General features: G+C 38.2%; 2 protein-coding genes across 4 annotated transcripts; one reads left to right on the top strand and one right to left on the bottom strand.

Annotated features, from left to right (window-relative positions):
* Window positions 1–7,295: 7,295 nt before the first annotated feature.
* On the bottom strand, window positions 7,296–92,169 carry GREB1 (growth regulating estrogen receptor binding 1). The gene is made up of 33 exons (XM_005521854.3): window positions 92,033–92,169; window positions 60,219–60,375; window positions 56,166–56,291; window positions 55,251–55,427; window positions 48,487–48,669; window positions 48,064–48,207; window positions 46,655–46,780; window positions 44,642–44,764; window positions 43,632–43,769; window positions 43,283–43,468; window positions 42,388–42,738; window positions 41,574–41,702; window positions 39,926–40,051; window positions 39,280–39,477; window positions 39,009–39,189; window positions 37,292–37,484; window positions 36,554–36,690; window positions 35,077–35,416; window positions 33,427–33,542; window positions 32,527–32,726; window positions 30,663–30,752; window positions 28,723–29,303; window positions 21,523–21,625; window positions 20,570–20,728; window positions 18,718–18,860; window positions 17,807–17,968; window positions 15,801–16,005; window positions 14,796–14,970; window positions 13,655–13,873; window positions 12,621–12,756; window positions 11,885–12,085; window positions 10,728–10,866; window positions 7,296–9,017 (listed from the first exon to the last, which is right to left on the bottom strand). The coding sequence occupies exons 2-33, from the start codon at window positions 60,373–60,375 to the stop codon at window positions 8,854–8,856; spliced, it is 5,808 nt and encodes a 1,935-aa protein (XP_005521911.2). The 5' UTR covers window positions 92,033–92,169; the 3' UTR covers window positions 7,296–8,853.
* An 8,259-nt stretch (window positions 92,170–100,428) lies between these two features.
* E2F6 (E2F transcription factor 6) lies at window positions 100,429–111,267 on the top strand. 3 transcript variants are annotated; one of them, XM_088053206.1, is made up of 7 exons: window positions 100,429–100,658; window positions 105,108–105,156; window positions 106,579–106,795; window positions 107,102–107,261; window positions 108,256–108,369; window positions 109,674–109,821; window positions 110,522–111,267. In XM_088053206.1, the coding sequence occupies exons 2-7, from the start codon at window positions 105,114–105,116 to the stop codon at window positions 110,566–110,568; spliced, it is 729 nt and encodes a 242-aa protein (XP_087909332.1). In that variant the 5' UTR covers window positions 100,429–100,658; window positions 105,108–105,113; the 3' UTR covers window positions 110,569–111,267. The 3 variants fall into 3 exon arrangements, with proteins under 3 accessions (XP_087909332.1, XP_087909331.1, XP_087909330.1); XM_088053205.1 differs by lacking the exon at window positions 100,429–100,658 and adding an exon at window positions 100,802–101,009; XM_088053204.1 differs by lacking the exon at window positions 100,429–100,658 and adding an exon at window positions 100,802–101,018.
* Window positions 111,268–120,411: the final 9,144 nt, after the last annotated feature.

Genomic DNA, 120,411 nt, shown 5'->3' with positions numbered 1-120,411 from the left:
GTGCAATAATATTTGAAAAAGGATCATTTTTGTTTCCATTTGTTCCTTTTGGTCTTCTGTTTGTGCCTAGTTTGGTACCAGTATGCAGAATCCACACAGATCCATACAGATCACACACTACTTATTTATCAGACAAACTTGTCCTGAATCTTTTGAGACTTCTGGCTCTCTCTGAGGGGACATCTGGGTCCAGCATCTTGAAATCACTTCTGGCAGCTGGCAGGAATGGCAGCCTTGCCACCAAGATACAGCCTGAGGTTTTGTGTTCAAACTGACCACTAGCTCACAGCTATGATACTTTCACATTCACATCCTGTGGCTTGGATTTTGTTTTTCATCCCTCTGCTTATAAGGCATCTGGCTGCAGTAGCTGGTGAAATAAAGTTGCTACCGAAACCCCTGAATCCTTCTGTTACATGTCTGACTTTGGACAGAGGCTTCTAAATCTTTCCACTGTTATGTAATGAAATGGGCTATTTATAGCTGCAGAAGAGTCCTAGCATTAACTATGAGCTGATAACAGTTATCAAAGGAACAAATATGCCCAGCTATGCTTCATATTTAACCCTGTATGCAAATTCAGTGAGTAGGAAAATAATTAATCAATGGAAAAACTCTATAAATAAGGCATGGAGTAGAGAAATAGCCTGTTACCAGCATGTGGTCTCTCACCACTGTGAGTGTCACTAAGTAGGCAGCATGTAAAGATAGAGAGGACTAGAAAGTGACAGCCCTCTGTGACAGCTGGCAGCCCACCAGGCATTGTCAGCTGGAGAATTAGGGCATCACGGGCCATGGCTGGACAGTATATTGTTTTCAACAGCAACATCAGCATCAGCTGTGCTTGCCTCTGTCACCCTCCTTATCCCAAAATACAACATGCAAGACTGTTTAAAGTCTGAAATACTTTCCTAAAACAATTTATTCTGAGGTCTCAAGAAAAGCCATGGAATTCCAACTGAGAGTTAAATTCAGTGCTGCATGGAGTTGCATTTAAGCTTTGGGAGTATTGGGAATGAGTGTTATTCCTGTGAATCAACCAAAACACAGCTGCCAAACTGCTCTGAATGCCTGGCATGGCAAGGGAAGTGCCATTTTGTATCACAGGAGAAGCATTAGATGCAGGCAACTTGCTCTGAGCTCACTCCAGTTGTTCACTGGGCCTATGGGATTCTGCTGGGCTCCTTCAGCATCCCTCCAGCACTGTCACACAGCTGCTGATTCTGACCTGCTCTGACCTGACACTCTGGCCCACTGCAGTCAGTCCCTGATGGACTGACTTTCCACCTGATGGGTGTATTAGGATCACAGGACACTGACGTGGAAGGCATCTGGAAGAGATCTAATGATCAGAAAAAAATGGTGCTTACTTAGACTCTTTCATGCTTCACATTAGAAATTCTGAATCTGAAGTGGCCCAATAGCCAAGTCACCCTCAAGTTGTAGAGAAACTCTCCCAAGAGAAAATAGCATAGCACTTAATTTACCAAGATGCTCAAGTTACTCATTTCTGTTGCACACCAAATGTTAAGACTGTAAGCACAGAAACGCATTTATTAGCTATCTGACAAATCACATTTGCTTTCTGGAACAATTTTGGGGAAGGAAATTTAATACAATTCTCATTTCAGATAAACAGGGAAATGCCACACCTAATGAATTTCAATGGCATTCCTGCCCCTGCTGAAAGGTCTATTCACCAAATTTAAAAGATAGGAACCACTGTTTGTTGGAGTAATTTTCCACTGTTCCACCCATTTCTTCTGATACATTTTCTTTCAAGCTGGGATGGGTAAGTATAACAATCTATCAGAAATAGCATTTAAATCATTGTAATATGCTGCATAATGTTTATTTATCACATTCTTCAAGAAGTGGGCGTGCATCTTTCCCAACAGACTGTATTCCTGAAGCCTTTTTCATATTCTGTACCATCCAATTTCAGTCTCTGCTTTCACCAGGAAGCACTAACTGTGGCTGCTGTTCCTAGATCAATGCATCCAGTATCCATGTCCAAGGGTGACCATCACCAAACACTTCTGATCAACATACCCATAAATGGAATAATAACTAGATGTAAAAGGACCTTTCTCCATAATTTTCATAAATTATGACAGTATTTCCCAGACTTTTCCCAGGGAAAAGTCTCCCCATCTCCCACCTTCTTGCTGTCATGCCCACACAGCCAGGCCACAGTTTCTTTGCCTTATTCCCAGTGTTCTCCAACCACCTCAGCAGCTGCTTTTCCCTCATTCCAGTCCCATTTCTGCACTCTCAGGACTTCACAACTTTGTTGCTACTTCCCCAGTTGGTGTTTTCAACCAAAGACAAATGTGGAATAGTAGCTGGCATAAAATTCACAGAAAATATTCTCAGACTCACAGTTCGTGCAGGTTTCACATCTTTAGATTCCTCCTCAGCCCATAGCCTCTGTGACATCCTCTAGAAACAAGTTTCACTGGATTATTGTGCACTATGAACAGAAGTTTTGATGCCAGTTTTAAACAATGTCCTGTGATTTCACTACATGACACAGGTTAGAGAGGAGCCAGTTGCTTTTTATAAACAGCATTTGCAAGTGCTGTATCATGAGAAGGAAAAAAAAATTGTAATCACTCCAGAATATTTAAATATAGAAATATTAGCTCATGGTAGCCTCTACGTGAACTTTATTTTGCTGAACTGATAACAGTCATCTTATTTTTAATAGAATACTTTTTCCATTTAAAGATTAATTTAAGATATTTTTAAATACAATCACAACTCTACTGTACTGGAACAGCATCACTATCCTAAAATAGTTGCTTTTCACATTACAGTAGTTTCCATGGACAAATCTTATGGAGCTGTTCTATTTTCTTTCTGTAAAGGATTTTGTCTCATAAACACCAATGGAAATTTATAGCAACATGTATATTAAGAATATGTATATATTTATAGCAACATGTATATTAAGAAAGCTATATTGAGAAAGCAAAAAGAAAATCTACCTAACAGAGATGCTGAGTCATAACTCTCCTGTTTTTCATGTCCTGCAGTGGTAAAGTTCAAGATGCTTGAAATTCAGACCAAACATGATTCTAGTGGGAGACTTAAGAAGGGTACACAGGGCTGCCAACCTGCCCCACCACAGGTGCCATCTTGTCTGGGAGAGAACTTTGAGATTTATGGCTGATAAACAAACAGTATTTACAAGAATAATTTAAGGTCTAGTAGAGAGAAATCACACCATCAACATAAAAGAAAAAGTTCTGTGTGTTTGCAAAAGCCCATATATGAAAGTGTCTCTTATGATGCAGAATCAGCCCCGTGATTACTGCAATAACCTCTGAGTCAGTATCTGTTCTCCAAGCTGTTGATTGTTCTGATAGGTAGCAACAAGTAAAAACCCACTTTCTTGTCAGTCCTGTTGTCTCTAAGTATAAAGAATACTGTTTAATTATTGTTAATGATGCCAGTCATCATTTTCCACAGCACAACAGCTCACGCTGACAAGAGTAATACTCTGTAGTATGTTCAGTGCTTAAGTGCATAATCAACACATTGGTAATGTAACAAGTGTGGAGAAGTTTCCTTCTGCTTATATTCTTATGTAAATCTAAATCAGAAAGTTCTGTTTCCTTGAGGATTTTAATCAAAACCACATTTGTATGAATCTTGGTTCTAGAAGAACCAAGGTGTCTGCTAGGGAGAGCAGGAGCCTCCCTTGGGATGAAAGAATGTAGACCCCCTCCCTCCGAATTATTATAATTTTGAAATCAAGGGGCCTTTAGGCAGAGATCTAGGGATAGGAATAACAGTTCTTTACTAGTAGAACCAGGCAAACAAACAAACAATAACTACAGCAATAACAAGAACACAGAACCAGGGACCCCGGGACAGCTTTCTCAGCTGAGACGGGATGGAGGAGAGGTTTTGTTTTTCACAAACCCCTCGGGCAGTCAGTCCCGGTGCTCCTGCAGGGCTCCGAGGAACAGTCGGCTGGAACAGCAGGGATGAGCTGAGATCCTGGGCCGGTGGCTGAGGTGTATCAGCAGGGATGAGCTGAGATCCTGGGCCGGTGGATGAGGTGTATCAGCAGGGATGAGCTGAGATCCTGGGCTGGTGGATGAGGTGTATCAGCAGCTCCGCGGCGGTGCCTGGCACTGCCACACGTCCCGGCAGGACAGGGGGTGCGAGGCCACCAGCGAGGAGGGAAGAAAGAGAAGAAGCAGCAGCTCTGTCTGGGTGATGGCGAAATTCCCTTCTCTCTCCCGCAGCAACTCCGCGACCCAGAAACGAATGTCTTTCCCCGAAGCCGAAGAAAACCAGCCAAAAACTGTCCCCACCCTCCTTCCCTGCCCCTTCCCGGGCCCGGCCACTCTTTGTCCTTTGTCGAGCACCCCTAAGTATCCACAGTTAGGTTGTCCCAGCAACTAATGGGTAAAAATTCCACGGGCAGGCCAAAACAAAACAAAACAAAACAAAACAAAACAAAACAAAACAACAACAAAAAAAGGACATCTAACCCTCAACAAGCTGCTTTATGAGGTCTTAAAATCATGGCAGTTGATTCCCAATGCCTTTTTCTCACAGCACTGTTACATCGGACACCCCATCACTTCCTAACCAAATAATATGTCAGCAGTGGACAATGTCAGTATTTGGACTATTGCCTCAAAACTGCCAGAGTTGTGTCCTCCACCATCATCAATGGTGATGGAATTGTTATAAAAGCATTTGCAAACTACCAGAACCACTGAGTATTTATTCAGGTGTAGACTGGTGCAAGGATAAGGGACAGAAGACAGTCAGCAGGCAGAGGATGCATGGGATTAGTCTGACTTTTCACAGAAGAGCTGTACCCTGAAGGAAGTAGAAAAAGGGAAAAATATGGATTTTTTTTTTTTTTTCACACCAGTATGTCCACAATATTTCATTGGCAGCTGATGAATTATTAAGACTGGTTGCTGAGGAGATAATGTGGTAGAGGAGGAGTGTGGCAGGAGGGTGGAAAGGCAGCATGGCAGCTGGGTGTGGTGGGTGTGGTGTGGTGAGAGGCTGTGCCATGGGGCTGTGGCTGCATGGCAGTGTGCAGGGCTGGGCTCTCTGGGCAGGCCACACAGCAGAGGGATGCAAGCAGAGGCTGGGATTTACAGTAATTGCAATGCTTTACCACGCTGGGAAACAGCTCTGGCACAGTCATTTCTGGCACAGGCACTGTGGTTGTGGCTGGGGGGATGGACCCCAGGAAGGAGGGATGTCTCACAATCCTCACTCATCCTCACAGCCCATGGCAGATGGCTGGGTCCTGTTGAGCTGGGTGCTCATGACATCCACATGAATTCCAACTTCCATAGAAATCCAGATTCTTTCACACTGCACACAGTCCCTGCCCAGGGTCCCTGTGCCTCTGCAAACACTTCCTACTGCAACCAGGAGCTCTACTTGCTCCCCAACTTTTTCCATGCTGCTGGATCCATTCATAGCCCCCATTTCACTTGCTCTTCAATTTCTACCCTGTAGAGCTGTCCCTTGACCCATCCTTTGTGTTTATTGTACCTCTTTATTCTTGTGTGAGTAACACCTTTCACCACAGAGTGTCACAGATACAGCCTTTGGAAAGCAATCCCCTCACAAGCAACGTTTAGCAACTATACATGCAGAGTGGGAGCTGCGATCTGTACATTCCCTATCACCACAACAGAAGGCACTGGCTAGGGAGGGATGAAATCCCGTACATCCTCCAGTGATTAGATACCAGACATTAGTGCTTAAGTGCTTGTGAAGAGCTCTTTAACAGAAAAGAGAGGGTGGTAAGAAGGAAAATAATGTCACCTTTCCAATAACCTTCTCTATATTTGGACTTTGTCTTTTGCACAAGCTGAATGATAAACTACTTCCCTCTCTGACAGACAATTCAGAACATGCTAATAATACTATCTGCAGGTGATAATAGGATCAGAAAGCATGGAAGGTGCTAGAGAAGAAGGCAGAGGCTATAAAAAGTTTGTTTGCTATCACATTATGAAGTGAATCTGCGGGACACAGAGTTCTGGTTTCTTGCACATCCAAAAGCAGAAAAGAAATACTTAAAAGATTTGTGTGCATAATGGGCATGGGCCAAGTTTTCTCACAAAGGTCACTGGGACTGAAAGCCAGTGATTCCTTCTCACAAAAGAAAGACAAGAGAAGTATGGAGGTGGGACCTGGGTTCCTAGCCCTACACATGCACATATGATAAAGAACTATAGCACCAAGGGTTGCAGCACAGGATTCCAGTCCCACCCAAATAGATTTATCTTTAAATTTATTTTAGCTGTAATTTATCATTGTTATTTATCTGTATTTATCGTCTCAGAGTTCCAGTTGGACACAAAACCTACATTGCCCTCTCCATGAAAGCTTACACTTTAGGGGGGCTTAGCTTGTAAACTAGGTCAGGGATGAAGAAACTTTTGGATGGAGCTCTGGAGGCTGTCTCTCCCTGAGTATTCCACCATCATTCTTTGACCTCCTGTGAGCAAAATGCCATGTTTTCCTACGATGTGGGTGCATAGATGCTCCCACAGCATGGCAGGAAGTACCTGCATTTTTGTCAGAGTAAGGGTATATCTGGTCTTATTACAGGATGTGCTCTCCAAGACAATGGGGAGTGCATGCAACTTTTATCACACACAATTGCTCATAAATAAATATAGTCCATGATGGAGAATGATTGTACTTGGTCACACAATAGACACAGCTCTGCTGAGGCCAGGCCCTGGGACTCCCATCCTGTATACAGGATACTGTGTGTAGGTAACTCATGGAGAAAAAGGTTAGCATGAAAAAACACTCAGGAGTATGATGGCTGCAGGTGACTATCAGCTGTATTTTGTTAAAGTTTTGGAACCTTTGTGGCAAAAGAGAAAGTTAAGAAAGGATGTGATTTATTTTATTTTTTTATTGTTTTGTGGTTTAGTCCTTTTTTTAGTTTCTTGAAGATAATGAGTATCTAAAAACTAACAAAGCAAATCCCAGACCTAAAACAAAGAAAAAAGTTAATGGACACTTGGTATAAGTTGTTTAAATATTTGGTTACAGGAAAGGAAATTTCAACTCACTGTCTTTCAGCCTGAGTTCTTGCAAAAACTCATACCTTTGAAGTTGTGTTATGTTGTAGGCCATTAAGCAGTACTTTATTTTCTCTTGACCAGTTCATTCAGGTCATTCCTTAATTATATTCATTCCTTTCAGCCAGTGCTTTTCCTTTGTTTTTTTCCCACTACAAAAGTGTGTGTAGTTATTGGTCCAGTGCATCACCAAGACATATGTCCATGCAGCATGAACTTTATTTATAAAGGATGGATCAGACATAAATGTTGCACTTCCTTAAAAAAAGTTTAAATTAACTAATCATCTGGTGAAAACTGAACAGTAATACTATTTACATAGGACAATGCTCACCTTCCTTCACAAAACTTAAAGTGAATTCTCACTCTGAAACACAGACAATGAAATACAGAAGAACACCGATTGCTAGCAGTTTCTTTGTAGATGGCAATCCACGTCTCTTACAGAATTCACAGCTTACAGAACTTACATTTTCTCTGAAAATTAACCTAAATTAGCTCTTTGGCATAGTCATACCAATGCCTGAGTTTCAAGGCCAGTACTGTAACAGACTCAGCCATCCAATGGCTTTTCATCTGTACAAAGTCAATGATCCCCCCCATTGGTGTATCCAGCAAGAAAGGCCTGCCCAAATATTAAATATCCTCTGACAATGTCTATACTCATCCTTCTTACACCTTGACTGAGTGACATTAACACTGATTCTACAAAGACAAATGGGAAGCTTGCAACTTAGGTAGCATTTTCAAACACCAAGACAGACAGTGACCACCGATTTAACATTTAGAGCGTATGAAATATCACAATGCCCGGTGCTGTTCTAGAACATGTGTTTAGATTTTCACCTGAATTTCTCAGCAATGTAATCTCCATTTTCTCACTCCTTTGAAGCACCTTGGCAAGAAAATATCCCCAGAAAGTGTATTGGGAGTGTTTTAGAACCATCTTATCTGCTTTCCTGAGTGCACTTGCCTCAGTTTGAAGTCTATAGCCAGTCTACAGTTCAGTCACAAAATATCACTGTTTTAGAAATGAATCACTTGCAGGTCAGGTCCACCATTTGATCTCTTCAGTTATTCAAGTTAATATCAGTCTCAGGTTTAAATGTTCAGATCTCATTTTACCATCTACCTTGTTAACTCCTTCCCTTATGGTCATAAAACCAGACAGGTTTCTACTCCAACAGTGCTGCATGGTAAAACTATCCAGTGTAGCACTTATTCCAAAAATTAAAGCTTCAATTGAGTTCCTGTTATTAAAGAAATATACTTTACAAATCTTCATATGAAAAGCCTACCTGGATCAATCAGAAGCAATATACTATAGAATCGTACCAACTCCTATGCCAACTGTTTGATAAATAAAACTGTAAACCAGAATTTGCTTCTAAATTTACATTTCCTATGTCTGGAATGTGCAAAAAGTTTCCTAACCCTTTTCTTTATGAACTTTCAAGTGGTCTGCTTTGTCACAGAAGAAGTGCACTCATTGACCTCTCTTCTGATATGAAATGCTTTCCACCATGTAAGTCTCTGTGTCTCTATCAAGAATTAGGGATTACTTCCATCAGAACATTAAATTAGAAAAGTCACTTCAATGTTTGTAAATATGATCTTAAACTGTCTGATTAGATATCATTCTAATAAACAACAGAAAACAGTCCTGTTTCTGTTCAGAAAGCAGAGCATCTCAAAAGTAATTTCATGGGATGGTAGCAATTAGTGTCTTTTGTCATTCAGGAAATGTGTCTCTTTTCAATTAAATGTGTCGTCCAGTCAGGAAGAAAAGTGGTCTGTCCTCTTTGGCATTGGCAGTCTGGAATTCATCCCGCAGACGGAACTGCCATTCATCTTCCAGCTCCAACCGAACAACAGTCTGGCGGAGAGAATTGCGATCCTGGCAGATCACACACAGAGTGGCACCTAAGCAAACAGTTCAAAAGAAACTCAGGTGAGTATCCCCTCTGTTCTCAGATAACCCGCCTCCCACCACCCTTTGGCATGGAGAACTCCACTCCTTTCACATCAAGAGTTACAAATGGGCTTGGGAGAAAATTAAGGCACTCAGGTAGGACTTGAGGAGAGCTATTTTCAGCTACCTATTTGTCAGGATCTTCCTGTGTAACTTGAGGTACCTCATAATCATCTAGTAAATAGGACTAGCAGCACTTTCCAGAATTCTTAGGGTAGGAAAGGTAAAACTGGCAGGTCTAAGGAGCTCATGATGGTTCCTGACAGCAAACCAGATAAAGCCCTACATCCATTCTTGTTGTAGCCCTTCTGATCATTCATTACCTTTGTCACGTGAAACCCTCACTCAGCAAAACTCACAAGGCTATCACTGTGATGGCTGACTAAGCTCTTCATGCTTTGCTGCTCAGAAATGATCTAAACATGGCTTCAAAACTAATCACAATTTTTTGTGGGTTTTGGATTGGTAAAATCATGCGCTGGCAAGAAAGAATCTGGTCTATGTGGCCACAGACACAAGGAAAACCAGAATGTCAAAGTAAAAAAAAATCATACTTCAGTAACCAATGGCAAGTGTCCTGTCTGGCATGCTGATAACCACTTTAACTTGCATGCATGGCTTCCTGGCTTCTGAGAAAAGTCCTCCTTTAAAAGAAAATAATTACCTCACCAGCATTCAGTAATCTAAATGAGAGATGGTGAGGTAAGTGGTAATACCCAGGACAAAAAAATCCTATGAATACAATAAAAATAAACAAGACACATAGTCACATGACGTTTAATTCTCATGTGATGGGTTAAAAAATCAAGTAGAACCAGGGGAGATGGAGAAATCCCAAAGCAAACACTTTGTGCTACATGATATAAAAACTGACTGGTTTATGCAAAACAAGACTAACTGGTAGCCTTTGTTTTAGCTGCAACAAAGAACACAGCAGTTTATAAAAACTCTGCCAGTTTCAAGAGGCACTAACCATGGTGCTCTTCTCCCAGTGACAGTTATAGCTGAGTGAAACAAATCCACAGAGCGCCAAATGCCTAAAATAGCAGCAGAAGGATCCAAAAGAAGTTTGCAACGTGACTGTCAACAACACAAGTAGAAGTCATTTGTCTCCACTGCTACACACCATCATAAGGTTTGCATGGAGAAACTGGGTATTAGGAATAAATTTTAAATGAGCCAGTTTCTATCCCTAAAAATAGAAAATAGATTTTGATACAGGCTTGTCAATCATCCATTTCTTTCAAAATTTAGAAAAGCTCCAAGAACACAGCAGGTAAATGCTTCATGCATAAATCTTCAATACTCAGTTTTCAAACAGAGTAAGGAGTTGTGCACATGCTCTAGGCACGATGATATGGATCCCACATTCCTTCCCTCTAAGAAATCTGCAGAACTTACAGCACTGCTATATACCAGTTTACTACAGTGCACAGCCAGCATGATCAAGTATTAGAGTAGGACATACAAAGACAATTGTAAATACATATATATGAATATATATTAAATAAATAGAATAGATTTTATATAATAGATTTATTTTATATATATATTTTATAATAGATTTAAATATAATAGATTTAAAGAAATAAAATAGATTTTCCCCACATTCTCAGAGACCATGTCACCTAGTTTTTTGTAATAAAATGATTGCAGCTCACCTTTAAGAAAATGAAACTTCTTCAAAAAGCTAGCTACAACAAAGGAGTCACAGAGGTACAGCAGGAGACCACTGAATGTCAAACCAGAGGAACTGATATTCAGAGAATGAGGCCGAGAACTCACGTAGCAAACTGCAATCTGATTGGGAGAGGGTGGAAAAAAATTAACACCTTTCAAGCTTCCATATGAAGCTTCCAGCATTTGCACCTGATTCAAACTCAGACGTGCTTTCCAACTCCAAATATTGTGAGCTTTATAGCTCCTTCCAAAACATCATGCTACTTATTGACAATATACATAAAGTACAATTCATAATGATGTATTGTTACTACTCATTATTATTATTATTTATTATTATTATTTATTATTATAATGAGGCTTAGATGTGATAGAGTTTGAAAGCTGCATAACAATAGCTCCCCACAACCATAATGCTGTGACCTGCCCAACATATTTTATTTCTATGTGACTAAATACAATAAGTCTGCAGTCGAACATGAAAAGTACCCTTAGAAATTCCATATTTCATTTACATTACGATAGGATTACTCAAGTCAGTAGAGTTGTGCATATACATGGATTTATGAAGTTTCCTCTTGCCTAGCTTGTTTTTATGGCTACTCCTGAAATCTACCAGGAATAGGAATATTTACAGCACTCTTTTAGGATTTATAAATTCAGATTAAGGGAATCTTCCACACAGGACTCTGTTTCAAAAATCCCACTCTACTACTTAGCTGGGAAATATATACTCATCTGGCAAGGATCAGCATGATTTAGGGGAGAAAAGCTGAACCACAGCAACTAAGACTCTGTACCATTAAGCCTATTCCATATTCCTTCAATCCTATTGTATCATATTCCAGCTCAGGCAGCAATTCCAGAATAAAATTGAAATAATTTCATGTGATGAATGGGTTAGAGTTGAAAGGATGCAATGGATGAGGACAGTTACAGCACAATGCCCTCCCACAGAGCTTGTTTATCCAAACATGGTGGAATGTCTATGGGACTATTCAATTAAATTTTAACATTATAGAGATGTACCTCATTCTTCAAAGGATGTGTACCTATTATTAAGGAGTACAGCAACTAACCCATCCAAAACAGAGCCTACACATTTCTAGAGCTACTTGGAGATTGTTTTGTTCAGTACCTGTGGTCCTAAGTTAAGGTAACAGTCCACAGATAGCACTGGATGGCTATAATTCTTCAGTGAGAGAGGGAAGAAGCGATGGCTGTGATACTGGAGATACTTTTCAAGGAGCAACTGAGCAGGTGCTGCCAAGAAGGTGTGCTTGCTGTCAGGTGCACAAATGTACTGAGCAGGGGAGATTGAAACTGGAGTATCAGATACCTGTGAGGAAAAAATATTTTTCATACAGATCAATCTTAATCAAGTTTTACTTATGTGAATTCTAGATTGTATAAAATATATCTCTACCTCTACCTAAGTTTTACATAAGAAGAAAAGTTATTCAGCCAAAAATATCTGCTGCCAAAACAGTTTCAGTTTCATAAAATTATATTTGTGTTTACAGTCTTTGAGGTATCTTCTTTGAACTCAAAGTATACCTACCTGTGAAGTCACATGAAGATGAGCAATTCTATAGCTGTAGATAAAATCCACATTGTGAATGGTTACTTAGATTGCAAAGAGACACTTTATGTATTTTTTGAAGTTTTAAAGGAAAACTATTATGGAAAGTTATATTTATGGCAAGAATATTGTGGATTTCAGAAATAAATAACCAAATAAAGCCCCACATGGCAGACATACCCCATTACTGGAAACAGATGATGCATCAAAATACCTCAGATCTCCTGGTTAAGAACGACAAAAAAGGAAAACAGAACTTTAACAACAGTGCAACAGAGGTCTCAGTTCCCACCTTAGACTTTATGTGGAAGGATCGTTGTCCTCCTACTGCAATTTGCTTTTTCATGACATTGAAGTGGTTGAACCTACAGATGAGAAGGCCAGCACTGTGGACACGCAAGTTGAAGTCAACATCATCACATGTAAATCTGGAAAGAAAAAAATCATAGCAGGTCAGAGGAACATTTCTCATCACACACTGACAGATACAAGCAGTCAGAGCCTTTGATCAGCACCACAGAAACAGGTATCAAACATACTGACCAGTGCCTATCAGTCAGGGAAAGGGGCTTCAGCTTTCTAAAAGTAAATTAGAAAGACTCAGTTTGAGAAGACCAGAATGAGGGAGGAAAGCACTTAGGGAGGGAAAGGATCGAAAGCATAAAGTGGAAAGACAGTAAATTTCTAAGGAAAATACCCAGGAGTTAGAATATTTTCTTTGCCTTCTACTACAATAACAGTGTCATAAGAAATTGCTACGTACATTACAACCCTAAATATGGTCAAGGAAATTAATTCCTTTGACTTCCTATATTTGATTTATCAAATGCACAGAAGTATTTGACTACTCATTTTCCCCTCAGAATATGAATATCTAACAGTTTTTTCCATGTTCCTCTACAGAACTAATGTTGCAGTGTTGTGCTACTCAGGCTAAAAAGCCCAGATATTTATATATCAGAATTTGAGATTTGGCTGTGCACCATTCATTCATACATCCCTGTTTCCTTTGGAAGTGAGAACAGTTAGGCAGATAAGAAGGGAAGTACAGTATTTACCAAAGGCCACCTGGAGCAGACCAGTAGTGCAGAGCATACTGCTGACTGTGTCTACCCTGTCACTCAGTTATCACTGTTTTATTTTGGAACTATAGAAATTAATGTCTTTTTCCAACTTCTGGCAGCTTGGGAAGGATTTGAATCACCATTAAGCAAACAAAATCTGTCTGCATGCCATTCACAACCTCACTAAAAAAAACAAGGCCTTTTGTAAACCTTCCTTTATTTGTTTAATTTCCTCTGCTGAAAGTGCTACTGATTCACTTACCTGTTCTGATTGTACTGTACATTCTGTGTCAGATCCACATTCAGCATAATGAAGTCATGCACATGGCAGCAGGAGAATGGTTCCTTGATCTCAGCACTGTTTGTTTTACTGGACCATTTCCTCATCCCAATAAGGGCATAATGAGTGACATTGGGAGTTGCTTCAATATGTTGCAGAATTTGCTTCAGGGAAACATTCCTTTCAGTCCATGTATAGTCACTGCAATAATTATGAAAATGTGTAAATTTTAAAATATATAGAGAACATAGAGAATCTCTTTCAGCTGAAGAGCAATTTTCAACAGCAGGAAGTTGTTATGACTTTCAGGTAGATAACTTCAGTGTTGTCTTTACTGTATTTTTTTGTCTCTCATTCTAGTTAAAATTAACTGGTGCTTATGTGGTGGGGATCTGAAACTTAGTCTATATATCTTAAAATATTCACTCAGATATGTAAACTTTCAAAGTTACCTAGATAATAAGAATTCCAATGAATCTTGGAGTGTTGCTGACATGTGCCATAGCTTAAGCACAAAGTATTAAGACCCTTCTAGCCCACTTCTGGAGTCCATAAATCTCAGTTCCCATTGAGTTTCAATCTCTCTGAAAGTTTGCTGTAAATTCTGCATAGCCATATTCATGGAATAGGTAAAACTATCTAGCACAAACAATATTCTAAAGTAATGAAAACAAAAATACTAGTTCAGGGATTTGGGAAACTCATAAAGGAGACACACAGGCTGGGACTGACAAAAGAGCCAAAGGAAATCAGTTGCACAACTTGCACAGAACTGTCATTTAGCTTCCCTAGAAAAATCTGGTGAAAAATGAACATTTGAGTGTCCATGTTGTCCAGTGTATTCAGGGAGTGCTTACAGAGTCTGAAATCTGCAGTCCAAGTAACTTTAGCTTGAACAGGGATGGCTGCAGGGCACATAAATCCTCAGGAGACAGGAATGAAAAACAGGCCCTACACTATGTGCTGTGCAAAGACAGATACCTAGGAAAGTACTCAACTTGAGCAAATATAATTCTCTGCTTGTACAGGGTAGAAATTGTAGTGTAGCAAACATGATTTCAAAATTACATGCAGAGAAAAGTTAAAGGAGATCAGATGAAAAAGCATATATTACATTATTTACCTTTTCCTGTCTCCTGAACAATCAACTTCTACTGCATTCCACATAACACAGGAGTCATCTGAAATGACAATGAAAGGCCAAATATCCTGGGGTTTTATCCCCAGCTCTTCCTGACGATTCCGCTCAAGCTCCAGGTTATGATAAGACAACTCTTTTATCAGGAAGTGTGCAGCGCCTGAAAAAATTGGCATAAACCACCAGATTAAAAATAGGGGCAGAAATTGTTTTCTTTTAACTCAGAAGCTTTTTGAAGTGAATAATTCTGCAGACACAGGTATAAATCACGCTGAAGATTTACATCCCACCACCACCCAGAACCAACTTGCTTTGTCACTTGCCAAGGAAGTGACTTAAAGAACCACATTGGGAAGGATGAAAAATGAGGCTTGACATCTGTGGTAAAGGTTTGCTAGTGTCTTAAAGATTTAGTGACTACTTCTTTTAACCTGACAGTAGTTGTCTGTTAGCATCTCTTACTGCAAAGACTTAGAGATGTTGACTGAACAGCTGAATGACATTAGAAATTGTCCCTGATGATCTACTTTGAATGTTTGTCACTACTGCTGTATATAAGTTGCTCCAGCAGCATAAGCAAAGGAAAAACAAAGGAACTGAATACCTGTGAATATTTCACAGATTTTATATGAGTAGAACCTACCTAAGGAATGTACCCAACCAGAGTACCACTGCTCATGCTATAGTATACAACTTATTTCTACAAGGAAACAGTCGGTAACTCCATCTGAGTTTTAACACCCTCAGCTTCTTTCAAAGACAATAGAAGAGTAAAGTATTTCTAGGGTGCAATTCATTGAGCTTGCTTTAGGTGTCCTGCTTAAGAGAAGTGTATTTTCATCTGTGATACATTGTCCTTAGAGGGAATCCAGATCACCAGATCAGACATCCTAGCTGCAAGGTGTGTGCCTACATTTCACTGTTGAGTAACAACACCTCAAGGACCCAAGTTGTGTGTCCACATTTTTTAGAACTTTCTGTTACACTTACCCACTCCTGCACTGTTGAAAATGCTTGGAAGAACAAGCATGATGTGGTTGGGCCAATACTTCTTATATATGGCCATTTCATACTCCTTGACGACTAAAACATGCAAATGACTGGCTCCATCCATTGCATGATATAAATTGAAAAGTCCATGTTCATGACGACCAGTGGTGGGAGTAAAAGTGGGGCTTTTTATGTAATCTTCACTCTGTAGGTAAAAAGAAGTGTGAGCTTCTGTATTAATCCAGAGAGAAAAAGGAGAAATAGATTCTTCAGGTGAATAAATCAGATCCACTAACATGAGACAAACTGACATATTTTAAACTTCCTTGATAGGAAAATAAACAACTTTTATAAGAATTGGAAAAAAGAAAACCCTATCATTTATCTTGTTTGACTGATGAATGGACAGGACTGCTAACCTTTACCTGCCAAGTGCAGAGGTACCTTTTTGCTAGATCTGGAAGAAGATTTAGGTTCATATGATACAGAACAGTTAGAAACACCTTACTCTGAATCTACAGTACAACTCTTCTGACTGGAGCAGCAGAATAGAAAAAGAAGCAAAGAGAGAATAGTCTTTAAATGTCAAAGCCTCAAACCAGGTCAGCGGCAGAAGCAAGAAAAGATTCCACATGGACCCAGTGCACAGTTCTGACCATGTAGCCAAGCACAAGTTTACTGGGTGAGGGAGAGCAGGAGATGTCGTTCATACATTGCAGTTGTGGTGCTGTCTAGGTTCTTCTATTTAAAACTTGAACTGGAGGGTGATATTGATTCATTACTGTTTATTTGAAACAGCTTATTTTCTCCAGGATAGAAGTGCTACTGCTTTCTGATGTTCCACAAATTGCTTCAATACTCCAAGCAGTGTGGCCTGAGCAAGGCACAGCTTCACTTTAGAAACGGGTGTAAGGAATCTCTGTAAAGGTCAACATCTCTGCACTGGTGTGGCCTCACCTTGAATATCGTGTGCAGTTTTGAGCATCACAATATAAGAAAGATATTAGACTATTAGAGAGGGTACAAAGGAGGACACAAAGATGGTGAAGGGTCTTGAGGGGAAGACGTGTGAGAAGTGGCTGAGGTCACTTGGTCTGTTCAGCCTGGAGGAGACTGAGGGGGGACTTCACTGCAGTTACAGTTTCCTGTGAGGGGAAGAGGAGGGGCAGGCACTGATCTCTGCTCTGTGGTGACAGTGACAGGACCTGAGGGAATGGCCTAAAGCTGAGTCAGGGGAGGTTTAGGTTGAATATTAGAAAATGCTTCTTCCCCCAGGGGGTGGCTGGGCACTGAACAGGCTTCCCAGGGCAGTGGTCACAGCACCAGCCTGACAGAGCTCATGGAGCTTTTGGACAAAGCTCTCAGGCACAGGATGTGACTCCTGGGGACAGCGCTGTGCAGGGCCAGGTGTTGGACTTGATGATCCTTGTGGGTCCCTTCCAACTCAGCTTACTCTGTTATTCTGTGGTCAGAGTTTGCAGAGCCTGTCAAATAGATGACCTTACCAAGTTTTTTCTACAAGCATGATATGTGATTTTTTATACAGTCTTGAAGCTATGACTGAGATTCTTTGAAAGTGTTATTTTTATATGAAAGTAATGGAGCATTTATGCAGAATAAACCAGGATATTCTACTGCTTTTCTCTACAGAAAAAAAAATGCTTCGTCTTACTATTGGTATGATAAATGAAATAATATCTTTGAGTTTCTTAGCAGAAACTATTCTTACTTTAACATCTTAAACCCATAACCGAAGACCTTTTGTCACAGATAGGACCGTTTATACCAAAGAATCAGCCTTGACTATGAGCAAAAGATAGAACTCATTTGTGTCTCAACAATTTTTTTTCACTTATCCCTTTCTGGGAGAAAATACAAGCTTAGCATTTCATTGTCTCTTGACAGCAGGAATAGTACTGTAGAAAATACTAATTCAACAAATTTTGAAAATGGTGGTGTCTCTCTCCCATATATGGCCATAAATATAAATAAAAATATCCATCTACCTTATCTGTCACTAGTGGTAGCCTCATACTTTCCAATTGTCTTCCTGGTTGGCTAAAGACAAAATGATGCTCCTTTGATTTTGGAATGATAAAATGCAGCTGTATCTCTTCTCCCAGCATAGAATAGGAAAATGCAAATGCATGCAGAGTGGACTCATAAATCTAAGAATGGAAAAAATATGATAATTTCAGTTAAAGTCAAACCACAAGGTCTCAGTGTAGTTTATATATATTTACAATATTGCTAAACATATTACTGTATGGCATTATATTTAAATTCATTATTCATAAGTGTTAAGCAATATTCCCTAGGCTAGAGCTTACACTAAAAAAAATACACATTAAAATGATCCCTCTTTTGTAACCGTTGTTTCAGCTTTGTCTTGCAGATGGTACCAATACTTACAGGGCCCTCCTGGCTTTCAGAAGTACTGGCACATAAAAACCAGTATTTGCATTGCTGACACATTCTTCCTCACTTTATAATAGGCAAGAAATTAGAGGGTTATTCTGAGTAAAAAAGCAAGTTGTATACCACACATAGACTACTCTGTGCTGGACTACTTCTGTATCAGAAGTAGCACCTGCTGCAGTTACTCAGGCACAAACTCTTCCACTTGAGCAAAGCCCAATGGAAAGCTTACTGGGAAAGTAGTTTTAACTGGTAGTACACATGCAGATCACAGCACTGAATAAACTAGTGTAAATGAGACAAGGTCCCCTGATCTCCCCGAACAGCAGCCTGGTCAAGGCAGGCAATCCTCAAGAAATAACAAAATCTGTAAATCAGCTGTGTGCGTACACACAGACAACTTCTAAGCCAATAAAAATACTGTGAATGCACACAAACTGTGTTTGGGTTGTGTGTGCTCCAGTGTCTGATCTGCAGAGTAACGTCCAGAAATCTTTACCTGGTACCTGGGATTGAAACCCATATACTGATGACACTGTTCACAGTGATGGTAGGTGTTATATGCTGCATACTTGGACAATCTCATCCTAGTTGTTTGACGGCAGGTGTACATATCTTCCTGTCTCCTGCTCACTGATCTGTCTATTAAGAAAAGAAACAAGTTAAATGTAACATATATTCAGGGCTAGAATGTATTCTCTTGTGACAGACTGTTTCTGTCACTGAAATCAGTTTCCAGGAAAAATGGCAACATAAAACACCTACAAAACAAACTATGAATTAATTCTAAGTACAGTATGTTTTATAAATTGCTATGTACAGCAAAGAGAACTAAAAGGAATTATCTACAAATTTATGATTATGATAATTCAGTACAGATTTCACATAAGGCTGAGAAGTAAGCAATGACTTATTAAAATTTTCATTGTTGCTATTATTGGTAGAATGCTTACAAAAACAATAAATAGTAAAAAAGAGCCTTATACCATTTGCCATTCTGTGACAGACATCACAGTAGATTATGTGAAATGAATCTGGCAGTTTAGTGATGTTGCTCCTTAGTGTATATCCATATTTTTCAAAGGATCCCCTTTGTGAGAGTCTGAGGGAAAATGAGGTGCATTTTCTGCTGAAAAGGTCTTTGTTATCCAATCTTACATTCAGATTTTCAGCATCAAATTGGGTTGCTCAAAGCTGTTCCTTGTCAAGTTAAGTTTTAAAAATCACCAGGAGTGGAGTTTTCATGATCTCTCTGGGCAACCTGCTCCATGATTTGGCCATTTTTACTCTGCAAATATTTTTCATACAATCTAATTGTAACTTCTATATTGCTACTTGTGTCTGTTGTCTCTTGTCATTATGCTGTGTATCTGTAATAGTTTGTGTCTATAATTCCTATCAGGAAGTTGAAGACAGCATCCAGATGCACCTGCCAGACCTCCCCAGATGAAACAAACAAAATTCACTCCAATTTTCTTCACGTCTTGGTGGCTGCTCACTAGCCTCACTTCTCTATGTCAACTTCTCTTTGTCATAATGGGAAGCAAAAACTTAACAGAATACCCAGATGTGGCCTTAGACTCACCATCACGGAAGCATAATCACTTCTCCTGAGCTGTTGTTAGATTATTAGTAAGCCATTAACCCAGTGGAGAACTGGTGGCTCATGTTCACATTATTGCCAACCACGACCATCAAGTCACCTTGATCAAAGCTGCTGTCTACAGAGCTGGCCCCAAACTTGTACAGCTGACTAAAATTATTCTGTCCCAAGTGCAAGGGGCACGTTTGGTGAACTGTTCAACAGGGTCCTGTTCCTGAGGTTCCACTTCTCCAGCCTGCCAAGGCCTTTCTGAATGGCAGTGTTTCCTCCCTGCTACCCAGTCCCATGGGCTTATGTGTGTCCAGCTGGCTAATTCAGAGGACTAATTCACACATCAATACTCCAGCAATACAGATCTGGGCATGTTCACCTCATGCTTTCCAAACCTAACCTAAAACCTAAAAAATAAACATATAGATACTTTTAAGTACAAAACTAACTTTATGCACATAAATTATTGCATTGCTACAGAGCAGAACAAAGCTACTTTGTAAAATCACTCAAATACACAAACTTATTATGGAATTAGAGCTTTTATAATGAAAGACTGTCTATATAATATCCCATAAGTAATTTATAAGGGTCATATTCTAGTACTTCATCTGGAAAACTTGAAACCTTTTTTCTTATTACTTAATAAAACAAATTCTGGTATTTTAACTCTGCTTAAAAGTTTAACAGGATTCTCACATTAAAAGCAAATAAATACATATATATGTATACCAATCAGGATTTTAAAAATGCTAACCTTCACTGTTTATAGTCTGAAGCTTTGAACAAATCAGACTTGCATCTTCATACTTTGGATCATGGATGGTGTAGTCAAAAGGCATCTTCCTAAATGTCTCCAAATCTGGCCAAATATCTCCAGGCTGGTGGTAGTATTGATCAGATTCTTCTTTTATGTCTATGGTATTATCAAAAATAAGAATTCAGAAATTTTAAAGCTCTTTATATTGCTATAGGTGGTTTTGCTGTACCTATTATTCCTGCTTCATTTTTTCTTTCATTAGTCTGATGACACAATATCATTATGCACCAAGAGGTAAAACTTTGCACAAATGTACCTTGCACCTCAACACAACTCAACCTTTTAATAATTATCTTCATGTCGCCTTTTAAAAATTACCTTCATGTCCTGACTGACCTACAGAAATACATCTGGAAACACAGAGTAATACACTCTAAATAAAGCAAGTCTGGACTAAAATTAGATATTAGAGAGCAGAAACTTCCTTCCCTCAGGTAGTCTTGAGTAATGAGAAAATATGATATTGCTCCTCATGGTATAAATCTGCCAAAATTTCAATGATTCCTTTTATACGTTTTACCACAAAAGTTCATTCCAATTCTACACTGCAAACCAATGTCTGGATATCATTTAATATACATAAATGCTGTTGATCCCTTTCCCTTTATCAAAAAATAGAGGAATGTTCTTTGCTTACAGAGCATATGAATAAATTCTAAATGAAGAATAAAATAATAAAATATTCAGAAGTATCAATGAAAGATCACAGAAAAATTTTCATACAGTATTTAAATATTGTAAATTATTTAAATAAATAAATAAATAAATAAAATAAAGTCATTGCAAAAGTGACTAGGATAGAATAATCCTATAATATACAGACAACTCTATTTCAATTTAGCATAACAATCTTCTATTGTCTCCAGAATATTTCTATATCAGAAACTTACTAATGTTGATTTCTTCCTCATCATAAACATCCACTTCTGTCAGTCTAATCAGCATTCGGGACAAAATACTGAGGAACTGCAGATAGGCACCTGTTTTCCCTATCTGTAAACATATAAATTAGAAAAAAAAAAAAGTAAACTTTTGCTTTTCACTATGTTAATTTTCCACATATTTGGAAATTGTAGCTATGGTGAAACTGAATACTAATACCCAGTGTTTGGATACCCTTGTTATTTGTATATTCCTTGGCACAGTTGAAAAGCTTAATGTTGAACAATTATATTCTTTCTATGCAGGATTCTAGCTGGAAAACACATTTTATATCACAGTTCTAGTTATGAGCCCCCACACAAGAATATTCTCTCCTGATGCTATCGGTTCTACATAGGCAATGAACATTTAAAATGAACAATGAACAATGAACAAAGCTCATAAAATGTACCAATAAACCTCGAATTACAAGACAGCTAAAGAATTATGCCAACCCTTTCATTTCCACATGATTTACTGGTACACTGCCTGTTACTGAAGTACAGTGACTGTCCTGAGGAGTAGAAGTGGCAACACATCCCTGAGAGAGCTTGTGCTGGCCACTACCATTGCTGAAGGACATGGTATGTGCACAATGTCCTGTTCCACCTCATGCTGAAAATACATTATTTCCCTTCCAATCTTTTAAAATTACCTTTTAAAAGCCTATTTTAAAATTTTCTTAAGAATATAACTTTCTCCTTTCTTTTTTACCCCATCAACACACTGTATAAATTTTCACTTCACTACATCAAGAGTATTGCTGGAAAGAATAAGCCAGAGCCAATGATTTACTCAGTGGGTTCTTGTGTCCTTCACATGTAGTTTGCTGGTGATAACATCAGGTAAACAAGGCCATGTCTAAGCAGGCAGCTTTGAAAACCATGATTGTGTGTGTGTGGGCTGTACAAGGAAGTTATCATGTAGATCATTTACAACACACTGGACAGCAATTGTTTGATTTCACAGAGTGGCATCACATTTTGAATTAGGTCTGTATTACTACTGAATTGAAAACCCAGTTTCACTTCCATTACTGCTAGGACATGTCAGAAGCATAGGGTGTTGGAATTGGTAAACAGAATATTAAGTTACTATTTTTCATCTCTGACAAGAAAAAAAAATCATTTTCTCTCAACACTTGAAGAAGGGAAGCTTTAAATTCGAAGCAAGAGATCAGACATTTGTTTTGGTCAAAGCTCATTATCTGTTTTTCATATCAGACTGCAGTTTGAACAGTTGCTTGCAAAGGGTAGATAAGGGTCTCATTGTCCCTGTTGAGAATCAAATGTCAGCACACAACTCTCTGTCATCCTGGAAGAACACAGAAAAAAAGTGACTTTGAACAGAGGAAATGACAGCATGGACTATAGTCAGCCCATGGACCAGATGTTTCTAACTCCCAGTTTTGTTTTTTATGTAAAATCCATTGAAACTAATGAGACTTTTTCCTCTGACCCAGGGATAAGGCTGCAATGGCTACTGATTGAGGAGCTAAAACAAAACTATCTTATTTTCCCACATCTGAGGCAAACAAAGAAAATACTTCCACTTGTTTTCCTCATGTCTGAGCTTATATTTTTATTCTCTTATGAACATACTCTTTTAAAGTACCTCTGATCATCTTTTCATTAAACACAGGGTAGCCTAACAGATTAACAGTTTCCTAACTTCAAACGAGATCATTTATCAAAAGTACACCTGTCTCCTTGATATTAGATATCTATATAAAAATTAATTCTTCATCTGTTTGAAGTATATACTTAGAATTGTCAACAGCACAACAGGCTGAAAACCTTACTTTTTCTTTTTGATAGGCATTAAAATTTTATTCTATCAAATGTGTGTATTTTTATTTCCTTGTGTGTCCAGTCTTTGCCAATGGCTTTTCACAATGTGTGTGGGAGTGACGAAGCTACTGCTACAAGATGCTGAGATGAAAAGCATCAGTCACCGAGCTCAAGTGTACACAAAGCTCCAGGATCATGAGTCAAAAACGCTGGAAACCACAGGATGACAAGTGCTACAGGACTAAACTGTAATGCATCCACTTAGGCTATTTCATGCATCAGACCTTACCCAATCTCATTATCTGTCACATTAAAATTTCCAATTCAGTACTGTGAGTTTTATTAACTGCTAGATATCAGCAATGCTGTATGCAAAAAGCTGTTGGGAACTTTCAGGAATATCTCCAAGTTATTAGAATGTTTGCCAGGACAGAGATTGGGCTGAGCACATGCAGCATTCATATTTAGACTCCATTCACTAGCACATCTGCCTGCATTTGCTGCTCAGTAAATGAACTGGTGAAAAGGAGAACACCTTTTTCAGGTCATTTTGAGAAGATTTTCAAAAAGAAAATGAGAAATGAATGACTTCTCATTTACAATTGACACTTACTCCAGAAAGGAAGGATCTTGAACAAGTGAACTTGTAGCATATCCAGATAACTAAATGCACCTTTAAAATTAATTGTAGTGTTTTCTACGTATACCATCTCTAGGCAAAATAGAATAGCACAGAGAGTCTTTGTTTGAAAATACGGAATAGCTATCAAAAACTACAACTTCCACATCTCTCCAAATCTCCAAATGTCTCCCTGCCCCATCTGTCACTACCCCTTTTTCTAAGAGTTTTTGAACAGTAAGTAGCTACAAAGAGATCCTGCAAGCAGGATATGCACACCTTTGAAGCATAAAGCCCTGCATCTGCCCATCCTCCATCTCCTAACTGCAACAAATAGGAGATCTGAAAAGAATTTTTAAGTGGATAATTAAATTAATAATTAATTAAAGTGGATACCTGATTGGTCTGCAAGTTTATATGGCTTTAGGGAAGCCAAGCACCATGCTGTGCTGATCCTAACTGGTGACTCTAGGCTAAGCATGAAATATTAAGAATGACAACAACTGGTAAGGAAATGCTCTGAGCAAGGGTTTTTTCCCTATATCCTGCCTCTGTTCTGGATACCAAAGTTGCAAACATTAAAAGGCTGAAGGAACCTAGAACTGGGCTGCATTTTTACAATGTCTGAAACAAAATGTACATGAGAGGGGCCACTATGACAAACGGCTCTACTTTCCAGAAAAAAGGTTCCTCAAACGTGTGGCACTGCTCAATGCTTTGTAAGATAAGTACTTGTGGAGGAATATTCCCAAATAATGGAAGTATTACTCTAACTTTTTCCTGTCTACCTGAGTTTGGTAAAAATTAGACTTAAAGAAAATTTGTATTTCAACACAGTGCAACTATCTCTGCTAGAAGTCTGAAGAATCAGACTTGGAAGAATAAAATTCCAGAAGACTAAGAAGTAAAAATCTCAAATCTTGTGAAAACTGATGATAACTAAGGAATTTGGGGCCTGATGAGATTTAGGGGTTTTATTTCTATTTTCATTCTTAGTGCCAGGGATGATTTAACCCATAAAATACTAAGAATATACTCCGCAGCTCTTCATTTATGAGGAGTGTAGCTGTAGCAAGAGAAAGGAATATGAATTCAAATTCTTTCCTGAAGAAAATCTGACATGTGCATGAGGGTCTAGTTTTTGTATCAAAGACATATATTACCAAAGAGGAGGGAAAAGCTCTCCAAAGATTTTGACCATTGAACACTGCTTGCCGTATATATCAAGGATAGGGTGAAAACCAACTAAGAATCTGAGAGAACATTTCAATCAGATAAACTGCTTGTGTGCATCCATGCATTCATGGAATAACATCCAAAAGTGTTGTTGTAGAAGCTGTAACAGTAATGAGCTTCCTTTTTTAACTTATTCCAGATGCCAGACACCAGGACCACTACAAGTACATAATTATTCATGGTATATGTTGGTATAAAGTATCATCTGATTTCAGGCCTCACATGTGAAGAAATATGGTGAAAGGGGAAATAATTCCATAAGGCTTTTCTATTCTAATTTCCAGGTAAGACAGTTCTTCACATACCATGACAGTGGTTTTCAAACTGTGGCCTGTGAATCAATGATGATTTGCAGAAAACATGCTGATGATCAGTTGACAGTTGGTCAAATGTTGATGGCTCTTCTCCGTGTTTCCACATGCTACATTTTTCTAAAACACAGCTAATAATAGATATATTAAATATTTCCCTAATATTTTTCTTACATAGGCTGAGTGGTATATATACCCATTGTAATGAGATTTTAATAAAAGTAGAGTAATAATACGGGTAGCAGTTTTCTTCTTCAGGAAGTGTCTTAAGACATGCTTGCTTCATTCCCTGGATGTGGTTCCCAGGACTGAGCTGTGCTCACCAGCAGCTTCCATGCTTCAGGAAAATGCTAGTTGCAAGTTGTAAAATCCAGTTAAAGAACCAAACATATGAAACCTTGATTTGCAGTTTGGGGAACTTTAACATGAATGTTCTGAAGAAAAAATACTTGAGGGAATTTAGAATTCTATATAGGCATTTGTGTGGGTGCACCAGGGAATAGATGTTGAGCTGTAGATATGATATTAATTGCTCATGGTGATGCATATTAAATTATACTCAGAAACCAATGGCTTGATTTTGATCACATGAGCTAGTTTACAGAGAAATTATTCCATACCTAGCCAGTTTTTGCTGCATTTCCTGAAGCCTATTGTAAAAATAAGGCATTTATTGCATTCTAATGTACATAACTGTCCTTGCAAAAATGCATCAAGTCTTCCAGCAAAATATTTTGACCAGCACATAGGGTAAAATATCTCTGTGAGAGAAGGGTGAACATATTTTGTTACTTATTTCCCTGACAATGAGAATTGCAATTTTGATTCTTTAGTGTGCCTAGTTTTCCTGCTTTGTTGATTTAGTATTTTTCATTTTAACCAGAAAATTGCTTCCTGATTTAAATTTTAGTAAAGGAATCACTGTATGATAAAGAAAAAAAGTAATTACTGATTTTTGGGAAGATACTACTCTGACAGTCTTGTACTTTGGCTGAGATGTTACCAACATTCAGATATGAGCTGTCTAATAATTGTTTTCATTCCCACCTATACCTCTTGATGCAGTAAGTATTAAGTCCATGTGAAATGTTAATATTACCAAAAATAATGAATAAAACCGACTTCAGGAAGGAAAATTATTTATTTTCAAAAGAGAAGGATAATTCTGATTTCTGCATATTTTATTGCTACTATTCCCTTCAAGAAACAGTACATTGTTATACCTTAAATTAATCCACATACTTTTAAAGTTGTTTGTTTGGTTTACAGGAGTTTTCAGTACTTTGGGAGGTTAAAATAGTAAAGGTAGAAAAATTGCTGGGCTTTTCCAAGAAAATAGAAATAAATTAAGAGATTTCTATGGATTAATAAATGGAAACTTCCATTAAATTAATATATAACCCTACATTTTTATACTTAGGAAGAAGATATGATATTCCTAATTTGATGTGCAAGAATTTGTTCTGTGTGAAACAGGTATATTCTTCAGAAAGAACTGAGTAATATAAAATGAATAAACATATAAAAGGCATCCTTCAGGAACTAATCCAACTGTAGGACCCAATGCAACACTGGGAAATAACTTGCATTGCGAAGCTGAAAAAGAAATGGAGTTTCAAATTCACTGCTGTACAGAGGGTGAACAGGAGTCCTATTCCATACTTGGGAAAAAAAACCAGAGAGATTTGATAGTGAAAAGTGGGCTGACAAATAAACAAGCTACCTGTTTGATCATAGTTAAATTGCAAATATCAAGTGTGAGAAGCATCAAAATCCTTTCACCATGTGTAGTATGCTCTTGGAAGTCTCTGAATGACTCTTCTGAGAACCACAATTTATATTCGGGACCCAAAAACAAGTCAATACCAAAGAAATAATTTCTTATTGGCTAATCTGAATGTTTAGGATGGCTTTCAGAATTGTATCTTTATGGCTTTGATTTGAATGTAATATTAAATTCTAACAGAAGTTACAGCCTGTCACTTTGTTACAGCCTGTCATTTTGCCGTTTTTTTTGGGGATGAAAATTAAAATCACTCTCCAGATGGTATTCATTTTTATGCTGCACCTGAGAATGAAATTCAGTTTCTTGGTCACATAGCACCTCAACATTTGGCAAACACAAACTATTTAGATCAAAGGAAAGGACAGTGAAAAACTGATCATCAGAATATTTTCTGGAATCCTTTATGAATCAGAGTAACATCTGTGGGAATTCCTAGTATGAAAAGCTCCTTCATGCTCTTTCTACCCTTCTGCACCATGTATTTAGGTATACAGTGGAAAACAATAATTTAACAGAGCAATATGCAGTTACTTTTTGCCATGGATGGGCATAAAAGAGTGGTTTATGTGGCAAGCTAATTCAGTAACTATCTTTGGATTAATTCTTTGGGTTGATGTTACAGTAACTGGAAACATCTTTGTCTGGGTTTGGATTTATCCTGTTTGACTTCTGAGGTTCACAGGAAATATATCTGCTCTCAGCAGGCACATTGCCTCTTCCTATCTTGTTGCTTCATACTTCAGTAAAACATGAGGCACAATACTACCTTTAGCCTGTAACAGGTGCACTTAACTAGGAGATACCTTGCTCAGAGATAAGTGCTAAACATTTCCAGAGAATTTACATGAGAATTAATTTCTTAGAACTAGACCCATTTCCATATCTATTTTCAAAGTAATGTAAAAACTCCTGGGTCAGCTACTCATCTTTTAAATATGGCTCTGCTACTTTGAACTGGCCTTCTTGCATGTATTATTTACATCAGCTTCTACTTCTGTCTACTGTGCAAAGGAAACAAAATAATTTAATTACAAACTCCCAGCTGCTTTCACATTGATCATAAGAAAGTGGATTTGTTAAGATCTTTGATCTTTATTTAAAACGTAAATGCATATTCAACTTTAACAAACTGAAACTAAACATTAAGTCTATCTCATGAGCAAACTATCTTTAAAACATCTTAATGGAGAGAGACTGACAAAGTGAATATTGCTGCAGCTTATCTGTACTGGAACTCAGGATAACAGTAAAGAAAGAAAGAAATATTTTTTATTAGAACAGATTAGGAAATAAAATATAAGTAATTTATTCTCTACAAAAAAAAAAACCCTTCAAGTATGATTAATAAAAACTAAATACCTTTTTCTGAGATTATGTTTAAATTAAACAAAATAAATCAATGATAATACCTTGTTCTTTTTACACACCTGTGGTGGCCCACTCAGCAGCAGTCTCCTTGGGTGAAAGGTGTCCATTCTTCCCTCATTTCTGTTGTTGTAGTCCATGTGGATTGGCTTGGGAACTGTCCATTGGCGGTAGTACAGAGACTGCTCCGTGCACGTCATCATCTTACTCATAAGAGGACGAAAAGAACTTGCCCACATAACAGAATGGTAAGGCAAGAGGGAAGAGGATTTGGGAAGTCCACTGCTGTCTGTAGAAGTAATAATGTCATAAACCAGTTTGGGCAGGAAAACTATGGGAGGCTGTTTTGATGCTTTGGTCATGGAGCATTGAGACGTCTGTAGAATGAAGGAGTTATGAGTAGGTGCAGAGGAGGAAGAAGAGGAGGAGAAAGGTGAGGAGGATGATGAGGTGATGGAGACTTGGGCACTTTTTACATTTTGTTTCATATCCAGCTGTTCAGTTACTGGTGGCAAGTGTTTGCTGATTGTTGTTTGTGCCCCCTTGTCTACTTTCTGCTTCTGCCTTTCATAGTTAGTTGTAGCTTCTTCAGCGCTGTTACTTAGAGCTTGGGGAGGAGATGATTCAGTGCAGAATGCTGTAACTAAAAGAAAATTTTTATTTCAACACAGTGCAGCTATCTGCTAGTCAATGCCACAGTTAAACAAAACACAACAAATAATCCTCTCAATACATTGTCCAGCAAACATTGCAATCTTGCTCCTCTTTTTGCTTTGATTTTCCTCATATAGGAAGCCATAATTTGGACTTGTTTGGAGTATTCATTTCAATGCAGAAAGTGGCTTTTAAAGTCCTGAAGTGCATAGGAAAGATGACACTGATTGTCCTGTCCTCTATTCCCCTCATACTTTCCTTGTTTAAGGTGTTCACTGGATACTTTAATCACTCAAGACAAATACAACATTACTGAAACCATTGTTTAAATGAATTGAAGAAAATTGAAGAAAATAGGGCTATTACCCCACCACACTACAGAAATGTCTACTCAGACTGATATCTAAAAACAGTCCTCTGAGAGCTCTGCTCTGACACCCATGTCTGTGTCACTGCAGCACTTAGGCTGATCTAATAAGACCTGGCAGCCCTCAAGCCCTACATAATGCATTAGTGCATTCATACAGCTTTGGGTCATCTCAGAGAACATACTGAACTCATGAATGTTGGCTGGGAATATGTGATGTACATACACCCCACAGATAACCGCAGATTTTCTGATAGCTGTATATATTTTTACCCTATGTATTTTAACTATTAAGATTTCTTGACAGTTTAACACATTAAGTGGTTCTGAGCATCTTTAATGCTTAGTTGAAAGAGGACATGCAAATATTTCAGTCTTCAAAGTAGATGGAGAACTGCTTGTGGAATCAAGGTATTAGAAATATCTGCCTAAGGCTGAACATAGATTAAACCAGATTTCCTCTCATGGTGAAAACAGCCATGCTGGTTCTCAAAAAAACCCTACATTTTGAATCAACACAAGTCAGTAGTTACAAGAAAGAGTAAGCTATCCTCTCTGTCTATTAATCTAAAGTAGTCAGTAAAAACCATTAGCAACAAATACAAAAGTGTCACCAGCACTGTGAATAGTTGCAAGTAACACCAATGTGACATCCTTCAGAATACCAGTGTCCAGGGGCACAGAAAGAAAATAAAGGAAAAAAGATTTCTTTATCCACAGATGAACTGAGGGCCAAGAGTCGTGGGCAGGCCACATAAAAGTACTTAGTTTGGGCATCCCATGAAATAATAATTTTTTAAGCAAGAAAAATTCCTATTTCCTGTATATCAGAAGTCTAATCCCTACATTTTTAGTCATCTTAAGCGATCCCATTAAAATAGGCCTTATAAAAACCTGATTTATGCCTTTTATTATTTATCTAATAAGCTAAGGTCCCTTTTATGTCCTAATTAAATGAAAGAGATAATCTTATGGTCTTACTGGAAGCTTTTGAAGAGAGAGATGAAGATGCAGAGTCATGGGAACACGATCTTTCTCTTTTCATAGGACTTCTCTTTTCTGAAGTAGAACCTATTTTATGAATGTTAGTAAAGGAAAACAAAATCAAAATATAATTTAGGTAAGCTTGTAAGTCACAAGTTACAGCTGTATTGTCAAAGTAAGGAAAAGTGCACAAGGGTTTGTGTGAGGTTTGTCCTCATCCTGACACTGTTCCAGTTCCCATCACAGAATATTGGATCCGCCTATGGTTTTTAGCATTCATAGCATTTACCTGTGCTAAGCTGCAACAGCTTCACAAAAATCAGTGCTGCAGCCTGGAGCTGGTAATATCTAGGCCTGTCTCAACCATGATTTCTCTTCCAAACCATGTCTTACATTCCCTGCTAGTCCAGTGTGGAAAGCAGCAGGCAACAAGCTCTATTTTGTCAGAATGTTATGAAATTACCTCCTACCCCACACAGACTTAATGGCCAGATTATATCTCATCTTTTGGTGGTGAAAATCCTCAATTTGATGGCCATCAGGGCCATTCACTTGAGGTTCCTAGCTCAGGCTTCTAAGTTAAAATACTCGTTTCTGTACAGTTTTAACGTGCTAAACTGAGACATAAGCACTACCGTCAGAAAACTTAGACAGTAAGCCTATCTCATATGTTCTGAATTGGACTCTAGATGATCATACCACACTTCATGGACTAGGAGAGCAGCCTCAGACAACATAGGAGCCCATTTGACTCAGATCACATACAGTCTCACCATACTTCAACTAAATGGACAGAACTACTCATTGCAAGAAGCACTCATCACATCTGAGGCAGGCCTCTATTGAACACAGTCTGAATATGACCTCAGATGTTTCATTCCTCTATGAAGAGTAAAGATTAAAGAAATTAAGAAAAGGATTAAAGAAAGTATTTTTGTTTGGCTTGTTCTGCTATTTTCAGTAAGAACTTCTTAGGTGAAGAGTAACTGTCTTTCTTCCTCCTCATAGTATAGAAAAGTAAATGAAGACAAGTTGTTTGGGATTTAAACACTTTATAGGGATAAAAATCCTTTGTTTTTCACAGGCATAATAGACAGTAAGGAAAAGTGTAAAGAACTAATAAATAACTGATAATGCCCATCAATTATAACTAAAAAAAAATAAGAGTAATTGTTTGTGGGTAAATTATTGGTTTTTAAATAATTTGTGTGTTCTCAATTGATTTCTTAAGAAATGACGAATTCGCCAACTCTACACAGTTAATTTGAATTCATGGGCATTTTCAAGGAGAACTCAAGTTTCTATGCTGAGATATATTTTCTATCCATACTATTTAACGCCTTACAAACTAGGAACTACTCAGCTGTTTCCTTGAAAGGAATCTTCATCACTGACATCACTGTAAGCATAGGTTCAAAGGCAGCAGTCAGGAACAGTTTAGTTGGAGCTGCCACTGCCCTGAGGGTAGGGATGCAGTCACTGCTTCTGCTTCTCAGACAGCAAATCACACCCTTCCCTGCTGGGGAGGGAAAGTGCAGAGGGTCCTCTGAACAGTGAGTATCACCTGGTGTTCCTACTTGAGCTCCACTTTATGGCTGTCAGAACATAGAGAGCTAAGGGGACACAGGAGGCAGCCAGAAAACACAGATAACAGAGGCAACAGTAGAACTGCAAGAAGTTAAAATGCAGCAGCAGCAGCAGAAGGGTTGAGAAAACAGAGGTTCAAGGAGATTAAACAAAACTAAGGAGCAGAGCTCGCTCAGTAAGAATAAAGCGAGAAACCTTCACCCATACATTTCTGGTTTTGCTAATAATTTTCAATCATTTTACAGCTTCTTTTATTACCAGTAATAAACAATACCTTCTGTTGCTATTTCTTCATCTTCATTGTCAGTACTGCTTAGTTTCTCTGGGTCACTTTCTAACACATCATTCACAACTGCTTTCTCTGTGTGAACTTCTGAGCTCACAAAGTATGCTGCCAAACCAAGTTCTTGCTCCAGGGTTGTCCGTACCAAAGAAGATGAATTTATTAAGCGTAGGTCACAGTATCTCAGTGATCTGGAGAGAAACAGGAGGAGCTAGTATGAAAACTCACTGTAATCTACTGCCTTGTCTCTTTAAGAAACACAGCCAAAGAGGAATTTTTTCATGATTTGCTTCAACAAGAGATGAGATAGAACATAGTATTTTGGGCTTAATAAGTTCACCAGTAAGTGGTGCATACACTTTTCTTTCTCTTAACCCAGTTATACAACTTAATTTACTGCATTGAACATTAGCATCAGCATAAGAAAAAGAATCATCATTTGGATTCTAAACCTAACACACACAGAATAGGATTCACTTGAACATTCAAAAGCATTTAGTGCCCTAGGGCATCCTGTCTGGCTTCCAGCTACCATTCCAGAAGGCACTGATCTCTCCACACATCCTGGAGAAATCCATGCAGATTTCTCAGCTACCCTAAGAACCATAAGCAGTTATATTTCTTTTTTTAAACATACCCATTCTCTCCTCTAAACTGGGATAACTCTCATAATATTTTTGAAGCTATTTACATCTTGCTATAAACAGAAGTTTATTATCAATAAGATGTAGATTGTATTTATGATATAAAAACTGCCCCAAAAATGTCAAAGAAATACCTTGACACTGAAATCTGTTTTCCTTTCACACAAGTAATCACATTGTTAATCTTTAGCTATTTGATAAGCAATGGATAAAACTCTGCCACTGAGAAAAGAGTGGATGTTCTTACCGTGGCAAAGACTCTCCTTGTGGATCCATCCCACTAAATATCAATATGCAAGGCAAACCTTCCAATTCCAAATAGGTCTGAGGCCTCCAATCTACATCCTCAATTTTCTGCCAGATCTGTACAAGGTAGAGAAACCCTGTTGGACGTATCCATATGTCTGACTTCTCTATAACTATATAATAATTTATATATAAATTTATTATATATATATATATATAAAATAAAATGACAGAAATACAGAAATACATAGTTTATCATCCATTATAATAACCCACTTGTACAGTAGAAGAGAAGCCACACAGCCAAATTCAACACAGAGAGATCTCACAGTTTCTAGAGCACTGCAGGCAGCAATCTGCCTGCTGTTAGTCTGAGGACATTGGGACAGTATGTTCCAGCCTGAAAAGCCTCCCTGCTTCCTAGCTACATAGATAGCACTGAGACGAGGGCATATGGCAAATATGGCACAAGGGAGAGTAAAGCTGAGCAGGTGTTTTGGGGGAGAGAAGAGAATACAGAGGCTTCTTGAGGCAGATAATGTATGGATGTCTGAGTCCAAGGAAGAAAATCAGCTCGAAATGAGACTTTTTCACCTTAGATGAACAGGATAAAGTTGGAAGTGTTCAATACACACCACTGTCCCTATTTACAACCCTCTGGAGTCTCTCACTCTTCCCTAAAGCTGTCAGTTTTCCTGGTAACTTTATGAGAAATCTGACAAATCCATATATTGTTTGACTGCCCAGCATCAGGCCATATTACCTTACTCACCAGTCAGTCCTTTCTGCTGTAAGACTGATCTGCAGATAAGGAGTATCTGTGGTATGATCAACAGTACAACAACTCAGCCTCTGTACCTGTTCCCCTCTATACATGTCAGAGAACATAATCAGGATGTGATTCAGAAATGACTTTCCCGAATAAGTGATCCTTAATTAATAGCAGAATGAGATCAGCATTAGGCTCTGGATCTCAAATGACTTCATCTGACGTATTGGATCAGAGTAAACAGTATACCCTGTACACAACATTCTAGAATGGAAATACATTTTTGCTTTGGCAATCAGAAGATGGTAATTTCATGAAAAGCAAAGGAGGCTTTTTTTTATCCATAAACCAAAAAATTATTCAGAAACATAAAATACTAAGCTGTGAACACCAGAGTGCTCTAGGATCCGTAACTAGCATCACTGATAGGCACATCGGTCCTCTTGCCCCCTGCTGGTGACAAGAATAATTTAACTATCAACTAGTCACTGATAAAATCTTTTTGCACTGTGGTGTTTTTGTGAGAAAATTCAGCTAAAACTGAACATTTTAGTTGGCTTTTTAATGTATTCCTTATAGTCCCTTTAGATAAAAGCATTTCAACTGTTTCCAGAGGTTGCTACTGGAAGTCAAGTGCTAACCATATTAGTTAATACTGCACTGAGCATTAACCACAAGCAGGACAGGAAAGGTGACACAAAGAGTATGTGTAAAAGGTAGAAGCCATGGTCCTCATGGCAGTTTTGTTTTTACTTTAAGACTCCACACTTCAGCTCATGACTGTAACTGTCACCAGTAAAGTCTCCCCACCTTCGTCTAATCTAATCTCCCATCTTCATCCATCTAATGAAGCTTGCCAGCACATGCCATTCTGTAATTTACCTTTAGTTGTTCCACAAAGTGCTTCCCGATTGTGATTCCAGAATTAGGATTTCCCAAGATTATTTCAAAGTTATCTTCAAGGGCCAGTCTTTCCCTTACATTATACAGACGTTCATATGCCACTGCAGCCAGCGGGATACATGGAATTCTCAACACTACCATGAGGCCATGACCACTAGGACACTGTCTTGAAGAGTTTATTAGATTTTGGGTGATTTCCAGAGTTTCAACTGAGGTGTAGTTCTTCATCTGAGAAAGACCACACACTGCCATCATAGCTGCAGAGTAGTGTTGGATGAGGACAAAAGTCCTTATCACTGCACTGTGTAGTCTGGGAAACCTGAAAGAAATGGTGAATTAAAGAGTATTAAAGGGTGAGGTGAAGAAGCTGTTTTTCCAAAATACAGTTAACTCAGGATTTTCTCCTGAGTTACGAAGAATCCTGTAAAGGATCCTTCATATCTACTATACAACAGAATCTCATCAGCTGCAGTTGTACAGTATTCACAAGGCATCATTTCACAATCAGCACTGATGTTGTCTCTTCATTTCTCTTTGTAAAGATATACTAACCTTACTCCAATAAGGTTACATCACTTTAGTTTATCCATACCTCACTGCTGTTACAAAATTTATCACAGAATATTAGCTGAGGCACTCAGTAATATCATCAATCAAAACTACATTCTTATCAATAAGAATAGTATTATTCATTGTGTGCCATTCTTAAGGGGCAGGGAGAGATTGGGTGTTTCTCTTGTTTTCATTCTGAAGCCCTGAACCAACTTACTCTTTCAAGGGCTTCAGTTGTCTTGTGCTCAAGAGAACTGAATATGTAGGCAGCAACCAACGAGTACTCCAACTTCCCCAGGCCAGCTACACCCTGTCTCAATCCCCAGTTTACAGAAAGGCAATCCATGGATATCCAATATTCATTTTCATAGAAATGAAACCCAGGTCCACAGGAAAAAGAGTGCTTGCTATGGCTTGCTCAGAAAGCTGATTATGGCTTGATCTGAAGTTTTTATTTCTGATTTATGTGTACTTACCACAGCAATATATCTAACTTCTCTTTGTGTTCCAAGTGCAGTATACACAAAATCAAATTCAGCCAGGGTCAGCAAGTGATAATATTGAGCAAAAGTGAAAACACATTTAAAATTATATGATGATATAATGTTAGATTATTATAATATAGAGGTAGTAACAGGTCACAGCAGGAATACACTGTAAATTGGGCTGAGCAGTGTGCATGCTCATATTAAGAGAGAGCCTCAACAGTGCAGGACCAGTATATACAAACTACATAAGAGAAAATGAGAACAGGTGAAATGCCTTGCATATGTAAATTATGTGTAAGACACTGAGAAGTAAAAAAAAAATATATATATATTTAAAACGGACTTCTAGCTAATAACTCAAGGCCCTAAAAAGGACTTCCTAAGTTTCCCATGTTAAACAAAGGGGGGCCCCATACCTCTTTCCCAAAGCCATGACCATTGCTTCAAATGAGCTGTCGTACCGAAGCAGTGGAATACTATGTCCAGAGAGGGTGGACTCGATGAATTCTGACAGTCCAAAGTATTTCTTGTTTTCATGGTATAAATCTACACCCTAAAGCAATGAAGCAATTAAAATATAAGGGTAAATATATAAGGGTAAAGTCTATCAATAATTAATTTACGAGTGATTAACCATTGGTATCTTGATATACTTACAATCACATTCTCTAATAAACATACATCTACTCAGACATATTAAAACAAGAAGAAAAAGAAATAGAATTAGTTATTTTGAGAGAATGAAAATTTGACCCAATTTTTCCCCTTTTCTTTTTCTCTCCCCACATATCCATATACACAGACAGACCAGCTATAATGGAATAAATATGCACACATATGAAGAAAATCCACGTATGTACATATATTTATGCAGTAATGCACTAGAGACAGAACTGAAGATGATTTCCATTTATGTAGCTCAAAAATTTTTAGCAGAGCTACTAAGGTTTATGGAAAAATGTGAAAGGAAGAAAGAAAAAGAAAGTGAGAAAGTATAGAAAAGAAAAAATGAATTTGCCACAGATTGAACAAGATGTCATTCAAACTTCACTCTTATTTACAAAAATCATGGGGACTTCACAGTTTCATCAAGTACGAAAATGGAAAATAACTTTAAAAAAGCTCAGAAAAGCACCTGAAAGCATCCATCTTACATTGCTGTATGAAGAAGGCCAGTGGATCTCATTGTAAGGGCTGATATGAGTATGCTGTGTCTGCAGCGCATAGGGGAAGGAAGTCACATGGAGTGTCACAATATTTGGTGCCTCTTTCACCTCCCTGCAGTTCAACAGTCTATCAACAAGTCCTGTCGACAGCTCTGTTTGAGGATAAAGACTATGCATAGCACTGCAAAAAAAGAAACCCAAAACTCTCCAAAGTGATCAGCAAAAGGGAATATTTGTGCCAGTGGAATAGCTTAAACCTGGATGTGGAAGTTAAGGGAATTTAGGATTCTTCTTTTACCCTGAAATTGTTGCACAGGAGGATAGGAAAAGAAGATGCAAATTATTTCACTGCAAATAAAAATTTCTATGAGTCTGATAGGCTCTCTAACTAGCAAATTAGCAATCCCTTGCAGCTACCAGAATATGAGAGATAAAGGAGGAAAGGAAGCTGATGTGGCAGTTAGCAACAGACACATAGTACCGTAGTAACTTTGGTCAGTTAGTGCTGCCCCTTAATCAAATATAATTCTAACCTACAAAAAATCAAAATAGAAAACTACAGATGGTAAGTCAGTATGATAGAAAAAGAGACAAAAAACAAAGAATAGTTATTCTTAGAGCAAATCACAGTATCACAGATTACTGACAGTCAATTCCTTGCTCCTGTGCAAAATTTCAGTCCAAATTCATGTTATTAAATTTTTGGCATTTACCTGCCTATGTATCTTTATTAGATATAAAACAGAGTTAAGCAGCAATATAGGTACTTCCCTATCACTCAAGGATGTTATATGAATAAATACAGTAAAGTCTGGGACAGCTGTATAAGTCCATGTAAGTTCTTAAAACAGGGCAGCTGAATGGGAAACCCTCAGATGCAGTTTCATTGAAAGTCATCATTGTTAAACAGTGTAAAAGATAAAACCTCGCTTCATTCACAAACAAGATTTCACAGTTTTTGGTTTCAGAAACACTGCCATGGTCCCAAAGTTGGAATATGTTGGTGTTTCTGGAATTCAGCGTGTTTTCCAACCTCCCCAAGAGCCTCAGAACCAGACAGCAAAGGCAGTACCACTTCTCAGCAGGCAGTTTGTTGAGAATTTATGGAAACAGAGCTCTGTGAGGGAAGCAATGAGTTATGCAAGTGACCTGACGGGGAATTTGGTGAACACCAGACAGGAACTTCTCTCTTTCCCTCAGAACTCTAGTTGGCATCACTACAAATCCACAGAAGCTTTCAATTCTTACAAATCACTGATTTTGGATAGAAAATAACTGGGAAATTTACAATCAGTTAAAACACTAGGTAGCAGTATTGGCTCACTAGTTGTCTACTCACTGGGTTGAGACTTTACAAATTTTACAGCCCAGAGGACAATAACAGAGGATGAGGAGCTTTGTATATTTTCACAGGAAGCTTTCCCCTGAACAAAGGACAAACAGCCAAAGAAAAAAATAGCTGTGGCTGAAAGTAAATAAGGATGGGGAGCAAAAAAAGCTGAAATGTTCCACTGAGGCACAGTATAATAAGCAGGGTAAGAATAAGTCAGAAATTACCTTAAAACATGTTTATTCAATGAACAGGGAGCCAGAGTTACCAGAAAGATGCAAAGAAAGATGAAGGAAGGGATAAATCTGACAACTAATCTTGAGAGATAATGCAGATAATAATAACTTCTCTAAAAACAAGTTACAGTTTTCTTACCTCATTAGATCCCAGTGTGCATGATCATGGATTAGGACAAACAGTGTGTGTGGATTCTGCATAGAGTTTTGTAAAAAGACTTTGAATTTAATTTGGGCTTCTGCATCTAGTTTCATAACATACTGTTCCACTCTCTGCTTTGTAAGATGTTCCTTTTCTAAACCAAGTTCTAATAATATACCTAAAAGAATGGAACAAGTGTCAGTATTTCTGGACATGAATATATCTAAAAATGTTGTGTAAATCTAAAATAAAGCTAACTAATGAGCACCTGAGTGCCAGAGATGAAACAAAGTCTGTTGATAAGTCACTTCGGAGGGTGGAACACAAATCAAGAAATCAATTTTCTCGAAGGAACCCAAATCAAGATTCTGAGTGCTGGAGTCAGCAATTGAGCAAATATGAGACAGCAATTTCTGAGCCACTGCTAGCTGGAATGGACGAATTTGATGTCGTTCAATCTCATAACCTGGAAAAAGGCAAAATTCTGTTTAGATATATGACTAAAGTTTAATCTGATGCAAAATGTTAAGAGTCTGGCAAAGAATGACTGAACTACTCTTTAAAGTATTTTGCTTATTTACAGGAGTTCATTTATGAAAACCCATATAGAATATGCAACAAAATCTTTCTGAATTTGGACATTTTGTTCCTGTAAGTGTCTGAGACCTGAAAGTGAATTTGAACAATAGCATTCTGTTACCACGGAAGTAGGACTTACAGCTTCAAACACTGCAATACCCAGTGGAATGAAGCACAATGTCCATCAGTGTAAATCTGAATATTCCAAGACATGAGTTACTGTTTGCCTCAGGGCCTTTGCCTTCTGGGCTCTGCCCAGAGGGATCTAACTGTGCACCCAGAACTTGGTGCAGTGCCCTACTCTGTCACCTCTTTAGAAGATCCTCCTTACTCACTTGTACACACAGCTGTTCCAGCTCCATTCACTGCTGTTGGTTTATTTATTGAAGCAGAAAGCGATGAAGATATGTGTCCTTGGTTTTCTTGATAAAATTTCTCCAGCAAAAGATCAATGTCACCCTCTGTCAAATTGAAGGGATAATGGAATAAACATTCATGTTAATAGCTGCATTTCATATTGATTTTGTCTTGTAGATCTTAAAAACTTTATTTGTTAGCTATCCTGCCCTTGGCTTATTGGCTGTTTTATACAGGAACCCTCTTCTTATTTTCTGTTAAATCTGTTTTTACAGATTATCACTAGTAAAATGAAAACCAGATCAAAGAATGACAAACCATCTCTGCAGACCAGCTAGGACATTTATGGAATGTGGTAGAAAATTACCCTCAAGGCCCTGATACAAACCAGCAACAACAAACATGAAACTGGCTTAGTTTATGTTCAGACCATAGGTCCATACTGTTCACTAACAAGGATTACAAGAAAGTTGAGAAAAATCTGATAAACATTTCTAAAGCTCTAACATTTTTGAGAGACAGAAAGAAAAGTAATTTCTAATACAGCCAAAAGAAAAACATGAGTTTTCTAGCTATAGACATTGCTGAAACAAGCACAGTATTTTTTACTGAAGTATTGCGTATCTGCAAACATACCCATTTCTGTAGAGCAGGGGCCCTACTTACAGGTGAAAGCTATGCAGAGAATACAATATGCCTGACCCAGGCATTAGTATTTTCTCAGCAGTTAAAAAGATGTTTGAGTATGTCTGCAGCGAGCTCAGAGAGGCAGGGTCTGTCCTGTGAAGAGCAGGCCAGTGAATATAGCTAGCAACTATTTTTAGGATGCTCATTTACTTGTTCTGCTCAAACAATAGCAACAGCAAACAACTCTATGATTCTCTGCGACTCTCCATGGTTGTCTTTGATTTTGAGAACCATACTTTGAATACACTAAGATAAACAATATATAACTACAAGATGATTTAAGGAAAATGAGATTGCCTTAAGAGACCACTCAAAATATGACAGATTCAGAAGGGTTCCTGTGATCTATTTACCAACATTATGTGAATGGCAAATAAAACTGTGACATCCCATTAGAAGTGACAAATATGCTGCATTTGCCCTAGTTGTGAGGTACAGTTTAACTTTCCACATGGTTTGATCTACCCCCAGATAATCCTGCCTGTAGTAATTCTCAGTACACTCACCTAAGAATGATCCAGTAACCCTGTCCCTCTGCAATTTTCCTCTGTCCCAGGCATCACCATCAAGTTCAAAGTAAGGTGAAGGGGAAAATCCTACCTTTCATAAAATAGCTCTGATCTATTCTGGACTAAATGCTTAGGGCAAAAGAATTTATACATTCATATGCATAGGGACTTACATAATATAAGGATGGATTTGCATAGCTAAGAATAATGTGCTCAGCTATTTGCTGGCCTATTTTTATGAAACCAATGGATTTTAGAAAATGACACTTTTAGGAGGAATTTCAATTCAACTTTACTTTCACAACTTTTCCTGCATTTTTCATGTATTTCTAAGTGTCTTGCTTCTGGTAAGGAAATGAGCAAAGGTATTTTCTCACACTTAAAAGTTTCAGGGATTTGGAAACATGCCTCTTTACAACCAGTTAGGTACCTGGGCAGAGTGTGCTAAAGAAGGACCCCAGAGTTTCCACCTTCCCTGTGACCAGCTGATAGTTAACTTCTTTTTGGTAGTCTGAAGGACTGAGCATGCTCTCAGACAGAACTCTTGCCTGATACTTTCCTATAAGACAAGAAAAATAAAAAGGAATTTTGAAAACACTTCAAACTAAAGTTAAGAATATTCTAAGTCATAATAATAGTACTCTACAACTAAAAGAATACCACACATACAGAAATGGCAGGGATGAGTCTTTTATGTCTCCAACACATATATGCACCAGACACATGTAAAATAGATCCACGTTTTACAATTCTTTGTATTTCATTCCCAGTTTGGAAAGCATTTGTTGATACATGATATAAAAAGACTAGGAAAGGAATTGCCAATTATCTTACAATCACAATGAATTTTTGAATGGCCATTCATATAATTTATTTAATCATAAGCAGGTTGTTGAAGGGAATGGCATTGAAAGATCATCTTTTAGAAGATAAGGAAAGGCTCTCTGCAGTAATATCCCAGCTGCAGAGCAGAAGAGCTTTATGCACTGTGTGTGCTGTAACTCAGGATTTTTTGTTTGTAGCCTTGTTGGTTGAGATGTTTTGGTGAGAAGATGAGCAACACAAGCAGAATGTGGTTTGCTGGGGAGAGACCCAACTGTGCAGTGTCAGCCTGGGGTCATCAAAGCCCATTAATGGCTGGTCAAAGCTCTGCTTTGTGAGGCAACTCACTGGAACTCCAACCAAACCCCCTCACAGTGCTGAATTACTCTGGTTTGCAAGGAGATACATCCTTGGGACATTACCTGTTATCACAATGCAGGAATCAATGGCTCGGTTTCTACTGGCACATATGATCACCACATAGTTTGTCTTAATTAATTTCCCTTCAATGAGTAGCTTAAACATTTCTGAAAGCCCTTCTGCCAGGGAGTAGCTGCACTCAATGATGTGGACGCTGTCATTACAGGAGCTGGCTGCCAGCCCTGCCAGCCAGGGCAGCTGGGCTGAAGTCACCGGGGTGATCTGGCTGGGCACCTGGGGAAAGGCCTGGGGAACAGCCTGCTGGTACTGACGGATTTCAGACAGGTGCGATTCCCGCCAGGAGCGCATGAATATTTGCTCCAAATCCTCAATCAAAGGGACCTGGTCTGCAGCTAAAAAAAAAAAAAATAAGAGGGAAATATTATGAAACAATTAAACAAAAGTGTTGAGTAAAAATATTTTTGTTTTTTAAAACATGCTTCAGATTTCTGCATGCATGACTTTGTTACCTGTAGCAGATGTGAACCAAATTTTTAATTTTGAAATGCCTTTGTGATACTCAGGTAAAGCTGCCTTAATCTGAACCTGAGTACCAGAAACTAGAAATATTTAAGAGGTTGAATGCTGCCTGTCTCAGTATAATACTACTTCTAAACCACAGATTGTCTGCAAGAACAGTGAATTACAGCTCTTTTCCTTTAATTTTCATGCTGAGGTCCAGACAATAGCAGAAAATGAAATTTGTATGTTTATAATTCAATCTGTCTGGCCTTCAAGACATAGTTACTTCATTTTGTTCCATAACCATGAATAAAATAGTTTAATATCACATTATCAAAGACTCATATTTAGTAATGTCCTACCCTAATATTCCCCTTCACATTTGCCTGCATGTGACTATTCAATGCAGTCTATCTGGATGCAGAACAACCTTACCTAGTTGAACAAGGTAGTAGACAGTCAGTAACAGCTGCATTTCCTCAGAAATAGGCTGTATTGTGGATGCACCGTATTGTTCATATGCTCTGGATAAAGACTGAGAATTTCTGTAACAGGTGTACAACAAAGGACTCACTATCACATCATTAATGTTCCCACAAAGATATGGGAAGTTTCCATGACCTACAAAATAAATGTACGTACACATCACATTAATTTTGTCATTTTCCATATGTGCATTAAACAGTTTTAATAGCCAGCCTCTTAAAATGGATAGTGTTAGCAGTGTTTAGGGGTGGGATATATCTTTACATCTCTTGCCTTGTTGTGGGGCTGGGGGGTTTACCTTTAAAAATAACTGGTTTTGCTTTACAGATTTTCAGCAAGTTGTCAGGAACTGAGACAGGTTCTCCCGAGCCCATCATTGGAGAGGAGGCTGGTCCCACCAAAGGAGAATGGGGTAAGGATGACAGGCTTCCTCCATCTAAGATTTTAGACATATTATTACTGGAGTTAGGTCTGGTAATGATTTCCTCAAAGAGAAGTCATTCAGCATCATTTCACACCCACATTTGCTGTCAGTATTCACAGCTTTTTATGGCTCCATCAAATAGCTCATGACCTGTTATTACAGCCCACACTATTATGCTAAGTGTCTTGGAGAACTAATTATGTCACTGCAACATTGGACATCCCATATGCATCTAAAGATTTTGAAAAGTTTATAAACAAACAGTTCCAGGTATAAATGCATAAATACAGAGACTTATGTGATATTGTGCAGCCATGATTACACGTGTAGCTATGATTTGTGAGTTCTGTGTGACATATTTAGTTTCACTCATTCTAAATAGTTTTTACTGCTACAGGAAAAAGAAAAAAAAAAAAAGATTCAATGTTTGCTCAGGCATAACTTTTTAACGGTAATTTTAATGTAAAAAATAGTACATTAAAAGAAAACATTCTGGGGAAACTGGGTTTATTTCACCAAATGTTATTCCTGTCTGTATCATAAAATCCAAGTGCCAAGCATATTATGACAAATAATTGAAATGATGGACAGTACTGTTGTTATTATATGTTACTGAGTTATGATATTAATTTTAATATTACAAAGGAGTTTTGGTGTCTAAAAATGGACCCTTGTCATCTGTTGGGATTTGTTAATGACTCGGTGACCTGAACCTGATGAGAGTTAGGCTCAGAGCCTCAAAAACAAATCAATGGAAACCAAGCATCTAGGTGAGCACAGAGAAATCTCTCATACGAATCTGCATGTATCTTTAAAATAATGCCTTTTTCCCCCCATTATTTTCTGAATAATGAAACAAAATCATTACTTTGGGTATAGCTTACCATTTTTAATTCTGTTTGGAGCCTGTGGATTGAGCTGCAAGTTCCAAGTTTCAGTGGATGATGGAGATTCTGGTGACCAACCTTTATGGCGCTTTTTTGGAGGCCCTGTATTTGTTAATGTGCCTGAATGTTTCAGAGAAATATTAGAATACAATGTATACAGGTTTGTGCATGGCAATTCAACATGTTTTGATAGACTGAATATATTCAACAAGTATGGTAGTAGCAAAGGTCAAGTCTATGAATATTATAATTGTGTGTGATTTATTTTACTTTGTTGTGTCCTGCTTAAATTTCTTGGAAATTTCTGGTGCAGAGAACTCTTAACTATCCAGATATTCCTTATCTTATACCAATGCTTTCTCTCAACTAAGAAAAATACCGTATAAGTACAGTAAGAGACATATTAAGAATCCTTAAAAGTATTACTATTTTGAAGTCAAGACTGTGGGCATTTTGGTCCTTTTATTTCTGAACACATGACACAGTGTTACAGGTAACTTATTGAAAAATAATATTCCCAACGGTTTCAGAGTAATAGTAATAAACATCTGAGTTCTTTTCAACAATTTTCCCATTAACTTGTTTTTTGACACTTCTTGCTGATTCCACCTACAGTTTTCTTCCATATTAACTGCTATCAAACTACTTCTACACCTTCTTCCTACCAATGTATAGGTAGCTTCAATCTTTTTTCAGTAAAATCAACTTTCTCACAGTTCTTCTAGGAGATCCTGATGATGAATTTCTTTAATTTTCTTTCACAATTTTCTTGAGTTTCCTTGTGCACTCCTGCAAACTCTTAGAAAGATGAGCTTCCACTAATATCAAGTATTTCTAACCATTGTGAGTCAATGTTCCTCTGGGAATTGCTCAGAAACTTGCAGGATTGAGCTATTTCTGTTTCTGAACATCACTACACAGAGATCCCAACACTGCTTCACCCTGCCAAGGCTGTATCTCCTGGCAGAATGGTTAGTCCCACATAAAATGCAAGGCAACATAAGAATTTCATATAAAAAGTGTGGGCTTAATTTTGAAAAATGTATTACAATTAAAGATAAGACCAAAATCTTCAGATCTAGAAGAAGCTCATTCTCTTGCAGACACTTACACACAGATTTCCAAATTTTGGAGATTTTCCAGATTTGTCCCTTACACTTTTACCACGTGAGGGCAGCCTTTGGCCGTTGCTGCTGCTCATCCTTTCACTTGGTTTCCTGACATAGTCTGGGACAGTCACAAGATAGACCAATACTAAGGATTTTTTATTTGACAATGCTGTGCTCCTTCCTGCAGAAATTAATCCTTCTGAAATGAATAAGCAATAACGTGCTGCTGCATGGAAAAAAGAGATTCAGAGCCTGAATAGGCAGAGAAGGAGAATTTGCCTGTGATGCCAGCAGGGAAACTTGTGAAGACTGAAATAGAGCTACAGTTTGTTTCTAGCCATAGTGAAAACTAATTTTCTTCCTTAAACAAGCCAGTGGCACAGTTTGTGACAGAAAACAATTAACAAAAATTATAATAATGCTCCAGTGAGGACAGTTTCTTGAATTGGTAGCCAGTTGCCAAAGTCCAGCTCTCCATCCCATGGTGAACTGCAACAGTTCAATAGGAACTGCAATAGGAATCATCCTATGAGTGATTACTTATAAATATTTCTTAATTCCCTTCACAAAATCTGTTGGTGAAATCAATGCAAATTGACACATTCTTTAAGAACCTGGATTCAGAATCTGATCTGTGTCTCTATTAAATGAATGAACTATACATATGAGGAAAAAATCCAACTAATATTATTAACTGTAACAAAAATGTGGCTGAATACAAATAAATAATTTTTTTTTCCCTGGAAATTAATACAGAAAACAGTATTGTGGTCAGAAAGGACTTGGAAGGGAATGGTAATTTCTATTCATTCAGGAAATTAAAATCACAATGTAATTTATTTAATGCTTCTGTTATACACATAGAGTTTAGGGTTATTAAACAACAAATCCATACAAATACCTAACACTGAAGGTCTTGTCAGAGCAGACAGGTTATTTTTCATCAACTGCTGTTTAGGTGATTCCTTGCCATTATAAACTGCTGAGCTGAATGCAGCTGTTGAAGGGATGTGATCTACGGCTGCAGCTGACAAGGAAAAAAACCCAAAGTATTTACATTAAACATTTCTAGGTCAAGATCATCAGTTGATATAACAAACCAATCATTTCATCATTTACTGTAATAAAGCCATCAGGATCTGCTCAAGAGTGAATACAATGATGAATAAAACAATCCACTTCTGACCTCCTACTCCCAATTAAGTGCCTGGGAAAAATCTGATTCCTCAATTAAATGCATATGTCAGAAGATTCTTTGCATGACCCTGGCTCTTATACAAAGTTTACTCAAGAACCAGGCAAAAGAGAGATGTTTAAAATTTACTAAACCTCCACCCCAATCTTGCTAAGATTTTTTTAATGATGCTACATTAAAATAAAAAAAAAGGGGAGGGGGAGGTGTTCTTAAGCCTCTTAAGCCTAATATGCTTGTAATTAATGAAGGTTTTTTGTAACATCTGAGAAAAAAAAAAAAAAAAGGCAACCTGTTATCATAAAGAGATTGATGATTCTGGAAGGCACCAGTATTCCAGATCACAACTATTTAACAGGCTTCTATATCAGAAAATAGAAAATAACCACCACAGATGTGCTTCAGCTCCCCTGTGTAAAAACCCAGGAAAAACCTCTAATAGTCACAGACACTTAAGAGCTGTGTTCATTATGAAGAAGCTCAGAGAGATCACTCTAGCCTCTATCATCTATCACCTTTCATTTATGTTAATGGAAAAGTAAAGGTCTCAGAAAGAATTTTTAATACAAAGAAAGTTACAGATACTGACCATTAGTTTGTTTTTAATGTTAAAAACATATAATACTTTAATGTTAAAGTCACTTTTCTCAGCAGAAGAAAAAATTCACAAGTTTTAAAGCTGATGCCCATATAATACCTGTTTTGAAAAGGATTCTGCTCATAGCATAAAATAGACTGGATCAGACAAAAAATGCTAAAATTACGCTGGATTCTGTAACAGATGTCATCTGTGACCAGACAAGTGACTTCTGGAAAAACGCTTTAGAAATAAAGGCTTTTTTGAAACATTTTGGTTTGGTCCAACTGTGAGCAAGCTGCAGAACACCTATTTACTATTTGCTAACCTTTTATACAGAAACCTGACAAGAGAAAATGGACAGGGAGAAGCCTTCAAATAATTGCTTTCTTTGTAATAGGTCTCTAATTCTATTCAACATGTTTTATTAGGCAATGTGCTTGCTTGTTTGTTTGCCTTTCACACAAGCACACCCAAATACACAAGCACAGAAGAATGAAGTGGAAGTGGAACCCCAGCGTGTTTTCCTTCTAAGAGGTACCTGTTTGCTGAGTCCCAGCAGGAGCACTGGGATTTGCAGGTGGGAGAGGCTCGCTGGAGGTGCTTCCTGAGAGGCCTGAACTTTCTGGCAATTGGAACAAGGTGCTTGAGCAGGTACTGGTTGAAGACTGCCGGCCTCTGAACTCTTTAACAAAAAAAAAAAAAAGAACCTGTATCTTTCTGATAATTTCACACATTAATTGCTTAGAGGCTACAGCACTTGGAATGAAGGAACCAATGTCTTCAGACATGCCAGGCTCATACTAGGTCAGACAATGGCTTTTACAGCTGCTCTAGCAGTCACCTGGCTTTAAAGAGTCTTTCAAATGATCTCTCTCGGGCTTTACACAGACTCCAGTCCCCGTGATAGCAAAGCTTGGATGAAGAAAACCAGAGCTTGAGGAAGACAGCTTCATTATCTTACCTGCCCCTTTCCAGCAGATTACAGATCCTTTGGTCAGAGCTCCCTGTGCATTCCTGACCAGATAATACTTTAAGTGTTTTTGTTTCTTGGGCTGAGTGGTCACTTTAAGATTAATGTGATTTGAGAATTCTGTAAAGTAGCAGAAACCCTTCTTGCCACAGCCAACACAATTGCCAGAGAAGCCTGATAAAACAAACAATACACATAATCCAGTGAGATAGGTGGGTCAGTATTAATAAAATTCAAACATGACTCTTTACAGAGGAAAGGCTGTATTTACGTTTTGGGGTTTTGGTTGTTTTGGGTTTGTTTTTTTCACAGAGTGAATTTTTTAACATTTTCCTCAAAGAAAGTATTTACACTTTATACAGAAAGTGTATTGCACAGACTGCAAAAACACAGCCCCATGTTTAAAAACAAATTAAATGGGCCATATTTTTCATTTTCTCACATATAAAAAGGTCACAATTCCTATTTATTACCTACCTATGAAAAGTTTCTGACTGAAGAGCACTGAGCCAATTGCTTAACCCCAGCCCTATTCAGCACCACAGCATGTATGTTTCACTTCTCTTTCAGTTTTCATTGACATATTTTCCAATTTCACTGAATTTCACTCAATTCAATGAAACATGCAATTAAGTCTCAAGAAATTAAGTCTATTTAACCTACTATATTGAAATAGATCTAAACATATTTATGTACCAAGTTCCTACTACAGATGCTATTTGAGAGAGGAGAAAATAGCATTCCTGGGCTATTAATTTAAAATAGCTTTGTCAAATTATGGCTGGACTGTGTCAGCACTTCACAGCAGTTAAAACTATTTATGATTACAGGAACAAAGTGTCTGCAACTTTATAGACACAACAGAGACATAGTCCTTCCCAGTAAAGCTTTTTGTAGTCAGGCTTTATGGGGTATTTCCAGGGATACTGCCATTTCCTCTCATTCTGAGATACACAGCTTGAGCCTCAACAAGGGGCTCATGGTGCTGATGTCATTAGCATCGTAATAAAAGACACTGCTCACACAGCTGCCTGAAGGTTCTTCCCTATTTTTGTCCATTTTACAAAGTATTTCTTAAGGTATTTTCATCTTCTATCAAACTAGTGCATTTGAAAATTATTATTACTATTATTGTTGTTATTCTATCCTGAGCAATTAAGAGATAATCTTGCCCATGGAAATCTTCTCTCTGTTCCCTTCCCATGACCTGAAGTGTGATCTTTTCTTTCATTTTAATCATATGTAATGCACATTTTTATGTATAATAACAGGAACTGAAATGAAAAGGGTATATTCAGTGAATTGAAACACGGTAGAAGTAAAAGAAATGTATTACACATAAGGTAGACAACACCATTGAAAAGGAAAAAACTGGAATATTGGATCAATAATATGGTAAATGAAATTAAGAGCTATTTATGACATTTATTATTTCAGCCCCATATCTCAAAAAAATTAAATTTACAAACTAATGGTCAATACTTTTTTCTTTCTATAAAGTACAAGCACTGAAACAATATTCTGTAAACACCTGTTGCTTGGTTTTCAACCTGAGCACTTTCATTAGTTTTCAAAAGGTTCAGAAGAATTTATTAAAAACTAAAGTTGATGTGGAGATTTGCCTCGTATCCATGGGAACAAGTGGCTAACAGCCATTGAAAGCTGCCTATTATCTCTCTGATCCTAGTCAGTAGGATGATAAAAGTCATTGTGACTCATAAAATCAGGACAAGTCATGACTTTGCAGAATCCCCTGTGTTATATCAGTCAGCACAAAAGCATCTGTCTAACATCACAGAGCCTAGAGTAGGTGCAATAAAAGCAACAACAAAAGGAAACAAGATTAGAACGGATGGGGCAAAAGCTGTAGAGTTTGCATGAATTTTATGCTGATTAAGAAATCATCAAAAATGCTTTTCCTAGTAAATGAAAACTTCCCATATATTCAGCAGCACACAGAACATCAGAACAGCAGCACAGCAATTTCTGCCTGGTTGCCACTTACAAGATTACACACATTTTCAAATTTACTCTTTGCTTTTTTCCAAAAGTACACTTTCTAGGTTTTATCACTTTGCTGGGAGTGTCTTGACAAAGCAACTTGACAAAACCAAATACTGAAGTATTTGTGCAATCCAAGTTGACAGTAGACACAAAATCTTGTCATTTGGACTTGAGGTTTTCAGATCACTTTTGTAAATTACATCTGTCCAAACCAGATTTAGCAATAACTTCTACCTGAAAAATACCTTTTGCCCTAATCACCTATTCTTAACTCTGTGGCATCTACTGGAAAATTAGTTTACACTCTATATAGCATACAGGTGAGGCCTAGTAAGGATTAAACAGATCTAAATTGTCCACTTGTCTTGAAAAGCTCTTGAAAGATATTTTATACATTTATTTTTTAATTTTCCTTCAAGTCAAATGATCATCTTTCACCTCAAATTTCTCTAGCCCCTCTGAGTGAGACCTAGTCCTTTCTTGCAAGCTCCTGCCCTTTTCCATCCCACTCCCTCTAACACTCTATTTCTTCATGACATGCAGCTCAGCCCTGACCCCACAGATAGAACACAGCATGCTCTTACAGTTCCAGTGCAATGAAATGCTGGTCAGTATTTCTCACTGCAGTGCTCTGCCACCCCTGCTCCAAGCATTTTATGTGGCAGATTGAGTAACAATGAGAACCCAAACATTTCACCGTCCTCCTCTGAACACCCTGTTCATGCCATGGCCCAAGGCAGCAGCTGATAGAGTGGACAGCCTGTTTCATAAACAAGCTGCATTAAATATTCTTCCATACATTATAGAGAGGACAAAGGTCAGGGGAGTTGGGGCAGCCATAAGGTGACTCAATATATCTGTGTCACAGGATTGATTTCACAAGAGAATTAGAAATCAATGCCTGGAGTTTAGGGGCTAAAAGCCTTTCACCTTTCGGTCATCGGCTCATACCAAGCTCAGTTCAGTTGTGACTAAAGGCTGTTTCCCTCTGAAATTTGTTTAATCAGAAGGTGTTTGATTGTATCTGTGATTTATCATATGCATTTGCTTGAATTTGCTCACACCACAAAGATCAATTGTCCATTATTTAAAAAGCTTCCACAGCAGGGACCTTGCACTCTGGAGAAGGACCCTGGACCAGAAGGTTATGAAACCTGACCTCCTTCTCACTGATAAATGGTTCCTTTGGATCAACAGTGAGCTTGTGCTAGGGATAAAGAGAGGACTTCAGAATGGAAGGATATCCACCCGATATTTCATAATCAAATCTTTCATAAAGTGCCATAAAATTTTCTTCTTGTTTCTCTTTTAAATGAGTCACAGGTTTTTAATTAACACTAATATTTTGGTGGAAAGTTTGCAGCTTGCTTAAACAAATAATCATATTTTCAACTTTTCACTACAAGTATTTCTTCTTTTCAGTTCTACTCACAGAAAAAGGCACACAAACACTGACAATGCTCCACAGTTTTCCCACCTACACAGTACCACTCCATTTGAAGACTGAAGTCCTAAGTTTGAAAACTTAATAAAATCAATATGATCAAGCTGGAGAAATCCATTGAATGGAAACTCGGTACTATTACAAAAGCCCAACAGATCACTGCATATTTATAAGAAGCAGTCACAGCATTTTGTACTACAATGTTTTCATCTTACATACAGCTTACAATGCAAGCAAACCAATCTTTTCCTCTGTCATTTTGACCTCAGGGACCCACTGGAAAAAAAAAAGGATTTCTTGTTCCCTGCTAGGAAAGTAGGCAGCTGTTTGGTCTTTCGGAAAATGATGAGTGAATAGCTGCTTTGTTTATCATGAGAAACTCCCCTGAAGAGTGAGAACTAGAGAAAAAAAACCAAAACAAGAAGAGAAAAAAAACCCTTGGGAGTGATACATGTTTGCTGCTTTAATTAGGAAACAATAAATATCTCACTATCACAGATCACTTCCTCCATCTAAGCATTCCTTTAGACTGCATAAAACCCAGGAAACAGCTTCCTAAAGGCAAAAACCTGAATCTGTTTTGCAAAGCAGTTAAACCTGTGATCTAACATGATTAACAGAATTACGTGAGGAACATGCCTAGAGACAGAAAACATTTTCCTTGTGAAAAATATAGCCTTTTCCAGAAACTGCTGATGTTTTCCTCCTATGGAATAATACATCAATTGTAAAAATTAAAAAACAAAACAACCTCCAACAGTAATTACTTTCAAATCACAAGCACATCTGTCTTGATGGTGGGACAGATTAGTAGCATAATCAATAAAATGGCACATGCCCCAGAGGAATATCAACAGCCCCAAATGGGAACAAGATCATAAGTCAAAATATGGCCCTGAAACTACTGAGACATTTCCTGCTTTCTTCTGGTCTTTTGGTACAATCCACAGGCAGCTTCACAAACATAAGCAGCAGACCATAAGAAATCAGGAAACTATTGGGTGACTCACTGGTGTCTTCTCTCTTTAAATAAACCCTTTTGAAAAAAAGTCAACAGCACTGAGTAATACCTGCCTTACAAAAATACAGTACATTAAGAGGAAAAAGCATGAAATTAGGCAAAATAAACCAGTGAGGCTGAAGGGTTACAAATCCTGTGTCTGTATCATCAACAAGCCTTACTAGAAGTGTGGGATATATTCTGACTCATGACAGGTAATTTCAGTTCAAAATGAATCCAATTCAACTTCCCTCTAAATTCACAAAGGCTTGAAGGGACCACTTTCCATGCTGTTTCAAAAGGCTAGCATGTTTGATGGAGTACTGCCTAAAATCAGAATACCAAAAATAAGGCTCCTATGCTGTCTTGAAAAGCAAGACACTAAATAGTATCCTTTCTTCAAATGACATGTTTTCAATTTAAATCTGCTGCCAGACAGAGATCACTGTGTTACATTAATAGATTATTTAGAGCAATGATGGTTCTGATTTTTATCCCACTGTATGTCTGAAACCACAAGACTATTCATATCTGCTTCTAATTTTACTTCCCCTAATCTGACTTCCAGTGGCATTTGAAAACCTCAATCAATCATTTCTATCCACAGTATGCCCTATTGTACAAATAGTGTACTATCCTCATGTTCATATGATATTATTTTTTTTATTAAATGATTGATTATGATGCGTAATTTTTTTCATTAGATTAGGGACCAGGAACATTATTTTATCTCCACCTTCCAGATGAAGACTTCAGATCTTAAAGTATGTAAGTTCTTTTATATTTGAGCTTCTTGTAGAATACATAAAAGTCATACTTCACAGTTACTAGAATTGTCTGCAAAAGAACGTGGTTCACCGTGGTTTAAGTGTACAACAACAGTCAAAAATAAGCATTTAAATGGTTTCAGGAAACTAAAATGTATTAAATAAGCAAACTGAGGATGCAAGTAGCATAAAACCCTCCCAATTATGTTCCTGTTGCCTTTTTCTGTTCTTGTTTAGCACGCAATTAACAAATACACTACTTCCTCTCTGCTAACAGCCTAAGGAGCTTAAGCTGTTAATAGTGCTAGCACTGAATGACTTGAGTGGTACAACATTCCTGTCTTTATCTTTAAAATGACAACACGTGGGTGATTTACAATCCTCCTAATTCTTTTACAATCACTGGTCAAATGCACTGTGACCAATCCAATTCTACAAGATCACATAGGAAAAGAAATTACTGTACATAGAATCACATTATGCACCTTCACACTCCACTGTCAACCCAAATGCCTTGAAGAGCTGCTCAGACTGAGATAACAATTGAGTTCACGTCATATTCTTCAGTGTCTGTGAAAGAAACCTCTTAAAATTCTTAGGAAATGTTTCCCTTTTGCTATTCAAAGCTTAGATTGGTGAACAAATATATGATGCATCATTTTTTTTGTTAACTATGAAAACAATATAGATGAACCTGAGAGTATCTGATTGCAAAATGAGTTCCCCTTCCAGTTATGCACCACCTTTCCCAATATAAAAATATTCCATTCTAATAACATTAATATTAATTTAATTAATTCACATGATTGCCGATTTTCCCTATTTGGCTTGATTTGGATGACATTAATGGCAATCAGAAAGACAATAAAAATAGATAGAAGGACCTATTTTTATTTCAGAAGTTGAACTTTTAAGTATATTAAACACAATAAATTGAAGTATCCTCCTAAGAGTATTTTTCAAACACAGAGTATTAATTGATTACACATATAGGAAAAATTTCAACTTACAATCACTCGTATTTATTTATATTGTGATGACAGCAAAAAGTCATAGGTTAGGATCCAGAACCCAGGCTATTTTTCAAACACAGTGAAGAATATTGTCCCTATCTCAGAGAGATAAATTGAAATGCTCACTATTTTTGTAGTCTAATCTATCATTTAACAGTTTACATGTGTATAAGAGCCTGAAATTTCCACTTGGCAGGCCTACAGTCTGTACACATCAGTATTTGGAAAGCTAAAATAGACAGAGGCAGCAGTTCAACCAGTCCAGTTACCAGATGTGCAGTTCCAGCAACCAGGACATGCACCAGTCAAATACTGACTTTAGCCTTGGACTAATGGACAGAAGGTGATGAAGCATCTCTGATGAAGAGGCTCACTCTGTATGTTTCCAAAGCAAACACAACCAGCTCTGACTTGTTAGCTTCTTGTGCATGACCTGTGAGCATTACTGAGACGTGGAATAGAAATAAGATCTGCTGATCTCAAAAAACAATTAGCTATTAATTGAAGCCACAGAAGAATCCACTTACCCAACAGGGCATTGCGCCCATTGTCATCTGGCAGGAATCTTTTATCCACAGCACACACTAACAGGTGATCAGGCAAATTTGGTGACTTTGCACCAACAAGTAAAAATCCAGATGGCACCTCAATGTGTTCATTAGAAATTGAAACCAGTCTCAAATCTTTACCAGCCTGGCAGAAACCTAGAAAAAATCGACTCAACTTATTTTAAGTTGACAAGATGTTTTTGTTTCCTGCTCACAACTGTCTTCATTCAAGAATTTCCTATATTTTTAATGAAAAACAACATCTCTATCATTATATAATCATCATTATCCCCTAAGATCATGGGCATACTAAAAGATAATTTTCATCCCTGCCTTTTGGTCAGCCATAAACAAACAAAAATTAAAAAATGTACAATGAAGTTTCTCTTGGTGGTAGTTTGTAACCTACATATTTATGGAACTCATCACTATCATAACTCAGACATTCAAAAAGGGAGAAAACAGTTCTTAAAATCTGTGAATTTCACCAGCTTTTCCTGGTTTTTCAAATATTTTTACAGCTTCATAGACAAAGATACACTTTAAACAGAAAAAAGTGGTGGTAAAGCAATTGGAATTATCACACTCATTTTAGCAAATGCCATGCCTGCAAATTTGACATTTAAGGGGCTATGTTGCCTAAGAGAACAGAAGTTCTGTCCTTGTGCCAGGTGTTCCAACACAAATGCTTATCTGGCACTGAACAAAGACCCTGTCAAATAGAAGAGCAACTGAGAGCAATCCAGCTTTATCTGTCAGGTAATGAACACTGACATTTTTAGTATTTCTGTATCATATAAATTATCCCATTCTGACAAATTATAGGGGAAATAGCCCAAATTCTACCCTTTTCAGTAGGGCAAATGCTTTTGACTGCACGGTTTGTACTCTTACCATCAGTAGTGCAACATCCTTCTGGGGGAGGCTTCATCTGGTAAGAAACAGGAGGACTGCTTGATTCTGAGCCTTCTTCTTCCTCCTCTTCTTCTTCCTCTTCCTCATTATCTGCTCTGCTGCCTGCTGCAAATTATCATGGCATAAATGACTTGGACAACAGAAAATGCTGGCAACAAACCAGTGAGTGAACAGGGTGACCCAGTTACAGAAAGTATGAGAGCAAACTGGATTCCCTTCTCTTGACAATGAGTTGACTGTTGACAGCTCTTTATAGTTGTTGTTCCTTAAAGCTTCAACATCTCGTCATGCTTATGATAGAATGTCTTTCACCAAGAAAATAAAGATGTTAGTTCCTGGGTAAAAGAAGTTCAAAAGCATGACCCACCTGCATCTCAGAAAATAAAACACCCTTAAAGGACAAATGAAAAGAAGCCTCAACTTATTAATTTTTTTAATCACATTATTTTAAGATAAGTGCACAATTTTTAGGGGACTAGGTTCTAATGTTTGAACTCTTGCTGATCAAAACAGTGTAACTGTATCTTTTATTTATAATATTAACAGACAATAAAATCCAAAGTCATTACTTCTTGACACTTTAGAATGTCCTGGCTACAGTCCAAGTACAGAATTTATCAATTAGGTATTGACCATGTCCTTGGTTTTGTACAGGACATTGAAAAAACAGTTCCTGCTTGAAACTAGTTTCACCACAGATCATGCCATGACAAGAACATCTAATTCTCAGCCTGTCTGTCTCCTACCAGAATCCAGAGCTCCAAGTAATGCACTGACACTCCTTGTACAGTGTCAAGGAAAGGCAGATGTTCAGGAAGATGATTCACAACAGCCTGTGCTTGGACTGTGCTAGTCCAGGAGGCACTATGGAGGCAGTACTGAATGCTGGAGAGGAATATAGGATGTAAGCTTCAATTTTTGGGATGTGTTAGGTGTGTTTAGAGGGCTTGATTGCAGTGTGTTCCACCCCTTCAACTGCAGACTGCCTCTTTCCTTCTCTCCATCCAAAGGACAATGTTCTTTTCAGGCATGATGGAACAGCTCCAGCAAAACATACTGGCCAATGACTCCAGCCCTTCTTATGGCTCAGATACACTCATGGCAAATGAGACAAATGTGGTAACCAGAGGAGAACAATTAACTGGTGAATGGGAAAAACACTTCTACAGACAGGACTGAGGAGCATTTTACATACAAGAAAGGCAGTGCACAACTACTAAGTGAACCCTGTGGGATTTATGTCTTAGGCTTGTAGGCTTCTACATGTCTGTAGAGACTCGTCTGCAGCAAACACAGGAGCTTCTTCCACTGACAAAATTGGGTGGTGAAGGGCTGCAGGTACTTGGGGACCAGCAGGAAGCTGAATACCTGCTTGCTTGGGCAAGTAAAAGAGCAGTTAGGCACTGACATTACTCTGTTGATCCAGGTTTTAGTCTTGAAACAGAAAAACAGTGAAGCAGTGCACTCATCCTCCAAAGCCCAGAGCCAACTGGACATACTCTCTTTACTTCAACTGACTTTGGATCAGGTACTCAGAATCCCATAGGATATCATTAAGGATTTCTCTTGTCTTTGTATGACCCTCCTCAGAACATCCTTTTATTTTATTGAAAAATTATTGTACAATCAGCTAGACAACAACTATAGGATAAATGAGAACTAGGGAGGAGAAAGTAAATCTGGAGTCTGAAGATTTATCTGTCAAGGTCATTAAGATTTACAGTCCAATCTAGAAGATGATTTGAAGGGTATGTTTACTTTTGAACTCTGAACATAAAGCTCCAGTCCTGGTGCACACAACTAAGAACAGAACACTAAATACAAGTGTTTTAAGGGCATGGTCTAAAGAAAAAAATGAAGGGAATTAAGGGAAAAATGAAACTCTTCATCTATGCTATTTAAGTAAAGAGTAAGTTATGTGTTACAACTTTAAGTAACATACAAATGCAATGCAAAAGGGCTGAGTCTGTCTCTCCTCTCTTTCCCCTTGCTCCTAAACAAGAACTTCCTTCCCTTCATTCCAGCTCTGACACTTAATGGGGCCTTTGCTGAGCTATCCCAGCTTGCTAAGCAGCAGAAAGTCTAAGGAAAGAAAGTGACCAATTTCCTTTTTTTCTTTTTGCTAGGTTTTTGTATTAAATTAGCACAGTGGAAGATCCAAAAGATGGCAAAATCATGAAAAGGGAAAAAATGATGATGTATGGAGAGACAAAGTGAACAGAACATGATGGGTTTTATTTCCCCTTTGGACAGAGCTAAACTGTGAGGTTTGTTCAACCACAATAGGTGATTCAAGAAAGAAACAGAAAATGGAAGTGGAGACTAAGAAATAAGAGAACTACAGCATTTTCAGTTCAAAAGTGGGAAGAATAAAAAAGAAAGTACTCAAGCATGAACTGCTGCCACCTGTAAAGGGTTTCATTAGCATTGCATAAGCCCCAAGAATGTCTCTCTAATTCAGGTGCCTCCTGACCCTCAGAGCATAGGGATTCATGTAGCTAGAAGTGGAAGATTCAATTTCTGACAAGGCTGCAGTACATAAGAGCAGCTTGAAGACCTCTTCCACCTGAGGAACAACCTAGGAGGCACTCTATTATAGGTCCCTTCAAAGTTCCCCTTGTCTGAAACTTTCATGAAAGGAATGCTCTCTGTCAGGCTGTTATGAGACTTTTAATTACTCTTCAATTCTGTTTCCATTAACTACAATGAACACAGAATAAGCCCCTCAAGGTTTGCAAAGTTCTTTGAAAATCTTGAAAGAAAGAAAAACTATAGAAGTGTGAAATTGCACTTTTGTTCCTCAACAATGCATCTGCTCCTATGGCACCTTCCCAACTGATGTTATAATCTATTTTGTGACATCACAGCTAGTGTGGAAGTTTATTAAATCCTTATGGAAGGGTTTGATAGAAGGATCACTTTGTGTAGGGAATAAGCAGCATATATATTTAAACAATTAATGTATATTCAGTATTTTTCCTATATTAGAAAAGAAAAAAAAGAGGAAATTACTAATGATGTGTGAGCAGATTTAGTTTTTTTTCCCAGAAATATTCACAGCTGTCACTCAGGCATTAGCAAAGACCTTAATCTGTGCAAAATACTTTTATCTGTTGCTACTCCTTGGCCTGATTTTGTGTGCATGTTGTGTGTTACTGTGGACCTTTAAGCATTTCTCACTGTAACTGCAGCAAAGTATGACAGGGAAAGTAGATGTAGACAAAAGACATGATACTCCACCCTCTTGACAGCAATGAGTAAATAATCAAATTATTAAATTATTTAATAATCAAATTATTAAATAACCTTCCACCACCATTGTAATGATATGCACACACCAGTAAACTCAATGGAAACTGTGAAACCACTACAAATAACAGACACCAAACACCAAACTGCATCATGAGTTTGCTTATCAGATCCATACAGTTCATTTAAACCATATTACTGGGAAAGCAGGCTTTTGTAAACACACACACAAATTCAATGAGAAATTCTACATGTTAAATATCCATTTGTGCAGGGTTTGTGAGAGTAAACGTCCTAAATTTTTACTTTTGCAACCACAGAATAACTACAAATATTATGCCTGAAGTAATTATAATCCATATAAAAAACTAAGAAAATATTTCTGCTGTATTTATGCACATTGAAAATTAGTCTTAGCATATATGCTTTATAAACCTATTATGGGTTTTCTATCATTTACTGTGTAGACTATAAATTATAGGATAACAGATTTATGTTCCAATTCTCCAAAGACTTATCCACAAATGTAATGGAAAAGCTCCTAGAACTTCCATTTTTGTGTATAGATGAATCTGAGCAAGTGGCTTAATTTTGTCAAAATAAAAGACAGTGCAGTTTGTATTTTTAATCCAATTCTAATACATATATATTTTCAGATCATAAAAACATCCAAATAAAAACTTATGTTTATCCATATTATGATTTATAATGTGTATGCTGAGCTGTAGCTGAGCAAATAGCACAACTGCCTTTGACAGAAATAGAAATTCCATTTTTTCCTACCTTCCAGTGATGATAGTTGCTGTTCAGCTTCCAAATACAGCTGAGAAAAGATTGGTCTGGGAACTAAGTTGTTTGAGCGGAGAGAGGCCTCAATAGAATTATGCAACACCTCTTCAAACCGTGTTGTCTTGAGCTGACCAGCGTAAGAATTTCCCATCTTCTCAAAAAGAAAAAAAAGACAAGAAGAGCAAAAGGAAAAAGAAAGATATTACAATTTAAGCACTCAGAACTCAATCACTGCATGCTGATGCCAGGCTCAACATTTCTCATGAAAGAGAAATGCTTCATTGTCCACAAAGAAAGGCAAAGAACATTAACTGCAGCAGTCACTAGCAGATCCTGCTGGTAAATTACAGGAAGTTATCTAAAAGTAACAGCTTTCTGCGATTCAGCAGAAAGGCAGAAAGCTTTGGCACCTTCTTGAAAAAGTGACTAGAAATCTGATTCAAGTAATTCCTTGATTAATATAACAAGTGAGGAGATGCATTTTCGATAGTCATCAATCTATTGTTAAACAGCCTTTTTGTTTCAAGCAATTTGAACAGAACAAATCACCTGGGCAATAGCACAGTTTTGTGTACTTATCTTTGCATGCTCCATCATGGCTGAACACTGGCTAAAGCAGTTCACCATATCTTTTAGAGGTGCTGTCTCACAAATAATGTAGCATTGTTGTAACCCAGAGATGGTGAAATATAACTTTTACTTTTCACCCTAAACAGTATTTTTCCTTGTAAAAGACAGCTTCTTCTTGTTGTTATTAGAATGAAACATTAACCATCCACTTGCATTGATATTGCATTTATTTATTTATTAGGACTTTACTTTTAGTGAAACCATGTAATTTATTCATTCTGTCACTGAGCAGACAGTCTATTCCAGCTGAATATTCCATGGACTTAACTGACGCCTACTTTCCATAGGGAACACAATGAACTGGTGTAACCAAAAGCCATGTCAGCTTTCTTTCCCTATTACAAAGTAGCTCTTGCCCTGGGCCCCATGTCCTTTCCCTCCTCAAGTAACTGTGAATAGAAAGCATGAAATGCTTCCTGTTTGTGGCAGCAATTCCTAAACCCTGAACAGCCTCTCCTCGGCACCGGCTACTGCTTGGGAAATCAGCCTGTTGGGAAGTATCCTGTAGGAATCAGTCAAGCAAAAGGAAAACCACTGTGAAGCCACATACTGCTTGTAATGGAAAAAGGGGCTTGAAGGGAACAACAAACTTGCTGATTTGGGTATCTTTTTATGATTTTTAGAGTGTATTTTACATATATAATCGTATTTTAGTGTACTGTATGGAGAGTATAGCTGGTACTACATGACATAACATTGCTATAATAGATAGACACAATATTAATAGAACCATAATGAGAACTATAAAACAACGGAGGCAGCATTGAAGAAAATTATTTAGAATAAAAGAAGGTACTACCAACAAAATATTCATGTACATACACAAAATCAGACGGAGAAGGTGCACTGAATAGTACTGAAGTATCCATTTGGTAACGGGTAAATGGGAAGCTGTAAAACCTATTGGAGATGTTCACTGCTAATAGAGGAAATCAGGCTACATCCCCTTCAACACAGAAAGTAAATTACAGTTCCCATGCCACACTGATATGAATCCTCTGCTCTTTTTGAGTACTGCTTCCCCCTACACCAAAGGCAGTTGAAGACAATGAGGAAAGCCTGGCATCAGCAGTGTCCTTAATGAGCTTTATCATAGGTTTATGCAGGAAACCCCAAGTCAGCTCTGAAATGAATTATACTCAATGCTGAACACTTGCTTAGGATTTATAGAGCCCATGAGAAGTTAGAAGGGAAACCCTGTATTTAATCCTGATGGCAGAAACATCAATGTGATGTTACAGGTAAAGAATCAGTTAAGATTATATTATTTGTGAAAGAGGCAGGTTTTGGAATCCTTTGCAAGACAAGCATGTTTGTCTATTAGGCAGCCAATTTAATTTTGTGAATGGGTCAGTAAAAAGAAACAAAAATACACTTTCTGAATTTGTAAGCGTTCATATGCTTGTGTGACCTTACAATCAGTGTAAACGCAATCATAAACCCAGGAACCTATTTTAGAAGATGTGATAAATATTTTTTGCCATTTTTCATCATCAAACATACACCACTGGAACCAGAAAATGGGCTTTACAGGAACTTTTTTGCCAGCACCAATCTCTGCTGTTCAGAGTCCCACTAACTTAATTACAAGAGAAATTACTTCTCCAAAGCAAGCAAAGGAGAAACCATTTCCCACTAACTATACGACAGTTGTAATCCCCTATTTTCTTTAGGGCTGCTCAGACTGTGGTATCTGAATTGCCCATTGCTGACTCCACGGCATCAGGAAGCAAAAACTGAATCCTATGTCCCTGCTTCAGTGAACTCAGCATTCCCAGCCCCAATTTGTGTTTCCCTTGGATACAACTGTGTGCCACAGGCTAAACTTTCAAATGCTTGTGAAAGTCCAAGCCATGCACATAGACAGTGACCAGATCTACTAAAAAACCCCCATACACTGACACAGAAGGATGGCCCTCGACCCCATCTACTGATAAATCAAAGAACACCTATCACATGGTCAGTTTCCATGGAGAGCATGCAGAGGAAAATACTTGCCAATTTAAGGAGGGGGGAAAAGGCAAAGAGCTGGACCTGGAAGAGCCTCATAAAAGCTTGATAAAAAGAGAAAAACCACTCTGAGCAACTTGGGAGCCTAAGAAAAAATTACAGATACAAATGAAGCAGGTCAGGCAAATGCCTTAGAAACCCATGGATAATGCTGGCAAAGAGAGATGCTGAGTCCAGGCACCTGAAAATATGAGTAAAAATTTGTTAGTCACTGAAAGGAGCATCTCAAGTTCCAAATAAGGAACTCTCAGCATTTCAGTGGTAAACAGGTATTATGTGATTAAGAAAAATGGGGACCTTAAGGGTGAATGTTTGTCATGTATGGAGTCAATTTCAAGTTCAACTGCAGTTGAACTAGTCAGGGTTTAAGAAAACCCGCTATGATTCTGTCCTGAGTGCTGTGATGTAAGTAAGGAGTTCCCTCAGCCACCAGGGCAATCCCTATCACGAGCCATGGCAATGACTGGTCACAGAAGGAGAGGGCAGCAGCCAGCAGCAGCACGATATTCAGTCCCAGCACCCAGATCCTGCAGGCAGATCTTTGCATAGTGGAACAAAGACAGCAACACATTACTGACCTTTTGCACTGAGGAGCACTAGGGTTTTGTGAAGACTGAAGATCTAGCACAGCAATTCCGGACAAAATTAATCCTACACCTAGGACAGACTGGGTATCCTCAGGAATGCTATGGACTTTAGAGCATCCAAAGAAATCCAGGGCTTTTAGCAACTCCCCTTGAAACAGACTGATAAATAAATCCTGCCCTCAGCAGAAACTGAAGAAACTAAAGAGTATATGCAGGCTGTGTTATGCTGACTTAAAAAAAAATAATTGAGGTAATTAAGTGGGAAATTAGGACGATCTGGTTGATTTCTAAGAAATTCAGCCTTAGATACAACTTACAAATTATTACAGGTGGGAATGTTTCATATTAAGTTGCAAGTTTTTTGCTTTACACAATATAATCAACACTGCTACTTTACTACATTAATCCTTTCATTATTGCTGTATAACAGTGAATATGTTTTCCAAGTTTGAGCAGCCAGCTTTCATTCTTTTGAAATAGTTTAATAGAGTAATTTCTATTGTATAATTTCTAAGAGGAGAATAGCAAGATGTTCTCATGCTCCCCAACAGCATTTGCTATCACTATGACAAAACAGGCAGTCTTTTGCCTGCATAGAAAGAAAGGATTTGTTTGCATGGACAATGGATTTAGGTATCTAAAAGGCTATCTATTATTTTTTTTTTCCTGTGAGAAGGGAGAAAGCATTATTTACTGAAGTTTAACAATTTGTTAACAGAATGGTACCAGAAAAGTTGTGTGATCCTTTTGCCCTTTGAACGTAAGTTATATTCATAAAGTAACACCCAAAAATCCATCAATATTTGTACAGTTCAGTGAAGTCCCTAGTAATTCTTTAAAACTTCTATTAAAAACATCAGTCTAAGAGAAAAGAAATCTTAGGGTAGGGGCTCGTATGTAAATATAACTATAAGAAGAAAAATAAATTTGGAGACAGCACAAAACTGGTTCTTTTCAATGGTAGTGAATGGTAGTACATCCTGCAAAATCCTCCTCATTGTCCTCACAGATTCAGTCCAACCATGAAACACCACAATTTACACTTTTATTTCCATGAAGCTATCTGTAATTACAGTGCTTTCTCTAGGATTGGATTTGAAAGAATAAATTATTTTTAATTTCCTATATTAATGTGTGTCACATGTAGAAGTGATACCGTGTGGTACCTACTTCCCCCAGGCTACATAAAATCTATTCCTACAGGTTATATAAAATTCTTGTTGCAGGAGAACTAAAAGACACTGATATTCAGCCCCCAGGAGACCAAATTATTATAAGTTAAGTCTTTACTACTAGCCTCAAAATAAGATTACCCCATCCAAAATGCCCTTCAGGAACAGTCACTGCTCCATCGTGACTCCTGAAGTGTGTCTGGGAACTACTGAAGCAAGGGAGTACAAGCAACAGAGCCATGCCAAGACATCACAACAGAAAATTGATTTCTGGCACACAGAAATCTCTCCTTCAATTGTTTCATTTAGTAATACAGGTGGAGCCCATATGGGCAAATACAAATTAAAAATTCTTCCAGAAATCAACCTAGTTGTTCATGTACCACAAAATTAACACTTGTAGAAGTAATTTACAAAGCTTTTTCCTGTCAGTACAAAACCACCTAAAAGCATTGTAAAGAGGTGGATTATTGCCAGTTTCTGAGAAAAATACTAGTTTCTGGAAGTCAGATCTGTTTCCTCACAATTCTGCCAGACCAACTTGGCAGTAAGAGAGAGGGGAAAAAAGGGCTCAGAAGACTGATGTTTATGATATAATACTGGAGCATGGGAAACCTCACCTTATTTAAGATTACTTACAGACCACCATTTTACCAAAATGATTTTCACCAAATTCTTCAAGAAGGGTTTTATTTTCTTCTGTTAGTCTAACCCAGAAAGAGAAATTTTCAAGCTTCGAATGATGCCAAGGAATGAAATTACAATCTGCTGATGAGCCGAACTCTACCAATATCAACAAGAATAAAATCAGTAGTAACTCATAGATCTGTTGATTGAAATCCACTTCTTCAGGGAAGTACTTTATTCCTTGGCAGTAAAGCTGTCAGATGAATGAGAAGTCTCTAGTCGCTCTGTGTTTCATATATGACTGAAGTTTGGCAGTTCAGTAGACCCCATTCGGCCCATTACATTTTAAATGCAACATAAAAACTTCAAATAAAACCACAGTTCCCTTTGCCAGAAATTCTAGCTCATTCTGTGTTACCATATCTTAGAACTTCTATAAGTCTTGTGGATTTACATGAGAAATGTTATCTAAAGACCAGTCCAGATTAAACTTAATGGTTTCCAAAAAATTTGGATGTGATGAAACACAGAGACTCTGATTAAGGTTGATGACAGGTCACAGAGAACTTAATCCTGCCACCTTTACACAGCCAAGAACAATTCTGCTGCTGTTTCCATAAAATTAATATACTGTAACAAGACTACTCTGATCTCTCTACCACTTCTTTTTATCTTCTGTTTTCTTTTCATTTTTATCTGAGGTCTTCTTTTGATTTTGAAAATCAGTCTGAACTACAGAGAGGTATTTTCTCCTGCATCAATAGTGAGATGATTTCCTGCCCTGACTCATGTTTCCAAGCAACAGGATGTCGGAACAAGAGTGTAGATTGAAAGGTGTCAAGCTTTTTGTTTGTTTTTTTGGCAACTCTAGATTCCAAGCCAAATTCCTTATATTAATCACTGAAATCAGTTTTCCTACTCACTGCAGAAGTAAATAACTGGGAAATGTCCTTATTCTCAGGAAATTGCTGCAGAGATTAATTAATAAGGACACGTTTTCAATGAAATTCAATACAGGAAAATTCCCTCACCTACTGAAAAATCAAGTCAATTTCCTAACGAATCAATATGAAAAAAGGATCAAAACAAACTTGGACAAATCAATGTTAAGCCACCTCAATAAAAACACTATTAAAAAGCTATTGCTTTTTTTTTTTCCTTCAGGCAGGAAATAAGTCAAATTTTTAGATGGATCATTCTTATTATGGATTTATTTCACATCCATTTTGGCCATATTAAAGACAATTTCATCTGAAAAAAAGTGTTTTCTTATTTTTTGCTGAAATTTTTCAACTGCAAAACCAATAAGCATTCCTTCTGAGGGTTCATTTTTTTCCATTAAAATACTAAAATTCATGCAGGGAACAGTAACAAAAATAGCAAATTAGTATTTCCTATAGAAAAAGGAAAAATAATTTCCTGATAGGTCTGAAAAAAAAAAACCAACACCCTCTCATACAAATTCAACTTTACATTAAATCAAAAAAAATAAAGCATGAGGAAATCCAGAGTAATCTAAGTTGTCATAAAGCCATTAAAATATACAGTTTTGGTGGGGGATCTGGACTAAGGTATCTAGGCAATTTAGTGACAAGGAATCCAAGCTGTGACAGCCAACATCGTAATTTTCTGGGGAAACAGAAAACTCCAATTGCAATCAGATTCCTTTAATTAATTAAGGATGAAAGACTGTTTTGGTTTTAAGACACAGTTTGGTCTTCCTTTATGGCTACAGGAAACGTAAGCTTCCTTCACCCTAGTAACTTTTATGCCTGCTCTTAAACCAGAGCTGTTTTTTTCTGAGACATTTAAAGTACTGCTTTGTGCCAAAATTACACTATATCTTAATTTATTTTAAATAGAAGACAAAAATGCCAAAGTGCAAATTGCTTATAACAGAAAATTCTTTGTTAGAAGCCATATATTGAATTACTATTCAAATTTTAAAAAATCCTAATCATAAGCACTATTGGGACTGATGCCTGATAAAAATCTGTATCTGCAAAAAGAATTCAGAAGAAAGTTTTACTTTAGACTTTTTAAAAGTGACTTAGCATCTATTATTAATCTATTCTTATTTTCACTGGAAATCTATTTTAGACATAATGATGACACTGGTTTTCATTTATTTGCTTCTTGTTTTAGCATGAACCTTCCTTCCAAAGACTTCTTATTCCTTTATATCCTGATAACAGGGCCAAGGAGCCACATGATAAAAACAGATGTAAGCTGGGTGATAGTCCAGTGTTGTATTAATAGTGCGGACTGAGCCTAATATGTGATAGGACAATAAATACATTTAGGGAGTGGCACTTCATGGCACTTCATCCTGTAAATACTTTCACATTCCTCTCTGCAAGAAAAAACATATGCTGATGCAGATTTCCTTGATTTTCCTACAGGATCTCTCTCACTTTGCAGGTGTTACTGGAAAGAAAATCCCTTATCAGCAGCTTCCAGCATAGTGCAGCTGATATGCTTTACTATTTCTCCAGCACAGAACCCTGATGCTGTGGCTCATCAGGCAGCACTGCCTTCACTCCCATTTGGCTTTTGTGTGTTGCTTTGATCAGTTCCTGGCTTTGGATGAAAGCAATTCTTTCAGAGGCCACCTTCAAACTCTCTTAAAAAAAAAAAAAATGACATACATAAAACCAATTGAGTTTGTTAAGCAGCAGGAAGAAGCCAAGTACAGGGAGGAGAAAGGAAGGAAGGAGGTGCCACAAATCAGGGCTAGGAAGCAGTGATCAAAGTGGTGACTGGAAAATTAGTAAAAAATATCCCCAAATTGTACAGGTCTGGGGCATTCCTGTAAGTGGCTCTCTCACTATTACCTACGGAGACACAACTCTCTTTCCAAGAACTGTCTCAGACATCTCCTCCGTACCGTTGAGAACAGCCACTTGAGATCTCAGGCTCAAAGCAGTAGGGAGCAAATTGGCAAGTCAGGAGAGATGATCTTGAAATGCACATTTTCTAAAGAAAATTCTAAGAAACCAGAACTTGGGGCGTGCTACTCTTTTTTCTGGTTACCGGTGCTATAGAGTGTTTCCAATAATCTTTTCCAAATCCAAAAGGGGTATACAAAGAGTAATGCTGTACTGATTGTACAGGTTAGCTTTTTGAGCCATCCTCAAAACTAGACTTTTGTTTTTCCTTACACCAAGCCCCCAGACTCATTCTACCTGTACCCCTCCAGTCTCATCCCTGGAAGCAGTGCAGCAGAGCACTGCACCAGAAGTGTGTGTGGGGGACAGCCACACGCACACAGAGACCAGAATGCACAGATTAAACACGCTTTGGAGCTGTCTGTCAGGGCAGCAGAGGCAGAGCCAGTGCCTGTGGCAGTTCTCCAAGAATACACACAGAGTGCACAGGTTCAGAGGCTTCACCTCATTCACAGCAAATGGTCTCACTGCTTGAAAGACAGCTTCAGTGATTTCTACTAGCAGAGCACGCTCTACTGTATCTGGGTCATATTTCCCATCTAATGAACAAAGAGTGAACACAAATACAATGGGAGCAATCTAATATGTGCCTCACCATCTGTGGGTAGCAAATAGATCTGTAGATGAGTGTATCACATTACAAAACATATCTGAACCTCAGGGTTTACTCAATCAGGAGATCGATTGCACAAGTATTATCTACTGAAAATACATTAAATAAGAAATATTCGCAAACAAAAATATGCAATCCAAAGCATTAATCAATTATCTTTAGTTAAAAGTATCAGTAGAATCGTCAAATTCAATTAATTAAAAAAACTGAACTTAGCAGTTTTAGATCTGAGTTGTCTACCTTGAGAATTTAAAAATTCAAGTTGTCTGTACTTTCAGTATTTTGAAGTTTTCCTAAGAGGAAATCCCTCAAACCAAGGCCAGCAAACAAGAGACTGAAAATGCAAACAAATTAACATATTTAAAACATTAGTATTAGCTGTAAAATGTCTCACAAATATTATATTTGAACAGTAACTAGTATAAGATGGTGTGAGTACATTATGATATAGTAATATTTTTAATAAACAGTAACAGTATTTTTCAGCATGGAAATATCCAATAAAAGATATACTGTACCGTACTGAAAGCATGTGCTCCTCAGTGACCTCCAGTGAAGGACTCCTGAAGTTTCAAATCCTGATTCCAGTGCTGAATACCTTACACCTGTGGTAACTGCCAGTGATTATGTCTTTGTGGAGTTTTCTTTTTTGTTTCATTTGGGAGAGTCTGCTGCTTGGCAAATTGGTGAGCACTCTTAAGGCTCCTGAGTCAGCAACTGAACAACTCAGTCGGGTCACCGTGACACGAACACTCTCCTGTCACAGTAGAGCACAAGAAGGCTTCAAAGCTATCTATTCTGCAACTATGGTAAAAACTAAGTAATGAGACCATAATATACCCTGGCAAGCTGTTCTCTAATTTGTGTGCTGGCTATACTAAATGATAAATGGTCTGACTTTATGTCTTATTAATACTAAAGTGCTGTGCTGGGTCATGGTGCTCCTAGCCAGGCACACATGAATCTATCAGTCTGAAACATTAACACTGACAGTTTTGCCGAAGGCTTTTGGAAGTACTGAAACAATTTGAGGTTTTTTAAGAAATACGGGTGTCCTTTTGTACTATATAGATATCAAAATCACTAAAGAAAGCATAAAGTGTGTACTGTAGGTATTTTGTTTTGCTGGCAAAAGAAAAGATTAACAGGAGAATGAAATCAGGTATGTAGCAAGGTTATCTTTGTGTTGGTACTATGCCTGTATCTCCTGTACAAAAGGATAGGAAAGCAAAACAGTATTTGAGAGAACATGTTCAGTGTAACACTGGATATACAAAGAAACAGCTGTTGCATCATATTTAAACAAACACTGCATCTTTTCAAGATACAGCTAGAGTACATGTACAGAGAATGTTTCTGTACCATTACAGAATGAATTACCAAACATTTCTTTAGGTAACAAATAACTTCAGAAGATAAAAGCAATAATTGTGATAATTGAATTTTCTTTTTCTTGTATCTCCAAGTCATGCAATGTTCAGATACATGCTTGATTTTAACACAGTTAAATACTACTGAAATTAGTAAAATCAAGCACTTGTCTAGGCTCCCAGTTGAATTAAGTTTCTGTGTAACCTTATATGTTTATAACTTATAAGTTATAAACTTTATATGCAGAGTATTTTTGGTAGAGCTTGTGAAACTTCATTTTCACCCTTCACACTCAGGTCATGTGTTCATGACTGGCTCAAGCTACTCTAAACTCAGGTTACAGCTGAAAAGCAACATCTCTCACTGTTGATTGCATATTCCCCCTCTGTTGTTCAGTGGCATTGACGTCAGCTGATATAATTGAAGATTAGTAGCTTTTATAGGGCCATATTTTGCTAGATCAAATCCCTCATCTAGCTATGCATAAAGGCCGTTAATATATGCAAAAGAAAAGTACCAGTACATGGCTAGGGAGGGTGGTGAGAACAGTAACTTTTTCTATAAAAATGCTTTAAATAACACTTTTAAATTTTAAAGATACACCTTCTGATTCTTCTTTAATGTAAGAGGGAAAAACCTGAATTTTAAAGCCTATTGAAGAATTGTTGGGAACTTCAGCAATTTAGTGCTTTCACTGAAAACAATTTTCATATTAATTGAAAGTTTTCATTGTTTATTTGGTATTTTTTTAAATGTATGCTCTCTATATATACTCAACATGCTTTAATTTTTGATTGGCCCCGAACTGGTCAGGTAGTTGTACTGGATGATCACTCTGTGTCTCTTTCAACTGACAGGCCCTACTCTAGTTAATTTTATTCTTAGATTTTAGACGAAAACACTCCATTTAAGAAGGTGAAAAAGAAACTGTCCAGAAAATAGTAAATAATGATTTTGGAAAGTGACTAGTATCTTCTTCTGTTACTATGGAAGTGAACTAGAAGCTTTAAAAATGTTCTGTATTTAATACCAAATACAGGAGACCCCAGCCATGCATTCAAGTAGGGTACAAAATCATTCAGCTAAGAAATGCAGGAATGACTGACTGGTTTCCTATCAGCAGTGTACAACTGTGTATCTTCAACATATTAACTTGACCAAAGTGGCACTTGAAATATTATACTGACAGCCAAAGTTTAGAGAAATCCAAAAGGAAAACAAACATTGCAAGAAATAGATATGCCTGTGTGCAAGAGGTAAGTTTTGAAAGAGTCATTTTTAACAATTTACCAGGCCAACAAAAACAAAAGCCAGGAAATTCACCTTTCAAAGAAGTATAACTTGACTAACTCCAGCCAAACAAATTTGCCCCATAACTGTAGTGCATTCCTAAGCAAAATTTCTCTAGGATGCACTGTCCAGGATGTTTTCTAGAATGAAGTCTAGGATGCTGCAGTGTCTGTCTCTGACTTTATTTTGTGGCTGGAAACACCACATTGATGTTAAAGAATATTAGCATAGGGTAGATGTTAAAGAAGAACGTGTTAACCTGATATACAGCAATGGAATGCAGAAAGGAAAAGAAGCCTGTCTGCTTTGGATATAAGCATGGAAAAGAAGTTCCAGAGGAGGAGAAAGGGCAAGAGAGCACAAAGGGCCCTATTGTGTTTGATTAGTAGCCAGAGCAGGAATTCCAGGAATGGGCAGTGAGCACAGAGTTTATGTATAAGAGATCTTGTATAGAGAAGCAGTGAGAGTTAGTCATTATGCAGCTGCTGATACAACATCAACCAGAAAAGAGGGGCTCTGCCTGCTGAAATGAGCTGCTGAAGCTGTGTGAAATGAGTTAGTCATGTGATGAATTGACAGAACAGTTGTTAGGGGAAAGCTGATCATGTAATTATCCCAACAAAAGGTATGTAAAATACATACCTTTTACCCTAGGCTTTAAAGAAGAGAATCTTATTTTACAGGGCTCTACAAGGCATGTTTTTCACAGATTGAGAACACTGGAATAGAAGCAAAACATGGCATGTAACTTGAGGTTATAACCTTGGGGTTACAAGTTCTTCAAAAGTCTAAAGCACAGGTTAAAATACAAGCACAAAAATCATAAATGGCATCATTTAATAATAAAAACAATTTACCAGGACATGCATTTATAAGGCAGAACAAGGAAAGAGCTGGGTCCCTGTGCAATCAGAAAGGAAAATCAATGATGATTGCAAATGTTTGTCTGGTTTTTTTCCTCCAGGATGACAGAAGGTTATTTGTGACTAAATGACTGACCTATTCAGCAACTTTAGCAGGTAAAAGTAGAGACTGCTACTTGAAAAGTCTCCAAAAACTTAGTATTCGAAGCATTCTGCACGCAGACTGTATATGAAAGAAGTAAAACTGGGTCCTGCCAATCAGAATGACTGGTTTAATTGTGAGACAACTATTTTTCTTCTCAAAATGTTTTTAAAATGGCTGTAGGCACACCTGCCTTTTGTGTTCATACAGAAATAATACTGGAGTGTGTATAAAATCTTACATAAAAGATCATCTATAGAAGCTAAAAATACATACCACACTGGTATGGAGAGTACTTATGTAGAGCCCAGATTGTCTCCTCCACGAGAAACACACTCAGTCTTGTACTTTGGACATGTACAAAAGGAGACCTTTAAGATCACCTAGAAATACAGACTGCAATTCAGCTGCCCAACTTTGAGATGTTCTGGGTAATTTTGTCTGGATTCTGCTCCAAAGAAGCAGAGTTCTGGAGCAAGTCCTCTGTCATATGTGCCAGTGCTTTATGGACACCTCAGGTAAACCAATGAACTGGGTAAACCATGAAACAAGGCACCTATACTTAGGCAACTGAATTAGACTCCAGGTATCTACTGTTTCACTAGACAGAAATTTCCATTATGATCAATAAAACCAAGGGATCTGAGAGAGATCTGAGAGATGATTCAGCTGACCAGCTGCCAGTGTTTATTTAGCTCAACAGGAGCTGACTCCCTCCCCTAGCTCCATTGACCGCACTTGGCTCCACTGACCACAAGGCGCGGCAGCTGTGGCTGCATGAAGACCTCTGTATTTAGGAGTCTTGGGGCTCTTTGATATGTTCCAGGGTATCTGAGGCTGTGACACAGACACCACAAACACCTGTAGGAAGGAGACTGTGCCAGGCAGGATACCTAAGGGCATCTCAAATTGCAAAAGAATCACATGAACAAGACACAGAATCACATTCTCCATCTCAAACTAAATCCTACTCTCAAAGTCAAAAACTGGCATGTCTGTGGGTACATCTACACTGTTAAGAGACTCCGCTTCCAGTTTGCTTCTAGCTCCCCATCACCTGATCACACTGTGTACACACTGGTTTACATCCAGGCACTGTGCACTCTGCTTTAGTTCTGCAAGTAGTTAAATAAAGCCCTCCTTTCTCCAGAGACTGAAAATTTAAAATAAACAGGGTCATGTTGACCTCAAGGCAAGCAACAGACTTAATTACTGCAACAGACAACGATGAATCATACCTAAGCAAACCTCCCATTCCTTTTCAATAGAATGCATTATTAATCAGGCACATTGTTTTACAACTGGTACAACCTACACCGGAAAAACCCTTCCTTTCTTCAGGGCACAACAGGAGTATTTCAGAATTTCACATCTGTTTCTTCATCGCTCTTCATCAGTCACAAACTGTTGCTGTTTTCATGTCTTACCCACATTCAATTTTTATTCACACACTGCACAAAAGCACATATTCAGTCTGCCGTATCTGTGTAAAAATCTTAAATGAATTTTCAGAGACCATTTTTTAAAATCTTGAAAGCTACAGCCTGACCGATACTTCTGTAGCTATTAAAGACTCCAACTGTTCAAAACAGTTCCTTAAGAGCGTTCCTTCATCTGTAGTAATTGTCGTATGGGAAAAAAAGCCTCTGAACCTCCAGGCTGAGTAACATCCCTTTGAGTGCTTAGAAAAACAGCTCTTAAGAACTCTCAACTTTCTGCACTCTCTTTGTGAAAGACCTCATATGCCAAGCCATGTGATGGAGGATGCTGTACAGTACACTGGGTCAGGAGACAAGATGTGGCACCGTCTCATACCTGGGGAACAGGCACATTACATTCTGCTGCGAACGTGAACTGAAACTAATTGAACAAATCCTGTGCTCAGTGTGTGTGATTTGATATGCCTGTGCTAAGCCACTGCCTATCTCCAACTACTGAGACGGTGAGGATGTTATTCCACTGCAGACTGCTTGAGATACTCATATTTTGTACCTATTTCCCAGTTTTCCATTTAGGTATATTTCCAAGCCCCACATATTCTTTGGAAGGAATCGTGTTTGTGTGTAGCCATGGATGGCTTTTTTCACATTCAGTGCATCAAGAGAGGAACATGTATGTCTGTCTGCAGGCCAAACAAATGTAACACAGTACAATTACACACAGCTGCTGTACTACAGCACATCATTCTATTCAAAGATCTTACTTTAATGACTGTGAATCATTAGAGTTTTAATCTCTTTAGTTCACCTTGGGTTTATATATATTTTTCTTAAGAATTCTATCATCTAGTCACTTATAATACTGAAGAGCTTAGTGCTTTATGTTGGATGCATTAATTGAGAATGCTCACAACAGTATAGTTTTCAATCTCACTTAAAAACTGTACCATGCTACTTTGAGAACCACCTTCCTCTCTGCCTTCAGATCATGGATTATGTATCACAATTCCTGGATACTCCAGTAATTATTTAATATCACCCTCAGAGAACGACAGGGAAGTAAGGGTATTTTCTTCCTCCATTTTACTGACTTACATTCAGATTTACAATCTGTAGTGAAATTAGTGTAGCTTCTGTGAGCATCTCTATCTCTAATTATAAATGAAATCCATTTAATTGGTAAGATATTAACTGCCAGGTAATGTTATCTAAATAATTTTAAGAGTCTGAGTTCAAAAATTTCAGTCAGTGTCAAACTGTGGAAAAGCTCAGATCTGAATGCAGTTCATTAAGTATTTACTATTTAGTTTAAATGTTGGAAGACATAAAGAAACCAGAGAAATCAATCGTTCCATTTCTGTAATCTTATTTGGAAAATCTAACAATATGGCTACACAAAAACAATCTTCTAAATAAATTTCCTGGTAAAAAATAGATATTTTTCCTTATTTGGGTAGTGCTAGAAATTCCCTGTCACTTTTGAATAACTATAAGCTGTAGATGAAAAACAGAGGAAAAATAAAGCATAAGGTTTTCACATCTCTGGTTGTATTTCTCTACTGCTCCTTAATTGAGCTGAATAAGAAAAGAGATCAAAATCAACATGACCCAGCCATGTGCCCTTGCAGGGCAGAAAGCCAAATGTGCCCTGGGCTGCACCCAAAGCAGCGTGGGCAGCAGGTGAGGGAGGGGATTCTGCCCCTCTGCTCTGCTCTGCCCTGGTGAGACCCCACCTGCAGCGCTGCATCCAGCCCTGGGGTCCCCAGCACAGGAAGGACATGGTTGGAGTGAGTCCAGAGGAGGCCACCAAGATGCTCAGAGGGATGGAGCACCTCTGAAATGGAGACAGGCTGGAAGAGCTCAGGTTGTTCAGCCCAGGAGAGGAGAAGGCTCTAGGAAAACCTTGGAACACCTTCCAGTGCTTAAAGGGGCATTACAAGAAAGCTGAAGAGGAACTCAAATGTAGGGATTTTTCTAAATTACAAAAAAAAACATTAAAAAGAAATTTAAAAAAAAAAAAGTCTGAACAGGTCTAGTATTTGCAAATAGAATAAATAGTATTAAAGACTGGGAATTCAGCTGCCCCTGTTTTTCCATTACATAAAAACAACAGGCAGTTATTTGGATGAGCTATAGACACTATTTTGCAAACTTTGCATCCTTTTTTTCATTCTGTTCTTGAAAATCAATTCATCTTTACTTTAAGTTTTATTATACCTAATTCAAAACAGCACAGCCATTTAAACAAGCTTAATCTATCAATTCACCCTGAGCAAAAAATACAAAGGGATAGTTTTTTCATCATTTTCTCATATATTAACATAATTGCACTTTTCAACTGAATACATTAAAGCTACCTACTGTGAACGTAATACAATGTGAAAATACTTCCATTATGCTACCACCATATAAAATTTAATGCAGTTTCCAAGGCCTCAAAACTTCACTTTAAACAGAATACTGAGTGTCAAATTGCAAAGGCAAAGGTCCTACAAAATCTACTTTAGTTTAGCATTCTGAACATTCAAACCTGGCGTTGCAATAGCATCGTGACTAAATATTCTGCTGCTCACCTTTGGAAAAAGTAGTAAGAAATTTTAAAAAGCAAATATTCATTATAAAATTACATAATTAAGTAGAATGCTTGCTATTTTATTCTCAGTATTTATCAAAAAGCCATTCTGGACCCAAGTCTGCCAGAATGATAATAAATTTGTCAGCAAAATTAGGACTGTTTGACAGACGTGTGATTTCTGACATTATGCTGAAAGCAATGTTAAAATCTTTACCATTTTTGACACCTCATACTACAGAAAAGAAGCTGGAGGGGAAACACTGTAATTATGACATTTTTGTCTTGTTTGACATTTTGTCTTGTTCTTTTTTGAAATCATGATTGCATATTCTGCAACACATACACAAGAAGTATTAGTAGAAAAGGCAATCCAGAGCAATGGGTCTATTAAAAGAAGCAGTACAAATTGCACATAGTATTATTTCAGTTGGTCACATTTTTCAAAAATGCTGGGCATTGCTCTCACATTTGAGTACCCATTGTACATTGTCCCTGGAACAGAGAACAGTCTCTCATGATCGAGAGAGACTTAAAGAACAGAGCTTATGTGACTGGATGAAAGAATGGAACAGCACTCTAAACAGACAGCAGGAACAGTACAAAATGGTATGTCTGAAACACCACAGCTGGACAGATTGCACCAACTGACATGTTAGGAACAAGCTTTTATGTAACAGCAGATTTCTTGCCTTTAACGGGTGGCTCTTACACAACTGCCAGCATCTATTTTCCTCTGGAATTAGACACCCAGTATATTTTACACACACAAATCATTTGTCCAACAGCAGTAATCATTTAATATAAAAGATGGTATTTTTTCTAGACATTTTATAAAGGCTCTTACAGAAAAATACTGCAATTTATGGTATAATTTGAAAGCATGAAGATGATGCATTCAGAAATGTTAGCACAAGATCAGCAGGAAGCAATTTAAAATTCTAATAAAAACTTTGAAAGTCCAATTGTATTTGATTCTGAGTAGTCCAACTGCCTGAATAATAAAGAAAAACATCCTACCAAAGTTACCCAAACACAACCTCTATTACAGAATATGAGAGGAACTGTAAATGAAGAGCTCTCAAGAATTTATTCCATGCAGGGAAACATGTGAAAAATTACTATTAAATAACTATTGTTTGTCTACAAGCTGTCATAGATTCAGGAACATCATCTCTGCTGAAGGAAAAGTATGAGTCAAGCCCATAGGAGGGCCCAGGTCACTTTCAGACAGAAATATTACCGTTTTTCATTGTTTCCTGTGCCAAAAATTCTGAAGAAGAAAAGGTAGGAATAACTAGTTCACAGAAAATAACCCTACCTCTTCTAGAATTCTGTTATCTAAGTCACTTTTCCTAACACTGACTGATGACTTCTTTCAGTGCTTGACATTATGGACTTGGAAATTGCACATTATTATCTTGGCCTCATCATCTCCTGCATTCAACTACCAGTCTATATACTACATGAATAGCACCTTCCCATTGAGGTGATATCCCTTACCAAAGCAGAGCTTTACAGAACTTTTCCTGATTTAATAGGTTTTTACTTTATAAGCAGTTTTGAAGCTTTGCTTCCTTCAAATAAATTCACTTTGGTTTGATTTTTTTTTCACACAACAGTGTCCCAGTATGCTATTAAGAATTTCTTTTTAAGCAATAGCTACATCCCAGTGATGGATAAAAATAAATCAGGTGGGTAGGAACTACTTGTTCATACATACCTATTAATACCTACACACACACATACAAAAATAGTGTCTTACATGTTCTCAGGCTGAGGTTCAGTTATCAGTGCATAATACACTTGCTTATACTGTAGTTTCCTTCATCAATTGACATTCATCACTCTACTTGCATGACCTCACAAGAATTTTGCAAAAAAGGCAAAGACAAAATAAACCTGTTAGTCAGAAATGTAACTTCTGGTTATTGCTATTAGTCGCTTCTCTGTATGTCACATTCAACAGCCCTTAGTGATAGATTCCAGAGAAATGACTTTATCAGAAGGCACATACAGATGAAGCCCCTGACATTAGCACTACTCAACAAGGCAAGCACTCTCACTCAGGTGAGGCTGCAGCTTCTCAGGAACTCCACCCATTTATCAGCTACACCTATATAGGAAATGTTGCTCCTTTGACATGTCTATATTGCTACATAAAACCAGGACACTGGTTGCTCTGTGGCACAGTCATGCCCACTCCCTTGAATACAAGTAGTGCCCTGTGGCTTTGTGGCCATGTTAGGTGTGGTTTGAGTCAGAATTTTGATCAGTGCCAGGGCTGTGTTGCAAGTCACCACAGCAGTGCTTTTACAGCATGGAACTGAATAGCTGTGAAAATGCTTTAGTGGGGGAAAGCTACTGGGACAGTATGTGAGGTCCATGTGCTCTGGGAACAGTCCCTGGTGCATGCCATTCCCAGTCCAAGCACTGCCTGGAAGACTATTGATTGCCACAGGCCAAAACTGCCAGGAACCATTCTGACTGGAAGTTCCAGCTCAGGCTCACCACAAACTGCCTTACTTAGCTTTTCAGACTCTGCCTGCAAGTCTATGTGCACTCTGGTCACCATTTTCCTTTCTTTGTCCTACTTTATCTGACTTCTTTTTTCTCACTGCCTTTTTAAAGCTTTTTATTCTCAATGTCCTCCCCAAAAATGATATACATACTCCACTTCCACCTACCTCTCCTTTCCAGGAATTGGAATATTCAACAATGAAACAACTAATACTGACACTTGGACACCACTAGGCTTTAAAATTATCATTATTAAAAAGATTAAGAGGTTACCTTTTGAGACTGTTGCAAACCTGTAGACGCTATAACGGTATTGCAGCTGCACATATGCCCATGTAATAAGAGACAATGTTTTCTTCACCTTTAAACTTCATAGATTAAGTAAATACGGCAGCAGGTAGAATATCTGATAATATCTGAATATCTGATAATAGTAAAGCTTCCACATCAACTCCTGATTTTCTGTGGGTAGATTGCCCAAACTATGATTTAGGCTTTGGGTTTCTTCCCTGCCTTTGGTTACAACACAACACTATTGAGGGTGATGCTGCTCATTCCACTCAGCAGCAAATTTCTTTAGGCTGGTCCCATTCTCTTCACAAACAGGTTCACATTTTTCATTTGTATCCTTCTTAGTTTATACATTTTAAATTGTTTTTTACTTCCTCTCTTACTCTGTTCCATCATTGTGCAGTATCAATCAGCACTGACTGTAGTCTTCATTTTCTGAGGCAAGTCACAGTAGACATGAGATTCAGCACACATTAAAGAGAAGAGCTAAGTAATAACGAGCCTTAATTTAAAATACAGAAATTAAAGACAGGAATCTCATCTTGCAGGGGAGCTGATACAGTTTGTTGCAGTGTCATCCAAACTTAGGCTGCAACTTCTCCAAACACAGAACACATGTAATCCATGATTAAATCCATGAAAAGCATCTGCTTTTCACTTTTTTCATACTACTCAAATTCTCACGCACTCTCCTATGGTATGTAACAGGTTTCCCATATAATTTTTTCTGATAAATTTGAGACAGAATTCAACAATATTAGTTATTAATACTTCTCTAAATATCCATGATCAAAATTCTTCTGAAAGACTGTTAGACCAAAAACTTGCTAAACACTATAGGAGACCACTTCTTCAGAAATTATTGTAAAATTCAAGTTTAACTATTTAATCTAATAGTATCATATAAAAAACAAACAAACAAAAACAAAAAAAAACCACAAAAAACCCCACAAAAAAACAACAGAAAAGAAGCAGTAATAACAGCAAGCCATTTCTTCATATCAGTTCTGTTGCATAATTCCAGTGGCTATCCTGCTTTTTTCATGAGGAAAAACACTGAATCATGGGCTCACAGAATGTTTTAATGTTTTGCATTGGAAGCAACCTTTAAGGGTCACCTAGTCCAACCTCCCTGCAACAAGCAAGGCCATCTCCAGCTTAACCATGGCACTTACAGTACCATCCAACCTGACCTTGAATGTTTCCAAGGACAGGAACCTACCATCTCCCTGGGCAATTTATGTCAGTGTTTTACTACTTCCATCAAAAAAATACCTTCCTAATATCTAATCTTAATTTTTTAAAGCCATTACCCCTCGTCCTATCACAACAGACCTTACTAAAGTTTCATGCATTGAACACCCCATCCATCAAATCTGTACCTCTCCAATTCATAGAGAAGGATATTCTTCACTCATTGAAAATATTCTCTTGTGAAAAGTTACAGACAGCGAAGTCTGCAAAATCAGGATGCAACTGACAGCAAAAAAGCACGGGTACAGTAAGAAAAAGGTTAAAATGCTAAGGGAGATGCAATACTTTGTTTTCCTTCTTTTTTTTTTTTCCAGAAGTAGCATTATATGATCTATTATAAAATACATTAACTATGTATAGTATCCATGTTCAAGATCCATACTCTGAAAGTGAAGATCATTTGGACTCTCAGAGTAGCAAGGAAAATGAATGTGACCACATAGTATTCTTTCTGCATTCTGACTTTCTGCAGTCACTAAAAAACACAAGATAATCTGTAGATCTTCATCTTCTTTACTAAATGAGGGTATAGGAAAGTATTAATGATGAGTCATCTTAGCAGCCCCAAATGCCAGTTTCCAAGTGCAATATCCATCCAAATAAATAACAATTACCCCGATACATCTGTTACTTGCTGTAAACTTTATGTAGCAACAGTAATATTATTATTGGTATTATCCATGTTCTCCCAGTTAAACTTGACTCATAGGTTTATATCAAAGTTTTCAGTCCTAAATTATATTAAAATGAAGTATGGCAGAGAAATACATGCTCCTTAAACAGTTTCATTTCAGACTTTCAAAAACACATTGCACTTACACTTTCAGCTATATTTAAAGATGTCACATGCTGAAAAATCCCAGCTCAAATTTCCTCTATTTAAGTATGCTGTCAATTTGACCACAGGTTTATTTTTAATAATTACATTACCACTTGGTTTAAGTATCTTCATATTGAATTTGTGTAGTCTTCTTGTGACAATAATGCAATTGTGTGTATCCATATTGTCTAATTTTATTAAAGTTTTCAAGTACATTCTAATTAATAATATACTCTTAGCAAAATGTACGCAGCAGTGAATCCTAAAAACTGAGTTTATCAAATACTGCTACAGACTGATCCATAGCCAGAAATTGTTCTGAGCCCTCAGTTCTGTGAAGAATGTTTTTTACATTGTGTCTACTTAGTTCAAGAATGGCAACAGCATTGCATAATGACACAGGCACTATCATTGGCTCTGAATCATCTAAAAAAAACGAGAGTTTAGTTCACAGAAATCACCAGCACAAGCCCACTTCTAGGCTGACTTCCTCTGTTAGTGGCTATTTTAGGAACCTATTTTAGCTTAATAAACTCTTACATGGTGACATGGATTATTACCCCAGCTGTTCACCATTAGAATTTGCAATATCTCTTTGCAAAACTGAGGTTTAAAGAGCTCTGACCTCTAAAAAGAAATCCAAAGTGACAAGAAACAAACAGTATTTTTTTTCATAACATTTTATTACATTTAGCACAAACAGCTCACAATAGCTGTTCCTTCACTAAAAGGATGAATGGATTTGAAATACATTATCTTGAAAATGATGGCATAACTCTTCCAGGTATCAAAGTCAGTATTTCAAGCATTAACTACATGAAATATTGGCTCCTTTTTGTTTTTAAAATACCTCAGTACATGTAATACATTAATAAAACCAACCAAACAAAAACACCCCACAAACCAAACTTCTTTGCAAGTGTTAAAGGAAGGTAGGGGGTTTGCTTTGTTTCATTTTCTCAGACCAGTTCTCCATAATATTTCCAAGAAGGCAAAAAAGGAATTCTGTGAAACTAAGGTCTCATAACATGTACATTATGAAAAAAAAAATAAAATTGATTTTTGGATGTGCAGTGTCTAATTTATAGGCTTAACTAATCTGCATTTTTAGAAACTAACAGATTGTTTTACTGGTTAGTGCAAATGTTATTGATCCGCTTTCTTGCTGAATTAATAGCACTATGATAGGACAACTCGCTTTCTCAGCTTTCCCAATGTTTTCCTGAAAAGAGGCCCATTACATGGCAGGGGGCAAAGGACAGGCCTTGATAACACTGTTTAGACATTTCTTTGATGTCCACAGGCATCATCCTCGACAAGTGACCACCAGAGACAAAAAAGTACTCTCAGGCTGCTGGAAATCCCAGCCATTCTTCTCACCACCTTTTGATATCCCAAGGCTTCTATACCCTGACCTCTGCACTCTGACATCCTTATTTGAAGGATGGACAGAAATGTCAAAAAATTGTTCCCAAATTTAGCCAATAAACTAAGGATTTATTTTGATTTCCATAATTGCTTCATGTCCTAATGTACCTGTGGGAACAACAAGATTTTACAAAGAGAGTAGAAAGAAAAGTGTCAACAAGAAAAAAAAAAAAAACAAAAAAACTATGATTTTCTGGTTTCAAAACCACTCGCAAACATCTGCCTTCTAAAAAGCCAGCCACTCTGTTGTCTTGATTGTGCACATGTACCCACAGTATTTCTACCTAGTCAGTGTCATACAGATTTCCACTTCTACTTCTAACATGCAGATGTTGCTTGCTGACATAACTTCACTCAATAAACATACACATTTTAAATGGTGTGCATGCTGTATGCTAAGGACTGATATCAATTGCTATATATTCATATTTTAAAAAGAAATTAACATGAATTTAACATTGTTTCCAAACTGTTTTGCTCTCTACACACCTGTGTTATTGATAATTGGATCAGTTTTCTCCTGTTTTACAGAATATTTAAAGAATAATTTTCCACAAAACCTCCAGAGATTATCATGGGTGCTTTTAGACAGTTTCATTTTTTACCTTTCTGAGGGACTGAAACTGAACAAAATGATCAAACAGAAATAATTCACATCCAGACAAAACTCTGGAAGTCAGGCAAACAGCTAAAGAAACACCCTTCTCTCCATTATTATGAGAAGTCCTACTGAAGACTCACTCCAAGTATATAAGTGAAATCACATGTACAAGTAAAAACTCTTAACAAGACCAACCTACTGACAACCCATACATATGCACAAATTTGGAGTTTAGCCAAACCAGTGTCTATATTCAGTCTCTTGTGCTTTGACAACTACTTTTGTAACACACTGCTAAAATATTATCCTGCCATGAAGTTCTTTAGCTTGAAATAAGGACAAAGTCTGGTCCAAAATGTGATGGATTTCACAGTATACAAGCTTCTAAATAACCTTTATTTTAATAGACTATGCCCAAGTGATAAATTGTTTTGCATTGACTTTTTTTTTTTAAACTGGCATCAATACCATTTTTTTTACACTGACAATATTCCTCCTAATTAAAAAGTCAATGATGCACCAGTGTTATTGCAACAGATACAGGGTATCAGAAGAATGTCAACATTTTAAAAATCAAACTATTCATCATTTATAATGCAAACACTCAGATTTATAATGTTTGTTTTAAAGCTGGTTCTAAATCACCTAATATTATCTACTCAGCTCAGCCACTGTTTATTTAGTTTAATGTCTGCCAGAAAAGAGTGGAACTGAATTCACAAAAGGAATGGTATGGGATTCAAGCAGCCAAGAATCTTGACATCTTTAAAAACTCTCTTATCCTTTATATTAGTTTACTACCATAAAAAATAAGGCATAAACTGGCAAAAAAAAAAAAGTAGCAAAAAGGAAAAAAATACATGTTTTTTAATGTTTTAGAATTAATAAAGTTATCAGACAAAATGCTGATAATACCCAAATAATGGCTGTTCAAATTTATCTTTCTGATTTTGGTGGGTTTTGAATTAAACCAGACCCCAAGGATTTCTGCTCAGTGATAGATCCCGATGATTTATGTTCAATGTTTAATCTCATTATTTTTAAAATAAATTGCATGTGTTTAAACAGAACAGAAGACCTGATTCTCAATCAGTACAGAGCCCTTAGAGCAGCTCCAGCAAGAATGTGAAACAGATAAAGTTAAAACAGGGAAAAAAACGTAATGAACTCCAAGTCTATAAATATTTTCATTTAACTGAATCCTGACCATGGATAACACAAAATACCTGGGAACAGGCAACATATACAAACATAAGGTCATACCTATATAGCAGGAGAAAAATAGTTAAAAATCAGTGACATAAATTAAATGCACACAAGGCCATCAATAAATCTTCCAGTTCTGGAAGTGCCCACTGAAAGATTACAATCTATTTTATAGAGGCTCATTACTGCTCTGATGTTGGAGATTATTGCCCTGCCAGTTTTACACATATTGTTTTCCTTGCAAGCAATCTCTGACCCTCTTTAGTAAATAAAGTTAACACTGTTAGAGTAATAGATCTTCACCAGACCTATTCATTCCAAGTGGAATGGACTAGGAGCCATGCACAGGAGCAGCTCAGCTGGCACAGTGACCTCTCTGGCAGAAGTGCAGTAAGGAGTTATTAGGGGCAGGAACCATCTCAGCCAGCACAGCTGTAGCCAGAAGCGGATGTGTGAATAAAGCCTTAGTAAAACACACCAGGTTTTCATGTGTATGCATTTATACATAGCCCCGAGTGTTGGCAAATTCTGTAGCTGCAGCTACACTTAATTCTGATGTAGGTAGAAGATACAAGGAACAGACTATTCCTTTGCAATCCCGATATTTGTCAGATTATTCTTTCTCCATTGTGACATCATCTTTAGGAGTTTCCAGACTCTCACAAACATAACTTAAAAAATGTAACTCTGAAAAAAAATTTAATTGGATAGATCAAATATAGCACCTTAAAAAGAAAAGTTTATTTCATCCTGGACTCACAGAAGCACACAATGGAGAAAAAAACCAACCAAACCTCAGAGAGCTTTCCCTGTAGATTAAGATTTCATTTCCAAAGTTTCAAGAGATCATTCCAATTGAGTAAGATTTAGCCTCTTTTCTTTAGAAAGTGAACAGTGCCAAAGAAACCAAATTACATTCAAAAGCAATGCCACCTAGCATGTGAAAATACAGTGAAGCAGTATAGCTAATTTCAAATGGGAATAGCACCATCCATAAAACTTTGTTTTCTTGCTGCCATCCTATACACCATTACTTGACACCCAGATTGACCTGTCAGCATGACCTTACACCTCTACTGCTACAAGCATCTAGCCCAGGAAGAGACACCCGGCCTTTATGTCCTGGGATGAAGAATCACCTGCATTCACACTGAATGACCATGTTCACATCACCTGATGCTGGGCCAAAGTGTCTCTGGGCCTCAGCTGGGCCTCCATGGCCCTGACATAACTATTTGTATGTGGTCTTTCCCCCACTCAGTTTAATTTCATTATTATGCAGGCTGTATTGAAGCTTTTATCACAGCAGTGTTTTTTGGCATGGAGCTAAAAGCATGTGATACATGAACAGTGATGTTGCATCACATTACACACAGGGTAAGAGACCTACTTCAACAGTATTAGAAAATCACGTGGGATTGGGAGAGTCATAAGTAATTGTGTCATCCACTTTGCTGAGCGGGAGCAGTCTTTGAAATAAATTAGCTCCAGAACAATGCTTAAGTTTTGCCTCGGAGGGAAATAATTGAACTTCTGTTAAAGAGAACCCAAGAGAACACTATTCACACACTGGACATCGTCAGTGGGCCGAAACCTGGAAATGAACTCAAGCCAAGTCACCTGCCCCCCTTGCTGCACTCTTTTTCACACCGACTGATACTCCCAATTGGGTCGCTCAAGTGCCTTTGCCTTTCCCTTGTGCATATGAAATGCTGGCTGCATAACAGAAATAAAATAAAATAAATAAAATAAAATAAAATAAAATAAAATAAAATAAAATAAAATAAAATAAAATAAAATAAAATAAAATAAAATAAAATAAAATAAGTATCAGAACATATTGGGAAACTTCACTGGACAAAAGAAAAGAAGACACACACAAGACATGCTAAAATCTGAAGAATTATATATCTAGATATATAGAATTATATATCTACAGTCACTGCCTGAGACGTACAGATTGTTGGTATTTTAACTGAAAAATGTAACCTGACCTTTTGAGATTGTAGGGATCCTTTAAGGCACAAGAAAAACTAAATGCTAGAAATGCAAATGTATAATGAAATATTTGCCTTTTTTGGGTATTTTAAAGTCATTATCTAGATCTTTATTAGGGACATCTATTTTATAACATATGCAGTGAGAAATTCAGTAGAAGACTTGTATTATAGCTGGAGAATATTACAATTTTCTAAGCGCCCTAGTAATCAGCCAAACTGCAAATAAAGACATGTATCTGCTTTGATATGTACAGTACTGGAATCATTGGTTTCCCCATATGGGAACACAGTCCATTAGATAGATTGAGCCTCCATTCAAAAACATCCATATGCATAGTGATGTTTTGGCTTCATGACTATGATGGATGGGAGCACAAAATTAATCAGATGAAGAAATCTTCTAGATTATACAAAACATATGTGTATTAAGCTATAGAAATATATGTCAGGAGCATATCAGAAAAAAGGAATAATCAGTGGTGGAGCAAAGACAGGTCCATTAAGGACAAGTGGGTCCATTAAGCACAGAAATATATTAACACAGCTATCTGAGCTGGTATGATTAAGACCAGTTTTTTCATCAGCAAACCCAATGTCTGCTTAATAATCCCAAGGAAAAGACAGTATTTCCCTTTTATTCTGCCTCCATTACTAAGCACGTCTTCCCAGAAAACAGCAACAGTACCTGATATTCTAGCTGTTCCTCCTATTATTTCTCTGAACAGGAGCTTTTTTCCCTTCTGTATTAAACCTCCACATGTCACAGTTGAACTGGAAGATGTAGGATTGTCAGTGTACAGATTGCTTGTAGACCAGCACATTAAATTAACACGTTGCCAAAAATTCCCACTTCCACCTTCCCAGCCCACTAAAAGAAAATGAGATTATAATTAGGTTTGATGGAATAGGAAGTAAATGGCAGAGGAATTAAAGATATGTTGAGCATGAAGCTGGAAACACAGTTTGCAAGACAGAAGTGGTTTAGTGCAAAGTAACTGAAGGTCTCCTTTATTAAGGCCTCAAAGACAAAAGCTTTTTGACAGAGCAGCTGAAGAAGCATGCATGCACTTAGGCCAGGGTACTTTACATAAGTTAAAACACATGTTGGCTGTCTAGGCTGTAAACTGTTGTTTATGCACAAATTACAAAAGAAACAGTGTACAGATCAAGTTGAGGCCACAGGAACATATTGGCATTAATGTTCATCAGTGAGCCAGCGTAGGCAAAGAGGAGATATTCTAAAAATTGAAGTTGTTATAATTCTGTTCTTTTCATGTCTTTCTTAGTTTTCTTGCTGCCTTAGGCATGGAGAAAAATGCAAGTTGTCTTTTCTAAGTTGCAATACTGTATTGTATTCACAGCTGACACTTCAAAGATGCTCAAGACAGTTACATAAGTTATCTTTTATACAGAACAAAAGTCACTGTCATTTTGAAGACAAACTTCCTCTCATGAAGATTCTTGTAAGATGACATCTTTTTCTAAGATGACAAGATGAGGGCTCAAAGAGTTATACTACATGGGGTGTCATCAGGCTGGCAGCCAGTCACCCCCAGGGTTCAGTAGGGCTCAATTTTAGGGCCAATGTTATTTAATATTTTTATAAATTATCTAGACACAGGAATAATTACTCCAACATAATTATAGATTGCTTTTAGCACATGATCTGTGTGCTGTTTAACTGGAAAAAAGGTATTTTCCTCATGTAACATTCAATTAGCATTTATATATTACAGCATTTTTCCTACAGTATACAATGTCTAAATGGCAATTTTCTTTTACTGTTTCTTCAGAGATACACCACTGGCAATATTACTTCTTAGATTTCCTTTATTACTCACATAAATATTCAAGCATGAGAGGCAGCACATGGATAACAGCAAATGAAGGCAAATCGAAAACAACCAATGAGTTTTGTAATCCTCAAGTGTAATTATTAAGGTACAGCTACAAATATCTATAAAATGAGTTATTAGTGATACGTTTGAATTTCCTTAGTAAATGATAGTATTTCCTGCCACAGTCTCAATAAAAGAAGTTTTAAAGATTTAGTCAGATTTCCCAACTGACTGAATCATTAACCATAGCCTGCATGGAAAAAAGTCGAGAAATACTCAGCTGTAGCTCAGGAAGCAATACTTTCCCTGTGCACATGTGGAATACATGAATTAAGGCATGTTTTTGTGAAACTAGGCATGTTTTCATGTAGACCTTGGTTGGTTGTAGTTCCAGCAGCCTTTTATGCCCCTCATGTAACTTTCATTCACATGAAATAAATCCCTGTCTGTGCCTGATCTCAGCTGAGAGCAAATAAATGCTTTATTTTGTATGAAAGGGAAAAGAAAAGGAGTAAGAGATCACTTATCATTCACTTTGCAGGCTTTGTATTCATTAGAAAAAACATGATCAATAAGAACCAAAGGCCATTTTCCCCTTAAGATAACTGTGCCCAGCATCACTAGAGGGTCTGGGAGTTTCACAGGTTTTTATTTATTAGTAAGAGTCACCTTTGAAAGTTTCAATTTGCTAATCCAAATTTTGCTTTACTTAACTATGCTGTAAAATCCCCTCCTTTTATTTTGTTATACAAAACTATACTGTTTTTCTCATGGTTACTTTTACAGTGTGCAAGTTCCATAAGCTTCAAATGCAGAAAAATTGCAAATGTCTGACTTTTCCAGCTTTCACATTTTATACAGCAGTCTCTTCTGGGTTTTGGGGACAGGTGTTGTTTTATTAAAAGAGAAACTGTGAAAACCAGCAATTTCTTACACAGAGTATATTCTTTTGGTTTAACAAGGAAAAACAGAATTCAAACAATTGTTTCTAACTTGATATTTCACATTAGAAAACTCTTCCCTTAGTTTTGTGCATATTATTATGCATAGTTTTATTAAGTAACAAGAAATCTCATCTGAGAGATTCAGAGCTATTGTATCCAGACTACCCGAACAAGATACTTAAATACAGACACAATAGACTTGAGGCATAAGTGAGAAAAAACCCCTATATTCCCAATACCAAGGAATACAGACACTTCTAACAGAAAATAAAAGCATTGTTTCTAAGAGATATTCACAACACAAAGATGATCACAGCCTGAGTGAAATTCCATCCCTAAATCATTCCTTCCTGGGCTTGTGCTTATTACATCTTCTGTCAGGAGCTAATCTCATGTGTCAGGCCTGATCCAAAGCCATTTGAAGTCTATGGAATGTCTCTTCCTGACTTCAAGGGAGCTTTGCATCCAGCCCTTATAAACTTCAAGAACAATACAATTCATGGGAAGTTGTTTTAAGAGAACAATAGCTAACTATTGTCTAAGTAGAAAAGAATGTTATAGCTTCAAATGAAATTTACCTGCAATGGTAGATTTGTGTTAGGCTTCTTTTATTACTGTTTCTTTATGCATCTAACACAGCTAAAACTTTCCAAAGCAAGAACATGCAATTTTTCTAACAGAAGACAATAACAGAAAATCAAAACTAAACTGTAGTCAAAAACCAAAAAGAGAAGTAAAAATAGAAATATCATTTTGTACATAGTACATTAAGGTTTTCTAAGGAAACAAAAGATCATTTTTAAGGCCTCAATTAATTCAGTATTTTCTTAAACAGCTGTACATTCAGCTGTTTAACAGAACAACAGAACAAGAGATTTCAAAAATATTGTTGTTCCTGAAGTCAGCAAATCAAATGATAGAATAAAAAAAAAAACAAAAACAATTAAACATCAAACAAAGCCAAACTAGGTGTATAAGCAGGGCTGACAGGAAAGCAAGTTATTTTGTTTTTTCTCTTTTAATAAAAACCCTGATTGGCTACTAACCTAGCTAAATGTCAAAGCTAGAGGTGACAACTACCACACCAGACATGGTGAGCAATGTCAGACTGTTATTCATATTCTGAAAATAATAATATAACTGGAATAAGCCCTGAAATAGCAATTAAGATCATTATAAAAACGGTTGGAAGAGAAATCCCATTGCTGTGATATGGCTTTTCTCTCATTTATAAGAGAAATGAGGCAATGTAGTCCAGTACAGACCCTGATGTTGATCTGATGTTCACTTGTACCAGTAAATTTACACTGACAAAAAAGCAAATCAAACCTAGTTCTACCACCTCCAAGTTACCAGTGCACCAGAGAGGTGGTTCCAATTTCGTCCCCCACATATCAAATCAATTCACTACAGCTATTTTAGTTACCTAATGTTGAGATGAAAACACACGAACATCCAATTAAGCAGATATATTCCAAAATGTCCAGCTTCAGAGAATGATTGTATGTTTCATAGAAAAAAAAAAATATGAAAAAATTTTTTAAAAAATCACTATGTCCTAGAGACTCATTCATAAGACATACAAACCATTGTTCATTTTCTCTGTAGGTAGTTCTACATGTTTAGCAACAAACACTGACAGTATAACTTTTATTAATTAATAATTTCAGAAAGACCTATGAAGTATTAGATCAATGCAGCCCATACCTCTAAGAGAAAAGTAAATGAGACAAAGCACAGGCAAAAAGAATACATCAGTTTTTGCAATGTAGAGATGCTATATTCTTCTTCATTTAAGCTCCCAATATCCACAGCTGAAAATAACCACTTCACTTTATAAATACACCTAATCAATTTGTTGCTTTTTAGTCTGAGTGGATGAAAATACAAAACTAGAAATTTCATTTCAGGCCAGTATAAAATTGTGGTTTGTTTTTTCCTAAATGAAATGAAACAGCATTTCTCAGGGCAAACTCCATACCTTGTTTTGGTATAACCAGTATTTTCTTAAAATAATTGTCAAACAGCCTATTTTGTTTGACTTTAAAAACCACATTATTTTGGGAATGTTGTCTTTTTTTGCTGTTGTTGCTATTAACTGCATTTTTGATCTAAAACATTGTCCTAAAATGAAAAATTAAACTTTCAAGTAAAAAAAAAAAAAAAAGTCAAAACAATATTCAAACTTTAACTTTGGAGTTTTTCTGTGGTTTTTTTTTCCTTCTAACACGGACAAAGTATTGAATTCTTTTCACGGTTCTGTTCACTCCAAAACTGTATTTGGGGTAAATAAAATATTCCTATCCTTTGTTAAGTCCCGTTTATCAACGTATCAGTTGTGCTGCTCCCCCATTCTCTCCCCTTCCCACACAGGCAGCTGGGACACAAAGTGCCCGCAGCTCAGTATTGCCGGCTGCTGTCCCGATCCCGATCCCGATCCCGACCCCGATCCCTTCGGACTTGCTCTGCTCCCCTCATACCCCGCTCCTCTTGCTGCTGGGACTCACACTTCCCTAACCTTCAGGAGCTCCCCTGCCGTTTCGGAGCATCCCCAGGTGCTGATCATCTTTTCTCCCTATTGTTGCTGCCGCTTCCCCTTATTTTGGCAGAAGCTACAGCTTTGCAAGTTGCATGGCTCTTACCTTTGAGACCCTCTTTGTTGCTCTGTCTGCGACCACGCTGGAAGCAGGGAGTGATGGACATTAGGGAAGCATGAGCCTCCCCTCGCAGTTTAGCAGCGTGGTCTGCAAAGAAAGATAGAGATACTGCTCTCTCCTCCTCCTCCCCCCTCGCTGTCCCAGCTTCCTCCTCCCTCCTCCTTGCTCCCTCCTTCCCATCCACGAGCTCCAGCTCTCCCTGTGCCCCCACACAATGCGCTACCTCTCAGCACCAGCTACCTAAGGTCAAGAATACAGCCCCTCACCCTTCCCCCTGCCTTTTCCTCTCTGCCCAGGCATCCTCACCCCTGCTTCCCACGGAATATGGTATCTTCCCAAGCAGACGTGCCTTAGTCGGCTCCGGGATCTAGAGTGCAGAAAATTTCAGCAGCCCCGGGGGAAAAAAAGAGAACTATAAAATAGAAAATGCACAGGGAAGACCGGGGATATAAAGGGAAAGTGGAAGTCTTTTGGAGAAATTGGAAACTTTGGGAGTTTATCTGTGTGGGTTTTGTTTTTTTTAAAAAAAAAAGTCACAGAAGCCAAAGCCTGCCACTTGGAGATTAGTTTAAGAGATCTATACAGATAAAGAAAAGAGCTAGTTGTCTCCCAAATCCAGCTTACCTATTGTTCATGGTCTTTGTTTCTCAAGCTGTATTCTAAATAGCTTTTTTGTAAAGAAGCTTCCAAACTTTTCCCCTGAAAATCCACAGTTAAATACCAGCATACTCTGAAGATGCAACGGACAATGAAAGGGAAAAAGTAACCAGCAACATTCTTTAAGATTATGAGCTATCAAATAACCCCTTTAAGATCACAGAAAATACCAGCACAAGTCCTCTGACTTTTCAGCTTGAATGACAAATGTGTTCAAGGGGTCTTTTTTCACTTTGAGCAGTTATGGTGATTAGAAGCACTTTCAGGTGACCAGTACGTGGCTCCCAAAAGTCACATATAATTACAGCTAACCAGCATGTTTTTCTTAAGGACTTAATTTTAGACACATGATAAAACAGTCCTTTTAAAGTGTTTATGTTTTTTAGAGAGACTGTGGAGAGAGGTAAGTGATGCTGAAGACTTCTAAAAGATCCTGACTGCTTAAGGTTACACACCTTATTTAAGTGGACAGGATCTCCCTCTGGAGGCCTCGAGATGCTTCATTCTGGCTCTTGCAATGATGTATGGTCACCAAACCATTCCACTCCTAAGCTGTACCGAGTCAGAGGTTTTGTTTTAAGAAGAGGTAAACTTCAAAAATAAAAACAGTTAAAACAAGGAGAATCAGATTTCTATCTATTTTGGTGCTCAAATATCACTATAAAATAATCTGGATGCTTTTTTTAGAACACTCCAGAGATGTCACATTTGTCAGCACAATTTCTGAAGGTCAGAACTTTCTGATGGTCAGCAAAGACCATTTAGAATGGACAGATCATATGGAAGTAATGTATCATCAGGACCAGAGGTTTTTTACACAAAATACAAAGCATCTGAACTACCCGCTATAAAATTAAGACCTATACATATACTTTAAACCAACTCCAGTAGTAGAAGAGTGCTATATAAGAGTAGACACCAATGGCTGACTGATGAGGTGAACATGGCTTTAATGAAGCTTGATACCTTGTACAGCACAGAACACTGAAGTGACACAAATCTATTCAGGATACACAAATATAGACCTGAAAATATATGCCTGAAATGTTGCAGGCATATCTCATAGCAGTGAATTACTGAAAAGACAGGTTCAATTAAGTACTAATAAATGAAAAACAACAGATGTGCAAAAAAATACCTGCCTTGTGGCTGTAACAATCCACAAGGGCACTCAGAGCCAAGATGCTGATGGTATGGGTACTTGACAGAGATTTGGAGATCAGTGGAAGAACAAAAGCTAGCCAGGAGAGTCACCTATCCAGAGAACGGGAGAAGAATGGTCAGGGAACTAAAGTTGGGTCCAGCTCTGTTCAGTCTGTCTAGTGCAGGAGCATTCCAAGTACAATGGACATGCCAGTGGCATGAAGTGCAGTCCTTTTCCCTTGCAGCAAACTCTCTCTCTTTGAACAAACATTTTTGCCACTGCTTCAGCCAACAGCAGCAGCCACAGAACCAGACAATCCCAAATATACTTTCTCCATACTATCTGCTTTTCTCCAAATTCAGGGAAGTAACTTGGCACAGAGATAATGGAGGGATGTTGGTCCCAAAGCCACACTTCACAATACCACCCCTCAATGCTTTTTTCACTGCTCTGGCTGCAGCTGCCAACTACATGCGTAACAATGGACTCCTACCCACTTAGTAAAGAGGGCTATGAGCACCACAGACAGTTTTCTCAAAACAGCTCGATGTTCACCAGTTGTCGAAAAGGCACACACAATGTTTTAGGAAAAGAACAGAGAATAAAGAAGAAAATATTTGTTTGACATTGCATTAAGTCTACACTTCAGACTTCCTGTACCGTGACTGGATATCTGATCATGGGATCATAGGTACCCTCTTTGAAGGGACCACTGGCTGTGTCCAACCCACTCGCACAGTCAAAGACAAGTCAGCTATGTAGTGAGGTTACTTAGGGCTTTATCCAGTTGTGTCTTGGAAACTTCCAACCATGAAGACTACACAACATTTCTGAACAATCTGATCGACAGCTTTATTGTTCTCATGTTGGGGAAAAAATTTCCTTTTGCCCTTTATTTTTTTTCCCCTTTCAGGTTACAGTGTTATTCCTTTCAAATGTCACATTTGAAAAGGCTACAGCACAACAGAAAAGAAATGTACAAGAGTGACTAGAGATTTGAAATAACTTCCACAGAAAATAGACTACATAGATTAGGAGGCTTCAAATTGAAAAACTGGTAACTGAATTAATAAATATCTATTGAGATATTTAGTTAAGAATAATATGGAAAAAGTGCAATGAAAAGAAATTTTTCCAGTTTCCCATAAAACAGGAATTAGAGAGTACCAAATGACATGATTAGGGAACATACTTGAAACAAAATTACTTCACTTTTTCTAACAAGTTAAAATTAGAGACCTCACTGTTGTATAATGTAAAAACTGATCACTTTTGCTTTCCTGTAATTATATAGTCATTTACAATTAATAATTTATTACTATTTATTAGAATTTGCCTTCTGATCAGAACCAACTCAAGCTGAAGAAAAGGAGGCTCAAGAAGACCTTATCATTCTCCACAACCACCTGTAAGGAGGTCGTAATGAGGGGGCTGTTGGTCTCTTTTTCCAAGTAATAAGAGATAGAATAATGAGAGGAAACAGCTTCAAGTGGCACCAGAGGAGGTTTAGACTGAATATTAGGGGAAACTTCACCAAAAGGGTTGTCAAGCTTTGGAACAGACTGCCCAGGAAAGTGGTTAAGTCGCCATTCCTGGAGGTATTTATAAGATGTCCCAATGTGGCACACAGGGACATGTTTTAGTGGTGGACTTGGCAGTGCTGGGTTAATGGTTGGACTTGACGATCTTAGAAGTCTTTTCCAACCTAAATGACTCTCTGATTTTAAGGTTCCTCAGTGTTGTAGGCAAAACTGCATTTTGCCATTCCCCAGTGGTAAAATAATGAGTAATGGTAAAAGAATGGTATTACTATTCAGTGGTAATAGCTACCTTCCATTTTGCTTGTGCTGGAAATGTGAGAGGAAGGGAAGGATAAGAAGAGAGGCACAAAAGCCGGCTTAGCTTGAATTCTCTGGGGCTGGAGGTGATCTCATCTTGCTGGAGGCCTCGTACCTGTTCACAAGGGGTGTTACTCCCTGATGGTAAGACATGGAAGCACTGGAGCTGGACTAGCAGAGCATGGCAGAATGCAGATGCCTCAAAAATGGAAACAAGTACCTGAGTTTTTCCAGTGGTTTCTGTTTTTCCAGCATCTGCTCACAGCTTGCCTCCCAGTGGAAGGTAATCCACTTTCCCAGAATCTTTCTCCTACACCTTCCCTCAGCACAAACAGGTGCCCCAACATTTCTCATCCATTTCAAGTTCTCACTGCTACTAGAGAGTGAGAAACTGAAGGAAAGGATGGAAGTGGCCAACGTACTTCCATGTTAGGCTTGAATGACTTTTATGCATCTTGACAATCCCACCATCAATGAATGTACTAAATCACAAATCTCAGTGCACACATAACAGCAAGATACTCTAATTTCAAGTATGCACTGTGTGACACTTTTTCACATTACAAGATAAAATTAAATAAAAATAAATTTAAAAAACAAAAGTACAAAAGTACAAAAAACAAAACAAAACAAGCCAACACATTAAATTCAAGGATAGTTTTAAACTCAGGCTATAAAGACAACCACATTATGAGGACATTCTTCAACTTTTCCACACCTTTTAAGTTGTCAAAATTAAATACATAAGGGAATTTTACACCTCCTCCTTCACAGAAAAGATACAAACAAAAAATATAATAATGACCTTTTGAAACAGGAATCTTCTGTTGATAAATTCCTCAGCATCATGAAAAATTCCAGCAGGCTCTGTAAAGACCTTTGCCAGAAACCCTCAGGCTCTGTCAGACAACAGCAGATGGCTTACTGCCAAATTTCAAAACCTTCCTAAGAACACAATATTCACTGAACCTTCTCAGTAAGACACCAGTGCTCATATACAGCAAGTACTTGCTATTTACACAACCCTAATATCACCTTAAGGGTCCTTTTTCCATCTATATAATTTATTTTCTGAAATACAGGTAGAAGAAGCAGGAGCTTCAGTTTATATCATGAACTGAACCCTATGTCTCCAATGTGATAACACATACCTGACTTTTAAGTGTCATTCAAGACATTACAAAAATGAATGCTTTTACCACTGTGCTGCTCCGATCTGATTAACTGACTCAACCTTCCTCATATACAAAAAAGTGAAGAAATAGATATGCCTTCTTAGATTAAAGGATGACTGTTTGCCATGTATACAGGAAGAATTTTTTTTCAGGCAGATTAAGCTGAGAAATCTGAGATACTGAAGCATCAAGAAAGATTCTACTATTTGACAGAAACAGACTTAAGTCATTGCATTTTACAGCATAAAAATTTATACCTTTATGCCTAATGCTTGGTAGTGGTGAGGACCTTAGGGAGGCCTGGAAGTTTGACACAGACTGACATATACAAAAATATGGATAACTCTATAGTCCTGTATAGTTCAAATGGATATTTACAGCTATTTCTGTCTTTCATGATTTTGTATTTTTGCAGGAATATATTTCCTCTGGCTCATCTGTTCAGCAATACATGTGCACCTAATGTAAGATCCAGTTACAAGATTATTGTCATGAAAGGAAAGATTGCATTTGATACAGAATTGTAGAGTTTTACAGAAGGGGGGCTTGGCTTTAACTACAGGATGTTGTAACCACTATTACACAGAGAAAAAAATAAACATATAAGGACATAAAGGTACCTATTAACAGGTATATTTCCAATTTCAAGATCATGTATATAGGCTAATAAATACTAATAGTATGTTAGTGCAGCAAAAGGTAAAAGGATGGGAAAATAATGTGATTAAAACAAATTTTGAATATTACAATGGCAAAAAAAAAAAATCCCATACTGCATGAGATACAAATCTTTCACCATTTCAGTGCTGAGTGAAGTTCACCAGTAAAAACTTTTACAAAGCAGTCAAATTTCAGCTGCTCAGAATAAAAGTAAAACCTACATGCCTAAGTAGTGCATGGTAAAAGATTAAATTACACTAGTAATTTAAGAAGCATTTTTAAGAAACTTATGTTTCAACTTTCACATACAGTCATTTAAAAATGTGAATAGCGAATCCACTATTCTGGCAGGTTTTGACGGTAAAAGATCAGATTTAGGAAATGAATTATTGCCCCCTAGTGGCACATTTAGAATCACTGTAATGAAAAAGAAACCGAGTTCAGATAAAAAACCAAATCTTTTATTTTCAGAATCATGTTTTGTATAATTAATGTCTTTTGTACAATTAAAGGGTGGTATTAAAAGAATGCACAGTCATTTTAATATGCATTAAGATAACAGTAAAGGTGGTATAATTTACATTTTCATCTAAAGGATGATTCTAATAAAGAATGTGTGACGTTTAATTATAAGCTTTGTAAAATGTAAACAATAACATACTAGAATAAAGCTCTTTATCAGCAGTAAGCCACAGCAAAAACTCCTGATAGTCCAGTTACTTCAAAAGTTACTTTTGAGTTACTTCAAAATCCAATTTTCATTTAAAAGAATAATAAAGTCTTTTTAATTCTCATGTAAATATAGAAAACTTCTCCTGAATCTGAATCCATGTGGGGCTCTTCTGCACTCCATAAGATATGTCAGCAGGCAAGGACAGAGAAGCACAGGAACAACAGGATTTGATCTTATGACTGGTTAGAACAGCTTAGTTAAATGTTGATGCAATGTTTTCCACATGGGTTAATACAGGAATTCATGTATCCTAATCCTCAAATTATGAATTGTTAGCCTCCTTCTAATATCTGACCAGCCAACAGCCACCAATTCCTATTCAACAACTTTAATAGTGCTTGGCACATGCCTTACATCACCTCAAACTAACATGGCCCTAGACATCTACTCCAAGCTATTTTGCTGTTCCAGGTGGAAAAAAAAACCTGCTTTATCACAGTGGGTTTATACAATCTATAATTGCAATGATAAAATACATCTTCCAGAAAACAAAAATTACCAAGAAATAGTCATTCCTCATGGAACTACATACATCACCACATAAAAGTTAGCAACTGTTATGTTGCACACACAAAACCGAGCATTTTTACATTTTGGTGTAATCATGTGTCCCTTCCATGACAGGAAAACCTGCACCTGCAGCAGTCTAACCTCACCTTGCAATACTGACCACCAGCATTTGCATGACATCTTTAAATGCCCAACTCCAAATCTCTTGAAACAGACATCTTGCCTTTGAGGAGATGCAATCTGTTTTTCCCTTTTGTGCTTGTTGAATCATTAAAGCACGAGAACAATTCATCTTAGTTCTACATTTCTCTATAAGGTGAATTATTACCATGCAAGGAGTTGATTGAAAACTGGTTGCTATGAAGAAAATTCCGTCCACTATCAAGGCATCTGATATATCATTGGTGATACCGTAAGCTACTCTAAAGGAATGTCTAACCGGAAGAGCTATGAAACACAGTAAATGAAAATTAACTCAGTATTTTTTCCAAGATAATAGAGTATTAGTTGACATGCTTGGTCTGACCATATTAGAATATGAAAAAAGTTCTTCATGGCTTTGAAGACCTTATACCAGATTGGCGGTTTTACATGTCTGATGAAATCAGGAAAGTGACTAGAAATTTCACCTTAAGTGTGGGTGGGGAAGCAAAATAATTCATAATTCTTTAAGCAAAAAAACTCTATGACAGACTTACTTGCTGTGGAAGTTAATTGCCATAAAGAGCAATCAAGCAACAGATAGGCTATCTAACAAGGAGCTGTTTTAAAGAAATGTTTTTGTCTGACAAACGGAAGTTATCTACACAATCGGAAATTTTGAGTCTACGTGAGGTTGGCAAATGAGCAAGGCATCAGCACTTGTAAAATGTTATCAGAAGCATGGAGGGAAGGGCAGGAGCAAAGGAGCTGGGACTTGGGAAAGGACGTTGCTGCAAGGTAAATGGACATGGTAAAAGGATTAGTTTGGACATGCCACATTTGATAGTTCCTGTCTGGCCCTAGAGGAATACACTTTGCCCTTCACTCACAAACCTCTTGTAATTAATTCATTCTTGACATGGGCATTCTATCTGTGTCTCCCCTGTGAGCGACACACACAGCTTTGGCTGCCTTGTACTAGCAAGCAATGACAAAAAAAGTAATTTGGCAGGGAATCAATACTAATTACTCTCAAACCTACTTGCATGGCAATGTTCAGACAGAATGTTCTCTCCTTGCTCATGCTGTTACCTGGAGGAAAGAAGAATCTCCCTCCTCACAGTAACCAGTGAGGACCGTCTTGAGGGGAAGCCGTGTGAGGAGCGGCTGAGGTCACGTGGCTTGTTCAGCTTGGAGGAGACTGAGGGGAGACTCAGTGCAGTTACAGCTTCCTCCTGAGGGGGACAGGAGGGGCACACGCCCCTCTCTGGTGACCAGGGACAGGACCCGAGGGAATGGAGTTCTGTCAGGGCAGCTTTAGGCTGGGTATTAGAAAACAGTTCTTCACCCAGAGGGTGGCTGGGCACTGGAACAGGCTACCCAGGGAAGTGGTCACAGCACCAGCCTGACAGAGCTTACGAAACATTTGGACAACATTCTAGGGCACATGATGTGACTCCTGAGGTGCCCTGTGCAGAGCCAGCAGCTGAACTTGACGATCCATGTGGGTCCCTTCCAACACTGCATAATCTGTGATTCCTCCCCTTAACCCACGCTGGCCGCTGCAGTGCTCAGCGCGCTCCCTCTTCTCGCAAAGGCGAGGACGGGGCCGAGCAGACCGTTTCCTCGGCCGGTCTGCCAGGCCGATGGGAGGGGAGGAACGGAGTTGATTTGGCGCACTCCTGCCGGCACTCGGAGCGGCGGGGGCTGCCCCGGGGAGCAGGAGAAGGCGGGAGAAGCCGGGAGAAACCAGGTAAGGCGGGAACGCGCCGCGGGGGCCGATGGGTAACAGAGGGAGAAGGCGCGCGCGCTCAGGCGGCGGGGGGAGGGCGCGTGCGCAGGTCCCGCCCGTTCCCGCCCCAGCGGCCGCCTCAGGCGCGCGCGGGAGCGGCGGCCATGACGGGCAGCGGCGAGGGCGGGAGCGACCCCGCGGCGCCCCGCGCCCGGCGGCGGCTCGGAGCCTCGGCGTGAGGCTGTCTGTGCGCCCTGCCGCCTCCAGCGCCTCGCCTCGGGGCCGGCCGGGGCAAAGAGGAGGGGCCGGGCGGACATGGCCGGACGCGACAAATGGGAGCACCTAAGGCCGCTGCAGCCGGACACGCTGCGTGTGAGTGAGGTACATGGCGGGCGGCACAGGGAGGCGCTGCCTGTGGACGGGGAGAGGGCGGGACGGCGCTGCTGCTGCGCTCCTGCTGCGGGAGCTCGTGAGGAGGCGGCCGAAAGCCCGTCCTACGTCTCTGCGCGGGAAAGGTGCGGCGGGCCAGGCAGCGTGGTAGCCGAAAGGAGCCTTGGGGTGCTTCCTTCCCTCGTGGCGTTGGGGCGGGCTTCCTGGGAAAGGTGCTAGAATGCAAAAGGAGTGGTTGTTCTTGCCTGTGTTACCTACAGCCTCTTAATCGAGCTAAAAATGTTACAGCTACGTATGAGAAAAGGGGACTACAGTGTATTTGCTTAACATCTGTGATCATCTTACATGCAGCTCCACTACTACCTTTAGCAATGTTATGAAGTACCGAGCAAAAAAAGACTATTTAGTACAACTTAAAAAATTACATTTTTCTAGTTAATCCTGATGGTGCATACTTTAAATTTTGTGAGTTTTCTTTAAATATATTACTTTTTAAAAAAATTAATCATGTTAGTAAGACTAAATGTTACTTGGAAGTATTTTCGTAAAGCCATGAAGAGTTCATGTGAGTTGTCAGGTGGGTAATTGATGCTTGTAAGAAGCAAATGGTGTTTGGCATAGCTTCTTTATGTAGATATTTAGATGGGTTTACAACGAGTGATATTTTCTTGAATCAGCTTCTTATAAACAGGGAGGTCGAAGATGTGGAAGTCATTAACAGCCTTGCCTGTGATGGCCGTGGAATACTGGGTGTGAATTATGAGTTACATCTAGTGCAGATAGCTCAGTTGGCAGGCAGCAGATGGGTAGTGTCCCAAGAGGGTCATCCCAAGAGGGCGTGAACTGCCCAACCCTTGGGATAACAAAGGGTGGGAAGACAGACGGTGGCACTGACCAGGTGACTGGATGCTGAAGGACACAGCAGAAGCCGTGAATTGCCAACCTTTTGGATAACTAAAGGGCACAGAAATGGTGGCACTGCCAAGGTGGATGAAGAGAGATACATGGGGAGACACAGCAGGAGCAGAGGACTCAGGGGGAAGAGCAAGGTTTATCTGGGTAGACTATGAGGGTATAAAAATTTAGGTGTTCCTTTATTGTGTGTCCCACTTTGGAGGTATCAGCTTGGGCTGTTTCTGTGTTGCTGCACCATGAATAAATTGTTTTATGGAGAGACATTTGAGACTCTGCAGTGAGAAAGCTGGGGTTGAACCAGTGAGGAAAAATGGCCTGACTGTATGAGTGTGGTGTGGAGAGAATCACGTGGGACTCCCAGTAGCTCACTGATGTTGTCCATCATGAAGGGGCTGTCGTCCCAGTAGTGACAGCCTCTGTCACTGGAAGTGTGACTGCCAGAGTCTCATGAAGAGTCGGACTGGGGAGTTTTCTTAACAGTGAGATAATTCCAAGACCCTCAGCCTACTAGTAAGGAAGATGAGTAACAAAATGCAGAACCTGGATTCCAGCTTAGTCAGTGTTCAGGACTCCAGCTTATTCTGCCAAGAGGTATTTGAGATTTTTGGGAAGGCAGCTTTGGAAGCTGGGAGTGCTGAAGAGAGATGGAGATCAGTAAGGAGAAACACATTTCATCATGATAGTCATGGCAAAAAGAACATATGCAGGACAGACTAAAGAACAAGGATAAAAGTGCCTGGACATGCAGATATGATGCTTGGAAAGCCAAAGTTGTAGTGTTGAAACTAACAAGGAGTGTCAAAAGTCACAATATTAAAGAAATTTCCCTGAGTGACCATGCAGGAGCCACTTTAGTCAGTCACTCTTGAACCACCTGAGCTGGGACCAAGGCCCTTTTGCAGCTGCACCCCCACACTCACACAGACAAGGTCCCTTCACCAGATTGACCCCAGGTTTCCCATAGCAGAGTCTCAAGACATTTGGATCCTTAAAATAACTTAATCTTCGTACAGCAGCTGGAGCAGGGACCCCCCTTCCAAACAAAGGAAACCGTGGTCTTGTATACCCCTTAATGGGTTTTTGTGGACAGGTTTTGATAGTGGGTGGGGGGCTGCAGGGTTGCTTCTGTGAGAAGCTGCCAGAAGTTTCCCCCATGTCCCACAGAGCTAATGCCAGACAGCTTCAGCATGGATCTGTCACTGGCCAAGGTGGAGTTAATTCCGAGAGATAGTAGTAGTGCCTCTGTGATAACATATTTAAGAAGGGAAAAAAAGTTATTATACAGTTGTAATTGCAGCCAGAGAAGAATGGAATGAGAATGTGTGAGAGGAATAACTCTGCAGACACCAAGGTGAGCGGCGAAAGAGGAGGAGGAGGTGCTTCAGGTGCCAGAACAGAGACTCTGCAGCCTGTGGTGCAGACCAAGGTGAAGCAGCTGCCCCCCTGCAGCCCATAGAGGACCATGGGGATGCAGAGATCCACCTGCAGCCCACAGAGGAGACTCAGGCTGGAGCAGGTGGATTCCTGAAAGGAGGCTGTGAACTTTTGGGAAGCCCATATTGCATGCTGGAGCAGGCTCCTGGCAGGGACCTGTGGACCCATGGAGAGTGGATCCCATGCTGGAGCAGGTTTTCTGGTAGGACTTGTGACCCTTGACCCACGCTGGAGCAGACTGTGCCTGAAGGACTGCACCCTGAGGAAAAGTGACGCACATTGAAGCAGTTGATGAACCGTTGCTGTGGGATGGACTCATTGGAGAAGTTCACGTGGGGCTGTCTTCTGTGAAAGGGAACCCGACACTGACATAAAAACAGGACTCTTTTCCCTGAGCAGCAGTAGGAACAACATTTGATGGATTGACATAACTCCCATTCCTATCTCCCTGTGCTGCTGGTGTGGAGGAAGCAGAGCTTGGGGAGGTGGGAGGGGTGGGGGGAAGGTGTTTTCTTAAGATGTATTTTATTTCTCAGTATTTTGCTCTGATTTTATTGGTAATAAATTTAATTAATATTCCCAAGTTGAGTCTGTTTTGCCCATGATGTTATTTGGGGAGTGATCTCTTGTAGGCCTTAGCTCAACTCACAAACTTCTTGTTACATCTCTCCCCTGGCCACTTGTGGAGAGGAGTGATAGAGCAGCTTTGGTGGGTACCTGGCAGGATCTATCCTAGGGTCTGTCCTGTTGATAGGTGGAGGATGTGAGGTTTATGGGCTCGAGGAAAGGGCCGTCTACCACTTCATCAACCCAGGAAGTTGCAAATCAAGTGTCAAAGCCTTGCCTTTACCCTGCAGTACTAGAGGCTGGGGGACCACCCTGTTGAAAGGACCTGGGGGTCCTCATGGATGGTGAGCTAAATGTGCACCTGCACTGTGCCCTGACATTGAGGCATATGAGGCTGTCTTAGCAGGAGAACAGTAAATTGAGGGAAGTGGTTCTTTTTCCTTACTTGGCATGTATTAGATTGCCCTTGGAATGCTGTTCCTGATTTAGGCCCACTAGTACAGGAAGGCTGTTAACAAACTCCTGAGGGAACTTGTTAAGCCACAGCAGCCCTTCAGTAAAGTCATAGCATATCCTGAGTTGGAAAGGACCCATAAGGATCATCAAGTCCAACTCCTGTCCCAGCACAGGACAATCCCAAGAGTCACACCGTGTTCCTGAGAGCTTTGTCCAGGAGCTTCTTGAACTCTGGCAGGCTGATGCTGTGACAGCTTCCTTGGGGAGCCTATTCCAGTGCCCAACCACCCCCTGAGAGAAAAAACATTTTCTGAATATCTAACCCAAACTTACACTTGCAAGCAAGAACTTTAAAAGGTGACCAGATAGTTCACTACTGTACATGATGGGCAGCTTAAAGGAAATGGCTGTGAATTGAACCAGATAAGCAAGAGAGATTGCAGCTTGCTTGAGCATTAGCGAGTTCAGTGGTGTTTCCTATTTTAAACAGAATGAGTTGTGCTGAGTTTAAGGACTGAAAATTCTGGCAGGAATTAAAGAGCATGTATTCCTTCTATCTAGTGACAGTTCTTCACAGTAATAGCTGTTGAATTGTCAGAACTGTGATGGCTGTAACATCTAAAGTAGATTTGAGGATTTCTTCTGAAGAAGCTCCTTCTGTAGATAGCGTTTTATGACAGTTGATTTTTTCCCTTTTTATTCCTTCAGGCACCAATGATCAACCTGAATGTGCACAAGGACACACGGCTTGTGAAAAGTAAGTTGTTATGTGTTCTGTGAAAATTAATCTCGCAGTATTTCATGTCTTTCTACAATGTGAGTATATGCTGTAGACAAATGAAAAATGGTTTTTACTATCAGCAGAGCAGGAAAAATGCTGAACACTAACAGATGTGAAGCAATACATTCTTTATAGTTGTTCTTCTCTTCAGATCTGTTGCAAGTATACCTTCCCACTGCTATATATAATAATAATAATGCACAGGAAAAGTAAGTTAGAGAAAACTGGAACAACATCCTGGCAAATGTTGGGTTTCAGCTGGTGTTAATAAATGTGGAAATAAACTTGACTGAATTTCTGTGTGTTGGAGTTTTTTCTGTTTAGTTTCTTGCCAGTTGAATTGTTTCACACATTTCACAGTAACACAGTTTAAAACTGAGTTGTTGAACCTGTCACTTGGTTTAAGGATTCCACAGACTTGCAGCCATGGAATGGGTGTGATGCGTTACGGGTAAAAGTGTGTATCTCATTCATCTTGGGTAAAATACTGATGGTTGAAGTAAAATGTTGTCTAGGCTATTTTGTTTACACGCACACCTTTTCTTGAAGCATTAGACTGGAATATTGCTCAGGGGCACAGGTTCATCAGATAAAATACCTGTTTTGCTTTATGGGAGAAAAGACAAGTAACAACAGAATTTGACAATCTTTATTGATTAGCATCAAATGAGTGTGCATACATGACTTTATTGTGCCTCAAAAGTAGGCACTTTTTTGCACTTTTTGCATACATAAATAATAACCTCACATTATTAATCAGTGACTTCTGCTGTTTCAGCAGATACGGTACATATAACACAGGCATCTCTGAAAGCAGAGTGTCATAGCTGTAGATCTTTGTTGCATTAGTAAATCACACAATGGAATGACCAGTTCTTTTGCCCTGAGACCAAATAGTGCAGTTTGTCTACATATTAAGTTCTTCAGTTCCAGAACAGATTGGTCATGTCCAGCCTGATACAGTCCTGAAGCCAAGCTGACTCCTGAACCATGCCTTATAGTTGCATGGGAGGTCTATTGGTTAAACTGGACCAAAAAGGGCAAAAAAGTATTCTAAGAGTGACATGGAGCAGAGATAGAGCCGTGTTTCTCTGAAAGCACCTCAGCACTGTCTATAGTTAACCAAAGGTTTCTTTGGTATTTGTTCAGTGATCCAATCTCACATCCTGTAGAACATACAGTTACTCAGTTATTAATATCCATACTAGCACAGTGGAGTCATGAATATTTAAAGGACAAAAATGCATGCTTGCTATTTACATAGCAATGTCAGTATTAAAAACTGCAGTGCTTCCAGAGTTTTATCTTCATTTATATTTCATCACTATAACCTTTTTTTAAAGAATACTTCTTTCTTATGTAGTAGCTTACTCTAAATATTCTACCAAAACTTTACAGAAACTGTGGAAGTCAAAAGGCCTCGATTTGATGCATCCTTGGTGCTTTTGACACGAAGATTTATGGCTCTTCTCAAAAAAGCTCCAGACGGTGTCCTTGATTTAAATGAAGTAGCAACAACACTTGGAGTACGAAAACGAAGAGTGTATGACATCACCAATGTGTTGGATGGAATCGACTTGATTAAGAAAAGATCTAAGAATCTTATCCAGTGGATGTGAGTTGGGTTTGAAACTTCTAGTTTCTGAAACAGTAAATCCCAACAATGTTGAGTGATGTTTATTACTTTGAGGGTATCTTTAAGCATATTAACTTCTCATAGGTAATATTTTAAGTTCTGTATCCTTATGCTGTGTGAATTACCTAATATGTTAAAAAGTATCAAGTGCAGAAGTACATGGAAGCATATTTCAGCAGAATAAAAGATGCCAGAGTTCTTACTGTTTTCTGTTGGTATACTTGATGTTTAATAAATAGGCTTTTATTTATTCAAACATACTAGACAACTTTCATGTTCTTCTAGAGGTAACAATCTTGACCAAGTTGTTGGAAAAGTACCAGAGCAGCAAAACCTTAAAGATGAACTTTCTGACTTATCAGCCATGGAAGAAGCTCTGGATGAATTAATCAAGAACTGTGCTCATCAGATATTTGAACTAACAGATGACAAAGAAAATGCAAAATATCCTTTCAACTCTTTTCAATATGCATTTTTTTAACACATGGTTTGGTTGCACATACTAACATATCTAGTAAGAACTGTATGCTGATACCACAGGTATGCAGTATTGCTTGGTAATTTTATAATAGCAAACTTTTTGATTACTTTGTATTTGAGAATGCCAGTCAGGTGCCTTGCTTTGCAGTATCATGGACAGTCTAGCCTGTCCTCAGAGGAGTGCTGCTTGTGTGACCTTTCCACTGCAGAAGAATGAAGTGGGGCAATAATCTTAGTACCCTGACCATCACCCTGTTCTCTCCAGTTGAGTTGCCTCAGAGGTAGGTCTTGACCTACCAGTGAGCTCGAGCTGCTTAGTGAGATGTCAAATAGGACTCAGAATGTAGTCCCAGTGGCCTGTCACCAAGGAGATACAACAGCATGTTGGTTGTGTCCTAATACTCCTCTCTTGAAAGAGATTCCAGTGCAGTTCTGACTTTCAGATTGGTTTTGACAATAGAAAAGATTTATTTTAATATATGGAATAAAGATTGAATTTTGGCTTTGACAATAAAATAATATTTAGCTCCCTTGTTTGGCAAGATGTTAAGGTGTGTGTGCAAATAAAATGTGCTCATTTTCTTTACAACTTACTGGTTAAGAAAATAGTTTTATAGTGTCTCAGGAAATTATTCCCATGCTATTAGAAAATAGAATATAGTTTCTGAAGAACAGTATTCCCTCTGCTTTGTAGACTTAAAACAACATCTGTGAAAACTGTTTGGGTTTTTGTGTAACATTGAATAGATTTTTAAAAGCTTTTTTTCCTTCCTAGAAATACAGAAAAGTATTTTTCTGCCATTAGCTGATACTTTGTTTTACAAAGCTAATACTAACCTCTACTCAATTGTTGATCAGTTTTCTGAAGTTGGTATTCTGCTTCAGCATATCTTGACATCACACTCTTTGCTTCTGCCCATTAGCAAATTACTTTACAGAATCCTTGACCAATGTATACACTAGCTTACGTGACATACCAAGATATCCGAAGCATTCAGGCATTTCAGGAACAGATTGTGATCGCAATCAAAGCTCCAGAGGAAACCAAATTGGAAATACCAGTTCCTAAAGATGTAAGTTTTATACATTTCTCCTAAAGGAACAGAAGTTCTCAAATTTGGTTTTTTGCAGCAGCAGTCACGTAATTGACTTCCAGTTTCTTTGTCATGCAGATAGAGGTAGTTCATTGTTGTGTTCCACTAAACAGTGCTTCAGGGGTAATAGTCTTAGAAACTTACTTGCTGTATATTTCTTTTTGCCTAAATTATTAAGCCATAAATGTATCTGAGCTTTAGTTACCTGGTTTTGCTAGAGAGGATGGAACAGCTGTAATAAAGTATGCAGTGTACAGTATAGTTGGAAAAAGACAACATTTTGTCACTCTGGTAAATCAAATCTAGAGGGGTTTTCCATGGAGTGGGGCTGTGTGTGCCCTGTCCTCACCCCACGGTGCAAAACACAGGCTCCGCTCTCGTCTCACAGATGAGCCAGACCTTTGCCCCCTGCACCCAGCAGTGCTGCAGCTGCATAGTGGGGCCTGTCTACTGGTAGTGCTACTGTTGGCAGTGCTCTGAGAGGGCAAATCCTGGAAGGCAGCCTAAGATAACAAATAGAACTTTAAGCCCATTTTCTTTTTTGATGCATGAGCATTTTTGATAATCTTCCCAGTTGTGTAACCATGGAAGTTGCCTTGCTGTGTGGACAGAAAGGTGGGGATATCTTGGGAAAAGGAGATTAATTAGTAGAACCAAAAGAGTTTAACCCACTGCATAGATCTCCAGTAGTTTCCCTGGTCAAAGGAGCTGTTTGTCATCAGTGGAGATGAAAAAGATACAATTCCAAATGCCTCCTGAAGCAATAAAAAAGCAGAATTTAAAATGCTGTAAATTAGAAAATTAAATTTTCTCCATTGCGCATTAAGATTTATTGGTTCTGTGTCTTGCAACGTGATGTCTGCTGAAGGAAAGCAGTAGAAGTGATAGGGATTAGTTGTTTTACCACATCCATTGAAGCTATGTGCTTCAGTTTGTTGTCTGATTCACAGAACTGTTTTGTCAAGTTTTTAAATTTTGTTACTTTCCTAAGCATATAGTAAGTCTTGGTCATATATCTGAAGGTCAGTAGAAAGACTGAATAAATACTTAAGTGCACATTCATCAAGAATGAAAGCTTGTTAGCTTAATTTTGTGTAATGGTAGCCCCACAAATCTATGTAATAGTCATAATTTATGTGGAAGTAGTAACATAATTTTAAATAGTTATGTTATTTTTGTATTTGTTATGTTCTTAATCTGTTGTCTTTAGAATATTTGTAAAAATAGATAAAAGAATGTGTAAGACTTGTTCTTTGGATTATACGCAACTTGCTGTTTTATAGGATCACATAGAAGTACATGTGAAGAGTACAAAAGGACCTATTAATGTGTATCTATGTGAGGTGGAAATAGAGAACTCAGCTGCCAAAACTTGTGAAGATACAGATACTGTCACTAGTGAAACTGAGACATCATATTATCCTGATGAAGGTAATGTCCTCCTTTTACATTTTTATCCACGTATAGTTTTTGTTAAGATTGTAATACATTCTGATAAAGTTGTAAGCTGTACTGTTGAAAAAGTAAAATTTTCTGAGCATAGTTGTGGGTCAGGATGTGTGGGAGTATAGGAAACACCTGGAAGAGAAGTCTGTGCTGTTGTGTTACCTCACAGCAGCAGGAGGTCAGACAGTCAGGCACGTGCACACAGAGCAAGGCACTCTTGTTCCCTGGCCTTTTCCTTCCTTTGCCCTTTGCTGATTTCCTGTGGGAGCTGCTCCATGGATGGAGCAGTGTGTCAGTTCTCAGCTGCTGCACTACAGAGTCCTGCTCAGCTGAGATTGTTGCCATGAGAGTTATGATGCTGTTTTTAAACGAGACTGCTGTTGCTCATTCCTGCCCTAAGGAGGACAGACAGAAGAGGGGATGTAGTGTTTTAATCTCCTAAAACAAGATTGGATGGAATAGAGACTCTGAAGAACCTCTGAAGATGCTGCAGGATGTGGCAGGATATTGTGGTAGCTCAGAACACAAAGAGAAATTTTTTTTAGAAGTGCTGCTTTATAGGTGAAGGGAAGAGTTGACTTTTTCATCCTAGGCATTTTTTTATTTCTTTTGCTTGTGGAATAACTCAGAGTTGTATTTTCTACAATTAGAGTAATCATACTCCTTTTTTACTTTCCTTTTAAAGTGAGATCTCCGATGGAAGAGAAAAAACCATTTGAGATGCCAGATTAATTACAACACAAACATCTAATACAGAACATAAATATCTGTGTTATAGGGCTTTTCAGATCCAGGCTTTTCCAAAGCTGCCTGGATCTGCAAACTTTATAACCTGAAATGTTCCAAAGTGTTTAAAAAACCAGCAGTGGATTGGTTGAGTGCTGTCACAGGATTGCTTATCTTCCCAAGTCAAAAGAGAACAGTTTCTGCAGTTGGATTTAGGAGCTTTGTTTTCTTAATTGCATGTGACCTACAGAACTCTGGGAAAACACTATTTTTACCTTGTCATTTTAATTGACAGAAAACATAGATAATCAATTACTTCCAAAGACGAAGGTTCGAAAACTATTTCTGGAACACTCCACAATCTGTGTGAGAATGTATAAAATGAAGAAATGCACTTTTCAGTTCTGAGGCTACACTACAAAGCAGGATTGTCAAATAAGAGTGTAACAAAGAACTGATGTATTGGAAGCCTTTGCTATAAAGAACAAGATGTAAATATCCTGAGACTTACGCCTTATACTGTGTTAGGTGCTGTTTGCATCCAGCTCTACATGAACTATGGTATCAACACCGAAGTGAAATAATTGAGTTTTGTGTACATACTTGTATCATTTCTAGGTAGTTACTGATGTACATTTATTGAGATGGTTTGCATTTCTGCCTTTGTACAGCAAAGAAATAAAATAAGCTTGCAAAAATAGGAAATAGTCTATGTTGAGTTGCGTTTGCTGAAATTCACTGAGTAACTACAAACATTTTAAATTACTTGAAAATTTAAAATCTGTTTTGCATGGTGCTGTCAGATAACACTTAGGTCTGGATCTTGTGATACCACAGTACTGTAGCAATTTTCAGAATAATGATCAATAACTACTTGAATTGTTCCCTTCCAGTTTCTGGAGTTTGCGTACAGCAGAGCTTCAGCCGAGTATCGTTGACATCTTTGCAGCTCAGCTTGCAAAAATATGTAAAATACTTTAGGACTACGTCTGTATTATCCATCTTTTGTATCCGTAAAACAAAGCTGTGGAATTTGGATATTGGATTTTCTAAGAGAGTGAATTGTCACTGTACAAATACTGTGCTTGGGCTCACTTCATCCCAGTATCAAACTCTACGTCAGAAGTTTCTGATGGGGTAGAAGTTTAGTAGGGGTGTGGTTAGCAGGTTTGGTTTTAAATGGGAAGTCCAAGTCCTCGTTTGCCTGATCACACAGTATTAACAACTATACATCTATTCACAAGTGAGAACATCAAAGTTAATTAACCCCTGAATGTTCTAGCCAGCAACTCTACAGCTGTTTTAGACAGACGCAGTGAAATTAAGTGCCCTATGTTCTACAGTACAAATAAGGTGGCGCAGGTGACACTGATGAGCACAAATATACCTAAATAAGGATTGAGAGTTAATTCAGTTTTCCACAAGGTTCCCTAATTCTGCAAAATGCATAGTAGTATACTATGCAAATTGGGGAAAAAATGCCAAGTGCAAGCTTGTGTCAGAAAGTAATCTTGAATTTTTGTGTATGTCATGCCAGCTTCTGACTCCAGAATACAGGACTTCAGTATAGGATACTATTTTTCTGTCTATAATATTCAAACTAAAGGCTGAGCTTTCATAATAAAAAATAAAAGCAAAGTTACAGCCCAGCTAATACACAGAACATGGTAAAAATGAGGAAGGTGCTGCTCCAGTGGAGCTGGGATTAAGGTTTAAAACTAAGAAAGCATTTTTTGCACAGGAACATTGTTCTTTTCCTTCAGTGACTGATTTCTTTTCAGATGGCAAACTCTATTTGATACTTTACATCACTGTTCTCTTTTGGTGGGTTGGGGAGGTCTGTGCCAAAAAGAAGCATTGATTCCCCCACACTAGTTCAACAGCTCAGGAGAATGTTTGCCATAAAATGTGTAAAAAATTCCAACACTAATTCTGAATGCTGTATGTTGGAGTGGGTTTTTGTTACATGATCATAAAATCCTAGAATGGTTAGGGTTGCAAGGGACCTTGAAGATCACAGTAGTTCCGACCCCTCTACTTTGGGCAGGGACACCTTTCCCTGCATCACATATTTAAGTTGGAAAGACCTCCAAGACCACCAACTCCAACATTTGACCAAAGACAACATCAACTAGACCATAGCACTGAGTGTTAGATCCAGTTGTTCCTTGAACTTCCCCAGGGATGGTGACTCCACCACCTCCCTGGGCAGCCTGGTTGTTCCAGTGCTTCACAATTCTTTAAGTGAAGAAATTCTTCCTGATGTCCAACCCGAATCTCCCCTGGTGCAGCTTGAGACCATTTCCTCTCATCCAACCTGGCCCTGAACACTTCCCAGAGATAATAAGGGCAGCCACAGCTTCTCTTGGCAACCTGTTCCAGTGCCGCTCCACAAAGAATTTCTTCCTAATATTTAATCTAAACCTACCTTCTAACCCTTAGCCATCACCTACCTTACCTATAGAGTAAGGAAGTATATTTTTACAAAATAACCATCTTAAAAATGTTAAGGAAATCTGTCTTCAACAGCAGAACAATTCATTTAAATGAAACATTAGGATTTTTCATTTTGAACAAATCTCTAGTGATTGTTTTTCTCACTCATTTGTTCAGGTTTTCTAGCAGTATAATTCATTTTTTAGCCACACAATTGTCACAGTGGAATGGAACAAGCAGTAATATGTCAGTTATACTATTATTGTTTTGTTAAATACATTTGTTATTTTAATAGTGCACCTTCAGTGGAATGAATAGACTTTTGAAGATTAATCCACTGCTTTTACTACTTGGTTACATACAGTATTACGCATTGGTGATGCTGGAAAACAAGGTCCTGTATAAGCTCAGTGCACTAACTAGCTGAAAAGAGTCAATTTGGACTTGAAAAATTCCTGAGTGATGCTGAACTTACAAGCTCACTCGTAAATGTGATAGGACCTTACTCTGAATCTATAATGCTTGATTTTTTTTTCTGACAGATTATAATTTTTTTTTAGTCCATATCTGTCCATTTTCAGTACATTTGTATGTGTAGGAAGCTCTCTTGGCTATTTGAGGACTCGAATAAATTAAAAGTTTCTAATACTCTTCCCTTCAGTAAGGATGTCTAAGCATCTGAATGCATTAATCAGCAATGGCAAGAGCCAGGATCAATAATTATGAAATGCCTGGTTTTGCTGATTCTTACTGGAAAAAGCACTGCAAGTTGCCAGTTCAGTCCTTATTTGGTGTGGGAAATCACTTTACAGAGTTTTCAGATGTGAACTACAATTTTAAATAATGTGATTTTTAAAGAAGAGAGAAGATTCCTGCAAATTGTTGTCTGTTGGAAAGCATTTGAAAGCCAGCAATTTTCTTAATTTTTAACGATCTTTTTGGTGTGTGTGAAGACCCTCATTTATAAGCATAATTAAGCACTAATTTCAAAAGTCACTTTAGCTTGTCCTTGTCAGTGGCAAAGTTCACCTGCTGGCAAAGCCCTGAGCTGCTCCCAGTGTGCTGGGGCTGGCTGCAAGCTCTAAACCCTTGTCTTCCAAGATCCTGGTGCATAGACTGTCCATGGCACCCTGCTGGAACCTCAGTAACTGCTGACGGGTGTATCTGGAACATAAATCTATTTTTGGTTCCACTTCTGACCTGCCTGGGGTAACCTGGGAGAAGTGCATTGAGGCTAAAATTACATAAACTACACTTGGTTGTGTAGGTTATATAAATCTAGATGGGGATTCTCACTGTTTATAGATGTTTCCTGAAGGACTGGGATACTGGTTTGTCAAAAAGCATCGTCTATGTTTCAAAATTTATGATGTTTGCAGAGAAAGGGCAGCCTGGTTCTGTCCATGTATGGCATCCCTGGTTCCTTCCTTCCCTGCAGGCAGACAATGGGTGATCTGAGGGCCGGGAGCTGGGCTCTCCAGACACCCACCAAGTGGACATGGTCTGATACAAGCTTCTCACCATGTGAACCATGAATGAACTGGTGTTTGCAATTGCCTCTGGATTAAGGGATGGGGTTATAGAAGACAATCCTAGAAGCTGTAATAGCAAATTCAAAGATCCAAGCTCAGCACATCACAACTCTTTTACTCTTTTATTGACTTACATTAGGCCACTTTGAGGGTGTGTGCCCCCCACCCTGGACACACTGTGATCACAGAAATGTTCATTAGGCCTCAGCCTTGACAAACAGCAGCTGGCTGAGCTCCTCTTGAGCTCTTCGGCCAGAAGCTTTTGCTGTCTGACAAGCTCCTGTATTTTATTGAACAGCCTTGGAAACTTTTGTTGCCTGAACAACAACCTACATGGAATAATATTTTTGCTATCAAACTTTCAAAGAAAGTTACTGACCTGAATTGTGGCCAGGATGGAAAACTACAGTGACTAAAGCCAACTCTCTTGTGATCCTATAAACACCAGTCCAAAGTGAGACCCTTGGAGCTCTCGTGCACTACAGTAGGCTGGGGCCAACATCTCCCTCCTGGGAGAGTGTACTCTCAAGTTTGCTGTACTCAGGATTCTCAAACAGTGACAGATCCTGGGCTGATATACCAAATCCATAAGGCTCAACCATTGAGAAGATGGAAAGACATTCGAGTACTTCCCTGAACTTGAGGGGAATTTTTCACATGCATATCCCTGCAACAGACTCTTCATGTTTGTGTGCATGCTGTGAGAGAATGAAGTTTTAAGGGATAATGACTTAAAATATTGCCCATTTGTGAAGATGCCAGTGTGCTTTGTTAAAGCCTGATTTGGAGGTGAGGTTTTGCATTGGTTAATCTCTGATCTGATAAGACCTAGGGTGAATGGTGTGCTATGAGTGAGACAGGAGACAGGTCCTATGGAGATGGGATGGTGCTTCCTGTTATGCTAAGGTGTTCTCCCTTGCACAAACCACTGGGTTGTAGTATGCATTCAGTGGCCCTCCTCCCCCCAGGAAAGTACTGGGACATTGACATGTGGCTTGAGGGTGTTCATCTCTGCTGATGGGCCATAATTGACTCAGCTGCCGGTGTTGTGGGCAGCAGTGTTGTCTTACATGATGTCAAGGACTCCCAAAATGTCCCATGATCCACAACATTACCCCATCCAGTGTGAAGCTCCCACATCCAGGGAAGATACCTGGGCATTCCCCACCTGAACCTGAGTGAACATAAACTCAAGAAATGTTGTGTTCTGCAGATTGTCACAGGGGTTTTTCCCCAACACTTCTTCAGGACTTCCCTCACCACCCAAAGGATCCAGCCTGGAATCACCACTTTGACCAAGACTGTGGAACAACCAAGTCTCATCACAGGGCCTATGGGTGGTGAGATCTTCACACTCTTGTCCTCTCTTACTCCTTTCTTTGCCCCTGTACATGTCCTTGGGTGAGGTGGTTGTGCTTTCATACTGCAATGTTTTCATGTTGTTACAATACTACAGATAATAACAACCAAAATGGAAATGGCTACACACCTGTTTTCCTTTGCAATCTAATTGTTCTACAATAAACCGTACAAGCACTGATCACTCAGTGTCATTTCATTCTAATCTTCTCCAAAGGATCTATTAGCAAGAACCTGAATCTATTAGCAAGAACTTTCTGCAGTGGGTCATAACACTTGTGAGTGTGAAAATGACATAGTAAATGTGCTAGGAATGTTCTCCTAGATTCTTACATAGTTTAAATTTGTAGTAAGTCAGGCCTGTAAGTAAGCTGTGATACAGTAAATTCTATATGAATCTATTGCTAAATTGTTTAGCTTCAGTATCTATTAAGTACTGTTAAGTTTAAGTGCTGTTAAGTTAAGATTAAGTGCTTTTGGGTCATAGGGATAAACCCTTGATGAAGTCCAGGCTCAGTTTAGCTCAGGGGTCTACTATGAACCCTGTGGCTCTACAAGAGGGTCTTCTGTATTCCTTTCGATTCTTATCCTATAATTTTCTCTTCCCCCTTCTCCCCCCAGACTCTATGTAGCTATTTTTGGGTTTATTTTAGTTTGGATTGATTGATTTTGGATTTTTGTTTGCTTTTTCTCCAGAAGTTTTAACCATCTAGTAAGTAGTAGAGTGAACCTTGCCAGCAAACTTGGTTGTGCTGTCACTTTTATATTAAACCTGTTTTTACTGAGTCACTTTGCCAGTGATTCTTTAAGCAACCTTAAAACACTCATTCAGGACATATTTCACAGCATCCTTCAAAAAAAAACAACTTGACACTTCAAGAGAAAACTTCATGAATATAAAAATTTGCAAGCTATTCAGTTAAACAGTTACCTATTCAGCTATTCATCTAAACAGTTTGCAGTCTTGTGTAGGTCCTGATGCAAATCCTGCACAGAACTGTTTTTAGACAATGCAATATTCTTTTTCAGACAGATAAATAATTTTGATGTTGCAGCTGTCATTTTCTAAGCAATTCTTTCCGTGCCCCCCCCCATTTATAACCATAAAAATGTCCCAAGCAGGTTACAACCATAATTATTGCTTCTCTAACATGCAGCCTAGGCACATATGAAAAACGAAACAAGAACTGATAAAATTCTTGCAAATTAGGAAGGTGTCAGATCAGATATAAAGTTCCATAAAGCTCAGAAACTGAAAGGTTCATATGTATCTTTTAATTACAAGCCATAATAATTATTAAGAGACTTGCCAGTTCCTAAACCTGGGATAACATTTGTGTGCACATACTGTGACCTTGACATTAAAGGAGTTCAATTCCAAGCCTGAAAATAAAAATTACCTATCAGAAGAAAAGTTCAAAGTGCAGTGAAAACATTTCAGAATTTATTTGGATAACAAAGTCTTAAGGGGAATTCTACTAAATATTGCTAGTGGTAAAATTTTAGTGTGGCATCTGGAATGAGGGAAGATGTTAATGCCACTTTGAAAAGGACACATGGTTAGTATCTCTCATGTTGTTACTGGCAAGATCCACCCTTTCAAACTATTATGAGACTGTCTTCTGCCATTTGCATTTGCTAAATTGTACTCTGCCTCTGCTCTTGTTCTGGAGTGGCCAGTAAATAAATTGTATGTAGAATGAATGAATGAACCAACAAACGACTGAAATCACTCCCATTTTCCCAGGATGAGAATCATGAACCTTCAGACCATTTCTTCCTGACCATGCTGCAGCTACTTGAGTGTTGTAAGCAAAACCAGACACTCTGCTGCTAGCTGGGCATTCAGGGATCAAGTCAAACTTCCCAGAAGTTAGTTGCGATCTTTTCACAATCCCTAAAACACCTACAAAAATAGGACAATATCCACACAGTGCCTCCATCCTAAGCACTGAAGCAGATTGCACAGAACTCAGTCAGGAGCTGAGAACTGTGATTTACTTGATAATGCTACTCCCCACAGTTGTCAAAGAACTTTCTTACTAAGCAACATTCTCACCATCAATGCCAGTAATACTTTGTGTAAGAAACAATTTCTCACAAAAAAAATCTCCCTGGTTTTAGAAACAGCTTCAACCTTAACTGCCCAGCAATGTGTGCAAGCCTTCAGGCTGACAAGAAGTTATTGGAGGTGATGATTTCTTGTAATTATTTGGCTGAAGAGAAAACAAACACATTTGAAATTATGAAATATTATCCTATCCTGGGAGAATATTAATGAGGGAAATATAGAGATATAGGATTAATTCTTCCTGTGATGAGAGGTTAAAATAAAGCAAAGTAAAACCAAAGTACTGTGAAAACATTAGCATTGCTTTTCTTTTGAGATAAAAAAAGACTTAATTGCAGATTTATCTTAAAGAACTGAATAAAGGGATAAAAACAAATGCCAGTCTTTCAAATTGACAAAATTGACAAATTGACTGTGAGTCCCCCTGCAGGGATTAGTAGTTTTGACTAGTATGGAAAGTATCAAAAATATTGACGATCCTGGACCACTGAGCAGCACAAGAGGCAAATGTGGATTAATGTCTATTTATTGCTTATGTGTTTCTTTGGGTCTGAAATACTGTAGACTGCATTAAAAATTTACTGCAGGTTGAAGCTCAGGAATCTTACTTGTTTCAAAAAGGATTTAAATCTACGACATTAGATAATGATTAGACACTTTAAAACAAGTATCTTCCAATCATGATATACTTTATTCCCAGTCTGTAAAATACTGTTCCTTTATACACAGAGGAAGCATAAACTGCTTGGAAAAAAGGGGTTGGAAGGTTGTCCAGATATTGTCTGTATTTTGTGTCTCTGAGGATCAGTTGCCTGGAAATGAAAACAAGACAGCAGCAATTGTTTACGTAGATGTCACCTAAAAACTTCTCAGGCATTTATGCTCTCTCTGCTGACTTTATGCCAACTGTCCATCTCTTAAATTGACACATGGAACTATTTTTGGGGCATAAGGAGGGAAGTCTGCAAAGCAGCATTTGTGATTTTGAGTGAAAATGATACAGAGCTAAAGGGTAAAAAAAAATCTGCCTAATGCAATTTAAAAAGTTTTTTACCACCTTTGAAGTCGAAACCTGATTACCACCTGATGGTGTGTGTTCATTCGATTGCTTCCAATCAGTTTAACAAAATCGAGGTTCAACTAGAAATAGTCATTCAGTCATGTGCTTTATTGACAGCAAATGGTGGCTTTGAAATGGGCTTCTTCTAAGTATATATATAAATTATTCTTCTTCTAAGTATAATTTACTTAATTGTTGCACTTTGATATTTTCATATTGGTAATTCTTATTTAAAAGTAATAATGGATTCACAATGGTAATGCTGGTAGTACAGGTGAATTACTGAGATACAGAGCTACCACTATCAGAAGGATGAGATGTAGTTTCTGTTTCCATACAGAGAAAATCTCAGTGTGGGCTGTCCTTTAAGGACTGTTTTACTTATGTATGAACCTGTATCTCCTTTCAATACCACATCCTGCTGCTGTCAGGCAGCTTGCTGCCTCTGGAACAAATCATTCCTTTGTGCTGTGCCCATTTGCAAAAAGGGGTGACTGTCTTGATCTCCTTTGCAAACTGTGATCAGTTCTGCTCTGCAGTGACTCCTAAGAGTGTCCCAGCTTCCCCAGGACCCTCCATAGGATGCTTGTCCAGCAAGGGCAGTCCCCAGACTTGCCGTGCTCCACAAAGTAATCACAGTGCCCTGGGACAGTGCATACTTTCTGAAGACAGTACTGGGGACCTCTCCACTATCTCTAAAGATGCTATCCCAGGGCTCTCATTTTTGCTTCATATCCTTTAAGAAATTAAAAAGCAAAATAAATTCAATGTTCCAAACACATAAACAAAATTAGCATCTTATTGACAGTTTCAGTTGAGAAGCCTAAGTGTACAGATGTACAAATAAATGCTCCTTATGCTTATTTTACATATACTTTGGGGTTTTGGTTTTGTTTTTTTCCCTTTGGTATTCTACCAGTCTTGTATTAAAGAGACAAGATCTGAAACATCTAATTAATCTTCAAGTATAACTTGCCTTTTTTTCTCCCTCTAGGTTAAATAAACTTTTTAAAAATTTAAAGACAGCTTTAACCCTTTCCTCATATCACCTGCCAATTCATATGGTTTTTACAGTGGCCAGTGAAATGGATTCAGCCTTCCAGTATCAAGGCTTGTGTGAAACAAACACTCTAAACACCCTGAACTGGTGCAGAGTTTCCAAGGAAACTTTGGTGAAATGGAAAAAGGGAGAAATTATCTCCATTTCTTATCTGTGTCAGACAGTTCCCCAGCCCTGTAGAGGACCCAACTCCACAGAGGAGCACATCTGCCCCTGCTGAGCCCAGGGATGCCAGAGCTGCTCCCAGCATCCCGGAGGCTGCGGGGCCACTAGAGGGATGTCTACAACCATCCTTCCATGGCTTCTGAAGCGCCAAACCATCAGTTCACAT

This window comes from Pseudopodoces humilis, chromosome 3 (assembly GCF_049639895.1).
Source record: "Pseudopodoces humilis isolate 2021_Gansu_Grassland_sample_001 chromosome 3, ASM4963989v1, whole genome shotgun sequence".
NCBI classification, from domain to species: Eukaryota; Metazoa; Chordata; class Aves; order Passeriformes; family Paridae; genus Pseudopodoces; species Pseudopodoces humilis.
Note: the sequence above shows the minus strand (reverse complement) of the source record. Positions and strands in the feature narration are given on the sequence as shown.

Coding starts and splice junctions, on each gene's coding strand:
- GREB1 (XM_005521854.3), bottom strand. CDS start 60,375: ATGGGAAATTCTTACGCTGGTCAGCTCAAGACAACACGGTTTGAAGAG. Junction 56,292..60,218: donor GCAACTATCATCACTGGAAG/GTAGGAAAAAAT, acceptor GATAATTTGCAG/CAGGCAGCAGAGCAGATAAT. Junction 44,765..46,654: donor GACAAGACCTTCAGTGTTAG/GTATTTGTATGG, acceptor TGAAACATTCAG/GCACATTAACAAATACAGGG.
- E2F6 (XM_088053204.1), top strand. CDS start 100,953: ATGGCCGGACGCGACAAATGGGAGCACCTAAGGCCGCTGCAGCCGGAC. Junction 101,019..105,107: donor ACACGCTGCGTGTGAGTGAG/GTACATGGCGGG, acceptor TTATTCCTTCAG/GCACCAATGATCAACCTGAA. Junction 108,370..109,673: donor AAATACCAGTTCCTAAAGAT/GTAAGTTTTATA, acceptor GCTGTTTTATAG/GATCACATAGAAGTACATGT.